General features: G+C 38.6%; 4 protein-coding genes across 5 annotated transcripts in view; 1 reads left to right on the top strand and 3 right to left on the bottom strand.

Annotated features, from left to right (window-relative positions):
* Positions 1-3,011: 3,011 nt before the first annotated feature.
* On the bottom strand, positions 3,012-71,923 carry mcamb (melanoma cell adhesion molecule b). 2 transcript variants are annotated; one of them, XM_051664798.1, is made up of 17 exons: positions 71,764-71,923; positions 23,994-24,112; positions 21,197-21,446; positions 21,008-21,078; positions 20,824-20,911; positions 17,924-18,103; positions 17,367-17,494; positions 17,122-17,257; positions 16,927-17,039; positions 14,652-14,793; positions 13,426-13,553; positions 11,629-11,785; positions 11,067-11,111; positions 8,672-8,704; positions 6,884-7,010; positions 4,469-4,583; positions 3,012-4,297 (listed from the first exon to the last, which is right to left on the bottom strand). In XM_051664798.1, the coding sequence occupies exons 1-16, from the start codon at positions 71,819-71,821 to the stop codon at positions 4,469-4,471; spliced, it is 1,890 nt and encodes a 629-aa protein (XP_051520758.1). In that variant the 5' UTR covers positions 71,822-71,923; the 3' UTR covers positions 3,012-4,297. The 2 variants fall into 2 exon arrangements, with proteins under 2 accessions (XP_051520758.1, XP_051520759.1); XM_051664799.1 differs by lacking the exon at positions 8,672-8,704.
* A 19,281-nt stretch (positions 71,924-91,204) lies between these two features.
* LOC127421733 (E3 ubiquitin-protein ligase RNF26-like) lies at positions 91,205-95,564 on the top strand. Its single transcript, XM_051664801.1, has one exon. The coding sequence runs from the start codon at positions 91,803-91,805 to the stop codon at positions 93,123-93,125; it is 1,323 nt and encodes a 440-aa protein (XP_051520761.1). The 5' UTR covers positions 91,205-91,802; the 3' UTR covers positions 93,126-95,564.
* Positions 95,565-103,972: 8,408 nt separating this feature from the next.
* LOC127421734 (complement C1q tumor necrosis factor-related protein 5-like) lies at positions 103,973-109,107 on the bottom strand. Its single transcript, XM_051664802.1, has 3 exons — positions 108,943-109,107; positions 105,340-105,575; positions 103,973-105,102 (listed from the first exon to the last, which is right to left on the bottom strand). The coding sequence occupies exons 2-3, from the start codon at positions 105,563-105,565 to the stop codon at positions 104,582-104,584; spliced, it is 747 nt and encodes a 248-aa protein (XP_051520762.1). The 5' UTR covers positions 105,566-105,575; positions 108,943-109,107; the 3' UTR covers positions 103,973-104,581.
* A 4,643-nt stretch (positions 109,108-113,750) lies between these two features.
* Positions 113,751-144,179, bottom strand: part of LOC127421727 (histone-lysine N-methyltransferase 2A-like) — a 53,857-nt gene continuing 23,428 nt past the window's right edge. Inside the window, exons 2-35 of the mRNA XM_051664794.1 lie at positions 138,692-138,761; positions 135,119-138,474; positions 134,822-134,999; positions 134,512-134,737; positions 134,367-134,428; positions 133,791-134,276; positions 133,260-133,330; positions 132,912-133,151; positions 132,668-132,814; positions 129,593-129,688; positions 129,383-129,503; positions 129,195-129,305; positions 128,874-129,058; positions 128,614-128,787; positions 128,315-128,425; positions 128,146-128,219; positions 126,712-126,917; positions 126,402-126,502; positions 126,144-126,281; positions 125,816-125,974; positions 125,580-125,712; positions 125,412-125,490; positions 125,153-125,307; positions 124,910-125,062; positions 120,313-124,807; positions 120,135-120,203; positions 119,959-120,041; positions 119,716-119,877; positions 119,384-119,458; positions 119,090-119,264; positions 118,784-118,891; positions 118,602-118,685; positions 118,362-118,491; positions 113,751-118,248 (exon numbers count right to left, since the gene is read on the bottom strand). Of these exons, the coding sequence (XP_051520754.1) occupies positions 117,973-118,248; positions 118,362-118,491; positions 118,602-118,685; positions 118,784-118,891; positions 119,090-119,264; positions 119,384-119,458; positions 119,716-119,877; positions 119,959-120,041; positions 120,135-120,203; positions 120,313-124,807; positions 124,910-125,062; positions 125,153-125,307; positions 125,412-125,490; positions 125,580-125,712; positions 125,816-125,974; positions 126,144-126,281; positions 126,402-126,502; positions 126,712-126,917; positions 128,146-128,219; positions 128,315-128,425; positions 128,614-128,787; positions 128,874-129,058; positions 129,195-129,305; positions 129,383-129,503; positions 129,593-129,688; positions 132,668-132,814; positions 132,912-133,151; positions 133,260-133,330; positions 133,791-134,276; positions 134,367-134,428; positions 134,512-134,737; positions 134,822-134,999; positions 135,119-138,474; positions 138,692-138,761 (12,489 nt within the window). The 3' untranslated portion in view covers positions 113,751-117,972. The remainder of the gene's footprint in view (positions 118,249-118,361; positions 118,492-118,601; positions 118,686-118,783; positions 118,892-119,089; positions 119,265-119,383; positions 119,459-119,715; positions 119,878-119,958; positions 120,042-120,134; positions 120,204-120,312; positions 124,808-124,909; positions 125,063-125,152; positions 125,308-125,411; positions 125,491-125,579; positions 125,713-125,815; positions 125,975-126,143; positions 126,282-126,401; positions 126,503-126,711; positions 126,918-128,145; positions 128,220-128,314; positions 128,426-128,613; positions 128,788-128,873; positions 129,059-129,194; positions 129,306-129,382; positions 129,504-129,592; positions 129,689-132,667; positions 132,815-132,911; positions 133,152-133,259; positions 133,331-133,790; positions 134,277-134,366; positions 134,429-134,511; positions 134,738-134,821; positions 135,000-135,118; positions 138,475-138,691; positions 138,762-144,179) is intronic.

The following is a 144,179-nucleotide window of genomic DNA, read 5'->3' on the forward strand; positions in this document are numbered from 1 at the left end:
TTTAGCGACTCAGTGTTTTACCAAAAGAAAAAGTGACGTTGCCATTCAACCAATGCAAATAAACACATGCCCCGCCTCCAGCTGAATAGAAATTATGATTGTTTGACCAATTTCGAGCCTTCAGCCGAATTGGAGGGTTTGATTGGTTCTTCCTCGCTTGTCCATCTTTCTCGCGCTTCTGTGTTAAAGGGATAACAAATTTAAAATTCTCTCATTTATTCACCCTCATGCCATCCCAGATGTGTATGACTTTCTGCTACTGAACATAATATCTCAGCTCTGTAGGTCCATACAATGATAGTGAATGGTGACCAAAAAGCATGTAAATGCAGCGTAAAAGTTAACCACGTGACTCCAGTGGTTTAATTCATGTCTTCTGAAGCAATACAACCGGTTTTGGGTGAGAATAGACCAAAATATAACACCTTTTTCACAATTTATCTTGACAACAGCAGTCTCCCTGGCGATAATTATTTCAAGCTTGATTACACTTCCTAGCGCCATCTAGCACTCTGCCAGAGATCTTCTATACTGAGATAACAACCTTTGTGTTTTTAACATTAGAGCATAATGGTCAACTAGCGTGTTATGACAGCAAGTCAGTTTGTGGTTACCATACAAATGAATGTGGAAAGCCGTAAACTGACCTGTCGCAAAATCGATCGTGACTTTTCTTATAAAACAGTGATTTTATCGTAGTAAACACCACACATAGTTCACTTTAAAAGGATTGTTTAGTGTAAAGTTCCAAACATACTTTGCGTAAGTACGTGAACGCAGTTGCATCTTGCTATGCAACCTCGATTTCATGTGTCGTTGCATTGTGAAACGCGCTGTATTCTCAACGTTGCCGCAAGGGGCACTACAGCGGATTTTGTTTTTCAATCAACAGCTGTCATGGCAGAGCAAAAATTTGAGGAGAGTCTTGCCGAACAAGTTAGATTATACAAACATATTTTTCTGTCGACTTTCAGTCGGATCAGTTGCTATCAACAGATCAGTTGACATCTGGTTTCGTGGCGCCTAAAAAACTCTTTCGCCCCCTTGTGGTCTGAGGTTTGTAACCGCAAGAGCGCACGTTATGTATGTACAACGGGAACACGCATTGGCCATGCGTTGTCAAAGCACTTGCGTCTGCGTACTTGCATGAAGTATTTTGGGCCCTAAAACATGAAGATTGGAGGACAGCCGGTCAATTCAATAAGTGATGAGCTGTTTCGTCTCTAAAGCAGTTTATTCAGCATCGGGAAGCATCTCCTCCATAGACATCCATTAAAAAAAGAACAACCTCTTGTCTCCTTGCCAGTGTACCGCCCATAGAATGTCTATGGGACCGCCGCGTTATGCTGTTCTCTGCTAACCTTGTAGGCTCCCCCATTAGATGGACTCTGGCTCTGCGCATGCGTCAATCACTAGGAAGTAAAATCAAGCTTGAAATCATGATCGTGCCTATGGAGACTTCAATTGCAAGATGTACATTGAAACAGGAGTTATATTTAAGTTTGTCCTCATACAAAACCGATTGGATCGCTATTTAAGACATGGATTAAACCACTGGAGTCTGATGGATTACTTTTATGATACCTTTATATGTTTTTTTGTTTGTTTGTTTTTGTTGGACGTTTAAAGGTCTGGTCACCATTCACTTGCATTCACAGAGCTGAAATATTGATGAGGATGAGTAAATGATGAGAGAATTTTCATTTTTGTGTGAATTGTCCCTTTAATAATCTATGCATGAGACAATCTAAATTATGTATGTTTTATTTACAAAGTGTAATATAAATATATATATATATATACAGGGTTGGGAGGGTTACTTTTAAAATGTGTTTCACTACAGATTACAGAATACATGCTGTAAAATGTAATTTGTAATGTTTTCCGTTAGATTACTCAAGGTCAGTAATGTATTCTAAATACTTTGGATTACTTCTTCAGCACTGGTAGATTTATTTCACTTGTTTTGACTATAAAAACTCTGCTAGTACAGTAAGACAAAATACACATGTTAAAAATACATTCTCTGAAAAACCTAAATATCTTATGCAGTGTTGTTTCTAAAACAAGATCAATCTAATTGATCTTGTTTTAAGGATTTTTAGATATTTTTACAGGAAAACAATACTACACTTATTATCAAGAATAAGAGTTTTGCCCTAATATCAAAAGTCTTAGTAGAAAAAAAGAAAATATGATCCAACGTGAATTTTCTTGATAAACAATATGATCGTGTCTGGTAACGTGCATGTAAAATGGCTAGAAATAGCATTTTAGTTTAGCATAAAGCTGACAATTTACACAAGGTTTATTTCTATTCCTTCTGCTCCAAACTTACTTGAAACGTACTTCTCTGTCTGCTCGTATGAATGTAACACATCATAAGAAAGTGTTTCACCGCTGTTCAAATGCACTTTGGATCGCATCATTTATATGTATATATTTTTCCATCTGAAAGGACTAAATATTAAATTAAACAAATGATAATAAAATGCAAAATAATCTCTTCAGTAATCAAAATACTTTTTGAATGTAACTGTATTCTAATTACCAATGATTTAAATTGTATCTGTAGTGGAATACAGTTACTTATATTTTGTATTTAAAATACGTATTCCCGTTACTCCCCAACCCTGTATATGTATGTGTATATATATATATACACACACACACACACACACACACACACACACACACTTATTATTTTACAAAGAAATTCAAATTCGGGTCAACTACCAGTTTGCAGCCTATGAATGCCTTGAGCTGTAATTATTATTTTGTCATTTATTGGTAAATACTTTTGTATTTATAAAACCCATAATTACAGCAAGACAATACTAAACATAAGCAGAAAGGGCAATAGCTGTTTTCGTTGATCTGCTGGTATAGGAATCTGGATTATATTTTGAAAGGGAACATTTCCAACTATTGTATATAACCAGTATATAACCATTGTATATAAGTTTTTATTGATTTATAAAAAATTGCTCAAAACATCACAAAATTATGGCTTGAGTAAACCAGACCTTTTTAATAGAAATACAGGACAATTCAAAAACAAGCATTTACAAAAATGCCACTAACACAAAAGAGTATAACATGCTCGTGGAAATAAAAGAAATAATAAAAAAGTCCAACCATGGACAGGACAGAGTTTGCTGTAAAGAGCCTGTGGGTCTGCTTTGGTAAGGGATAGATTCTGAGGGGGGGAAATCGAAATCAAAGCAGTTGCTATACTCTTTCTGGAGAAAACTAAATGGTGTATGAACAGTAACCATGACATTTTTGCTGTTCTGCTTTCCCTCCTATAAGCCAGACAAAAATGCAAAAAAGTGAGAAAAACCTGTATGTAATATTATGTATTTAGAAAACATGAACAAACCCATGTACCTGCAATTCAAATTGGACTCTTAAAAGCTTAAAAATGGAGAGGATTGTCATACAATTGTTCATTATTTACATTCAGTGCAAGATGAGGACAGCAGGTTATGGCAATAAAAAATAAAGGCAATAGATGTCAGCACTGAAATCAGCTGAGTTTTAGTCCCTTCTCTACAGGATGCTTCATTTTCTCTCAGGCAATTGGGACATTTAGTTTAAACTTTAGCATGAACAGAACTGACTGAACTCTCACAGCGGACATTCAGTGACTTTCAGATAGAACTTCATTTGATATAGCTAATAAAAATATAAAAAATAAAGAGGCCAACATTTTGATTACATATTTGGAAAAAAGGTCATCCATGCCAGAGATTTTCCCTGACTTATTTGTACAGTAAAATGCCCTCAAGATGACTATCATTGGGCATAGAGGACAGTGGAAATGTTTACAGTGGTGCTGCAGTGGTAAAGACAGTTCTTAGTGGTTCAGTGCATGGACTATATGGAAGAGGTGAGAGCAGGTTCTGAACAGACATGTGACAGCAAATAGCACATAATGATTTAGGCACTTGTCATATGCCCCTCAACAAAGTTCTAAAAAATAAAATAAAAATGATATTCAAGCACAACCTTTCAAATGTTGTCTCAGACATTTTAAATAGCTAAATACTGTATATACAGTATTTCATATATACATGTTGTAAATACTGGAGAGAGGTTGTCTAATGAGCTTGGTGTTTTATGGAATCACATTATAGCAAGTCAAATACAAAACATAGGCAGAATTCAGGTGACATCTTGTAAGGTGAAGTCTTTAAACACTCTGGTATGGGGGATTTCACCCCAAGACTGAGTGCTATAGGACACAGGCCTCTGTCCTATCCACATGCCCATGTAGTTTTCAGTCTTCATCTCACTAACCAGGAAAAAAACAGTATAAGTTTTTCATTGCACAGTGAGTGTTAGCCTTGGGTCTTCTATTTCTTATATTGTTAGAAGTGAAATGTGAGTCTACTTCTCAGTGGACTTTAAAAGAGCTACACAATAATGCTAATCTACAACATTTCGAAAACATAGGAGAAATAACCTATTCAGTGGGTGTTTTTTTGTCCCCATTGACTCCCTGTAAAAGCACTGCCTCTTCAGATTTGCCACTCTTCATTTCCATCACAATGTCATCCTTACTGGCCGTTTCCTTCATGCTGGAATAAAAAGAAACAAGCATTAAAGCTTTTTTGTTCACAGATACTTGTATAATGTATGGGTCATTGACAAATAAGGTTGTCTGAGGTGATACAAATTTGAAATATTTAAAAAATCTAGTTTAAAACACGTGTCAAGTTCATAGACATGTAATCTTTGAGTTCATGTTGTTTTTACAAATTGTTTGAAAAACATTTATAGCATTTTGTAAAAAAAAAAAAAAAATGTTTTTATTTTTTTTTATTTAATGACTTTAAAAATGTAATGTGGTGCAACCCTCAAATAAAAGGTATTAAAAGAGTTTCCTTGCACCTTGAATACATGAGTGTACACAACTTCACTGTTAATTTCAAAAAAGTTTTCAAACATATGTTTTAAGGTGAAAAATAGTTTTTATAAATATCATGAATTGTTTAGTCAAGAATATCAAGATATTTTTTACATGGTTGCACCAAATGACCTGAACCAAATGTGCCTTTTCATTAACATTTAATGATATGACAAAATAATAATTTGTTTTTAAATCTTCTTACACAGTCTTGTGGGTCAAAAGAGATCTTCTCTGTTTTATGAATTGTGTCACATGACAACAAAATTTCTACCTACATGTTAGCTGCACCACATGACTATGATTTGGTGGGCAAAGGTTTTTCGAATATGAATCGTATTTTAAAATAACATTTTTCACTGCATTTTTTAAAATAAATAATAGTAAAAGATTATTCAGCACAACCCATGCCAGTCCTTTTTTCAAGAATTTCAGCTTTTAATGAGACTTTGATTTTTTTTACTGTCTCCGGATGGTTGCACCACATGACATTTTTGACTTTAAGCCCCAGAAAAAAAAGATAAAAATCACTCTGAACTAAGTAATTGAAAACATGTTCATTATAAAAGAGGTGTATTCAAGTAACTGTTTTGTATGAATTGCATTTATAATGTATTTTTGAATAATTTATTAGATGTGGACAAAATAAATTTAAAAAAAATAGCGTCACTTCAATGACCCGTATATCTATCCATATATTCCAAAAAACTAAAACATTTTGTGTTCAGGAGCATGTCCAACCATTAGATGAGCCCATGTGTGCATGTGTGCTGGCAGAAACAAAGTCCTCGTACGTGATCAATCATGTTTCATATGGCTATGTTTTTAGCCACATTAGCGTGTCATGACTCTTTGAGGAATAGTTCAAGATCTACACATCAAATAATGCAGTGTTTGGGCTTGTTTGAATCGGAATCACCTGCTGTAAGATATGACATTTTCCATATTATGTTTATTTTTCATTAAGTAATAAGCCAAAACATGATAAAAAGGCTCAATCTGTTTATTATTGTTCACATGTGTATCTATGTGGATTTCACACACTTAATACTCACTGTAGTTTAGTATTTGATTCAAACAAATATATACAATTGTATTCTACTAACTGAGACCTTTCCAATGATATGTAACAAGTCATGTTTTTAATTACTTTTACCAATTCTGAAAATGAATACAAATTTGCTAATTATGAAAACAGAACAGTTCTAACTTGTCAGCAAATTTAAAAGCAGGCCTATAAAAGCAGTATTTAAGAATGGGTTGCATCAGCTATATGCAATTTTAAGATTTTGAACGTTACCTAATTTGTGTAGATCAAGCAAGTGGTTATTAATTTATTACAAAACTTAACCACATTTTTATGTGCAGTCTAGTGAATTCAACTTAACCCTTGTGTTGTGTTCGGTTGTGTTACCGGTCAAAAATGACCAACCTATTATTTTTTTTATATATATAAATCTCTCATTATGCATATAAGGTATTGCATTATATCTTTTTGTCAACTTCATTTCTTGTAATTATGACATTTTGTTTTGTACCTCTTTTTGAAAAAAAATAAATAAATAAATGTAGGCCTCATTAAACTGAGCTTATGCCAATAGTGGGCAGTCCATATGCTAGTGTACTCCAAAAGTTTGAAAAAATTAACCTTTAACAGATGTATTTAAATGTTAAAGTCTTTCTCTTCCTGAAAAACACCAAAAATATTGATGACTCATCTTGAACTACAAAGATTTTTGTCCGATCAAAGGCTCTGTAGACTTAAAATGTCCCTCCCCCTTATATTAAGCTATTGGCTCTGACAGAACACAAGCACATTGGCTATTTTTTTTTTTTTAAATGCCACACCAAAACTTCCTGTTTCAACACAGAAAAAGAAAGCTGTGCTAGTTACAGTACATGGGCTTTTTATATCTTATACTTTCATAACCTTGAATTGAATCTATTTTTTCCATATACAAAAACACATACAAATCCTGCTTTCCCGAGCGCCCACACGGAAGCCGTCCTTTCTTGTAGAGGAAGTAGAGCACACTGCAGAGAATAGCTAGCAGGAGAAGACAGATGATGATGATGGCTATGGCGACTCCACTACCACCTGGTGGAGCAAAAAAGAAAAAGGTTGAAGTTAATCTAACGCAGCCTTTGAAAGGTAGAAAGAAAAAAAAGCGACATACTTTGGGTGAACATTACCTTTACTGTTGACAGAAATATGTGTAGCTTTGCAGAGCTTTTGCTATAACACTTTAAAGGGATAGTTCACCCAAAAATTTAAATTCTGTCAGCCTTAGTCACCATTCACTTTCCATGAATGGAAAAAAGATGCAATGAAAGTGAATAACTGAGACTAACATTATGTACCACAGAAGAAAGAAAGTTAACAGGTTTGTAAATGAGGGCAAGTAAATTATGACTGGATTTTCATATTTTGATGCACTATCCCTTTAATTTCCAATAGGGTTTTCAGTAAAGTGTATTCTGAGTAAATAATTGTGTGCTAGGCAGAGAGAGAAAAGCAGAGATGACATGTGATGTATGGTGTGGAGGGTAAAGATCATGAGACAAAGCATTCTGGGATAATTCATTCTATAATGGCAAACAAGAGATAAATGCCACCATTTTATTCATAAAAACAACCTACAACAAACTTAGACAGTCATTGCTGATTCTTCAGTTCAATCAACCCAATTTAATTATGGAACATGTGAAGTAGGTCTCAACGATTAATCGAAATCACGATATGATGTAGTGCGATTATAAATCTGCAATAATTGAATAAATAAATAGTCTGCACTCGCTACTCACTACGCTTACTGTATGTGCGCAGCTCTGTTCTCTGTAGTGTATTACATATGCTGAAATCATGCACGAGGCTAATGATTGAGTGTGTTATATTTACATTGCTTTAGATGCACTACTTGCACATTTGTGTAATTTCAAATAAGCTTGGCCACTAAAAGTTAACATCCAAATCTAAAGTAATCTCATTACACTGGGCTTTTGTGGAAAGAAGAGTGGATGAGAGCATTTCTCAGTATTATTTGTCAACTTTACTACAAACAGAAATGTCTTCCTGTACTGCTAAAATAAAAGCTTCTGCCAACATAAAAGCTTGCTTAGCTTGTTGTTAATATTATACAAAATTATTTTTCCATATTAATTTCTTAACTTAATAACTTATTATTGGATTGCAAAAAAAAAATAATGATGAAAAGTTGGCAAAGACCCATTTTATGTTAATCATTTATGTTTATTAACATTAATTTATGTTAATAATCATCTCAAATCACAATATTTTTGAAAATAATCGCAATTAGATTTTTGGCCAAATCTTTCAGTCTTAATGTGATGGTTAACAAGAAAATGATGGCTTTTACACAGCAAAGCTGCATGTGTAGTCTGTGGAGGGGCGTTCATGTGAGTGAGGCCAGCAGTGATGGAGGTATTGCAGTCTGGCTGGTGTTGGCCTAAAGCCCGGTGCACACTGTACGATTTTTGAACATGATTTTTTGGAGACAAATTTCAGGAATAGTAAAAGATCCAGTTTTCTCTTTTTTCTTTTTAATGATATGTCAATTGAGACCCAAGTCCTTAGATCCTGTATATCAGACAGTCTTACACAAATTCTGTTGATGTCGTACACTCTGCCTTAGTTTTTTCACAAGATCTTTTTATTGCACAATCTGACAATCATAAAGGACAAGAAAAAATGCACAGTGTGCAACCGGCTTCAGGCATTGGCAAAGCAGCAATACAAACCTTTCTGTTGTTTTTTTGGTGGAACGGTAATTCCTGTTGCAGAGATGACAAGGATTTGGGTTACCACACACAGTAGTTATATTCATACATTTCCTTAACTTTATTTCTCTTTTCTTGTTAGATGATACTTCTGTTACTTCAAGACAGATTACAGACCAGGCCAACAGGGCCAGTGCACTTTTACATGCACTTTAAAAATTTGATAAAATAATAATTCACCTTTTTGAAATGTAATTTAAATGCTTTAGTTTGAATTTTGCTTTAGTTTAGTTAGACTAACAGACCTAGATAATGTGACTGTAGCTCAACTTCGTCCAGCATGTTTACACCTTAATCATAACATAATTGGCCTTGGTGTAGTGCACATGGTAACTATGATGATCAAATAGTCTCCTTTCTTTACTTAAAATGCCCATAATAATGTGTTATGGATGTGTTACGGATGCTTCATATCAAATCATATGGATATCAATGGGAGAATTACAAACCTCCACCATTCTTTTACCATGATGATTCTGATAGATCACTGACAATTGCTTAATATGTAACGTGTTTTCAAGCTTACTATAGAAACATTTAGGAAGGGAAAATTTTGACAAACTGATTGATTGTAATATATGATAAACATATAGGCTATCATCTAATATTGATGCGCTGCTGAGCGTGTGACACACACAGACGCTAGAGGGTGCCGCTCGCTCACGCAGTGCTGACTGATGCAGTGAATGCAGACCTGCGTTCCAAATGGGAAAAATCAGCCTCCAAAGGGCACTTTGAACAATCATGATAAGATTGCTTTAAAAAGAATTTCCAATAAAAATGACTTATAAAGTGAATTTAAAATTAACTTTAATTTTGAGCTCCACACCATTCAGCACTTCAAAGCTCTCACAGTGGATGTTAAAGTGTTTGAAGGTAATAGGGCATAGGAATGATCACTTCTGAATGGAACACACCCACTATTTAAATGCAGCCTTCTGTGGTTTAGTAATCGTGGAAGGCCATATTGTGATTTTAGTCTTAATTTAATCTGTTGTGCAGACTTAGTGGATATCATACCAATGTTTCAGAGGTCAAAGTCTGCAGTTTCAAAGTGTTTTGAATGCTCTGCAACATAAGTTAATTGCACAATCTAAACTGAAAAAAAACTAAAACTTGTCTACACTGAAAATGTTCAGATGTCTGGACTTTATCTGTGGGGTTTATGATTATACATACAAATGGTTTTATATACAGGTAATGAGTACTTTCTATGAGAAGTTAAATTTCACATTTAGACTGCATATGCCATGTCTGCAACATTGGAATTGCCCAGAGGTTGCACGCGACTTGAATTCACGCGATTTGAATCGTCAAATTTACGATTACTTTTCTTAGTCCTCAAACTGAGAGAAAACTAAGAGAGTGGCCCGACACCATGGAAACAAATCACTGCTATGGAAACAATATGAAATAAATAAATTGAAGAGAAGAAAAAAAAACTTGGAAATTGTGACTTAATTTCTCAAAACATCCATGTGAAGTCTTAATTAGACATTCCATCTTGCAACTGCGACAAGAGAGGGCCTCTAAAGAAGCTGATACCCAGTCCTTGTTTGATCATAATCTGTCCTTTACTGACACACAGACAAGCTTATTTTTTCTTTTAAAGGGATAGTTCACCCAAAAATAAAAGTTCTGTCATCATTTACTCATCTTCATGTTGTTCCAAGGCAGTTTAACTTTCTTTCTTCAGTGGAACACAAAAGGAGAAGTTAGGCAGTATGTTAAGTCACAGCCACCATTCACTTTCATTACATCTTTTTTCCATTCAATGAACAGAGACCAATGGTAACACTGCCAAACATCTCCTTTTGTGCTCCATGGAAGAACAACATAAGGGGGAGTAAAAGGGGTGAAGTATCTCTTTACCTCTGGTTATTTTCCTAACTACCAGCATAAACAGTGTGAGAGATAACAGCTTTGAGAATAGCTAAAAATAAAAGGAGCAGAAAGGTCAGCTAATATCCCCAAGTGAGAGTGGCTGTTTTATCTAATCTGCTCTGATGCCAAGCTCTCCGATCCCATGAAGTCACATGAAGAGTCTGCCAAGCCTGACATGAACCCTGCCTGTGTCCTAATGAGAGTCCAGAGACCGCATTACAGCACATACACCATCAACTGCCTTTTTCTGTTACTGTAAAATTGCTTTGTGTTCAAACACACACAGAGTGACTGATGCCTTTCACTGTACCTCTGAATCGAACACACTAGAATAAATATACAGCGCAACATCAACCGCCACTGTAGCTGCCTTCTCAAATGACCATATTTATATGGCACTCAGATATCTGCTAGAAAAAAATTAACAGATCACTCACTGCACAAGTATAAATACAGTAGTTCAGAGACCTACCTTTTGTGCTGGGCGCTTTGGTTGTAGTTGTTGTTCCTCGTGCAACTACACACAAGAAAAATTGGTAACAGAAATGGAGCAGGTAACATTAATCATAAACAAAATATATTTCAAGAATATGGAAAGAGAGATCAAAATCTACAGTTGGGTTCAAAAGTCCACATTGAAAATCTGGGATTAGGGGTTAGGGTTAGGGTTCAATTTAAACCTGAAAATAAATAGAAAGTTAGAGGGTATTGAAAAGATTCAGAACTTAACCGTGCTAATTCGTTAACCATAGGACATTAACCCTGCTAATTCCTTTGAAAAAAAAGTCAGGTATTAGATTCATTAGATTCAATCAGATCTTCCCAATATGTGAAGTCCAAGACAGTTCGAGTACATGCTGTCATAAAAGAGAAAAGGGGCAAATAACAAATACTAAGAAAGTGGGGTGGGGGGAGGGGGAGGGGAGGGGAACAGAAGTGGACTAGAGATTTTTAAACACATCTGTATAGCTTTGAAATCTGTATCTTGGAAAAGAGAGAAGAGTAAAGCATATAACCAGACAATAAAAACTCACAGGCTTCAATGTTGCGAGAAACAGAGATTGTCCCAAACTCATTTGAGGCGCTGCAGTTGGCTATGAGTTCTGAAGTGGCCTTGACAGAGATCATACTGAGGACACCAGTGGTTGTCTCATGGTCCTCCGCAACAGGTATAGGGACAGACTGGCCAGTCTATATAATATTTTGTCATGGATAATATCAGGCTCAAACAGTAAGCTATAAAACTTGTACAATACTTGAATACATGACTATGTCATATGCACTCCAAAATGCACTGTGTAGGACTTTCTTCATGTGAAAGTGGAGATTTATTAAAATTACATTTTAATCTGTTTCACACCCAAAGTGATTGTATCACTTCAGAAAACAAATATTAAACCACTGGAGTCATATAAACTATTTTATGCTGCCTATATATGATATTTTGGAGCTTGAAAGGTCTGGTCACCATTCACTTACATTGTATGGATCTACAGAGCTGAAAAAATCTTAATTTGTGTTCTGCAGAAGTAAGAAAATCATACACATCTGGGATGGCATGAGGGTGAGTAAATGATGAGAGAATTTAATATTGGGGTGAACTCATAGGGGGCCTGGTTAGTTCAGCGAGTATTGACGCTGACTGCCACCTCTTGAGTCATGAGTTCGAATCCAGTGTGTGCTGAGTGACTCCAGCCAGGTCTCCTAAGCAATCAAATTGGCCAGGTTGTTAGGGAGGGTAGAGTCACATGGAGTAACCTCCTTGTGGTCGTGATTAGGGGTTCTCGCTCTCAATGGGGCGTGTGGTAATTTGTGTGTGGATTGCGGAGGGTAGCATGAGCCTCCCTTGCTGTGAGTCTCCACGGTGTCATGCACAGCAAGCCACATGATAAGATGCACAGATTGACTGTCTCAGAAGCGGAGGCAACTGAGACTTGTCCTCCACCACCCGGATTGAGGTGAGTAACCGCACCACCACGAGGACCTACTAAGTAGTAGGAATTGGGCATACCAAATTGGGAGAGAAGGGGATAAATAAAAAAATAAAAAAATAAAATATTGGGGTGAACTCTCCCTTTAAGACATTACTGCTGTAAAACTATGTGTTTTGTGTAATATCTGTCATACTACTTTAAAATATATAGTGATTTACATGTTTAAAATCATTGTATTACAGTAATGAGAATCTAATGAGGACCATCAGTGATAATGAGAGTTTAAAAAAAATAAATAAAATGAAATAAAATAAGTAAAACATGCTTAAAAATGTGGTTGCCATGAAAATAATGTCACATTGCAAAATGTCGTAATGGTACTAAATTATCTTTTTTTATTTTAAGGTAAAATGTAATTTCTTCTGTTTTTTTCTTTTTTTTTTTTTCTTTTGAATTTGGGGTGAATTATAGCTCAAACAATTCTTGACATGTTTCGTGAGATTGACCCTGTAAACCTGTGACTGGTGGTGCAAAATTACTATCTACTCAATTGTTACTTAATTTTCTACTTAATTTTCTATTAATACTTCTTTCACTTTAAGCTTCCTAAAGGCACAATGTTAACCCATGTAGGACATGATACTGGGCCAACATTCCTATGAACTAAACATAGGGCATAGCAGACCTTGTCTCTAACCTTAACCCATAACCAGTTAAACTACAGGTTGATTGGACTGTTGCTGAAACCCCTAACACCAGTCCTAACCCTAACCCTAAAATCTGACTGGTTGATTTGACTGTGTTTCCAGGAACATGACCTACTTGAGTGAATCATGTCCAAATTTGAGGACCTGTGATTGTTCCTGATTGGTTAAAAGCTGGGTGATGAAAGGATACACGTTGGTCAGAGAGGTCCCAACTTATGTTGGGGGTGGGATATCCTTGTGCATAGCATGTCAAGTTAACAGTGCGGTCAACCTTATTCACTGGGCCCACTGCAATCCCCTCTGTGATATCAGGCTTTCCTAAAGCAGGCACAGGGTTTATTTAGAGGCTATTTGCCATAAAAGCACATAATCACAATCAAGCACTGCTACACTGAGTAGTGGTGGACCGATATATCACCAATGCTGACATATAGGCCAATATTTAGTGTTTTTAAAATACTGGCATAGTCTGATAAATCTTCTTGTTTGGCCATTACGTTTTTGAGAGCTGTGATGGTGCAGAGGATCACCTGTTTGCTTGTGAAAGAGCCAATCACCGTTTTCATTGTAACGTGCCACAGAGAGAGCATCTTTGAATTCATACTTTGAAGTGCTTTAAAGGATTAGTTCACGCAAAAATGAAAATGCTCTCATGATTTACTTACCTTTAAGCCATCCCAGATGTGTATGACTTTCCTTCTTCAGCAGAATCGAAGTGAAGATTTTTATAATCACATTTCAGCTCTTTTTGTCCATACAATGCAAGTAAACAGGTGCCATCAGGTTGCTGGCTGTTTAAATGTGATTATTAAAGTCTTCATTTCGGTTTTGCTGAAGAAGGAAAGTCGTACACATCTGGGATGGCTTAAAGGTAAGCAAATCATTAGAGGATTTTCATTTTTGGGTAAATTAACCCTTTAAGTGCACTACACAATTAACCATGTTTAATGTCATATTCACTGTGCACAATATGTAATTAATTTCATTCTGTCTTTTTCTGAGAAAATGCAATTAACAATGCGCACATACCATTTGTGGTTACTGGACTACTGTGTGCGGTGTTGTTTTTTCTTTCTTCCTTGTTTTAATTTTTTTTTTTGAACAAATGACTAAATGGGTAACTAAATAGAAACCAGGAGAAGCTACTATCTACCATCCAATAAGCACAAAAATATTATTTTTGTTTTTACAAAGTTAATTTTTTTATGTGAAATTTTCAGTAAATATATTGCTAAATAAAAATGAATTAATTTTTTAGCAATTTTATATACATTATAAAATATACATTTACTATCATATAAACTTGTGTGATATATATAAATCAACATCAAACTGGCCTACCGGCCACCCTGCTCTCTAAATATCAGCATTGGCTGATAAAAAAAACATATTGGTCGAACACTAGCATTGACCCACCTCGCACATGGATTTGTACAGACTTCTGTTTTTGTAGCTCAGGTATGGAAATGACGGTCAGTTCACACATATAGATCCCAGCTGTGTCATAGGAGGCATTGTGTAAGTGTAAAACATGCCTGTCCCCAACCTGCATACCATCCTAAACAGAAACACATATTACAATGGACTACTGTAGGTACACAAGCAACTCAGCCAACAGACACTGATACCATTGAAATATAGCCATTTCCTCCATTACAAGAACATTTCAAGAGCACTGTATATCAAGCAGATCCAAAATATTAATCCTGGATATATTATAGCTGTAAATCAATACAAATTTGAATGAATGAATAATTAGATGTCAAATAATTAATCGAATTAATCACATAATCAGGGCTGTCGATTTAACCCGTTTATTCAGTGTGATTAATTATATAAAAAATAAAGTGTAAAAATATTTACTTAATTAATCATGTCCCTTGACCGTAATAATGAATATTCCTACTATCGGAGCAATTCCAGCTTGAAGTACAACCTGTTTTCAGCAGAGGGCAGTAAGCAAAACTCCAGCTGTATAGGCAACGCGCAGCTGTACAGAGAACAAATCACACTCAGGCTTGCTTGATACTTGTGACCTTGGCTGGGTTCCACTTTAAAATTGTATCCCGTACCCTCGCTAACTTCCCTCTATCTCATGGACTCGGATGTACATCATTGCTTATGTTGCGCGAGTGCCCACTACTGGTGGAACTCGTGCAATGGGTTAAACTAGAACACCCTAATCCCTTGATCACCTGCAGCACGTTGAGGGCTGATGTCATTTTGTGGAATTATTTAGTGATTTTTGCACCTGAGAAGGCAACGTTTTCAAAGATTAATGCAATCACAGATTCAGGTAAAGTTTAGTTATAATTTCAGAGGCTTGTGTATAAATCTGGTTTGTTTTATTATTAGATTTTCCCCCTTTATCTGGAAGACCAGAAGGGCACCTTTAAATTTGGGCACGAAAGGCTCAAGCCCCTGCTGCCCCCTTCTGTGCACGCCAGTAGCTGGACGGAGCACAATTTTTCACAATTACATGTTTTTCTGAGTTTCAAACTACTTTTAACTTGACACAGCGACCTATAAAAGCAATTGAGGCATAAAGTTTATGACGCAACGCAACCAAAGTGATACGCTCCAAAAGCGCCCGTCTGACACCCCTAAATAAAGATAATTCACTATATAATGATTAAAATAATTATAAATACAATAATATGTATAATAATTATAATGTTAAATATAATCATTTGGATCATTAAAATACATTACATTATGGTGGCAGACCAGTGTTTAGACAATACAAAAAGTGGCTTTAGAAGTCGATTGTTTACTTTATTTCCATATCATTGAACATAAGCCTAGTTTGCCGGCCTGTCCGAGGCAGACAGGGCTGTTTTCACAGGAAGTTTTCCTTTGTCTGCCTGGGCTTTTTTTGTTGCTCTATGTACACTTCTTTGTACAGTAATGAGAATTGTGTGTGCTCTATGTACACTTTGACACGTCTCTAGACCCCTGCATTTGGAGCTGTGCTCTCTGTCCAGCTGTCTTGTAACACAAGTCCTGCTGTGTGGGGTTCCATTACTCATTTTTGTGCTGCCCGCTCTCAGTAAGTGTGGCTTGTTGCCTGTACAGCTGGAGTTGCACTTACTGCACAATACTTCTGTAACTCGCAAAAACATGAAAGTGGTACTTCGAGCTTGAATTGCTCCTCTGGTATGATTTTTTTATTATTACGGAATATGCATACGGCTGTACATTATTAATTGTAGTAATTCTTTTGAAAGTTTTACGTTTTATATAATGAATTAACGCGTTATATAAAATTTATATATACATAAATTTGCATATGGCCGTACATTATTAATTGTAGTCATTTTTTTTTAAATTTTACATTTTATATAATTAATTAACACGTTAAATAAAATGTATATATATATAAATTTGCTTACGGCCATACATTATTAATTGTAGTAATTCTTTTTGAAAGTTTTATATTTTATATAATTAACTAATGCATTAAATAAAATGTGTGTATATATATATATATATATATATATATAATCTAAGGCTGGGACTTGGCTTATGGTCTCTGACGAGACCGCAGTTTATTTCCAATCTACAAAAGGTAATTATTACCACATATTAGCACAGTAACATCAACATCACAGATAAATCACAAGAATTACATGGACCAGTAGGTCTGGATCTTAGGGGATCTGGGTCTGGATTGTTGAGGGGCTGCTCTTACCTTATACCATGCTGCTAATACGGATAAAGAAGACAAGGCATTGCAGGTTAAGGTGATATCTCCCCCTTGGTCCACTACCATCTCCTCTGGTGTCACCACAATAGGATCCAGATCTTAGAAGGAAAAAAGTGTTGGCCACCATCATCTATGCAACAAATGCTATATCCAAGGAACTGCTGAGGAGTATGTTCTTACAGTGTACTTGAATACTGATGGAGCCATTGACCTCAATAAATGTGTTTACGTCATATGACAGGCACTCATATGTACCACTGTCCGATCGCTTGAGATTTTCCAGAATCAGTACGTCATTCTCTGATTCCAACAACTCCTGGAATTAAAAAAATTGTTAACAATTAAAACTGTAATGATCTCCAGAACTGCAGGTGATCCAATGAATGCATTTAAACATTTTTGGAACAGCTAACATTATATATTACCTCCTTATGTCTGAAACTAAAAAGGGGATGAGGGTTTCCATTTCCCTTACATCTGATTTCCACAGTGTCACCTTCTTTTAAGAACGGATTATCTGGATTTATAGAAAGTGTTACTTCTGTCGTGGGGTCTGCAATGGTATAAATGAAATAGTAAGATACATAAAACACTAAAGTCAATATGAAAGAGCATTTTACTTACATAATGTGACATATTTCCAAGCAAATGACAAAAACACTTTCGAAAGGCTTTATTACTGACAAGGATACATAAATAGCATAATGCATAAATTATTATTTTCCCCACCAACCCAGGTAAAAAAAAAAAAAAAAAACCTTCTTTAGAATACAATGCACTGATGAATCATGCACAATATACAGTATATATATAAAATACCATGTGTATTAAAAAAGTAAATATGGTTGATTTTAAAGTGCCTTATTTTCACTGAGAAAGACATTGAACATTGTAGACCCAGCAGATAGCTTTCCTAAAGCACTAGGCCCAACTGCTGAACATTACTAAATAAACTTTTTTCCATACACTTTAGAGTTCTTACAGTGAACTGTGATGTTGACACGATTGGACTCAGTCATTTTCACTCCTTCAGGGAAGAAGAAATTGACCTCACAGTAGAACTGTGCATCCTCATCCTCCCTCACAACCTTAATGGACAGTTCACTCTCTACTGTGAACAAACCACTGGGATTTTTTGTCACTGAATCCATGATCTTTACCACTAAAACAGATACAGAAGATTCTTTTTAATCATTGTCAAATCAGTGTCATTATAAAAACTAAATATACTGAAAAACTCAAATAAACTGAAACTAGAAAGCACTAAAAAAAATCAAAACCGAACAGAACAAATTTGTGTGTAAATCATTATTAATCATTTCTTCAACTTTAGGCACTTCCATGTCCCAGGCGTTAATTTTTATTTAAACTAAAATATTTAATTTCTACAGTATATATATATATATATATATATACATACACTGGTGGCCAAAAGTTTGGAATAATGTACAGATTTTGCTCTTATGAAAATAAACTGGTACTTTTATTCACCAAAGTGGCATTCAGCTGATCACAATATATAGTCAGGACATTAATAATGTGAAAAATTACTATTACAATTTGAAAAACATTTTCAGAACTTCTTAAACTACTTCAAAGAGTTTTCATTAAAAAATCCTTCACATGCAGCAATGACAGCTTTGCAGATTCTTGGCATTCTAGCTGTCAGTTTGTCCAGATACTCAGGTGACATTTCACCCCACATTTCCTGTAGCACTTGCCATTGATGTGGCTGTCTTGTCGGGCACTTCTCATGCACCATACAGTCTAGCTGATCCCACAAAAGCTCAATGGGGTTAAGATCCATAACACTCTTTTCCAATTATCTGTTGTCCAATGTCTGTGTTTCTTTGCCCACTCTAACATTTTCTTTTTGTTTTTCTGTTTCAAAAGTGGCTTTTTCTTTGCAATTCTTATCATAAGGATTGCACCCCTGAGTCTTGTCTTTACTGTTGTACATGAAACTGGTGTTGAGCGGGTAGAATTCAATGAAGCTGTCAGCTGAGGTTATGTGAGGCGTTTATTTCTCAAACTAGAGACTCTGATGTACTTATCCTCTTGTTTAGTTGTACATCTGGCCTTCCACATCTCTTTCTGTCCTTGTTAGAGCCAGTTGTCCTTTGACTTTGAAGACTGTAGTGAACACCTTTGTATGAAATCTTCAGTTTTTTGGCAATTTCAAGCATTGTATAGCCTTTATTCCTTAAAACAATGATTGACTGATGAGTTTCTAGAGGAAGTCGTTTCTTTTTTGCCATTTTTGACCTAATATTGACCTTAAGACATGTCAGTCTATTGCATACTGTGGCAACTCAAACAAATACAACTCAAAAACAAACACAAAGATAATGGTAAGCTTCATTTAATGAACCAAACAGTTTTCAACTGTGTTTGATATAATGGCAAGTGATTTTCTAGTACCAAATTAGCTATTTAGCATGATTACTCAAGAATAAGGTGTTGAAGTGATGGCTGCTGGAAATGCTGCTGGAATTAAAGACAAAATCTGTACATTATATATATATATATATATATATATATATATATATATATATATATATATATATATATATATATATATATTAAAACTGATTTGGAAACTTTTCACCATTGATTTTTGGAACTTTTAAAATGCCATGTATGTAAAGATTTTCCTGTTTTAGCCGTGTCTCAGACCCAGACTTTCAATATTAAACTATGAAAATCCATTATAAAAATACAAATTATTATTACATATTTAAAGGTGCACTCAGTAACTTTTGTCTTTGTGTCATCTTGGACTTATACTGACACCTAGCAGCTTAGATGCAGCATCATTGTAAATAAATAGTTTTCTGTTTCAGATACCATTGTAGAAATTCACTACTCACAGTCAGTCATGATTACTTTAATCAGTGATTGAAAGTGTCAAATAACAGGACAGTTACTGAGAGTAAATGAGTAATATTCAACTGGTCATGTGATTCTAACATGGCAGCCCCTATGTGCGGACCCTCTCCATGTAGAATAATAAAACAGCTTTTATAAGGTTACTGATATGACTGGAGTCTTGATCTCATGTGAGTGCTCATGATTTCCTACATATATTGCAAAATTACAATTCATGTCTTTAGGAGTTCAACTTTTTTAATGAGGAAAAGGTTACTAAGTGCAGCTTTAACACTAAAATAATCTAAATACAGAGAGACAACCCATTTCAATATTTCCTGCTCCACGGTTGTGCACTCATTTTCACCACACTAAACAATGGTGTCCCTCAATTTTTTTTTTTTTTTTTAAAGTTAGTGTACTTGTTAACCAAGTCAACAAAAGTCATTAAATATAAGATGAGGGATGTTTGGGGGAAAAACAAACAAAAATAAAGGTAAGTATCTCTAGTGTGCAGAATATTTTATTAGTTGACATTTCCAATCAAGCTATAATTTTGCCAAATTATGCTAAAAGTGTAATAATAATAGTTAATTGTGAGTATTATGGATACATACAATTTTATCTATGAAATTAGCCTTAGCAATAAAAAGGAGTCTGCCATTTTATTTCAGAAACGTAAAAAATGTAATTTCCATCACCGTCTGTTTCACTGCAGACAATGTTTCAGAAAAAATGACAAAAATGGCATAAATCTTCTGTGATGCATGTACATACACTGTTAAACATTATTAGTAGGTCAATTGTTTTTTGTTTTTATTGTGCCGAAGTTGAAGAAATGCTCTTTTATGCTAATTGAATTGAGAATTACAAATATAAAATAAAATAAATAAAAAAAATAAAATAAAAAAAACTATGACAACCATGTAAAATAAAGCCACATTTTTGCTCAAGATAATTTTGCCATGTTATATGCGTTGCCTGTAATGTATTAGAGAATAGTCCAGTATTTACCACCATCTGAGTTCTGAAGAGGGAACCTGTCCTTGTACCATGTGATGTTGGGTCTAGGGTACCCATTCTCCACTTTACAGTCTGCAATCTGAGCAGAAATACAATAATTATACAAAGTTTAATAAACCAAACTGCATTTGCTTGACAAAAAAAAAAAAAAAACAGATGATTTGTGTGCCTCTACCTTTGACGGCCCCTCGGCATCAACAGAAATTCCAGAGTATGTACCTTCAATCTCAGGAAAAGATGGCGAATCTAAAGAACAGAGAGGTTTAGTGTTAGGAAGAAGGGAACAACAAGGCAAGCAGCATATGATTATACTAGAGAGGAACTGTTGAGGTGCCAGGCTTCTCTACAGTCTGTTTGATCTTACTGAAGACTTGGAGTCGAGTGCGTCCTTCACCGTGCTCTTTGGACACATTGTGTACCGTGCAGATAAATTCCCTCTCATCACTCAGTCGCACCTTGTCAATGGTCAGAATGATGTTTCCCTGCTCAGTGCTCTTGTTATGAGAGTGTTTGACACTGATCCGTCCAGTGTAATCACTGCCCTCATCGATAATCTCATTCTGATCATCAAAGTAGTAGATTCTTCTCCTGGTCTGGTCCCTGCCGGGCAATTTCTGTACAAAGTCATTTTCATGTTAAGATTTTGCCAACAATTGTTTCATTTGTACAGGTGCATCTCAATAAATTAGAATGTCGTGGAAAAGTTCATTTATTTCAGTAATTCAACTCAAATTGTGAAACTCGTGTATTAAATAAATTCAGTGCACACAGACTGAAGTAGTTTAAGTCTTTGGTTCTTTTAATTGTGATGATTTTGGCTCACATTTAACAAAAACCCACCAATTCACTATCTCAAAAAATTAGAATATGGTGACATGCCAATCAGCTAATCAACTCAAAACACCTGCAAAGGTTTCCTGAGCCTTCAAAATGGTCTCTCAGTTTGGTTCACTAGGCTACACAATCATGGGGAAGACTGCTGATCTGACAGTTGTCCAGAAGACAATCACTGACACCCTTCACAAGGAGGGTAAGCCACAAACATTCATTGCCAAAGAAGCTGGCTGTTCACAGAGTGCTGTATCCAAGCATGTTAACAGAAAGTTGAGTGGAAGGAAAAAGTGTGGAAGAAAAAGATGCACAATCAACCAAGAGAACCGCAGCCTTATGAGGATTGCCAAGCAAAATCGATTCACAAGGAATGGACTGAGGCTGGGGTCAAGGCATCAAGAGCCACCACACACAGACATGTCAAGGAATTTGGCTACAGTTGTCGTATTCCTCTTGTTAAGCCACTCCTGAACCACAGACAACATCAGAGGCGTCTTACCTGGGCTAAGGAGAAGAACTGGACTGTTGCCCAGTGGTCCAAAGTCCTCTTTTCAGATGAGAGCAAGTTTTGTATTTCATTTGGAAACCAAGGTCCTAGAGTCTGGAGGAAGGGTGGAGAAGCTCATAGCCCAAGTTGCTTGAAGTCCAGTGTTAAGTTTCCACAGTCTGTGATGATTTGGGGTGCAATGTCATCTGCTGGTGTTGGTCCATTGTGTTTTTTTGAAAACCAAAGTCACTGCACCCATTTACCAAGAAATTTTGGAGCACTTCATGCTTCCTTCTGCTGACCAGCTTTTTAAAGATGCTGATTTCATTTTCCAGCAGGATTTGGCACCTGCCCACACTGCCAAAAGCACCAAAAGTTGGTTAAATGACCATGGTGTTGGTGTGCTTGACTGGCCAGCAAACTCACCAGACCTGAACCCCATAGAGAATCTATGGCGTATTGTCAAGAGGAAAATGAGAAACAAGAGACCAAAAAATGCAGATGAGCTGAAGGCCACTGTCAAAGAAACCTGGGCTTCCATACCACCTCAGCAGTGCCACAAACTGATCACCTCCATGCCACGCCGAATTGAGGCAGTAATTAAAGCAAAAGGAGCCCCTACCAAGTATTGAGTACATATATAGTAAATGAACATACTTTCCAGAAGGCCAACAATTCACTAAAAATGTTTTTTTTATTGGTCTTATGATGTATTCTAATTTTTTGAGATAGTGAATTGGTGGGTTTTTGTTAAATGTGAGCCAAAATCATCACAATTAAAAGAACCAAAGACTTAAACTACTTCAGTCTGTGTGCACTGAATTTATTTAATACACGAGTTTCACAATTTGAGTTGAATTACTGAAATAAATGAACTTTTCCACGACATTCTAATTTATTGAGACGCTCCTGTAGATTCTATTGAGGTTCATCTCAATATTGATGTGAATCTCATGAAAACTGTTAAGAAATGTCACAAAAATGGAATGTCTATTTCAACCAAAAAACAAAAGGTAACTATACGAAATTATATTTGTATGAAGAAAATGAAAAGTTTTTGGCATTGTGAAATTATTTTGACATTATCAGCAGGTGCGTAGGAAAAATAACTGAGATAAGTAAACAAGAAACAAAATCCCGCACGCTGATGTTGCTTGTGAATAAACAATTTAATGAATTAATACAAAGTTTCGGTCATGCAACCTTCATCAGGTATTTGAAAAAGAGTGTATCACTTGCGTATTTAAAATATGGAGTAGCCAATCAAGATCAATTACAAAAACCAATGACAATCAGTAAAAGAGTGACAATAGTTGAGTTTGGAATGGTACACTAACCACACCACCCTCGCCATGTCTGTCTATGGCAGAAAAAGAAAAAGTAGTATGGCAGTATGCGTACACCAATCCGAACCCGGCCAACCTATCACTTTTTTTAATTAGAAAGACAAAAGAGAGGAATACACCTCCAAACCGATATAACCTCTGAAGATACCATATCAAATCGACATCAGGAAACAACAAATTCATGAAAACAATAACTATCCAAAGTTAAAAAAATAATAAAGAAGGTTATACAGCATAATCCCCTTAATCTAATAATTCATAATCAAGATTTCACATAAAGCAAAATTCAAAATACATTTGTTTACAAAACATATCAAAATTACATTTACACTGCATAGTATAAATTTGCAAATAATTTTGTGTACAAAACACATCTCAATTTCATCATCACAGCATAACATTAAAAGGAATCTCATCATTAAGACCCATTGGAGCTAATGTTTGGAGCGAGTTAATCCACTGTATGTATTGTAAAAGTAAAAGTGACCATTTCTCACCGTGGACCACACGATCATCATGGCCGGCTCTCTTGATATGTACATACAAGGGATCTCGGCATGGCTATTTAAGGATACCTCCACCCTGTCTTCCACGCTCACCTCCACCTTGGCCCATGCTGAAAACACATTTAACAGATATAGGGGTTATTAACTGGCCTAAAATGTCTACTCTCAAAAAAAGTCCAACTGTTCCTGAAAATCAGCTGGTAGAGCATGTTGTTGGTGCTAACAATGCCGAGGTCATAATAAAAATAATAATAATAATAATAATAATAAACTTTAATTTCATATAGCGCCTTTAAAAGTAGCTTCTCAAGGTGCTTTACACAGTAAAAACACAAGTATATAATAATACAAAGCATAAAAACAAATATAGTATACAGTTTAAATATGCATATCAAAACACAAATAATAATTAATCCGAATAAAAAAATAAAAGAGTCAAGCAAATGCTATCCTGAAAAAATACGTTTTAAGGAAATATTTAAAAATGCCTAAAGTCTGTGCTTCTCTAATATCAGCTGGAAGTGAGTTCCACAATTTAGGAGCATAAGAAGAGAAAGCCCTGTCACCCATAGAACGTGGATGAGTCTGAGGGACAACCAAGAGACCAGACTGGGAGGAGCAGAGATTACGGTTTGGGCTGTAAAGTGTTAAAAGCTCAGACAAATACATCAGGAGCCAAAAACCATGCATAGCTTCATAAGTGAGCATGAGGATTTAAAAAATTTAAAAGTCATGGGTTCGATTCCAAGGCGACACCCAACCTGATCAAATGTACTGTATACCTTAAATGCACTATAAGCTGCTTTGGATAAAAGCGTCTGCCAAGTAATTGAATGAACGAACGAATGAATTAATGAATGTAAACTGTCAAATAAAAGTTGGTTGGCTATTAGGAAAAAAAGGCCTTCAAAATAATCAGTCAAATGGTATTACTTGTACATGGAAAACAATCAGCATCCCTTCTTCTGTTGTTGTTTAGGTTATCTGTGAGTGAGTTCCAAACCAATGCACTTTGTGATCCCTATTCCTTTATCCTTTGAAGGAGTTACCCTAGTTACAGGAAATAGGGCATGGGGATGACCACTTTTGATTGGACCCTTGTCAAATGCCTGATCTAGTGGGGGCATTGAAGGGAGCACTAGAGGCAGAAGATATTATGAGTGGAATTCATTGAGCCCACCCATGTCCAGATTAATGTGTTGCATTCCTGCATGTCACGCCTCACAAGGAAGAAAGACTCGATTTATCTCAAGAATAGTGACCTACTGTTTGCCAAGCCAGCCTGAAATGAGCTGTTCTCTCACTTAAAGCATCTTAAAGCTCTTTGAATGTATGTGGCCCTATACGGACAAACATGTCTGTGGCAAAACTTATTAGGATTGAGAGAATATATATATATATATATATATATATATATATATATATATATATATGTATGTATGTATGTGTGTGTGTGTGTGTGTGTGTGTGTGTGTGTGTGTGTGTGTGTGTGTGTGTGTGACTATTCAGTCAGACTGAATTTTATCAGGCATTATAATTAGACATTTATATACTTTTTCCTATACAGGAAATATGCCTGATGAAGTGCAGTCTGTCTGAATAGTCACATTTATTATAGACAGCAAGATCATTTTAAGGTTGCGCAATACTCTGTGCATTCAAAAGAGGCATCCACATGACTTGTGGAAGTTTACGTATACACTGAACTCTATGGCGCGAAGGGTCACACTCCAAAAATGTTTTTGCTGCTTGTTCAATTTATTTAATTTAAATGAACTAAAGCAAAACAATTCTAGAACATTTTGTCACAAATTGATTTCATTGCATTCTAACCATTTAAATTTGTAAAATTGAGTTTTGTTTTATCCATTTGAGTTGGGACAACATGAATAATTTTTGTGGTGTTAATGTAGCATTGCTGAAACTGGGCAGGTGATTTGCATTTCCCAACATGCTTTTCGATAGGGAGAGTACATTTTAAAATGAAGTGTTATTTTATGTGTTTTTGTGCAAGATAAATATAAAAAGGGATACTACTTAGTGTTTAATGTTTTGTTATGTTGAGATTTAGAAGAGTTTCTGTTATGTTGGAGTTTTGAGGGTTATCATTATTGTGAAGAATGGAGCGTGAGCTAACGATGAGGACAAGTACTTTAGATGTCGCACATGAAATTGATTGTGTCATTCATTGAACAATTTTGTGCTAACCATATCATAATTACTAAACTACAATTTATAGTGCTTCCAACCAGCATCTATTTTGCATACACTAAAATTCACATTCAATAGTTAGTACATAAAAAATATAAGAGATTTATTTGAGATATATTGACACATTTAATTTTGTTGAGTTTACCCAATGCAAATGGGTTCTTTCTACATAAGAGTTTGTGTTGAGATTACATAATAATTTTAAGTTAAGAAAACTAATTTCAAACACATGGAACCACTGTACACAAACCTCGATTGAATAAAGTTCAATTATTTTTTTGAGTGCAGTGCCAGCGTTGCCCCCAGAGTCACTTTGTGCTCTAGTCAAGTGTTGTAAAGCAGCCCTCAAAGTTTAATCAATTTCAGCTTTGACTCTGTTGCCACTGACCTTTCGAAGCAGCAGCCAATAAGTATCAGGAAATGTGCATATATGCAAAGTCTGTCTTTCCAATGCCAGGTCTGACTTTTGTGATTTTCGCATGTTTTTACCTCAATCCTGATTTCTTTTAGAGTACAAAGCAACAAGGAATATTTGAAAAATGTCCAACTTTATGAATGGTTATTGAATTATTTTCATTCATAAAAATGTACTATTGTTTTCAAAAGACCTCTACTATAGATTTCAGAGACGCCACTAGTTCCACCAAACGGAACAGCTTTCTAAATACGCCCCCCATATAGTCCCAGGGTGGGTCTAAGTGGGTCGCTCAAAACAAACAGAGCAATTTTCATTGCGCCTCAGAAACAGTGCTTACAGTTTTCGAGAAAATTAACCTGTGAATGGCTTACATATAGTTGTCTCTGCATATTAAGCTTGGATAGGAGAAGTATTTTAACACAGAAAAAGTTACATAATCAGCTTTAAGATCTTAATGTAATGAGTCTTCTTATTACTTTCTGCAATGAATGTATCAAAGCAATTGCCAGAATTTTTCTCTTTCATGTCCAAATGCATGTTTTCAATGTTTAGTGTGCACACCTCTTGCTTTCTTGCCTGGCAAACTTGTAAAATCACACCTTTTTGGCACTTCCTGCGACACTTGACATGTAGAGGTCAAAGCAGCGCTTGACGCTGGTGTTGAGCAGAGCGTTGATGCCCTGATGTGAGTCATGTGGAAGCCGCTTAAGGGTTCAGAGGTCAAGCTCCAATCAAGCGAGACCAGTGAGTTGAACTAGCCAGCTAGTTGTGAAATTTCAAATAAAATGGCAGCAAAACACACTATTAATCTGTCATGGGAGAAGGAGTTTTCTGTTTTTGTGCAAGATGATGTGTTTATGTAGTAGATAAGGTGTGGTCAGACAAGCTTAATCAACAACAATCAACAACAGCGAGGGACCATAATAATAAGTTATGCAAGAGGAGAGTAAAAATAGATGGCATGTTTTCTTTTGAAAAGGGGCAGTTTGCTAATAAAGCAATGGAGGCAAGAACGGGTCAAGTTAAGCTGATGTCTGGTTTCGTCAGTCAAGAGAAAGTTTAACATGCCAGTGACCTCACAAGAGGTCAACCGATAGTGGATTTTGCCGATACAATGCCTAAGGTGGTGGAAAAGTCTGATAACCATTAAATCGGACGATAGTTTTTAATATCAATTTATAGAATGTCAAAAAAAAATATTGTTCTTTCTTTACTATGGCGGGCAAAGAAATAAGTCCAAAATGAATAAAATCCCAGATGCAGTTTTTTGTTCAACCAAAATCCCAATAATACCCAGAAAAAAAGAAGATTTGGTGCATTATGTGGGACTTTTAAGTATAAACAAGCCAAAAATACACTGGGGACTCTTATTTTGAAATTATGAAAAAACTACTGACAACTATCGACATAGATATTTGCCGATAACCAATAGTTCCAAAAAGCAACTAATGGCACCGATTAATCGGTAAAAGCGATATATAAGTCTACCTCTAGACCTTACATTAGCATTTGGACTAGCAAAGCAAAACAACCATTTACCGCAGGCGATACTTTCAAAGAAATTGTGAGGAAAACTTTTATCTTAAGATTTCCTTAGTAAATCTTGCTCTTAGCAGTTTTGTGAATAGGTTTTAAGCAAAAACTCCTAGCTAGGAACTCTTTGGAGAACTCCTAGTGGTAAGATAAAAATCTTTGTGAATACGGGAACTGTTTTATTATGTCCATGATAAAAAAAAATCGCATTTTAACCAAAATGTCCATCACACACTGACACAGTGATGACCCCTGAGTCAGATCATAAAAAAGCAACAAAATACAGCCTGTACCATCTGCTAGTCATGCTGTTTGTTTTGTGAGAAAAATTGTTGGCTAACACTTTACAGCGAAGGTGTGCAGTATGATCTGGACTCATATTTCCGATTGATTTTGCGCTAGTGCTCCTTAGTACCCTTCAAATCTATTGTAAACAGCCTTCCTGTCCTCTATGTGGTCCTGCAGGGACTACAAGAGGATAATTGAGAATGAAGGATGCTTTCACATTTCACAAATCTGATTAGTTTCCTCCAACAAAGGCATTTCCTGTGCATTAACGACATTAGCTCAAAACTAACTTTCTTTGTTGTGGCCATCAGACCTCCGACTTATTCACTGATGACAAAAAGGAGAAATCTCGCTATCTACAAACAATGTAACACCTTGTTACTGTAGATTCTGAGGACTCGTGTGGTGATGAAGCAAAATGATGCCCTCCCTTTCAGGCTAACTGAATTAAATGCACATCTAATGACTAAGGTCAGATCAGGGGAACATGACTGGTAATGCTGAACTGAGGCTTGCATATAACAGTTCCACAATTTATTAAGATCTGCCTTTCTAAAGCTATGAGTCATTTATGACATAATACAAAGCGTCAAAATAATCTAAGCATAAACATCCAGAATTAGTCTTCATTTTATTACTACCCTTTATGAAACCCTGGCAAATTTCTTCTGATTACAGAGATGAACTGAAACAGATAAGACAAAAATAATAGTGTATTCAAATATCTTGACCACTAAAAGAGATCTACAGACAAGTGAAGGTCTGCCAAGATGCCAAAGCAGTAACCATGCTTAACATCATAACAAGCTTTAATTATAATTAAGAGACTTGGACACACTCCAAGAAGTTTGGCTGTATAACTTTCTGTGTGGAAAAAGCTCTCAGACAAAACTGAATGGCCAAAAAAGGAAGACAGCAGCCTAAAATGTGTTCATGAGAAACTGTTGACAAATTGTGTGGAGACTGAAAAGATGAGATAACTGATCCAGATGGATTTTTTTATCATCAATCTATCAATTTTTAATATAGGTTTAATTTTGTTTCCACAAAAAGGCTATAAAATAGGGGCTAACACACTTAAGGTCTGAAATTAAGTCCTTTTTTTCATTCAACAAATGGTCGTTGAAAGGAGGTGAATAACCTGCAGGAAATTTTGTAAAATGATCGTAAAGCTCATCAAACAATTTTTACATGAGCTGTTTTATTTGCTATTCATTTTATATGAGGTTTTCCATTTTTGCAACTCTGTTGCATTTGGGGCATGTTTAAATCCAGTTTTAAAAAGCTGATTGTGTGATTTTGTTATTTTATAGCAATAAATATTACATAATATATGCAATATTTTGATCGCAAAAGTTTTGTTGTAAATGATGCAGTACAGTCAACAGGAATTAATATTTTATTAACACCATGCCCTAACCCAAACCCAAAACTTAAATGTCAGTGCAGTAAAAATGCAACCGCAAAATCATGCTTGCCCATGTTTATTTGAACATGATTACCTTCTGGTTTCATCGGGACCAGAATTTGTGTCTGTAGTGCCAGAGGGAAAGGTGAAAACGCGCTGTATAAATTGATGCAGAAAATGTCTGAAGGAATGGTGGATGGTGCTTATCAGTAATTTTGCAGAATGGGGTCGATTTCAGGGTACATTAACATTCAGAAGCAACAAGTCAATTTCCTGTGTGATCATGTTGGTTTAAAACTAGCTAATTTTGGGGGCCTGGGTAGCTCAGCGAGTAAAGACGCTGACTACCACCCCTGGAGTCATGAGTTCAAATCCAGGGTGTGCTGAGTGACTCTAGCCATGTCTCCTAAGCAACCAAATTGGCCCAGTTGCTAGGGAGGGTAGAGTCACATGGGGTAACCTCCTCGTGGTCACTATAATGTGGTTCACTCTCAGTGGGGCACATGGTGAGTTGTGTTGTGAGTTGTGTGTGTAAATGTGCATGTTTATATTTCTGTTTTTGCATGCAACTGTAATCTCCTGTCAACAGCTGTTGCCTTGGTATGTAGTCAGGGCAGGTTTGTCTTAATTCTTATCTGGTACTTGTGCTCAGAAAAGAGTACCTCACTCTTTCCACAAACAGGGTAAAAAGGGTTCTTTAAATAAAAAAAGCTTTAGAGGCACAAATCCCAATCCCAAAATTTGTTGTGAGACCTATTAGATAAACTATTATCTAACATAAAATTAACCTAGCATTAAAATTAGCTAGTTTTTTTCCCCCCCAATTTGGAATACCCAATTCCCAATGCGCTCTAAATCCTCGTGGTGGCATAGTCACTCGCCTCAATCCGGGTGGCGGAGGACGAATCTCAGTTGCCTCCACATCTGAGACTGTCAATCCACACCTCTTATCACATAGCTTGTTGAGCACGTTACTGCGGAGACATAGCGTGTGTAGAAGCTTCATGCTATTCTCCGCAGTAACGTGCTCAACAAGCCATATGATAAGAGGCGCGGATTGACAGTCTTTTGTTTGTATAGTCAGTTTGAGTAATCTTTGTTTAAAATACAGTACATGCAATTTGCTTTGATATACACTATATTGCCAAAAGTATTCGCTCACCCATCCAAATAATTGAATTCAGGTGTTCCAATCACTTCCATGGCCACAGGTGTATAAAATGAAGCACCTAGGCATGCAGACTGCTTCTACAAACATTTGTGAAAGAATGGGCCACTCTCAGGAGCTCAGTGAATTCCAGTGTGGTACTGTGATAGGATGCCACCTGTGCAAGTCCAGTCGTGAAATTTCCTCGCTACTAAATATTCCACAGTCAACTGTCAGTGGTATTATAACAAAGTGGAAGCGATTGGGAATGACAGCAACTCAGCCACGAAGTGGTAGGCCACGTAAAATGACAGAGCGGGGTCAGCGGATGCTGAGGCGCATAGTGCGCAGAGGTCGCCAACTTTCTGCAGAGTCAATCGCTACAGACCTCCAAAGTTCATGTGGCTTCAGATTAGCTCAAGAACAGTGCGTAGAGAGCTTCATGGAATGGGTTTCCATGGCCGAGCAGCTGCATCCAAGCCATACATCACCAAGTGCAATGCAAAGCGTCGGATGCAGTGGTGTAAAGCACGCCGCCACTGGACTCTAGAGCAGTGGAGACCTGTTCTCTGGAGTGACGAATCATGCTTCTCCATCTGGCAATCCGATGGACGAGTCTGGGTTTGGTGGTTGCCAGGAGAACAGTACTTGTCTGACTGCATTGTGCCAACTGTGAAGTTTGGTGGAGGGGGGATTATGGTGTGGGGTTGTTTTTCAGGAGCTGGGCTTGGCCCCTTAGTTCCAGTGAAAGGAACTCTGAATGCTTCAGCATACCAAGAGATTTTGGTCAATTCCATGCTCCCAACTTTGTGGGAACAGTTTGGGGATGGCCCCTTCCTGTTCCAACATGACTGCGCACCAGTGCACAAAGCAAGGTCCATAAAGACATGGATGAGCGAGTTTGGTGTGGAAGAACTTGACTGGCCTGCACAGAGTCCTGACCTCAACCCGATAGAGCACCTTTGGGATGAATTAGAGCGAAGACTGTGAGCCAGGCCTTCTCGTCCAACATCAGTGTCTGACCTCACAAATGCGCTTCTGGAAGAATGGTCAAAAATTCCCATAAACACACTCCTAAACCTTGTGGAAAGCCTTCCCAGAAGAGTTGAAGCTGTTATAGCTGCAAAGGGTGGGCCGACGTCATATTAAACCCTATGGATTAAGAATGGGATGTCACTTAAATTCATATGCATCTAAAGGCAGATGAGCGAATACTTTTGGCAATATAGTGTATATTGATATATTATCATTTTAAGTGTGGCTAAAATATGTTTTGGGGCCACTACATATACTTATATTGATTTGTGATTTATTATAAGACAAAAATACACAATAACACAGACATACACCAACAAATAAATAAATAAAACTTCAAACATAAAAACAATATAACTAAAAATCAGACACATACATCTGCAGGAAGTTATTTCCATCTAATAAAAAATCAGTTTTGTACATCCATTGTGGTGGTAATCCAATAAAGCTGGCTGGATTTCTTAACCAGTTTTATACATGAAAGGGCCCCACCTCCCATTCAGCTGATGAATATGCTGCGTGATCATGAGGAAGGATTAAATCAAGATGTAGATTGGAATGCAGGGGCGAAAAACTTCTTATAAATAAAATAGCCTGCTCCTCTCTCATTGTTGCTTGCGTACTAGTGATCACATGATTACAATGACATAATATAAAAAATATTTAAGATTCCACACAATTACGTGATCAGTAATCAAATAAGCACATTTGTGACTAACTGTGTCAACTCATTTTGTACAAAATGACAGGTTTTCTTTCATTTAAGCACTTTCACAAGATGCTCTGTGAAAATTCACATGCAGGATCATGATTATGTTCGGACAAATTTTTCACTCAAACTGTTATGCTCATAATCTAATTTATAATGAAAAAAAAAGATTAAATTGGAAAAATGCAAAATAGAAACATTTTCACAAGTGGACTCAAACTTCGGAAAATCACATACATGCGCATGTCGGCACAGCCATTGACCAGGAAAATATAAAATGGCACTCCATGCGGGGGCCTGGGTAGCTCAGTGAGTATTGATGCTGACTACCACCCCTGGAGTCACGAGTTCGAATCCAGGGCGTGCTGAGTGACTCCAGCCATGTCTCCTAAGCAACCAAATTATCCCGGTTGCTAGGGAGGGTAGAGTCACATGGGGTAACTCGTGGTCACTATAATGTGGTTCTCGCTCTCGGTGTGGCTCGTGGTGAGTTGTGCGTGGATGCCACGGAGCATAGCGTGGGGATCCACATGCACTACGTCTCCGAGGTAACGCGCTCAACAAGCCACGTGATAAGATGCGCAGATTGACGTCTCAGACACGGAGGCAACTGAGATTCATTCTCCGCCACCCGGATTGAGGTGAGTCACTACGCCACCATGAGCTATTAAGTGTTCATTTTTAGTGCTTTCTCTAAAAAAATCCACTCATCACATTTACAGCGGTTTTATATTTTTTTAATTTATGACAATTTTTGCACTGTGGGGCCCGCTGTCATGACTAGCAGTCTATCGAAATGTCTTGTTTTTTTAACACAAAAATTGGAAATTGAGCCGGAAAATGAAATTAATGAGCCGGCCACTTTTTAGTCCCAAACCGTCCCTGATATCAGGTGACAAAAATGTATAATTTGTCAGAATGACCAATATATTGTTTGTTTGTTTGTTTTTTGGCTGAATGCTCTTTTTAAAATGTAAAAAAAAAAAAAAATGTTTAAGACGAAACTGATCTCTGCTTGAAGATGAAAAGAACACTGAAACCCTAAAAATTAACCATTTACAACAAAAGGGCTTTCCCAGCGCTAGGTAAGATTGTGCTATACATGTTTGAATGCTTTTATCACTTGAATGTCTATATCTGATTAATTATGTCTTTTAACTCAACATTATTAATGGTGATTTAGTAATTCATAAAAAGAGAATGGAACTTAAGATATGGGGGTCAGTTTAAAATCAGAGTTTTTTTTTATTTTATAATCTGGCAACTCTTGTGCTGATATTTTTCATTTAAGACTGCATGTTAGTGTTGGTAGTTTTTTAACTTGAATTATGTTATGTTGACACCATGTTTTAAGTACTTGGACTGGGGCTCATGGGCAGAGTGAATGTGAAAAACACATTTGTGGTGTTCACCCTTCTCCATTTGCAATATTAAAAAGTATTTCCATGTTGTTAGCAGAAACTATGTATCTGGTGTTTGGGTTAAGGATGGTGTGTGCTTCTGGCCTTCATGTGAAGTAATTCAGAGGGTAACAAAGACTTTGGAGCAACCTCAAGACAGTTGGACTTGTTACAAAAGTCATTTGTACTTATAAACGCCAGTACAGTACGTATAAATAACTTTTCATAATCAAGTGACTTATTAAACCAATGTTAATAGTAACAATAAACATCAATACAAAAACATTAAACAAATCAAAGCATGTATGTATTTGATTTTTCAATTCTGTCATTCACAGACTGTTATAGCGAATACGACAGAAGCTGCCTCTGACAGAGCTGCAGACAGATCTTCAGTCTGAAGCAGAGATGGATTCTTGATGCCACTAAAAATGAAAACCAAGTAAGATTGTGTACGAGTTAATTAGACACATTAAAAATTAAGGGCGTACACATTTCTCAGTGATTTGTAAAGCAAATGTTTCAATAGATTTTTGATGAGGCATAACAACACGAGATGTTTATTGCCCATAGATTAGATTAAACTATTCACAATTAGTGTTTACATGAGCAAAATATTTTTTTTTTATAACTTGTTTTGTGTGTTTACCTTCCCAAAGACGAAGCTGGCGCTTGCTTGATGATAATGAGTGTGAAGGGGAGGTCTATGCTCCACAAAAGTGTTACCTCAACTACTTCATAACACAAGCATTCAAAAGAAACACTCCTTTGGTTGAATCACAACATAACAGCTCATCTGTAAGGCCTCAACGGTCTCCAGATGCACCTTCAACACCATCCATGAGGCAACTAAGTTCTGTTGTGAGCTGAGTTCCTGCTCCATTCTCAAGATGTAAGATTGTTTTTGCTAGTTTCATATCATACATTCAATTGCCATCATATGTCCAGAATAACTCATATACCAGAAACAGTGATAAATTAACATTATTACTGTGTTAAATGTTTCAGCACTGCTACATGAAATGGCAAAACTGGAAATAATGATGGAGCAAAGGAGGAAACAAACGAGTAGTGGAAGATCAGCATACAAATACCATCACAGATATCACAGCTGTTAATCGTTTGGCGCAAAGTGTCTTTTTGATTGACTCTCAAATCTGGCAAGTTTTGTGCTAGTGCTAGGCATGCACTAGTATTGTTGGCTTAATATTGACTGTATGTTTTTACAAAACTTCAGGTACTTGGAGTAGGGTCGTTGAGTGGCCTTGACATAAAGGACACATTCTGGAGAATTAATTTCTGGAATTAAACTTAAATCAAGAATCTTCTTGACATGTGCTTGTTCAAATAGAAAGTTCTAGTCTATTGTTATGATGGACGACCAGTCCTTGTAATGTGTTAGAGTTAGATTTCATCTGCTGTACAATTAAATATCTCTGTATTTTCACTAATCTTGTATGGTCTTCTCCTAGGCTGTTAGAAGAAATCCAAAGTGGTGCCATCTCACTGAGGCACAAAATCACTTTTTCGGACATTGTCTTCCACTGCTCCACGCTGGTGGAAAGATGATCCGAATTCCACTCGAGGCAGCTGATTCTCTAGCTACTTTCAAGAAACATCTGAAGACGCATCTCTTTCGTGAGCTCTTGACCCAATCCTACTAATGTACTAACTGTCTTGCTTCTACCAACAACAAAAAAACAGTCTCTCTCCTTCCTTCCTACTTGTACTTCTCTGAGCAATTTGAAACTTTGTATTGCAGCACTTCATGTTATTACCTCATTAAGACGAATCACTTTTGCTGTATTCTTAATTTGTAAATCGCTTTGGATTAAAGTGTCTGCTAAATGAAATGTAAATGTAACAAGTTGACCGAAGACAAGCACGCTACAATAAACAGCATGTAAGCATATATGGGAAAACTCTAATATCAAAACAGTAATTTTGAATGATAGCTTACAAACTTATTTCTTTTATTTTTAGGTTGCTTTTATTTTTAACAGTTCAGTTTAACATTTTTTATTTATAATTTTTACATTTATTGTTTGTTTTAGTTCTATTGTCTTTTGCAGCTTATTTGATTGTTCATCAATTGTATGTTTATTGCTTGCTTTTTTAATAATGTATCCATTACATAGTTTACATTAGTATATTTTACTATTTTCTGTAGATATTGTTTTTATTTTTTAATGTTGAACAATTTTTACATTTATTGCTTGCTTCTGTTATATTGTCTTTCTGCTGCTTTTTTTTTTTTTTATCCTTTACAGATTTTCAAACTTATGTAAAGATTTGAGTATGTGTATTTTTTCCATGAGGGTTGCAATTATGTTGGCAAATGTATGACATCTGTGTGTTTTAATCCTGAATTAAACCTGAATAAAAATTTAAAACAAATTTTACATCTTTGCTTTTTTGCCATTTATTTGACAAAATATGACATTACATATGGGGCTTGGTAATGTTAAGGCTGTTATCTGGCTGATAGCTGAGGATTTTGGCATAACTGTGGATCAATTATGGCTGCTTTCTGGGGATGTATAGGATAAATTGTGGCCAAGTTCTAGTGCAGCAGCGGCAAATTGTTTGGCTGTTTTCTGGCTGATGTCTGGGAATTCTGGCACAGTTGTGGTCCAATTACGGCTGCATGCTAGGGGGACCAAATAAGTGTGGCTGAGTTTTGGCCTTTTTCTGGGGAGGATACGGCTTACATTGGGAAAGTGGTTTTGGGCCAATTTTGGATCGTAATTCCATGCGGTATGTGGGCCAAACTCACAGGCAGAATGCAGCCAGATCCGGGCCAAGAAAATTTTGCTATCTGGGTAGGATTCTTAAGGGGTAATTCACCACACGTCTGAGTAATAAAAGCATGGAGAGGATATGGCTTTGTGAGTTCCTCTTCAATATTAACCCAAGCTGATGCTTTGTCTAGGACAGGGGTTCTCAGCGGGGGCGGTATCACCCCCCATGGGGGCGTTCAAAGGATGCCAGGGGGCGCTGAGAGCAAATTAGTAGAGAGGGGGGTGTTAGGTTACAAATGGGGGGCATTTATCAGTCAATGATCAAATCTATCGTCAAGTTCCTCTTTGCATTAAAATGTTTATCTAGACTTGGAGGATATCAGTTGGTTCTCAATTATTTGGGTTGGTACGCATTTGTACCATGGTTCATCTGATTTTGAAGTCTAGCGACGCATCTGAAGTATCTGGTTTAGCAGTGTCAAATACACAGGCAGAGGCACAACCTCGCCTAATGCACCTGTATGGCTCTGTAGATGGATACGGCTAAATGGACAGAGCAGCGCAAGTGCAAAGCTCTTAAAGTTCGAGCTCTTAAACTCACAGCTTTGTGAAAATCGGTGAGAAGCAAGACACAAGAAGCGAAAACCATTTGAATTCAGCACAGAATTCTACATCACCACCCTTGAATTTACTATAGTAACACTAATTGTACTTTAGGCAGAAATAGATTGATAATAAATATCATATCACTACTTCAGCTCTATTAAATTTGTCATAGGCTACATTAGGGGAATGAGGAAATAGAATTAATTTTTGTTACAACTTGTAAATATTTATATTTTGTATTTATTGTTTTTACATGTTTAGAGAAGGTCTACTGTTTATAATTACAAAAATGCCATAGTTTGTTTTATAGAAATCATGTTACATCTAACCATGGTAGTGAAGAAGATCCACGCTTCCATGTGCTTACTATGGTCTTGTTACAAATACCACTATTAAAACTATAAAAATAAATAATAAATTAATAAATAAAATTTTTCATTAAGGCAAATATAAAATATACAATATCACTTTTATTATTAGTTTCTGTCTTTTCATTTTATAGGCCCCAGATATAGCCCTCCATCTGCTCGAATTCAAGAAATGGGTAAGGGAATGAAGTAAGGGGGCACTCATCCAAAAAAGGTTGAGAACCACTGGTCTAAGAGCAGCAGTGTTTTAGATAATTAAGCCAAGGAGAAAGAGTAATGATACCAATCCACCCTTGGTAAACCAAGCCCCCCATCCTTGCAGGCTGCATACAACTTGGTACAACTAAAAAGTAGTTTTTTGCTTGAAATTTTATTTTATTTATTTATTTTTTTTTTACTGCTTTCTGAAATCTCTTCAATAAATTGGGTGGAAACGACAGCTGTAGTGTTGAAGTAATATAATTAATTTGAGGTATAGTTATAATTTTCATTATGTTAATATTACCTATTAATAAGAACCTTATTTTAGGCCAATTCAAAAACTTACTCTCAATCTTCTATATAATGAGGAGCAAGCTTTGCACGGTCTTAATGTAACACTTCTACTTGTGCGTCAATGTGCCAGGACACTCCATTGGAATCTATGAACTCTGTCTAACCTTGATGATGGTTCAACAGCTCAGTGTGGTATGACAAGCACACTTGCACACAGCAGCATGCCATAGATCATCCTGAGCATTAGGCTATGGTCTTATAAAAATCCCTAACAGCTAGGGGGGCCTGGGTGGCTCAGCGAGTATTGATGCTGAGTACCACCCCTGGAGTCGCGAGTTCAAATCCAGGGTGTGCTGAGTGACTCCAGCCAGGTCTCCTAAGCAACCAAACTGGCCTGGTTGCTACGGAGGGTAGAGTCACATGGGGTAACCTCCTCATGGTCGCGATTAGTGGTTCTCGCTCTCAATGGGGCACGTGGTAAGTTGTATGTGGATCGTGGAGAGTAGCATGAGCCTCCACATGCTGTGAGTCTCTGCGGTGTCATGCACAACAAGCCACGTGATATGATGCACGGATTCATCTGAGACTTGTCCTCCACCACCCGGATTGAGGTGAGTAACCGCGCCATCACGAGGACCTACTAAGTAGTGGGGATTGAGCATTCCAAATTGGGAGAAAAGGGGATAAATATAAAATATAAAATAAAATAAAATCCCTAACAGCTTGTGAGGCCAGCTAAGCACGAGCTTTGAGGAATAACAGGTTGCTCTCTTCCCAAATATAAGGTTAGGGTTAGTTTCATCGCACCAGTACAGAGGCCTACAAATGGCCTTTGTCAATGGATGATGTACCTGTTTTTCAATTTTTTCATGTTGAACGGAAAATTATAAATGACTTGGATTCCATATGCATTTGCTTTCTATCTTCAGAGCTGAATTGCATATAAAAACTCCCACAACTGTACAGTGAAACTGAAGTGCTAAATCCACCGCATCAATCGTCACATGCTTTATTGTACTACGTTCCACAGAGTTACAGTATAAACAAACAGTGGAGGCCTACAGCAGCTCTGCAGTATAAGCTACCACGTCCTCTGATGAATTTTGGACCCCATCTTCCAAATCACACAGATGTTTGTTTAATACCTAATGCTGTAAAAGTTTTGTTTATTAGGGATGTTTATTTGGCCCCACAGATCAACAGAATGTGTATCTTGTACTCAAGATTCTGCTGCCAAGGGAGATGGTTTATGTTTTAGGACAACAGAGAGAAGAAATATTACAGTAAGCTTCCTTAGAAGAGACTGTTTCCATGTAGAGCACTTCATGTAGGCAAATATCCAATACAAGTGTTTGTTGACATGTCATACTCTATCACATCTAACAATAACAGCACTGTGTCAGGTGTGTTTGACATTACAATGCCAGTGAGGTTACATGCAATGGCCCAAAGAAAAAGTTTACATGCAATACTAAATAAAAAACCAGTATAACGAAAGCTAATGCAATGCAAGTAACATATTAAATGATAGAAAATAAAGGTGAGGTCTGGGGTCAAAAATCACTAGGTGCAATATTAACTCACAAAAACAGAAAATGTGCACTATGCATTATAGTTTATTGTCGATGTTTTTAGATTTTGCACTTTTGGCAGAATTACCACTTTTAATCAGAAAATCAAGCGCAGTTATCAGCTGAAATTCTTAAAATGGCCAATTATCACCTGATTAATCGGCCTGGATGATATACTGTATATATCTATCACTAACAAAACGTATACCGTAGTGTAAGTTGCTTTAGATAAAAAAAATAAAAAAATAGCTAAATAAATACATGTAAATGCAAAAGAGAAACAACTGAAATTGTATACCATCCAAGAAGGTTTGGCATACCTAAACATCCATACTATTTTAAATACAGTATTTGGGATGCACTTATCTTGGAGACAGCCATTGATAACACATATTCATGAGTCCATCGTTTGGGCTAGCCTAGCTATGCTGAGCTTTACTTTAGGACAAGCCTTGAAAGCATTCTAGCAGTCTTTTGTCATGAACATCAAAGTCAGGCTGTTGGCATATATACATTACACAGCCCCTCCAGTAACACACTCATCTAAACATATCAGCATGCTGTCAGTCTTATAACAGTTCACTGGACAGAAGTCAAACACCAGAGCAAAGACAGCAGGTGTGCTAAGATGATGAGTATGACTCCCCATTAAAGCACTAGTGCCCGGCACTTCTATGCATCCAAATAATTATTGCCTTGACCTGAGGTTCATAGTTTCTCTTTAAAAGGCTTTAATGGGTTTGTGTTGTGTGAGTTCCTGTACTTTAGCCTAGACTAGTGAATGACATGGACAGACTGTTGGAAGCCTTAAGAAGAACAGTTTGAGCTATGTGCCAATGCTGAAAGCATTCAGCCTTTTACGTTATCTCAGAAAAGGTGTAAGATCAGGGGGCCTGTGTATCTCAGCGAGTATTGACGCTGACTACCACCCCTGGAGTCGCGAGTTTGAATCCAGAGCGTGCTGAGGGACTCCAGCCAGGTCTCCTAAGCAATCAAATTGGCCCGGTTGATAGGGAGGGTAGAGTCACATGGGATAACCTCCTAGTAGTCACAATAATGTGTGGTTCTTGCTCTCGGAGGGGCGAGTGGTGAGTTGTGTGTGGATGCCATGGAGAATAGCATGGGCCTCCACATGTGCTACGTCTCCGCGGTAACACGCTCAACAAGCCACGTGATAAGATGGACGGATTGACGGTCTCAGATGCGGAGGCTACTGAGATTCGTCTTCCGCCACCCGGATTGCGGCGACCCGGATTATGCCACCACGAGGACTTAGAGTGCATTGGGAATTGGGCATTCCAAATTGGGGAGAAAAGGGGAGAAAAAGGAGCAAGATCTTTAAAACTTATACGTGTAATTTATTCAGTGTTAAAAAAGCTTAACATGCAGACACAGCTATAAGTAAACCATTTGAAGGTTTATTTCCTTGAAAAGTCTAAACACTGTGGCTCTGTGGCACTTTGCTCTGTTTTATTGAGTATCACAACCAGAGAAACACAGCAACATTGACTCATCTGATGGTGTGAGTTGACACTGATCACACTGTGAATTTGGCAACAGGTTGAAAGTTCTGCTGCTAAAATTTATTTGTGCTTACCGAAATTTGAACCATTGCCTCCAGTGGCTGAAGCTGATAGTGTTGCTGAGATTCAATTTATTTTTAGATGTAAATGGTTTAATATAGTCAACGGGAATCTATATTTTATTAACCCTACTTCCTTACCCAAACCTAACCGCCAATGTTGTAAAATTTTAATTTTAGAACAAAACTGAAAACTGAATTATGGCTTTACGATATGGAGGAAAAATGTGAAATGCGATAAGATGTTGGAAAATGCGATATGTGATACGATTATTCAATGATGACGTCAGCGGAGCGCATTTAAAATCAGAACCCCCACCGCCCAAATAAACGGTAGTTAATTGGACTGCGTATAATATGTATAGTTTTACCATTAGCTTTGTAGCAGATATTACATTTTAAATTCATATTGGAAAAAGGCATATAATATAAAGTTAATTTCACCATATTATGGGATATCCTAAAATAATCTGTTGTAATATATATATATATATATATATATATATATATATATATATATATATATATATATATATATATATATATATATATATAGTTCGTATTAATTTCTTAATTAATGTGGGACTTATATTTTGAAAAATGAAGTCTAGAAATGCTTGCCGTTTGTATACTGGCTGGCATCTCGTTAGATATTTAGGAGGGTGCTTCTCAATCGGAAGGCTGCAGCCTTTCTTTTATATATATATATATATTATTACTGTATAACCAATAACTACATGACAGAACTAAAACATTTACAGACAAAACCAAAAACATTTTTAAGAAAACAAAGCATAATACAGCCAGGGGATATATTAGGTAAAGACATTAAAGACGCTACATACTTTGACACATTTCACAGCTTTCTTATTTTTTAAGTTCAGAATTGTTTCAAGTATTGTCGGACTTCTTTTTTAAAGATTATAAACAGTGGTTTGTTCTTCCCATACTTAGCTTTATGTATACTAAATTTACCTACGAGGAGTAACAAATTAATCAATTAATATCCTTTACCATGAGACATATCATAGTTAAAGAAACCAAACTTAACGTTTTCAAAAAAAGTTGAAAATTAGACATAATATATTCTTTAACAAATGAGCAGATGTTGGACCAAAAACACGAAGTAAGGACAACTCCAAAATAAATGAAAAATTGTTTCTGGATGCAGTCCGCAGAATGCACAAGAAACATCAATTTCACAGTTAAATTTACTTTCTGTTTAATAGTTACAGGGATAAAATTTATGAATAATCTTAAAGGAAATTTTGCTTGTAATTAGATATTTATGGGGTAAATTCAAAATTTTCTTCCAAACAAGACCAACAACTCGACTATTCCAAAAGGTTAACACAGCTGGACTAGAAACAATATCTTTCTGAAAAAGGGCCCTAATACATCTATTAAGCAAGAAGAGAAACAGATCTGACCAACTGGTGTATTAACAGGATCTAATGACTGTAAAGGAAGTGGAGAAAAGACATGATTTCAAAGAAGCATTTTAATCCCAGAAGGGATAGCATCCATAACTTCAGCAAATTCTTTCGGAGTAATTGGAATTTTATATTATGATAAGAATTCAGAATAATTCAATAAAAGCCCTCCATGGATAAAAAGTTGACTTACTAAAAATATATTATTTGAGAACCATTTATAAAAGAAAAGAGACTAAGATTTAAACAAAATTTACTTATTATTCCAAATATAACATCTATGTGGGGATGCTGTAGTTACAGAGCAGAAGAAATTGAAGACCCCCAACCTGAGAAAAGACAAAATGGGGTATAATGTTCCATACAGACATTGGTTTCTTAAGAAACTGCTTGATCCAGTTTATTTTAAAAGTATAATTAAGAGCAGTAAAATCTAAGAAGTTCAGACCACCATTTCCTATTGTATTCATAACTACAGATTTCTTTATATAATGAGTCTTATTTTTCCATAAATAATTAAAGAGCATATTATCAATTATCTTACATGTAACGTTACTGACCACCAGGGAAAGAGCTGCGTAGGTGAGCCTTGAGATACCCTCTGCCTTTGTTATCAGGACTATCCCCCTGAGAGTTAAGTCTCTGAGTAACCACTGATTTAATTAATAATTGGGGGAAGGCTGCAGCCTCGTTAGGCTGGATATCTCAGCTGCCACATCATCCAGGACCGTCAAAGCCGGTCTCAATTGTGAGGACCCTTGGAAGGAAGCCTTGTTTCACAGCCTTCATTTGTCATATTTTGGAGGATATGTGGGTGATCCTTCATGGCCTTCAATCACCCACAATCCTTTGCACATGTCCCAAATTATTTAAAACAAAATGCGGAAAACGAGTTGCGTGACCACGGAGGTGGAAATCTTTATGGCGTTGCCATGCGCACTAACAATGTTTTTCTCTCTTCAAGTTTTTATTTGCATTTGCAGCAATGATAATATGTAGAAATATAAAAAGGGCAAGTAGTTTAGACAATACAACAAATTAGAAGACACAAAGCACAAACTAGGCTGCAGCCTTCCGAATGAGAAGCATCCAGAGTGAAAGCAAAATCACTCTCTCCACTATGATGGCGGCGCAGTAGCACGCAGCGGCTGCTCTGGATCCAAAATGCTATTTTTTGTTTCTTAGCCCGACTTTTACGGCACATGGACATCGAAGCAACCTGTGTTCGTGTTTACCATCGCCAGACACTGCTCAAATACAAGAATCATGCAACAACGAAGCTGCATGATGATCCGCAGGAGAAGCTACACGACCTCGGCTTGCTGCGGAGACCAGGCCTCCTGTCCTCGGCGTCACCTGATGCCGGTGGCCGGGGGAGGGGACGTCGTAAGCAGTGTGCGAGGAAGTGGAAGCGCGGCAAGAGGGCGGGGGTCCATGCTAGGCTAAAAACAAACCATAGCCGGCCGGCTCTCCCATCTATCCTGCTCTCAAATGTTTGCACCCTGGACAATAAACTGGACTACATCCGACTCCAGCAGACTATGCGGCGTGAGTTTAGAGACTGCTGTGTATTTGTTTTCATGGAGACGTGGCTCAGTGACAGAGTTCCGTACGCCGCCATTCAGCTAGACGGGCTCGCCTCATTTCGTGCCGACAGAAATACAGCTCTGTGCGGTAAGACTCGCGGTGGTGGCTTGTATGTTTACATCAACACGGAATGGTGCAAGAACTCTATGCTAGTCTCTAGCTACTGCTCATCGCTTGTGGAGTTTGTGACTGTTAGATGCAGACCTTTTTATTTACCACAGGAATTCACCACTGTGATTATAACCAAAGATTACATTCCCCCCAGTGTTAATGCTAAGGAAGCGCTCTGTGAACTGTATGGGGCTATTAGCGAACTGCAGAATGCTCACCCTGACGGACTGTTTATTGTTGCCAGAGATTTCAACCATGCGAATCTCAAGACAGTGCTCCCTAAATTCCATCAGTATGTGGACTTTGCAACGAGAGGGGCGAACACGCTGGATCTTGTTTACACAAACATCCCAGGTGCATACCGGGCGGAGCCTCGCCCCCACCTCGGCTACTCAGACCACATCTCTGTTATGCTAATCCCAGCATACAGACCACTCGTCAGGCGCACAAAACCGCTTCTGAAGCAGGTGAAAACCTGGCCAGCAGGAGCCATCTCTGCTCTTCAGGACTGTTTTGAATATATTGACTGGCACATGTTCAGGGAGGCTGCAACATATGGCGACTCTACCAACTTGGAGGATTACACAGCATCAGTGACCAGCTACATCAGCAAGTGCATTGATGATGTCACTTTCTCCAAGACCATCACCACACGCTCCAACCAGAAGCCGTGGATGACTGCGGAGGTGCGTGCGCTGCTGAGGACCCGGGACTCCGCCTTCAGAGCAGGCAACAAGGTGGTCCTAAGAACAGCGAGGGCCAAACTGTCCCGGGCCATCAGAGAGGCAAAGTACGCACACGCCCAGAGAATCCACAGTCACTTCCAGGACAGCAGCGACACGCGGCACATGTGGCAGGGCATCCAGGCCATCACCAACTACAGGACAACATCAGTTGCCTGTGACAATGATGCCTCCCTTCCAGATGCACTGAACGACTTCTACGCTCGGTTTGAGGTGCAGAACGACGTGGCGGCGAGGAAGACCACCCCTCCTCCCAACAACCAGGTGCTATGTCTTACCATGGCTGATGTGAGGAAAACTCTATGTAGAGTCAACCCAAGGAAGGCTGCTGGACCAGACAACATTCCTGGCAGAGTGCTCAGAGGATGTGCAGACCAGCTGGTGGATGTTCTTACCGACATCTTCAACATCTCTCTGAGCAGCGCTGTCGTTCCAACGTGCTTCAAGGCCACCACCATCATCCCCGTGCCGAAGAAGTCTTCAGTGTCCTGCCTCAACGACTACCATCCCGTCACACTCACACCCATCATCATGAAGTGCTTCGAGAGGCTCATCATGAGGCACATCAAGACCCAGCTGCCCCCCTCACTAGACCCACTGCAGTTCACGTATCGTCCCAACCATTTAACAGACGACGCCATCGCCACCACCCTCCATCTGGCCCTCACCCACCTGGATAAAAAGGACTCAGATCGAATGCTGTTCATAGATTTCAGCTCAGCATTCAACACAATGATTCCTCAGCATCTGATTGGAAAGCTGAACCTGCTGGGCCTGGACACCTCCCTCTGCAACTGGATCCTTGACTTCCTGACTGGGAGACCTCAGTCAGTCCGGATCGGGAACAGCATTTCCACTGCCACCACACTGAGCACTGGGGCCCCCCAGGGCTGTGTGCTCAGTCCACTGCTGTTCACTTTGCTGACTGTTCAGCAATGCACAGCTCGAACCACATCATTAAGTTTGCCGATGACACGACCGTGGTGGGTCTCATCAGCAAGAACGATGAGTCAGCACACAGAAAGGAAGTGCAGCGGCTGACGGACTGGTGCAAAGCCAACAACCTGTCTCTGAATGTGGACAAAACAAAAGAGATGGTGTTGACTTCAAGAGAGCACAGAGTGACCACTCTCTGCTGAACATCGACAGCTCCTCTGTGGAGATTGTCAAGAGCACCAAATTCCTTGGTGTTCACCTGGCGGAGAACCTCACCTGGTCCCTCAACACCAGCTCCATTACCAAGAAAGCCCAGCAGCGTCTCTACTTTCTTTGAAGGCTGAGAAAAGCACATCTCCCACCCCCCATCCTCACCACATTCTATAGAGGGACTATTGAGAGCATCCTGAGCAGCTGCATCACTGCCTGGTTTGGGACTTGCACCATTTCGGACCGCAAAGCCCTGCTGCGGTTAGTGAGGACAGCTGAGAAGATCATCGTGGTCTCTCTTCCCTCCATCAAAGACATTTACACCACACGCTGCATCCGCAAAGCAACCAGCATTGTGGATGACCCCACACACCCCTCACACAAACTCTTCACCCTCCTGCCGTCTGGCAAGAGGTACCGAAGCATTCGGGCCCTCACGGCCAGACTGTGTAACAGCCCCAAGCCATCAGACACCTCAATACTCAGAGACTGGACTGACACACACACACACACACACACACACACCTGTACACCATCCAACTTTTGCACATGTCCAGAGTTGCACTTAATTCATTGTCACTTTATACCTGGCTGCTACCTCAATAACTGCTATGTCCATAAAACACTATTTCATAGTATGTTATGTTTACTTTCGGCATTTTTAGAAAGTGTCATCTTTCTGCACTACTCAGATTAGAAATGTGTACTGGTCGGCGCTGTACTGTATCTCACTGTCTCTTACTGTGCCTATTGTCCTGTTTCCTATTTAGTAATTATTGTACTGTCCCGTACTTTTTGCACACGTTTGCACGTGCACTTTATGTAGGAATGTGTAGGTCTTATTCAGTCTGTGTAGTCTCATGTGGTTCTATGTTTGTCCTATGTTGTTTTATGTAGCACCATGGTCCTGGAGGAACATTGTCTCGTTTCGCTGTGTACTGTACTAACTGAATATGGTTGAACGACAGTAAAAAAACACAGCTCGAACAGCTCAGATGTAGTTTTTTGGAGAAACATGATTTAGTCTCAGCTTTCAAATGATGTCACTTTTATCTCGAAATTCAAACAATAAATGCATTCATGCTCTTTAATGGTGTGTGTGATAGATTGCGGTAGCTGGTCATTCAAACGGAGCCCACAAAGCTCTCTCTCTCCAACTTATTGCACGAAAAACAAAAAACATGAATGAACAACTGAGGGTATGTTGAAAGATACAGTGCACCTTACTGAAATGTGTCTCCTCTCATGTAATCGCCCAGTCTTTTAATGTTGTAATGACAATGGAGAAAAAAATGGGGAATATTTCGAGCCCCGGAGCAGCACTCAAGGGATCGGTTCCTATGCACAGTGAACGCACACACACCAAGTGACAATCACACGGCAACTCTATTCTCTGCTATCTGCATCGCCTTGAACGTTATTGTATTAAACTCATTCCGTTATCACAAGCCCTTGCATATCGCAATATGTACATTTGTTAAATTCAATATATCGCGCAGCCCTACACTGAATCGTGCTTACCATTGATTATGTAATCACAATTGCTTTCTGGTTTCCACAGGACCAAAACCCGTGTCTCAGAAGTTGCTCAGAAGTTGTCGGGCGCCAAGTGTAAAATGCCTAATTTCGTGGACTAAATTAATTACATGACATGAAATGCAGTATTTCATGATGAAATGCAATTACACCTAAATGCATTTGTGCACAGAAATACAAAAGCCATTTGCATTTAGTCTACGAAAATGTAAAGTCAGAACTTCAATTCGTGCACAAAAACTAGTTCCTTCCATTTCATGAACATAAGGATAAATGTCCTTGTCCTTTCTAAGAATGACAGAAAACATCTTTCGTGGACAAAATGTATGTCACAAAATGTATTTCGGCAACAAAATGCTCAGCCTGTAAATCAGATATGTATTTTGTCCATAAAAGGAATTGTTTGGATCACAAAATGCATGTCGTCCATGAAATCATTTTTGTTCATCCTAATTCATGATTCAGCATGTCACGAAATGCCTTTTGTCCATGAAAGGGAATTTACAAAAAAGTGCTGTGATCCAAACAACCCCTTTCATGGATGAAAGTAGGTATTTAGGAGGAACAAAAATATTTGCTAAATTTGCCAAAGTACAAAAATCATTTTGTCGAGGACACGCATTTCATAATCCAGACAATTACTTTCCTGGACAAAATATGTATGTAACGAATGAGGCTGGTATTCATTCAGCCGATCGCCAGAGAAAGCCCTCTCCCGAATACTACCATTGAACCGTTTCTTCTATGGTGACTTCCTGTTTACACTATATAAATAGCCATGCCTTTCCATTGTTACTTTGCGAAGTATTGCCAGTTTCACTGCCTTACCAAGCGTTTCTTCCCCATTGCCTTATTGTTATGGTCATTGTGCCTGTTTTATTGGATTACTGTTTTGCTCTGTTTGCCTGGTTGGACTGATTATTTGATAATGACTACTTTGCCTGCTTCAACAATTATGTCTCTGCCCTGTGTTTTGGATTTGTTTGCAGTGTTTAATAAACTTCCTGCATATGGATTCTACCTTCGCCTCCATGTTGAGTACCTCACAATGTATCTCTTTCACAAAATGAGCATTTCTTTGACAATGGCATATGAATACAGGATTCGGGGAAGCATTTTGAAAACAGCGTATTTTTTACAATTCCGTTTGGTGAAAATACACACTTAAGCTGTTTACATAATACATTTTAAAGTAATGAGAGCATAGTCACTATTTATAACTTGAAATCTTTCAATGACTTTGCTGGGTCTGTGACCTTGGAGGCCCATAATGTAACTTATCTCACTACAAGCAGTCGAGAGATTGGGATTAACAATGTTTTATTATTTTTCACAAGTGGAGAGATAATACAGACAGATGAAGCTGTAAAACCCTTTCACACACTCCCAGAGTAACCTAAAGCCCAACAGTCAGACTGTTTCCCTCCACCAAACAACCTTCAACATTTATTAGGATAAAGAGGTGCACTTACAAGAGTGTCACAGACCCAGGAGCCAGTCTTACTGGTTGAATATATTATTGGTTTACTAAAAAGCTTTTGAATTTATGTGGAATGTGTTCCACTTACAAATAACAAATGGCCTGCATCTCTGGAGTGTTCTGCAAAAATGATCTCTGTGGATTGTTCCCCCATGCCTCCTCACATGATCCTCAACTTCCCCTCCATTCTTTTTTCCACATCTGAGACAAATCATCTCTATGGGCTCACGTAATGCTTGGGGAAAGCAAAAATAGCTGCCGATTTCTGGGGTATGGGAACAACCAGCAGGACATTATTTTTGCTGCATTGATTGTGATGTCACCGAGTTCCATGACTTGCCCTGAAAAGTATGGGACAAGTGATGGAGACCTCTCATTGGTTGAGCAGATCTTAGTTCTAAAGATAGCCAGTAACTCTGGAAGCAATTGCTGCCGCCAACATGATGGAGCTCCAGAAAGCGGTTCATTCCTTTTTTGGTGCACTAGAAGCTAGCATGATACAAGGTTCTGCATCACAAGCCTCTAAAGGTGCCAAAGGACCTTCATTCACCCTGTGACACACATGAATATGTGGGAGAGCTTTTAAAGACACTCAATTAAACAGATGAAAAACTTTTGTATGTTAAACATATCTAGAAATGGAATGTTGTGATGACAGAAAAAGTGGAAGCCTCATGTTGTGAAGGCCAGAATAATCTAAACTGAAGATCTAAACCGACTGGTTTACCCGAGAGACAACTCGCAGAAATGTTCCCCCCAGTTCTTCATATTAGATTCTTATCATTATAAAACATATCTGAATCAGCCTACTTGGAACTATGATCCCTGTTATGACCCTTGGGAAACTATACAAACAAAGGGACTTTGCTATAAATATAAAAACTGTTTCAGCAATATCTTTTGCTTCCAAGTATGTCCTCAGCATGATCTATCTGTAGGCCACACTTGTGTTAGCACAGAGCCTTTAGTTTACTACTGGAAACTAAAGTATTAATTGACTTATTGTACTGAAGCAGCGCAAGATCAGAAGGGCTATGAGCTCTTGCCAAGCTATTCTCAGAAGAATAGAATAATGTTCGAAAATTATAAATCAACGGAAGGCCATCCTAGATCACATTATATTGTGAGTAGACCTTTATAAATATCTCAAAATGAAAGACATCAGAGAAAAACCTCTGATAGCACATAAAAGGACATAAAAAGGACTAAACTTAAAGCATTATAAAGAGACAAAACTATTATTCACAGCAAGTTATCATCACGCAAATACACTCTTCAAGAAGTTAATATTAAAGGTGTTATGACATACTCATTTTTATTTTTTTATTATAATTATTATCTTCCCTGAGGTCCACTGATAATGTTAGTAAAGTTTATATTTTTTTGCACCAAAACAGACATAATTTAGTAATATATGATCATCTTGTGCCCTATTTTATATGACTAAATCACAATACAGTCGGGGCGATTCTAAGGTCAGTGGATATCTCTGACATTAGAGCCAATATCTCTGCGGATACATATGGGGCCATCCTTTGGGGAAATATCGGAATATAATACACTTTATAATAAAAGTTTAAATGTTAAATCTGTGAGATATCATTTATAGTAAATCTTTAAATATTACTGCAATTAAAATTAAAAAGGCCCACTAAATTTTGTCTCATTTGAAATATCAGAAATTGTGTGCTTTTAACACTATGTACTTTAAAACATAATTTAAAAGAGACACTATATTGTCCCTTACGGCTTTACGTAGTTCGACGCACATTGTGTACAACTGACAGTTATATACCATTGATTTATCGGGTGTTTTAAGTTAGTTTAGAAGATAGCAGGCGGTAATTAGGCTAAAGTATGTACTTAGGATGCAAAAAATATTTGCTAAATTTGCCAAAGTTAGCTACATTTATTGCATACCATTTTAATAATAGAATTTTGCAAAAAACTGGCTCGTGACTTAAAGTTTGCCAGTCCCTCAAGCACATCTGTATCTATTATTCTTTGTTTTCAGGGTTATATATTTAAATATTTGGTACTAACTGCATCTGGATATACCAACTTAACAATATCAAATACGTATCTCACATGGACAAAAAAGATACGCTGGACAGCAGGTGTGTACAGAATTGAGTCTATATTTGGTGTTATCGATACTGTAGGAAGACAGGTATCATTAATTTATATATTTGAATTAATATTAAAATATATTGTTAAATATATTAAAATATAATATTCTTAATAGCAACTTGATGCCGAAGCACTGGTACTTTTGGCATTACAAGATGACAAAAACATTCAGGACTTTTCGGAAAACATTCGTGGCTTAAACCCCAGTAGCCATGAATATGGTGACAAATTGCAGCAACACACTAAATATATAGCATTAAAAAAGGCTAAGGCCCTTTAAGGTTGATCAGGGAAATCAGTGAATCATTGAGCCCGTTTACATGCACACCAATATGCTGATTACTCTCTAAAATCAGCGTATTTAAAAAATCTGACAAAGCAAGAAATCCGAGTTTACATGACATTTGAAAGAATCGTGTTATTCTCTACTTTTGATGTCAAACCATGAAGAGACATGCGCTTAACACGTATGCACATTGGATGAGCCGTTAAGAACACACCTGTTTACATGTAAGGTGTTTACATGGCATGCGAAATTGGCATAATGGGCAAAAATCTACCTGTGTCGACTGGGTTATTCATAAGCCGTTTACGGCCTTTACACCGATAAAGGAACGCGGTTTATTGCGTTTACATGACCACACGTGTTGTGGGTTAATTAAGCATAATCAGTATAAGAACGTGCATGTAAATGCGCTCAGTAAATCATTTATGTTAAATAGTTCACATGAACTAATGCTAAAATGATTCAGAGTTCCCAACATTAAATATAAGGGAATCGTTTATCTTAACCAGTTCATTTAAGCCAGCGTCACACTAACCGATTTTTCCAGAGATTTTCAGGCATTTGGCAAAGCGCACATTAGCGTCTGCCAGCAGGAGATCGTTAATCACTTGACCGTCAGGACTCCCTGCTGAGTTAATGTTTCCAGCAACGGAAAACAGGATCCAACAGGACAGAAAAAATCAATCTGTCGCTGAGGCGGGCTCTTGTCTTCTCCTCAAGTGACCGATGAGCTGCTTCTTTTACTGAAGAACTGACAAGACTGATTTGAACATTTTTTCAAATTATATGTGATTTGCATATAATCACAGATAGTGATTCTGTCACCAAGCGTTTTTTCCCTGCGTTTTCGCCTAAAGAATTACTCATTTGAAATTAGAAAGCGGATGCACAACAGTCTCGTTTTTATTGAATGTAATTTCTTTACTCATTGAAAGCTGCATATGGACATATGTGTTCTACAGCAAGCTTTGAGTGGATAAATAAACAATCACACACTTCCAAGGTAAGGTTTCTCCATGAATCGCTTCCTAAATCATTCTTTTACAACTGTTTATGCTCACACTGTACTTCTGTTGTTATTTCTGCAAGCTATATGTGACAGGAAATCAGAGAACGCTGCAGTGAGTCGGTATGTTTGTCACCCCTCCACCATTTTGTATCGGCCAGTGTCTCATGCCTCCGACTAAAGAGAGCGAGCGATTGATTACTCTCATGGCTCGATTGCTGTGTTTGCAATACAATGTGACAAATGTAGCTTTTTGTGATGCTACAGAGATACTCGTAGGAAAAACTACACTATTGTGAAAATATCAGAGCTACTGTCACGTTACAAAGATTTTTTGTTAAGTTAGTGGTGTCGCTACTTTTATTTAACTATTCCCCTTTGAAACAGACCAAAGCTATTGTTCTTTTTGAAGCTTGAAAGCAGCAGTCCTCATTTATTGTAAATGTATGGAAAACAGCAACCAGTACATTGTTCAAAATTAATCCTTTTATGTTCTGCAGAAGGAAGAAAGTCATTCAGGTCTCAACAAAAATGAGGGTGAGTAAATAATGAATTAATTTTCATTTTTGAGTGAACTATTCCTTTTAGAGTGAATGATATCATTCTCTGAACCAGACAATGATTACATTTCAAGTTTTTCACATTCTTCATTGGAGCCTTCATGCCAAGATAAATCTGTAGCTGTTCATTGATTCAAACACCACAGACATTCCTGTTCACCACTGGCTGGCTCAGACCTCTGAGCTGTTGTGTCTGTCAGAGGAGGAGACAGCCATATGGGTTGGACCACAGTGGACCACACTGTCTTAAAAGGCTTCTTAGATGTTTGGGATCAGCAGCGATTGGTGTTTCAGGAAACACCATCAATTATTAAGCTGCTTAAATGATGGGAGAGAAGAAGCCACTACTTCTGCTTATCACCATCAACTCCCTGAGGAACATCTATCCCCATCCACCAGCTAAAAGCTATATGGTTCAAAGCTTGAGCCAGTGGCTGTTTACTACCTGATTAATGATTCAAATGGATCCCCTGCAAGGCTGTAAAAAAAAGTATTTCTTCTAAAGCTAACATCAAGGAAGGAAGTCTACAATCATAATCAGACCTGACTGGGGTCACACTTTAGCATTCTAAAATTCCATGTATTCTATCAATAAATATGATATTATAATTCTTATATTATATTTTGTTACATGTTTATTGTTTGCATGCACAATTTGAACTATTTACAAGTATTTACATTGATTTGTTGAACAAGTGCTAAAAAACGGTACTGTCTCTTTAAGAAAACCAGCTGTTTTGCAAAGAGCGTCAGTAAATGAGCGCATATAAACAAGTGTGAGTTCTTTACCTCATCCGTGCTATGCGTGATTGTAATGAAATGTTTAATTTTTGTTGTTTGTTCAAAAACTGCCTGTAAAGAACAGAAATTGTCTTAAAAGAGACATTGGGTGTTTCTCAATACTAAGAACGCGTTCTCGTTCTTGTGAAAATCAGTCTTGCCTAACTACCTTGAAAGAGCAAACTCGGAAGACATGGGGATGTAAAACGCATCCATGCTAGTTTTAAGATAAGTACATTCAACAACCTTTTAATTATTTTCATTTTTCGGAGGTGGGTGATGACGTCAAACAAGTCCACAAGAATGTAAGAACGAAAAAAGAACAGACACTGAGAAACAGCCATTATTCAGTGACAAACAGATTTAGTGGATCTCGTCTTTGGACACTCATTGGAACGAGTCAAACCAAAATTTTACTCTCTATATGCAGTGAAATGATCTTCTTCCCCACTTTACTACACAATCACTGGGGAGTGAAATCTAAAAATTGACCAGCCGGTGTCTAATTATAGAAATTTTTAGTTGCAAAATTTGGTTGCAAATGCGAGCGATTTCCTCTCATTGTAGTAAAGGGTTGCACACAGAGTAAAAGGTCAATCTTGGGATTTAAGAATAGATATCGAGATCGTTCAAATGAAGATCATGATGCATCGGAAAACAGATATTTTTACCCAGCCCTACATAACAATCATTGCGATATTCAAGATATTGCTAAATTTCTATTTTACTTTAAAACAGGGAGTTCCCACCCCAACTTTCTGTTTCAAGAGGAACACACGCCAACACAGGAGAGAAAACTACACTGGTCAAGCAATTTCATGGTGACTTCAAGACAATTGTGGAATTCAGCAAACATGTTAATGGTTTAAAGTTTGGAGTGAAAAGGTGAGAAGGTGTCAGTGAAAGAATATTTTGATGCGCTGTGTGAAGAACAATTTAGAGGGATTTGTGAAGGTTTGTAACACTGGGGAAGAGTTACTCATATGGCAAAGGTCCAGAACTAAAGACTCAGTGTGGAGGACACACAAGACAGTCTGGTTGGGGGAGCAGAGAAGCAGTGAAAGAAGTTTCTGAGGAATGCCTGGCATCTCTGTCCAACATGATGGCTGGGATAAGATGACCATTATGGAGCACCCTCTGTCCCGCAAGCCAGATACTCCACAATTCGAGCTCTGTCATCAGCCACTAACCTCACAAGTGTCCATTTCACTTGCAAGTGGGAAAGGAGGCACCATCCAACAGAGATTAGGCATGCCTTGACCAGATCAGGATATGTGCAGGAGAAGCCTTGTCTCCACACTGCCAAAACTATTTCTCAAGTCATGAATTCTACACTGAGAACATGGAGGGGTCTATATAACTATACAGCAAAGGTTAAGATGTTGGGAACCTCATAAATCATTTTACTATGCTTAAGACAATAGAGATGACCTATCCTACTAGGAAGTCTTAAGCAATTACATAAACTGAACAATTAGACCAATACATTACACCATCTACACCTACAGTAAAACAGATGGGGTGCTGAATGGCTATATAAGAAAAAGGCAAAATAGTATTGCTCATTATAACAACAAGCCATAGCACAGTTGTGCTCATAAGTTTACATACCCCTTGCAGAATCTGTAAGATGCTTAGCATTTTTTTGTAAATATATTAAAAAAGATATAAATAGAAAAGATCTTGCAGTTTCTACAAGGCATTTGTAAAACTGTAGAACTGTACCTTGCTGCCAAACAGGCCACATGTATGTTTACTGAAACAATCAGATCAGCTGAGGAGGCTCGTGGCCATGCTCTTAAAGTTTATGAGCTTTCTTTCATGTCCACATATAAAGCTGGGATTGGAGAAAGTATTTCAAAATAACACATCCCCTTTAAAATACTAATCACAGTTTGTTCAGAGATGACTATAAGTGAGCCATTTTTATGGTAACTTCCCTGAAGAGTGTAAAAACTGTGGCTCTCTGGTGCTTTCAAAACATTGTCTCAAACAAACACTGTTTATTTGAGTGTTTTGACATATCAGCTTCTAGCTAAATGGTAAATTGGTTATTAGATTAAGAAACTGCTTTGATCACGGAATGGAACAGAGGGGAAAAAATGTAACACATATTCATGGCATGTACTATTTCAGCGTATATAGTCATTAGTACATAACTTAGATGGGCTTCAAACAGCAAACATCATGTGACATGAGGATAACTCAAAAAGCTTGGCTCAAAATGGGCTTTCTGTCTTCACAGACAGCATGCTGCTCTGCAGTGTGAGAAAAAGCAACGTTTACATGCAATTTCTAGATTCTTTATTGATTGCATTTTATAGACAATTTCTACATAATTTATATGAAGTCCTACAATATATTATGAAATATTTAAAGGGATAGTTCACCCAAAAATGAAAGTTCTCTCATCCTCATGCCATCCCAGATGTGTATGACTTTCTTTATTCAAATAAACACAAAGATTTTTAGAATATTTCAGCTCTGTAGGTCCAAACAATGCAAGTGAATGGTAGCCAGAACTTTGAAGCTACACTAAGCATACAAAGACAGCATTAAAGTAATCCATAAGACCCCAGTGGTTAAATCCATGTTTTCATAAGCGATATGATAGGTGTGAGTGAGAAACAGATCAATATTTAAGTCCTTTTACTATAAATTCTCCTCCCTGCCCAGTAGGTGGCAATATGCACAGAGAATGTGAATGTTGAAGTGAAAGTGGAGATTTATAGTAAAAAGGATTTAAATATTGATCAGTTTCTCACCCACACATATCATATTTCTTCTGAGGACATGGATTAAACCACTGGAGTATTATTGCTACTTTAATGTTACCTTCATATGCTTTTTGACCCTTCAAAGTTCTGCCACCATTCACTTGCATTGTATGGACCTACAGAGCGGAGATATTTTTCTAAAAATCTTCGTTGGCATCTGAGACATCTGAGATGGCATGAAAGTGAGTAAACGATGAGAGAATTTTCATTTTTGGGTGAACTATCCCTTTAAGGGATATTGTACACAGACAGACAATATTGTAAGACAAACAAGGTTATCAGGACCCCAACAGCTGAGGGGTCTTGTATCACCCTGAAGGGGTTCATTTTGTGATAATGGACTGTACCACTTATTACATGGCTAAATAAAATATTAATCTGATTTTAAATAATTGTATTATGTGAGAAGAGACCACTGAGTTATATGATAAATAAATAAAACTAAGACAACTACAGTATGAAATCATTGCCTGGGACAATGGTCAATTATACAGTTTACCTGTCATTACACAAAAATAAGTGTCCACTGAATGCAGCAATTGGCCAATCAAAAATCGAAAGTATTCAAAATCAAGGTTTCCAGAAATCTATATATTAAGAAAGTAATGTTCAAAGGCACTAAGCATTTTTTTTTTTTTTTATCTCTTAGATTTCAGTATTTTTGCTCAGTGGTCTCATGCAGTTTGAGACCACTCTTAATGTTGAATCCATTGCAATGTAATTATTGGTAATTGAACTTTCAATCATGCATGTGTTTAAAATTTTGAAAAGCTATTGAAAGGACACCACCATTTCTATTCAGCTGATGGGAGCAATCGCCCTCTGACCTCAACATCCAAAACTCATAATTTCCATCCAATTCTCCTTCACAAAGCTCTATTTTAAGACCACATAATTGCTAAATAGATCCTGAAGACCACAAAAATGAGTCAATCACTATGCCAGTTTGCTTAACTGCCTCCAAGCAGTTTGCATTAAACCAAGGCTGATAAAATCTGGCTCCTGCTCCCAGTGAGTCAACAATGTCATTGGAAATAAGCAAAATTCTAGAAAGTATGACTTTAAAACATAAAAGAATCAGTATGCTTACAAACTCATGAAATGCGTCATGTGCTTGAAATGTCTGTTTTTTTAAATGTACAATTAATTTAAAATATTAATCACCTATAAAATATTCTGAATTAAGTCAAAGAGAGCAAACTCAAGACAGCTCATTGTAAACTGTAATTTGACGTATCATGCCTTGGCTGTATGCATTCTATTACTATGCCACCCCAAAGTGTCAAACCACCAAATTAAGTGGTGTGAAGGGTTTGATTCCATCCCAAAATTGCAAACATTATTGATGTGAAAGGATCCATTAACACCACATAGCAACATATCCATAAATTGTGACATCCAAGTGGCTGTGTAATATGAAGTATCAAATCGCTATACATGGACTTTGACCCGCTGAATTCAAAAGTGCCATGTTATTCATGCCCATTCAATCTACTGTAAGCACCCCATAATTTCTGAGCCAAGTGAATTTTAAATGCTATTTCAAATAAAACAAAATAAATTGATTTTTTAATGACTGATTATTGATTCAAACTGAAAATTATTACCATCTATCCACCCTCATGTCATATCAAATTCACATGACTTGTTGTGTCCCAAAAACATACCATTGGAGTAAGTCTAACAAAAACAATTGTGAACTGATTTGTCTCACAGCACATAAGCATTCAGGTCCTTTATGTGTTATGGACTATACTACATCATCTGTTATACATTTATAATGTACTTTAGCAGCAAGATTGGTTTTTTATTGAGGTGAAGCAGACTGGGGTTTGCAGAATGTTAGAAGCAGTTAGACTGTGGCACAGGGCCAGAACTAAGCAGAGAGCAGTTACTCTGAGGGCTCTATCCAGCCTCCAGACCTCCAGAACAAGAGCTGCATTCAGGCCTACTGGCTTCCCTGCGGGCAAGCCTGTGGGTCCAAACGACTTTTGTAAATTGAAGAGTTCTGTCTTCAGACCACAATACTGTTGCCTCTAACCACTATGCATCTTGCATCTCCAAACTGAAGCAAATGTTCAGGTGGATGAATTAAAATAGGCATGATTGTTGGATTGAATCCTGAAAAGAAGTGTCATTATCTTCTTAAAGAAAGCATTTACCCAGAAATGGAAATTCTGTCATCATGTCTTTCAAAACCCCTCTTACTTTATTTATTTCTTCCATGGAACACAAAACGAAATGTTGAAGAATGTACTGGCCATTCTTTTCTATATAATGAAAGTGAATGGGGACTCTTGCTGTCAAACTCAAAATGTCAATAAAGCACCATAAAGTATGCAAAAGTAGTTCATACAAGTTATGTGCTATATTCCAAGTCTTCTGAGGCATACAATAGGTTTGTGTTTGACATGACCAATCATCACTGATACAAAATGTTCAGAAAATAGCATAAATTACAGTCAGTTGCATGAACTACTTTTGTGGTACAGTACTTTTTGTCATTTTGAAGCTTGATGGCTTGGGTCCCCTTTAACTTTCATTATATGGAAAGTAGTGCACAGTACATTCTTTAACATTTTTCCTCTTGTGGGGCCTGGGTAGCTCAGCAAGTAAAGTTTCATGTTTTATTGATCACATACATAACCATACACAGTACGACATGTAATGAAATTCTTGGTATGACTTTTCTCCCCACAGTTTACAATAAAAAATAAATATAGATAGATAGATAGATAGTAGAAATAGAAGTAAAAAACAAATCTAAAATTTAAGATTATGAGAAAAAAAGAATAAGAGATTATGGGAATATATACTCTGGAGAATTTACAACACAATAAAATAGGAGAAAGAAGAAATATACAAGTATACTGTATGTACAAAGTATGCATATTAATATGAAATAGTGCATAATGACAGATGTAGAGGTGGTAGCAGCAACAGTTGACTGGCAATATGAACATTGTGCAAGTTAAAGTGCAATTGTGCAGTAATGTTGACCTGCAACAGGCTGATGATATAGAGGTGATGTTGTAGATGTATGATAATGATATATAATAATATGATAATGCAGAGTGTAATATTGCTTCAAGTGTGTGGTGTTGAATAGTGAACCTAGTTCTGGTGTTGTCCTTGGTTCAGGACACGGATGACCTGGGGAAAGAAGCTCCTTCTCATTCTATCTGTTTTGGCCATCAGGGAGCGGAAGCATTTCCCTGACCGCAACAAAGAGAAGAGTCCATTATTAGACACTGAGTATCACACCTGAAGTCGCAAGTTCAAATCAAGGGCGTGCTGAGTGACTCCAGTCAGGCTTCCTAAGCAACCAATTGGCCCGGTTGCTAGGGTGGGTAGAGTCACATTGGGTTAACCTCCTTGTGGTCGCTATAATGTGGTTCTCGCTCTCGGTTTGGCGCGTGGTGAGTTGTGCGTGGATGCCACGGAGAATGGCATGAGCCTCCACACGTGCTATGTCTCCGTGGTAACGTGCTCAACAAGCCACGTTATAAGATGCAGAGGCTGACAGTCTCAGACGCAGAGGCAACTGATATTCGTCCTCCGCCACCCAGATTGAGGCGAGTCACTATGCCACCACAAGGACTTAGAGCGCATTGGGAATTGGGCATTCCAAATTGGGGAGAAAAAGGGGAGAAAATCCACATCAAAAAAAAAAAAAAGAAAACAAAATATACAGGTTTGGAACAACATGAGGGTGAGTAAATGATGACAGAATTTGCATTTTGGAGTGACTTCAGATAGATCCTGTTGCCTCCTAAACCCTTATATCTTTGTTAATTACTTGTACTGACTCAAAGGCTTTGTATATCTCATTCACTCTCAAGTTGGTGTATGTGTTTGACTGAAGTTGAGGGTTAGTGTGATGTTTCAGAGATGGAAGTTATAGAAGGTGCCTGTCTTCCATCTGTCTTCATTCACGTTATCAATAATTTAAAGTTTTTGTGTGTGGAACAAAACTGAGACAGTATATCTATAAATTCATTATTCAACATCATGCACTAAAATGTTTGCAAAGCACTGCAAATGATGAACAGGGACACAATGTTTATAAAAGAAAATACAGTATAAAAAAAATAGGAAACACTTTACAATAAGGTTCCATTTGTTAACATTAGTTAACAACACTAGTTAACATGAACTAACAATGAACATTATATTTACTGCATTTATTAATCAAAAGTTGTATTAGTTAACATTAGTTAATGCACTATGAATTTACTAACATGACTTTCCAATGAACCATTGTATTTTTATTAACTAACATTAACAAAGATTAATAAATGCTGAAAAAATATATATATTGTTACTTTTTTGTTCATGATAACTAATGCATTAACTACTGTTAACAAATGGAACCTTATTGTAAACTGTTAGCAAAAAATCAAACATTGTTTATCAAAGAACTGTTTAGAGATTTGTTGGCAAAGAGAGTGTCTCAGTATGAAGCATTTTCATATTTAAAAAATCCAGGTATAAAATTGTAGTTTGTTCGGCAGTCTTCATAAATGCAAACATACAGAGGTTTACCTTCAAACAAACAAAGCACAAAAAAAGCACAGCTCCGTTGCCAGCACACATAGCCTCTTCAGTCAAGAAATATTTTAGTGCTGCCACAAAGCTAACACTCTCAAACATGTCAGAACTGAAAGCTACATATTTGTCTATATTTTTCTATACATCAACATTTGACTATGGTCTATGTTGTACAGGCTTGTAGAGCCAGATCTGACTGATTGAAACCAACTGTTTTGTTTTTGTTTTGTTTGCTACACAGACATTATTGTTTGGTTTGGTTTTGTTTGCTATTTAGACATTTTTGTTTTGTCTTGTCTTATTTTGTCTGGTCTGATTTTTCTTTTTTTTTTTTTTTGTATGGTTGGTTTTGTTTAGTTTTGACTTGATTTGATTTGTTTGGTTTTATTTCATTTATAAGCTAATTAAAAAAGTGACAATTGCAATGGGACATTACAATGTTATTCTGAAGATATGAGAGCTTATAGTTCTATATTAAGAACTACTGTCTGATTATATATAACGAGAACTTGTGAGCCTTGTGAGGTAAATGAATCTATCAGCCTTATCTAAGCAAACAGGGCACAATGACTGACAATCTCTATTACGTCTTAGGTTATGCTATCCATCACAGCATGATTTAGATGTGGTTTCATACACAGTGTGGTAAAGAATGATGATGTTGACTGTTCTTTCCTCATAAACTTACAACCACATTCCCAAAAGATGACGTTTCAAACAGTCAAAAGTAACACCCTAAGTATGCCATGTTATGCTGGTCATAAAAGGAAACTGTTGAAGTCTGAGACCAGTATCAAAGCCATTTACAGACAGACTCTGTTTTTGTATCAAACAGAAGAATTAATGAATCAAACAAACAAACAAACAAACAAACAGATAGACATGATTAATTTACGGAGACAGTGAATTAATGCATGTATATGGCTCATTGCCCTAACACAGCAGGTGTTGTGGGGGTGGGGTGTAGGCCTACTTGCTATCTGAAACCTGAACTTGAGTGCCTTTTGTGATTGTTTGAGTACCAGGTGTGGGCAGCTGTTCTCTGGGCCCCACTAACAGTACAGTATGGGTGAAAGCAGTATGGGAACATTTTCAGAAATTCCAAGTCCATTTTGGTGACATCAAACAAATTAAACTAAAGAGAAGCTGGACTACAATATGTAGCAGCAATTTAAAGAGTACATAATATAGAGGGCTAAAAAAGTATGTCTACAAACACAGCATCAATGTTTAATTGAGTCAATGGAATGATGAAATGGAATGCATAGGAAATATCTAAGGGGTATAAAATGAATTATGCTTTATAAAGCATAAAAAGCACATGCAAAATATAATTGTGCATGAGTCTATGCAGTGAATGGGAACTAAATATAAATATAGAACACACAGCCCAACACGGGCCAACCTCCAAACAGACATCTGGCAGTTATTTCCAAACAGATTGTCATATCTGCATGTGTTAGAAAACAGCTGAATTAACTGAGACACAAATGCAGACTTTTTTCTCTAAACTAATATGGCTTCTTTCACTTGGTGTTCTGACTAGCCTAGAATTACAGCTAATAATAATTTTTAATTCTGGAAAGCCTTCTACGCACAGCTCATATCAACTGTCAACTAAAGCAATACAGAAAAAGTGAATATAAAGTTTATATATATAATGTATATACCTGTATACAGCATACACTCACCGACCACTTTATTAGGTTCACCTTTACACCTACTTATTTATGTGATTATCTAATCAGTCTATCGTGTGGCAGTAGTGCAATGCATAAAATCATGCAGATACGGGTCAGGAGCTTCAGTTAATGTTCACATCAACCATCAGAATGGGGAAAAAAGGGATCCCAGTGATTTCAACCGTGGCAGGATTGTTGGTGCCAGATGGGCTGGTTTGAGTATTTCTGTAACTGCTGATAATCAGAATGGAGCCAAAAACAAAAAACATCCAGTTCTGCGAACAGAAATGCCTTGTTGATGAGAGAGGTCTATGGAGAATGGCCAGACTGCCTCGAACTGACAGAAAGCCTACTGTAACTCAGATAACCACTCTGTCCAATTGCACTGAGCAGACTGGTTACTTTTGAAATGTATTCCACTACAGATTACAGAATATATGCTGTAAAATGTAATTTGTAACATATTTCGTTTGATTACTCAAGGTCAGTAACGTATTCTAAATACTTTGGATTACTTCTTCAGCACTGGTAGATTTTTTCACTTGTTTTGACTATAAAAACTCTGCCAGTACAGTAAGACAAAATACACATGTTAAAAAATACATTCTCTGAAAAACCTAAATATCTTATGCAGTGTTGTTTCTAAAACAAGATCAATCTAACTGATCTTGATTTAAGGATTTGTAGATATTTTTTTACAGGAAAACAATAAAAAAATTATCAAGAATACGAATTTTGCCTTAGGTCTTACTAGAAAAAAAGAAATTATGATCCAACATGATTTTTTATTTTATTTTATTTTTTATCCCCTTTTCTCCCAATTTGGAATGCCCAATTCCCACTACTTAGTAGGTCCTCGTGGTGGCACGGATACTCACCTCAATCCGGGTGATGGAGGACAAGTCTCAGTTGCCTCTGCTTCTGAGACAGTCAATCTGTGCATCTTATCACGTGGCTTGTTGTGCATGACACCACGGAGACTCCGCATGTGGAGGCTCATGCTACTCTCCGCGATCCATGCGCAACTTACCACGCGCCCCATTGAGAGTGAGAACCACTAATCACGACCACGAGGAGGTTACCCCATGTGACTCTACCCTTCCTAGCAACCGGGCCAATTTAGTTGCTTAGGAGACCTGGCTGGAGTCACTCAGCACACCCTGGATTCAAGCTGGCGACTCCAGGGGTGGTAGTCAGCGTCAATACTCGCTGAGCTATCCAGGCCCACAGTGTGAATTTTCTTGATATATAAATAATATCATGCCTGGTAACGTGCATGTAAAATGGCTAGAAATAGCATTTTAGCTTAGTGTAAAGCTGACAATTTACACAAGGTTTATTTCTATTTCTTCTCCTCCAAACTTACTTCAAACTTACTTCTCTCTCTGCTTTTTAACTGTATTCTATGTAACTGTATTCTAATTACCAATGATTTAAATTGTAACTGTAGTGGAATACAGTTACTTATATTTTGTATTTTAAATAAGTAATCCTGTTACATGTATTCCGTTACTCCCCAACCCTGTATATATATATATATATATATATATATATATACTGTATAAATAATATGTAAAATGAATATGAATCATTTTATCAATGTGTCTCCACATCAAAATTGAAACAAACTTTGTCAATGTGATAATGACTTTTCCTGAAAACAACTCAGTTTATACAAAAAATGTTTAATAAGAGTGCAGGTCATCTTCCGCTAGAGCAGAGATCTGGATTGTGTCAGCCTAATCTTAACAATACTGCATTATTCAGACACATATTTATACTGCACTGATAGCCGCAGAATGTCATACGCAGCAGCAGGTTTTTTCTTCTGGGACAGATATTCAGAGGCTGGATATGGATAGAACGGAAAAGCAATACATTTTCAAGCACTAAGCATACAAATTATTCCTGGAAACGGAGTAGCAAGAGGCCACACTGGAGAACCTCTAGATCTAAGACAGAAAGAAGTATAAAGAGGAAATGGTTCTCGGTTGTGCACAGCGATTGCACTCTAATGGAGGGTCAGCTGCTATCCATCACTCAAATAAATCAGTGCTCAGACACAGAGTGCCTCTCATCAACAACAAACACTGCAGTGCAGATTCAATGTATTGTACCATGCACTGTACTAACAAGGAGCAGAACGCAAAGCATGCACTAATTATCAGTCATGACATGTACGGGTGGCCTCTGCTTCTTCAACCTCTCAGAAACATTCTTTCTGATTGGTCACCACACAAGGGTCGACTGAAAATGGCAAGTGAGTTCTTTTTATTTTTCCTCCCCTTTTCTCCCCAATTTGGAATGCCCAATTCCCAATGTGCTCTAAGTCCTTGTGGCAGAGGATTTTTTTTTTTTAAGAAAATGCTATCAATGTTTTAAAAATTATGAAACCACACTGGACATGAAACATCACATTTCTACGAACTTGGCATGTATGTTTTAAAATATTTCTTTCATACCATTTGACAGTTTCAGAATTTAGTCCACAAAAATCAGATTAAGATTCAGTGACCTTGTACTTTTTCCCAATAAGTGCAACACTTAATGATTTCTTTCTCACTGGTATTACTAAATAACTAAAATTTAAACAAATACATCAGTATCAATCTCATGAGAGGTGAGATCTAACATAAACAAGATGGAGAGAATACACGCTGTTTTAAACATTCTAGCAGTGACATACTCCTCAAATATAAAGCCTGCTCATAATTAATGAGTTTCTGAACTTTTGTGATTCCTTTCAGACAGTTTTAAAGACCTCAGCACTTCTAGCACTTCCACTAGCATGCACAGAGTACATCACCTCCCTATATCTGATTTGTACCATTAGGTACAAAGACTTTTACTGTTGCGCCACAGGCCTCTGTAAGATCTCCATGCAAACGCAATACCATAAACCATATATAAGGCATACCATCTTTGAGTCCAATTCCAGAGAAAGAGACGCCCTTTAACCCTTAATTAGATGGTGTCGAGAAAGGCACTTTGTTTCTTTATCAGTTAAAAATGTTGGGAACCGAGAGTTATAAGTCTCTTGATGACTCAAAAAGGGAGGCATCCTATTATGTCATGCACATAATAGCAGCTCTGCTCACAGCAGCTTTGTTCATTGAGTGCACTTTACACAAGCCATTTTCAAGCCCAAAGAATCTGACACAGTCAAACAAGACAGATGCAAAAGACTAGCAAATAATTAGGAAATTCTACTCCACATATGGCTACTAGAGAAAAAGTTCACACAAGTAGTCACTATGGCAAAGAACTAACAATCTGGGTGCAAAACACAATCACAAAGGCTGCAATATTAACGGAGAGAAGATTCATCAGATTAACTTTTATTGTTGCCTATTGGACAACAATTAAATATCATCATTATATCTCTCATATATTTCTTTACTAATGTACTCAATGATACCTTTAAACAACATGAAATAGTAACTCTAAAATGGTTCTAAATATGCAACATGATTACACGGGAAAATCAGTGTGTTAGTTTAAACATTTTTTATCCTTAAATTCGGACCCAATGTACCGAATTCCAGATAAGAGCCAACAACGTGTGGTGAAAGCTAATGCACCGAAAATTGCCTACACTGGGCCTTTGAAGTCTTTGAAGTTCACCCAAAAATGAAAATTCTCTCATCATTCACTCATGCCATCCCAGATGTGTGTGACTTTCTTTCTTCTGCAGAACACAAACAAAGATTTTAGAAGAATATCTCAGCTCTGTAAGTCCAAAAAATGCAAGGGAATGTTGGCCAGAACTTTGAAGGTCCAAAAAGCACATTAAGGCAGCATAAAAGTAATCCATATGACTCCAGTGGTTAAATCCATATCTTCAGAAGTCATATGATAGGTGTGGGTAAGAAACAAATCAATATTTGAGTCCTTTTTACTATAAATTCTCCTCCCTGCCCAGTATTTGGCAATATGCACAAAGAATTCAAATCACCAAAAAACAAAAGAAGAAGAATGTGAAAGTTGGAGATTTATAGTAAATAAGGACTAACATATTGATCTTTTTTCTCACCCACACCTATCATATCACTTCTGAAGATATGTATTTATACCACTGGAGTCATGTGGATTACTTTTGTGCTGCCTTATTCTGCTTTTTGCATTCACTTGCATTTTCACCATTCACTTGCATTGTAAGGATCTTCAGAGCTGAGATATTCTTCTAAAAATCTTTGCTTGTGTTCAGCAGAAGAAAGAAAGTCATACACATCTGGGAGTTTTGGGGTGAACTGTAAAAAATGTTCTTAATTTTAAAAATGCTACAGTAAAAAAAACGTTAACTGGTTAACGGATAGTTACCTTAAAATATACGGTAAAATGTTTTAATATATTTAAAAAGACAATACATGTAGTTTTACGGTACAATTTCGTAAAAATATATATTTTTTTAATGTAAAAAGTATGATTTTCTGTATAATTAACAGTAAAAATGTATATTATGTTTAACAAGAGAGAACATGTATTTTTTACAGTAAATTATTGTTAAAATTACAGTAAAAAACAATTATTGGCCGTTCCCAGAATTCCCTGCGTGACCCAGTTCATTTCATTATATTTTATGGGAATAATTATGTTTCTTCTTATTTTTAATATCAGTTATGTACATTGGGATGTTCTGTGTTATATCTGATGTAGTTTAGTTAATGTTCACTGCATTATTTTAATTTCACATGTTAACTTGATGGTGTTTAGTGTTTGTGTGAATGACACTGAGCACTGTCTTTACATGATTATTGGTCATTACTCCAGGAAAGTCCTCTATTGATGGACTTCATGTCATCATGTGCCCTTTTGTAAATACTACAGTGATTAACAATACATTATAAAGTGAAAAGCAGATTTTTACAGTTTCAGAAGGTTAATATATCAAGTTTATTATTTAATAATATAAACAACGGTTATGCACCGTAAAATATACAGGCATCAAAATTACATGCCTTAAAGCATGAAACGTGGTTACCGTATTTTTTACAGTGAATTTCTGGCAACCACAGCTGCCAGATTTTTACTGTAAATTTAACAGGATTTTTTTACAGTGTACCTTTAATCTCTGGCTAGCCAAATACTACATTTGCAAAGAGGTAGGTTAAAGAACACTGTTTGGTCTAAGTTCTATTGGTTAAGGTTAGATTAAGAGTTTCTTTACAGTCATACTACGTTTTTCCACATGCCGGCAAATTTGACGCACATTTGTCATCAGCACAGTAAGCGTCATACCTTTCTAGTCAAATCCATTCAAATGTTTAATTTAGATAATGTTTGCTTATATCATGCAATTGCGCAGTGCACTGTACAGAAGTTCCAGCTTCGGCCACTAGGGGGCAGTTTGAAAATTCAGAAAGCATAGACAGATATTAGCAGACAAAACATTCAACCTCCTGTCGCCGATTTTAATGAGATCAGTCTGAACTATGGGCTAGATTTCCTAGATAGCAATCAATATCAGGTTATGATGACCTAATCACAGTTTAAATGCAGTAAAATCTGTATTTAGAATAACTGGCCACAAGCCAGAGACAGTTCTGGATAATGGTACACAGATAAAAATCTGATTCACAGAAACAGACAAAATCCTCTTACAGTAGACTGCTTATCTATATTGGCCAATTGTTTCTCCAGTAAAGAAAGATCAAGTGGAAAAGTGGTCAATTAAAACCTCTAGTCAGATATGACTACAGAAGTTTGTTTTATCTGGCTCAATCCTGAATCAGCTGTGACTGTATAAATAAGCAACACTAATGAGATGTCAGAAGGATGTGAAGGTGTAAGAAGGATGTGAGCTAAATTGAAGATTATGTCAGAATTCCAAAGGTGTGAGGAAAGGAAGTAGGATGTTAAAACAGGAGGTCAGTACAATAAGGAAAAGCATGAATGGTGGTCAACGGAAGAGGGGATGATTACGCAAAAGAATAAGGAAAACTGAAGAAAGAGTGAGGAAGTTCTGCACAGATGGGGAGATAAAAAGGTGAATGGAAACAATGTTGGGTAATGAACTCATACTAAGGCTAACAGATGCTTCAAAACAAAGAAAATGCCATTTGTGAGGATGCAGTTGCTTCTCAGTCTATCCTCTTACAACTATACAAAAAAGTGTGCTAAAGTTGTACTCCTATGCACTTTCAAAGCAATTGACAAAATGCATCTGCAAGTTATGATCCAGCGAATAATAATAAATTAGATCATCTTGTTTTAAACATTCTTAAAAACACTAACATCATCTAACCACAGTCCCGTGGTCGATAAAGAGAATGACACAGATCTGTCACTGTTTTCCAGCTGTTTTGAAAATATAGGCTATCATCAATACCAATGCTTGGGTCTCTTAATCAGCTATTTGCAAGCATAATTTTTTTTATTACTTTTTTCAGTCTAGTTAAAGAGGACCTATTATGATTTCTAAACGTGCCTAATTTTGTTTTAAAGGTCTCATATAATAGATTTACATGCATCCAAGGTCAATATGCTCAGAATTTAAATAGCAGCATTACCTTTATTTCCCAGTGTCACAAATGACTCGTTCAATGATCCGTTCTAAAGGATTCATTCTAAACTCCTCCTTTCAGAGAGCATACTCTGCTCTGATTGGTCAGATGTCCCAGTCTGTTGTGATTGGTCTACCGCAGTGTTTGTAGTGTTTGAGGGCGGGTCAAAGCTGTTCGCGAGCAGCCAATGAAGACCAGAGGCGGGTTTTTTGTTTCGAAATTACGTAGGTTAGTACAGGAAGTAAGTCTGGAATTACTAACGACTCGTTTCAGGTGTTCAGAATCGGTTCTTTCTTTTGGGAGTCAATAACTCCATTTGTCATGCACTTTGATTTTTGAAACTTTGCAGACTTTTTTACATTCACAAACAGCTATATAACACACTGCATGAAAGGTAATATTTGACAAACCATAATATGTGCTCTTTAAATCTTGCATATGTTGGTAATGTTTGTTGAAATCTGGTTGAATCTTTAAAGAATTCAACCAGATTTCAACAAACATTAGGCTTTAAGACACATATTAACAGACTTGTGTGCTTAAATTTACTGAACAATTAGTAGAAATCATTCTTTAGTGTGATTTTAAACTAATCATTTGTTTACTATAACTTAATTGTTTACTTAATTTAATAATTAAACTGTTAACACAAATGCAACATAGACTGTCCTCGGTGCAATTGCATAACATAGTGCATGCTCTTAAACCACATTAATTTCTCATGAACCAGGAAAGCATCTCACACTCTTGCATAGGAGGGTCATTCTACAGGAGTGGTGCAAAATGCCGTCCCCCGCATATATATATATATATATATATATATTGCCAAAAACAAACAAAAAAACATCCAGTGAGTGGCAGTTCTGTGGACGGAAATGCCTTGTTGATGTGAGAGATCAGTGGAGAATGGCCAGACTGGTTCGAACTGACAGAAAGGCTACAGTAACTCAGATAACCACTCTGTAAGCAGAATAGCATCTCAGAATGCACAGCACATCGAACCTTGAGGTGAATGGACTAAAACAGCAGAAGAACTAGTCGGACACTTAATTAAGACCATAATGTTCCTAATAAATTGCTCAGTGAGTGTATATCACTGTTCAGTGTTTTTACTTGTAGACTGATACAGGCAGATAGACACAAGAGATGCAAATGTGCCCAAGAGTACAGCTGAGCGCCTATGTGAATATTGGTGGAGGATCAGGTATGACCTCATAAGATATCAACAATTAACTTACAAAAAGAAAGAGGATACAAAATTAAGACAAAAGCAAGAGGGAACATTTAAAAATGTGAATGACTTGACAGACAGGGAGAAGATATACACACGTGCAAGATGGAGCGCAAGTCAAAAACAGCATAGGGCACGGAAGAAAGCACAGAAAGAACAAGAGACCATCTGCAGGGAAACAACTCCACCTTCTACATCAATTGAAGGTGAACATACTCAAGACCACAACATACCTGAAACCTGGACATACCTGAACATACTTGCTAAAAGTGTCATTAAGTGACTTGATGTGTAAAATAAATAAGTAAAGTGTGTTCCATGAAAATAAGGTCACTACCAAAACATCAAGGTCACAACCGAAACACAAATTGCTTTTTTTTTTTTTTTTTTTTTTTTTTATGTTTCTGTATTGACAAAAATAGGGACACTGTCTAAAATTAGGAATAATTGTGAAAATTCATTAAAAGATTTGAGTGTACTCATAGTGAATTTATAAATTTCAGATACAGTGCAATACAAATGTAAAATAAATTATTTAAAAAAAAATTTAAACTTATCCAACCCTGAATTTGCACCACTTCTGTAGAATTACCCAGGAATCAATGACATAACCCACATGAAACTATTTCTTTCAACACCGCTGCATAAACTTTCCCGATGACATTTTAAACCTGACACTGTCATGCTCAATGAAACCTTTGACTTACTTTTGCAGATGAGGACGTGAAGTCCTGCGATCAGCAGAGCGATATGTCGGAGGGCCATGTCTCCCTGCGCTCGGAGCTGCCGTATGATGTGAGGAGAGTGAGCGCTGGAAAGCAACACAGTCTCCTATTGATCGCAGAGAGGGCAGATGTTTGCATAGAGCGCACGGAAAGTGCGAAGAGATGAGTAGGAGGGACCAAGTGGGCTGCACCCTACATACCGCACTTTGAAGAGTTAAGCACATGAAATATACAAGCAATAGGCTACGAACTTATTATATATGGGTCATTGACAAATAGTGTTGTCCGAGGAGAAATAAATGAGAAATCCTTTGAAAATCTACTTTAAAACTTATTATAATACATACTTTTCTAAAAGCTTTTTTTATTTACTACAAGAAAGATTTGACGACTTTAAAAAAGGTCAAGTGGTGATACCATCAAGTAAAAAGTGTTAAAATACTTTTCGTTGCACCTTGAAAACACATATGAGTGTACAAAACTTAATCATTCATTTAAAAAAAAAGTTTTCAAACATATTCGTCAAGGTGGGTTTTTTTTTTTTTTTCTCCACTAAAGTCACTAATAGAGATGGGTGATACCACTTATATTCTTTTCAATCCGATACCAATAATTTCAAGTCCGATATCGTCAATACCGATACCAACACCGATACTTTTTTAAAATTATTTCTTGGGATAAAATGGGTAATTTAAAATATTATTTTTTGTTATAATTCGTCATTATTATTATCATTATTTGTGAGCCTAAAAAGAAAATTCTTAGATTTCTGTTTTGTTTACCCTTACAAAAATTTACCATGGTTTCACTACAGTAAATGTAAGCGCAATGTAGTTCTAGCAGGAAGACTAGCATATGTACATCATCGCACCATTAGCTAGGTTACTCCTAGCCAATCACATGTAAGCCAATACTTTATAAGTCTGCCCACAATCTATCACATTGCGTTTCAGTGTGCTAACACGGCAACCTCCACCACCCCACCACCACCAGTCGAGTCCCGTCCTGCACGGGGGTAGGGTCCTCGCCCCTGCCTCCTATCTATACCGCCAGACGGGGCTTACGCCAAAGAGAGACATTACATTTCTGTTATATATTCATCAAATAAATATAATCTAAAACCAATAACCATGGTTACTACTATAATATTTCTGTAGTAAAACCATGGTTAACTATTTTTTTGATTACTTATTATAAAAAATTACACACAATTATAAGAAATGTCACCTTTAGATATGTTGCTATTTTAGTGTGAAATTACTACAGAAGCTGTTTCTCTGATTTTCTATCATTACCTCTACGAGGTACTGATCCTTCTTGTTTGAATGAGCCTTCTGACAGTGCAAGCGTTTGTCTGTTTTGTCTTTCAGCATGCATGTTAAGATGAGCGTAAGAAGAAATAGTTCCCATCCTGCACAAGTATTTGCTACTATAGTCTAATTCTTTTATTTCACTTTGAAGCATATGATTATTGCTCATGTTCATGATGACCAAATTAAATTAATATAAATTATTTTTACAATCAATAGTTTTGTATGAGGATTGATATTTTTGATACAACATCAGTATCGGAAGTATCGATCCTTTAGGATCGATCCACCCATCCCTAGTCACTAATATCAAAAGGTTTTTTTAAGGTGTGGAGGGTTACTCCATTTGACCTGAACAAAATGTGCCTTTTCATAAACATTTCAAAATATCTGATATTTTTTAAACTTAAAACTTAAGGTCCTATCCCACTGGCAGTAAAGCCTGTTTTAGGTACCTTTCCCTGGGACTAGTATTTTTCTTCGCTTTCGCACCTAAGGAACTATAGTTCCTCGGAACCATTTTAGGGGATTTGTAGCTCCTACTCTGGAGTAGGTACTTTGGGGGCGTATAGGGATTGTAGCAGACTGTGGGAGGTGTGTGTGTGTCATCAGGAGACACGCTTTGAGTTTTCATCACATCTGTACTGTTTGTACTGTGTGACTATACAGAAAACAAAGTGATTTCTGGATTACTACATTGAATTTTCCTGGGATGACGGATATAAATAATCAGATGTGTATTGAGAGTGGATAATTGAACTTTATTATACACTAAACCGTCATGAAATATAGTTTACATGAGGGAAGTATTGCATGCCTGTTACTGTGTGGTAACTTGCATCAAGACGTGTTTTTTAAGTCAATGAGAGAGCATTTAAGTACAGTAATTTATGTTGAGTCATAAAAGCCTTTATTGTAAAAGATTATGTTGATAAATGTGTTTATAGTGCATTTTCAACATGTTGTCCACTAAATTCAGAGCGTGCTGCATGGTAGTCTGACCGCCTCCCCTCTCCTCTTGCTGTTTTTGGGGGCTGTATATGGTAGGATGAAATAAGGTGCTTTTAAAACTGTTCAGAGACCAGTTTCCTTTAGAGTTCCATTCATCTAAAATCGCTGTCATTTAAACCATTAACTGATTAGTCAGCTGCCTACGTTTTCAGATGCAGCCAAAGCTTGTGTAAAACAGCCCTAACAAAAGTGTAATTCCGATCCCGGCGTCCTCCGTCTGTGTTGTTGATTTCGGTGTTGTTGGTCTTGTTGTTGTTATTGCATAGCGCGTTTCAACCATGTCAGAAGAAAAGCGGTCAATACTAGATGCTGTCACTACAGTGGTAACTTTTGGGAATGCGAATGCAATGGGAAAAGTCTCCTCAGGTGTTCCGTTCCTCGTACGAGTTCTCATCTAGAAAGTTACTAAAGGAAAAGTACCAGGACTGTAGGTGGGAAAGGGCCTTTAGTGATGAGGATCTAAAGGGGTCCTCTCTGTTTTATAGGGTCAACAGAATGGCTAAATGTATGTTGGTTACACCAGCTGACTTTGGTGGACAGCATTTTTTCAAATATTAATACAATTTTAAAATATTTAAAATCAAAAGCTTTTCACTGCTTATTTCTTATAAATAAGATTACGCCAAACAATTTCAAAAAGTTTTTAATGGTTTATTTATTCATTAATTTTATTTTATTTTTAAAAAAATCAGATGGTTATACCACTTTCACAGTCATTTTTTACTTTAAGCCCCAGAAAAACCATCAAAATAACTTTAAACTCAGATGTTGGAAAGATGTTCTGCAGATGGAAATGCCATGATGAGAGAGGTCAGTGGAGAATGGTCAGACTGGTTCGAGCTGACAGAAAGGCTACGGTAACTCAGATAACCGCTCTGTACAACTGTAGTGAGCAGAATAGCATCTCCGAATGCAGAACACGTCAAACCTTGAGGCGAATGGGCTACAACAGCAGAAGACCACATTAGGCACTTTATTAGGACCATTGTGTTCCTAATAAAATGCTAAGTGAGTGTATATCCATGGAAGGAAAACTTTATTTTGTCTGTTTGCTTATGATAATGCATATTATATTAAGCAACTGCTGTTTATTATGGTTAGTAACAGCTGAGTGATGTGCGCCTGAGCCTGTGTATGTCTCCAGAAGTAGAAGTGGCAGAAATTAACTTACAGACAATCTAAGAGCGTGTGTGACGTGACCTGATGTTTATTTTGAGAATGCACAAGTGCATTGGAGCCTGAAGTCTTCTAACCAGTGCTTTCTATTTTTATCAATGGTCATTATAAATGCTATTGTTCTTGATAATGAGGCTTTTAGTTGGCTTTCTAAATAGGACTTTTTTTGAGCCGTCTACCATTAGTGGATGAAAAACAGATTCAGAAAGCCTGTAATCTGATCGTCTTTCCAATCGACTACAGCTGAGAACTAATTACAAGACAAACCAAGGAATATGTATTTGAAAATAGGCTGAAGATTTCCTGTGGAACTAAAGTCTAGTATCAATTTGACATTATTCCTTAACATGATCAGCCAAGTCAAATCCCTTATATGAGATGCTCATTTTTAGGTCCAGGGCTCAGTATTATCAAGTCAAGGCAACATTTAGTAATAGGTGGGTCAATGGCTGTTTGTGAGTGTGATGTTGACAGCTATGTGCCGATACCTCAGATAATGTTTGCTCACCTGGTGGAGAGCACACGTATGGCAGTGTTCTGCTGATTGAACTATAAGAGATGCATATTCAGCTGATCTCATTTTATATCACCCATTTTTATCAAAGTAAAACTTTGATGCTGGTCTGCTTCAAGAAATGTTTGACCCATATACTGTAGCATAGTATAGTATACTTCTGAACCTTTTCATGGGCCATGACCTCAATAGACTAGAACAGAATAGAATAGAATAGAATGTGTCATAGCATATAGAAAATAGCTATTTATTGAACTGTCCCTTCATTGGGACAATTATACTTTGGATATTTTAAAGGAATGTTGTGGGTTCAATATAAATTAAGCTCAGTTGACAGTGTTTGTGGCATAATGTTGATTAACACAAATAATCCTTTTGATTCATCCTTCATTTACTTACAAAAAAGCAAAAATCGTGGTTACAGTAAGGCAATTAGAATGGAAGTGAATGGGGCCAGTACAGAAACATAAAAATATACACTGTGTCAAAATGACAGAAACAAGATGTAAACATTATATGTATTAGCATGATTTTAGTGTATTAAAATTGCTTAATAATCTAATCTGTGTAAAGCTGTCATGACGATGCAACAACGTGATGACATAAACCCTGTGTTATTTTATATCTGGTAAATGCAGTACTGCCGGTAAATCCCTGATTTTATCACACTTAATTCATGCTATTAAGTATAATGTTTACATATTCCTTTGCTTACTTTGAACGCTAGTGGAGGTGAGTGAGATAGAGAAGCTGGTAGATACTGTTTCGGATGCCGGTAGTACAGTAAGCAACACACACACTTTACTTCCGGCTGTAGAGCCCCCGCAGCAGGGCGTTTGGGTGACATCTCGTTATATACTCGCATACTCGCTCAGCAAAGCGACACCACTCTCCCATTCCTGTTAGGGTTTCCAATCGATTCTCCCCACTCAGTGATGCACCCACTGAGAATCATGTTGAAAGAGCCTTGGTCACAGGTGATTCTATTGTAAGGAACATGGAAATAGAGACTCCAACCACTATCGTTAAATGCATTTCGAGTACCAGAGCATCTGACATCAGATCAAATTTACAAGTGCTGGCTAATGCTAAACGTAGATTTTCTCAAATTGTTATTCATGTCGGCACTAACGATGTCCGGCTTCGCCAGTTGGAGATCACAAGAGATAATGTTAAAGAGGTGTGTGAACTTGCAAAAATGATGTCAGACACTGTAATATGCTCTGGCCCCCTCCCTGCTCGTCGTGGTGACAAGGTTTATAGTAGATTAATGTCACTGAATGGCTGGATGTCTGAGTGGTGTCTGGAGAATAGCATAGGATTTATAGAGAATTGGAAGAGTTTTTGGGGTAGACCTGACCTGCTAAAGAGACGGACTCCATCCCTCCAGGGAAGATGCTACTCTCCTCTCTAGTAATTTGGCTCATAGTCTTAATAGTGATAGTATTTGACTAACTGGGGCCCAGATCAGGAAGCAGACAATCTGCTAGCTGCCCTGAGACGTCACACATAAACTACAACACACAGAGACTGTATCACCTAGATATCATATAGAAACTGTGTCTGTTTCCTGAACTACCAAACATAAACCCCTCACTAAATCATTTAGAAAAAATGTACTTACGGTCAAACTTTGGTCAACTTAAGGTAAAAAAAAATAATATAAACATCATATAAAGATAGAGCTACTAAACATTAGATCTCTTTCAACCAAAGCACTAATTGTAAATGAAATTATTACAGATCATAGTTTGGATGTGCTCTGTTTGACTGAAACCTGGCTTAAACTGGATGAATATATTAGTTTAAATTAATCTACTCCCCCATGTTATTGTTATAAAAATGACCCTCGTCAAGGAGGAGGTGTTGCTAAAATTTACAGTGACGTTTTTGGTGTTACTCAGAGGACAGGATATAAATTTAAGTCTTTTGAACTAATAATGCTTAATGTAACACCGTCAGATATAAATAAAACATTTCTGTCGTCTTTTGCCCTTGCTACAGTATATAGATCACCCGGGCCTTATTCTGATTGCCTTGGTGAATTTGCAAATTTTCTATCAGAGCTTTAATTGTTGGTGACTTCAACATTCACATAGATAATGAAAATAACACATTGGGATTAGCATTTATCAATATTCTCAACTCTCTTGGAGTCAGACAAAATGTGACAGGACCAACTCATCACCATAATCATACGCTAGATTTAATTCTGTCATATGGACAGAAAGTGCAAGATCAATCTACACCACGCTATCGTTCAGGTACAACAATTCTTTTGAAGATAGCTTCACTAATAATCTACCAGATCTATCTCATACACTCAGTAAGTCTCAAAGTCTAGAAGTACTTGATGACATGTCAGAAAATATAAATACAGTCTTCTCCAGCACTCTTGATAGTGTCGCCCCACTTTGATTAAAGAAAATTAAAGAAAAAAGCCCTGCACCATGGTACAATGATCACACTCATGCTCTCAAGAGAGCAGCTTGGAAAATGGAGTGTAAGTGGATGAATACAAAATTAGAGGTATTTCGCTGTGCATGGAAGGAGAGTGTCTGTAGCTACAGACAGGCAATAAAGCTGTCAGGTCAGCATATTTTAGTAAAATCATAGAAAATAACAACAATCCTAGGTGTTTATTCAGTACTGTGGCTAAATTGGTTAGGAATAAAGCCTCAACTGAACCAGATATTCCGTCGCAGCACAGTAGTAATGACTTCATGAATTTCTTTACTGATAAAATTGAAATAATCAGAAATAAAATTGGAATTATGCAATCATCTGTCACAGTACCTCAGAAAACAGTGTCTCATAATTCTCCTCACGTGCAACTTCAATCCTTCGTTGTCATAGGTCATGAAGAGCTAACAAAACTTATCAAAACATCAAAAGCCATAACATGTATGTTAGATCCAATACCAACTAGGCTCTTAAAAGAGGTATTCCCTGTAATCTCAGAACCTCTTATTAATATTATTAACTCCTCGCTATCCTTAGGGCATGTCCCAAGAAACTTAAAAATGGCAGTTATCAAATCATTTATTAAGAAGCCACAACTTGATCATGGAGAATCGGCTAATTATAGACCGATTTCAAATCTCCCGTTTATGTCGAAAATACTAGAAAAGGTTGTGTCCTCCCAGTTATGTTCATTTCTACAGAGAAATAGTATATATGAACAATTTCAGTCAGGATTTAGGCCACACCACAGTACAGGGACTTCCCTTATCAGAGTTACTAATGACTTGCTCTTATCATCTGATCGCAGCTGCATTTCTCTTCTAGCTTTTAGATCTTAGTGCTGCCTTCGACACGATAGATCACGATATTTTTCACGACTTAGGATAGACCTCACCAAAATTACCAGCCAGTTGAACTGCGAAGCACCTCACTGATCACCTTGGTCTAATGATGGACTACACTCTTAAAATGGAATACTTAGACTATCAATAAATTGCCAACAAAATTGCCTTCATCAGCCAACTAACAAAGGACAATGCAACTATATGAACTTCTACAGTTAATCCAGGATAAACTTCAAAGACATTAGTCATTAATCTTACAGTTCTTACAAAATCTTTGTTTAAACACTGGCCCTTAACGCTTACTTAAATCATTTTAAACCATGACTTGCACTGCACATAAATAAGTAATTCTGGCATTATATTCATGATGTTAGCCTGAGGAGAACTGGCCCCCACAGTGAGCCTGGTTTCTCCCAGAGGTTATTTTTCTCCATAAACCAACATCTTATGGAGTTTTGTGTTCTTTGCCACAGTCGCCTTCAGCTTGCTCACAGGGGTACTAAATACAATTATTATTTAATTACTTATTTTTATACACACTTCATAATCGTATTTAATCAAACTACACAATGATGACTCTAAGACTTTATAGGTATTACGGTTTCATTTTCTGTTAATGCATGATTTTCTGTAAAGCTGCTTTGAAATGATGTGTGTTGTGAAAGGCGCTATACGAATAAAAATAACTTGACAGTTTATATTTTAATGTTTATATACTGGTCCCATTCGCTTCCCTTGTAAGTGCATTACTGTAAAAGCGATTTAAAAAAAAAAAAAGACAAAAAAATAAATAAATATTTGCTAGGACTATTAATATGTTGTAAAATGTATAATGTTAAAAGACAAGATAAAAGCAATCTTTAGTAAAGCATATACGGCATACATGTCTGTTCTCAGCCCATAGAGTGTGGTTTGTGTTTGACACGCTCTGTCAAAGAGAATGTCTTGTTCTGCAATCAGCACCATTCACATGTCTAGGAGAAAAAGTAATACTGAGTTAAAAGTTCAAGCATGTTATTAGGCATACTATAAGTTGCATAAGACCTGCCTTTACACCAGCAGTCTCAAAACAAATAATACATAAAACTAGAGAATAGCACTGTTTTGATGTGTGAATTACTGTACTTTACTCTTAAAAATAAAGGTTCCAATTAGACCTAACCTAATGCCATTTAAGTTCCACAAAAAAATTATAATTCTCTAGAAAACCATTTACCAATACTATTTAGTATGTACTGAAACCAATACACATCATGAACATTTTAATCTCCAAAGAACCATATAATCAACTCTAGAACATTATACAGTCAAAATGTACAGGAAGGTTATGGTTAGGTTTAAGGGTAGGTGTTTGTGTAGTGTGTCTGTGGGACTCAAAAGAAACACAGTAAACTTAGTGCAAATAGCCTCTGCCTAAACAATAACCATGAACAACAATCAGTGTTTCACGGAAGAGGTTGCAATTTGTGCCTTATCGTTTGCGGTTGCACATGAAGAGAAGCAGAAGAAAAAGCACCGAAAGGTTTGGATGAGACCACATTTGCGGGGATATGGACAATATGGCTTGGCAATTCTCCAGCAGAAATTGGAGGTAAGAACACGCTCATAACAGTTGCTTATTACACGTGTGAAAGTTTATAAATAGATTTTAATAGACGGTTAAGTAAGGCATAATGTTCTTGTCTGTTTTTTTGTTTTTTTGCAATAATGACCAGCTAACTAAACTTATTACACAACTAAGTATGAAATAGATAGACATTAAATATTTTTGTAAACATTCATTACAGATAAATGATCTTGTACAATTGACCATCACAATGGCAAACAAGAGGCTTAGATACATGGACAAGGGTAACAAGACGAACAAGTTAATCAATAAAAAGACAGAACTGATAACAAGATAACTAGACAATAAACCAATGAAAACAAGACACATGAACAGGGGAAACACATGACAAGATCACATGAGGGAACAAGAAATCACATGACATGACACCACATGACTTGAACAGGAACAAGATTTTCAAAACAAAAAGACATGAAAAACATGAACCAACAGAATAAACATGACACATGTTGGCTCCAAAGTGCAATGAGCCACTCCATATACACTATCCACACACGCATTCCACTGGACGCCATTGTTTTTCTGCAGAAAATTATTTTCAGCACATTTCATTAGGTTTAGGGTGAACGGCATGACAATACAATTTGGGGGGGCCTGCAAAGCATGTAATTTAATAAAAAAAATATTATTTAAACACTGTAGACAGTCCACTGGTGGCCATCTTTGGAACACTCCCGGGAAGCTATTTCAAGTCATAAAAGTGCAGCTCCTATCTACTTAAATGGGGAAAGACCGAAATCTCCAAAACAGCTGGTCAAGATTATGATACAAAACGCAATTTTCCCAGCTTGTATAGCTAATGCGCATACACATTCTCGGTTTAATTGACAGGTGATGTCTGTATCTAAAAGATGATTGGCTCTTTTACCTATTAGGCAGGACTTCCTTTCTACATCTGTTGACTGTTGGGTGTTCCAGTGTCTCCCATTCATTTTAGTAGAAGTGGCCCGTCTCTGCTAAATCAGCTGTCAAGCAAGAGTCATTTGTGGAAGGCTGTGCTGCCTGCTCTTGTTAGTTTTTATGAGGCGCATTGCCTGTACAAGCGCTGACTGCCCCCAACTGCCACAAATTCGCAAAAAAATTAAGGTGGTCTATACATCGATCTCAAATTGCTGGCGAGATCAATTATGTTGATTTTTTTGCACATTATTTTTCATATAATTAATTTACCTAAATTGATGCACTAAATCGACTGCACAACCGAAATTCTTGATTCTAAACTGAGAAAAGAACAGAGCAGAAAGCCTCCAAATTTTTGGCTCATTTCCTCTTGTTTGTTAAAACATGTCTTTACCTTATTATAATCTGTCCACATAATTCTGCAGAAAGCACCACAAATTTCCACACAATACAAATGCCTGTCACTCACACACACAAAGATGAACCAAACTTTAATAATTTGCTATCTGCAGCTCCTAAACACTTTCATCTACATGCAACATCTTTACTGATAGCTAGTGGTCGACCGATATGGGCTTTTTAATGGCCGATGCCGATATCCAGAGAGCAGGGTACAATACCGATATATCACACAATTTAATAGAGTAAATAACATAAACATAAAATTGCTAAAAAAATAAAAAAATGTAAAAAAATTAATAAACTCTTATTTAGCACTATATGTCCTTATCTGCATATCGCTGCCCCCTTCCACATATCATGGCACCGTTTTGTGGCACGTTCTGCATAACGTGGCGGTCCAGGCAGCCCCATTTCACGGCCGGCCCACTGGGAAAAGTCCCGGTTCTCCCAATGGCCAGACCGCGCCTGTTCGTGAATGACATCTGTTTTAACGAGACATCTGCATATTTGCAAATGGTATATAATACAAGTTTTATTGATACCGTATTTGCCTTTTATCATTAAAAAAGTTACAGGGAACTGTTGATGAGAGGCTGTTAGAATACGTGCTTTAGAGGTAAATAAATGAGCGCTCCACAGGATGCTGGATCTGCTGAAGTTGTGTGAGGTTGGCTTATTACATCTGTTTAAAAGAGATATGCACATACAGTATTTTTATCGATATTTGCTTTTTTATCATTAGACAAGGCAGTTAAAAGTTACAGGGAACTGTTGAGGAGAGAGAAGGAGAATGAAACAAGGCGAGCACTTTAACATTATGAGCTCAAAAGCGTCTGCCGCAGCTCTGATATGTGGATCGTTTAAATGACACTGTGTTGCACACCAGTCTATTATTGTAGTAACATGATGGCACATAACAACAAAACGAACCGTGACTGGTAGTTTACATGTCTCAGTCACTTCACATGCAAGCAGGCGATTTTGGCACCCTCAAGAACAAAATCGGCCAAATGGGAAAATGTATCTGCCTCAGCGATATGTCAGTTGACCACTACTGATAACCCTCCTGAATGGTTTATATCAGTCAAGCAATCAAATGTGTTGCCTTGCTTTCTTTAAGTAATGGAAAGACCCATGCTTTTGCTTCTACAACAGTTAGAAGGAAGGAAATAGGAAAGAAGTCATTCTTTCCATTCTGTACCCTGTTTTTTTTTTTTTTTTTTTTTTGGAGTTGTCTGCTTGCATGAGAGGGGCTATTGTCCCTTAAACACAAGGGTGGTGGCTGTGAAAGTCTGAAGAGTGAAGGAGCTCAAAGGCAGGGAGGCAAAGACATTAAGTGTACTATCTACGTAACGATTCTTCACAAAAACAGGGATTGTTTCAAGGAGAGATGACTGACATCAGTGGTCATTATCATGACATAAGTCTGTTGCTGTGGTGATGTGAAGATATAAATAACACGTTGGATGTAAAAAGTTTAACCTGGTCTTTTGGGCACATTATATCCAAGGGTCTATAACCCAAGTCTTGTCATTGAACATTGAACGTACAACAACCTTCATGATTTCCCAGTTCAGGGTCATAACCACCATAGACACATTTACATATATGCATTTGGCAGATGCTTTTTTCCAGTGTGACTTACAGTGCATTCAAGGTATTTACATTGTATTAGTTCATGTGTTCCCTGGGAATCAAACCCATGACATTGGCATTGCTAGCGCCATGCTCTACCAGTAGAGCTAAAGGAACAACCCACACATCCCGCCACACATCTTCCTAATATTCGGATAGTGGTCAACCAGTATGAGTTTTCCATTGCATTTTTCCCCCACACAAAGAAAGTGAATGTTCACTGAGGCTGTCAGTCCCCTAACACCCTGCTTAACATCTCCCTTTGTGTTCCACGAAAGAAAGAAAAAATCATACTGGTTTGTCCATTTGAAAACAGGAACTTAATATAAATTTTCTCATGGGTATCAAAAATGAATGGCCTGACCAAGTTAAATGCATTTATCTAAGAATCTGTCTCATCCACTAAGCAGCATTTCCTTTCTTTGGGGTACAAAGCTGATATAGAAAGATCATGCCCTGGTAAAAGAAAAAAGTCTCTGGGAAGGCAAATTTTCACATACCGAGAATGTATACCCAAGGGATTGAACAATTCAACATATCAGTGTTTTCTCTACCCCTTTTAATGCTCCTTTGCTATCATTCCTTTTAAGTTCACACATTTTGAACTTGGCTGGAGCCTGTGGGTTGCTATGGTATGTGAGGTCATAACCTAGGCTGTGACCAGACTGCACACCAGTGGTTTCTTCTGTTTAGAGTTTGTGTTTTCCCATAGAAGCTTTTGGACTACTGCACCATCAGTCTGTCTCTAACTGTGTGACTATTAATAGTCTTACTCATATTGCTTTGGTAAACTTCCTGAGTCAACACAGCACCAGCTGCAAGTTAAGCAAGTAAAAGGCAAAGAATTAGCCCCAATAGCTTCCTGGGAATCAAACCCATTGTTTAGCTTTGCTACCATTATGTTGAGCTACAGCAAACTTGTCAACTAAATTCAGGCTAAAAAATCAAATTTGCGTGACCTCCCATCAACACCTTTTCATGTTGTTGTTTGAACTCGCTAACTCCCACAACTATCGTCACATTGGTGAGGAAATACGTTTTCTTGAGAAATGAGTCTGTCAAAAAATAGAGCAGTCACCAACAAAATAACCTGTTTTTGTAATTATGTCCTGCATGAGAAAATTAAGTCACCAGAGTTTTGCTTCCCTTTTGAGTGGAGGAACATGCATTTCCTTAAGGTATAAGGAGCAGACAGGAGCACTTGAGCACTTTCGAAGTGTCATCAGGTTTAATAGTGTGAAAGTGACCCATAGGAATGGAAAATACTGTGGTTGTATTTTGCTTTGTCCTCTTGAAGGAAATATGTCAAAGGAAATCTATTCTCCAAGGCTTTGTTATATTCCAAACGGGGGGTTTAGATCAGTGTTTGTTTATTTTCCCAAGAGGCTCTCAGATGAGAATGTATACTTGGCCTCAAACTAAGGTTAAAGATTGTGTGACCTGTCAGCCCTGACAAATGCTCAGCAGAGCTGTAGTTGTGCATTCCAGCACATGTCATTTGCATGTGTGTATGTGTGTGTGTGGGTGTGTGGGTGTGTGTGTTTTTCTTTTTGAATTATTAATGGAGTCATCATAATTTTATTGGTGGAACCAACATTTATAAACCATGTAACACATTTGGCTATTCTTTCTCGATTAGCCAGCAAACACAAGTCTTTTGTTCATGAAGCTTTTATCAATTGTATATTTTCATCAGGCTTGATTGACATTCAAGGAAGTCATCATTTAGTTTATTTTTCCAGTTCAGAAGGGCAGACAAATACAGTGATGAGAGTGAAAGCATTCCATATGTTTTTCTCCATTATTTCCCTGGACATTTAACATTTAAATATATACAGTACATATATACAGTATTTTCTTATCCTCATTTGAGTATAGGCACTATGATGATTGAGCTGGAAATATGTTAAAAACCATAATGTAACAATAAAACAAGATTTAGAAATAACTATTTTTCCAAGACTAAGAAATACATACTGATGAATCCAAGACCAATCAGTCTATTGTGTAAGCGATACAAGTGATACAGATCAGCAAGGTTATTTACATGCTAATCTTACAGCTAATAACTGGTAGCTACATTACCTTATAAACATATTATATAATATATCTGATAAAATTATGTGAGTTGCTTTAGCATTTTAATTATAAACTTTAAAATCTACCACCCCTAGAGTCGTGAGATGGAATCCAGGGTGTGCTGAGTGACTTCAGCCAGGTCTCCTAAGTAACCAAATTGGCCCGGTTGCTAGGGAGTGTAGAGTCACATAACCTCCTCGTGGTCGCGATTAGTGGTTCTCGCTCTCAATTGCCGCATGGTAAGTTGTGAGTGGATCGCGGAGAATAGCATGAGCCTCCATATGCGGAGTCTCTGCGGTGTCATGCAGAACGAGTCACGTGATAAGATGCACGGATTGACGGTCTCAGAAGCAGAGGCAACTGAGACTTGTCCTCCATCACTCGGATTGAGGTGAGTAACCGCACCACCACAAGGACCTACTAAGTAGTGGAAATTGGGCATTCCAAATGGGGAGAAAAGGGGATAAATATAAAAAAACTAAACAAAAATACTTTAAAAACATTCAAAACTGCAAGAAAAAGCATTATAAAACTATTGTAGAAGTCCAATAAACATTCTAGGATAAAATCTACCGGAACCAAGGAACAACAACAACAAAGGAACTGATTTAATCAAGCAGCAGAAACGATATATAACCGCAAATGGTATAAACTCTATAATTTGATTAACTATCAATCATTAATGATAGGCTATACGTCTCCCCTAACGGGCCCATCACAAAGAAAATGCTATTGCCCCTGTGCACGCTGTTTTTCAATTGTTTTTCTATATAAACATATGCTACTGAGGTCTTTGACCATTGCACACCACATCTCATAGTTTTTTCAGTGTCTCGTGCAGGAATGCTGCATCTTGTTAAAATTTAAAAGAACATAAAGCTGAAGTGTGTAACTTTTTCGGTATTAAAATAATTTATTTTATCCCAAGTTAATATAAAGAGACAACTATAAGTAATCGGTAAGTTAATTTTCTTGGAAACAGTAAACACTGTGTCTCTGTGGCGCTATAATATTCCTGATTAAGCAGCCCGACCAGCCAGACACAACAACTCACAACCTGAGTTTGGGGCGGGACTATTGCTTCTTTCAATTATGTTATATATATATATATATATATATATATATATATATATATATATATATATATATATATATATATTGGCATCACTGCAGTGTGTCTATTGTGTTTATTTAGAGTCCCACAGACACAATACATTAACCTCTACCAGTAAACATAACCTTAACCTTACCTCGGTTTTACTACTGTAACCATGGCTTCACCATGGTATTTTTTGTAAATTTACAGTAACCACAAAATTAACCATGGTTACTATATTAGCACCATATTACTGTACTAACAACACCATTGTTAATTGCATTAAAGCTATGGTTTCTAACAAAGAACATGGTTACTACAATATTACTAGTAAAAGACAGAGATGCAGTCTACACACAAACGTTGCCGAGCCGCGGGAACGAGTGCGATCGACAGACCCCGCCTCCGGACCAAACCCTTCTCTGCACACCTCGACATTCGCCGTGACCAAATCACTGCGATGAAATCAACATTTATATTCATTTTTATCTATTATTTTAAATAGTATTAAAGGAAATATTACGAGTGGAAACAGGAAATCGAATGGGGAAAAGAGTGGGACAGAAGTTGGATTTGATCCGCAGTCGCTAGGACAGCACAATCACACACCATTTCTACAGCCTAAGCCACTGCAGCGACATCTACTGATCAGTTTGCCGCATATTTCAGTGGTTCCACCAGACTATTGGGGTGCAAATAGCTGGCTTGCGTGGCAGATGCTATTTACACCGGGGTGTAAATAGACACTCCGTATATATACCAAGAAATTTGTTAAATGTGCTTAACAAAACCAGAGTAGATCATTTTCGCGGTTGTTATTCTTAGGTCATATATTCTGGTCAGGGGTCAGTAGAACCCTTCTAATAGGGGAGCCTACAAGTTTAGCATAAAATAGCATAACGCAGCAGTCCCATAGACATTCTATGGGCAGTACCCTGGCGAGGAGGCAAGATGCCTTTTTTTACTCGATGTCTATGGAGGAGATGCATCAGTGTGTGCTGAATAAACTGTTTTTGTGAGGAAACAGCACATCACCTAATGATTGACCGACCGCCTGTCCACTAATCTTCAACATGTTTTACACTCAACAACCCTTTTGGAATGAGGAATATGTTTAGTTTACTACAATAAAGTTACTGTTTTATAAGAGAAGTCACAGACAATTTTCGTCAGGGAGGTGTCAGTTTACGGCTCTTCCCATTCATTTGTATGTTATCCGCTACAGTGATTTACTGTCGTAACACATATGCTAGTTGACCGTTACACTCTCTCCCATGGTAAAAGTGCAGATTGTTATCTCAGTAAATAAGTTCTTACATTCGTGTGGACTTGTTTAACGTCATCACCCACTTCTAAAAAGAAAACAAATAAGAGGTTGAATCTACATATTGCCACACATCACAAAACTCATCGCAAAAATAGATGCGTTTTACATCCTCAAGTCTACAAGTTTCGCTCTTTCAAGGTAGTTAGGCAAGACTGCATTCTTAGCATTGAGAAACACAGACTCTCTTGAGTATGTCCGGAATCTATTCATACTGCTCACATGCTTACCTAACCCCTTAAACTCTGTTTGGGGTGCTATATCGCGAAAAAAACTTATGCTTAAAACGTTAACGTTTCCATACACATACTGTGTAAATCAGGCATATGAGGTATCATTTGAAAGCTTAAAATCTGAGCTTCTGCATTTATGTGACAAATTACAAAATAAGGCCTCAAAACATTTGCGTTGAAAAATTAGCACCCCCTAGATGGAATAGGGTAGAAATATTTTTTATAAAAATAAAAGTCCTTCACATAGCACCTAAATGGAAAAGTCATATACCAAATGAACGCTCTTATTTTTAGGAATGGGACTGTACAGTTTATTTTGTTGCCCTAATAACACAGTTCTAAAGATTTTCAAAAGAATCACAAAGTGAAATATGATTTCTGTAAGTCATCATATACAAACTTTATTTATGCGCCAATCACTGCTGCTGTAAGCCCCAAATAGTTAAAAACTTTATATCTGCTTTTACATTAGGCAGTTTTCTACTAAATGAGACATTTTTTACTTGTCTGTGAGCTTGCTTGGTTGAATAATCTAATGTTATATCTTAGATGTCCAGAACAAAATCTAGCAGCAAAAGCATGCTAAACAAATCATCAGAAAAATATGTTTTCGACAATTGATGATAAAATGTTGTACACTGGCGGCCAAAAGTTTGGAATAATGTACAGATTTTGTTCTTATGGAAAGAAATTGGTACTTTTATTCACCAAAGTGGCATTCAACCGATTACAATGTATAGTCAAGACATTAATAATGTGAAAAATTACGATTACAATTTGAAAAACATTTTCAGAACTTCTTAAACTACTTCAAAGAGTTCTCATCAAAAAATCCTCCACATGCAGCAATGACAGCTTTGCAGATTCTTGGCATTCTAGCTGTCAGTTTGTCCAGATATCTGTTGTCCAATGTCTGTTTCTTTGCCCACTCTAACCTTTTCTTTTTCTGTTTCAAAAGTGGCTTTTTCTTTGCAATTCTTCTCATAAGGCCTGCAACTCCTGAGTCTTCTCTTTACTGTTGTACATGAAACTGGTGTTGAGCGGGTAGAATTCAATGAAGCTGTCAGCTGAGGACACGTGAGGCGTCTATTTCTCAAACTAGAGACACTGATGTACTTATCCTCTTGTTTAGTTTTACATCTGGCCTTCCACATCTCTTTCTGTAGTGAAAACCTTTGTATGAAATCTCAGTTTCAATTTCAAGCATTGTATAGCCTTCATTCCTCAAAACAATGATTGACTGAGAAGTTTCTAGAGAAAGCTGTTTTTTTGTTTTTTACATTTTTGACCTAATATTGACCTTAAGACATGCCAGTCTATTGCATACTGTAGCAACTCAAAAACAAACACAAAGTTACATTAACATTTATCAGATGCTTTAATCCAAAGTGCCTTACAGTGCACTTATTACAGGGACAATCCCCCAGAGCAACCTGGAGTTAAGTGCCTTGCTCAAAGACACAATTGTGGTGGTGGCTGTGGGGATTGAACCAGAAAACTTCTAATTACCAGTTTTGAGCTTTAGTCCACTACGCCACCACCACTCCACTCCATTCCATGTTAAGCTTCATTTAATGAACCAAATACCTTTCAGCTGTGTTTGATATAATGGCAAGTGATTTACTAGTACCAAATTAGTTATTTAGCATGATTACTTAAGGATAAGGTGTTGGGGGGCTTAGGTATCTCAGCGAGTATTGACACTGACTACCACCCCTGGAGTCGCGAGTTCGAATCCAGGGTGTGCTGAGTGACTCCAGCCAGGTCTCCTAAGCAACCAGATTGGTCCAGTTGCTAGGGAGGGTAGAGTCACATGGGGTAATCTCCTCGTGCTCGCGATTAGTTGTTCTCACTCTCAATGGGGCGCATGGTAAGTTGTGGGTGGATCACGGAGTGTAGCATGAGCCTCCACATGCGGAGTATGTATACCAGTGTATATCATGAAATTATATTCCACACAGCTTCTAGCTTCTAGTCCACACAGAAGCTGAGATATTCAATTAAATAATGAGGGTGATGCATGAACTGAAAATTAGACTGAATGTCTATGGACGAGCACATCTTTGAGGGCTACAATGCGTTAGAGCGCCACCTACATTTCAGATCTGTATGAAGTGATGGAATGTGAGAGACAAAAAAATATTATTTTTTTTTCTAGTGCTTGGTGCCATCTAGTGGAATAAATTAAGACTTCAAAGTGAGCTGGAGTGAACAGAACCAGAATTACATGTTTACTAACTGTAATAAACTTTCTGTTTATCATAAGATTATAAACACATACATATTTATGAATAATTTGAACGTGTCCTTAATTGCAATTTTTTGCAATTAGTCCACAGTATGTGTGAATGGTGAGCTTTTAAATTTGAGTGTGAAAAATTGAGGGTGGCAGCCCAAAAATTCTCCAGAGTTTAAGGGGCTAAAGAACATACTGTTTTACCGGGCGAGAAGTGCGTCCTTCATTAAATACAGTGCATACTGTGACAGTATACGCGATTTTTGACGCAGGGAATGTTCCGTCCGGTGGCGCAGAAATTATACACTTTATCTCTACACTATTAAAACGCCTCTCGATGCACCTAGTTAGATTTTATTTTTAGTCCAAGTACCAACTTCGTAAATTCTCCACACAAAAGTCTTATTTTGTGTTTTTTATACTATCAGATAATGAAAAGACAGTATATAAAGAGAAAAAATAGGAGGAGGAATAAATAAACGTGATATGTGTTAACGCTGATGAACGCGCGTAATATTCATGTTTTTGTCTCCTCACAGACGCGTTTATGCGCAGCCCGAGTGCAGAGTTGATCCTCTTCCAACACCTGTTGGAAGGCGGAAACAACGGACTGAAACAACGAGAGAAGCATTCATTTTGTCAAATTATAATCAAAAGAAAGAAACCATTGAATGTTTTTTTTTTTGGTAGCCTTGGAGCTTCCTAAAATAACGTGGATGCTTCACCAAGACAGTGTGCTTACAAGGGTCCTTTATAACTCCGTTTGGACTATAGACATCCGCAATCAGCAAACATGAGCAGTTTCAATTTTCAAACGTAAACATCCGCCGAGCAGCTCATGTCCATGTGTGAGCAGCTACCGCACTATGCTAGCTATGTGTAACTCGTGTTTTTCTGTCCAAAACAGGTAAATTAAAATTCCCAGCTAGCGCTCAGTCATATTAGCAATGGTGTTTGAATAATTTGTGTTCACGTTAACGTTTCTTCAAACGTGAATGGGTTAGCACGCTAGCTAGCTCGGCTACCAAAGCTGTTTGTTTGTGCCAGATTGGTAACAACAGAATGAACAGTTATCTGCTTTGGTCGTTTCGGAGCTCAAATAAGAAGACGAATGATATATAGTCAAATTTAGTGAACTACGTTGACACTACACACGAGCGTTTCCTTATTATGGGTCTTCTGAACTTTGTTTTCAGTTCAATCGGGAAATGCATAGATCTCATTTGCCTTCTCCTGGATTTAAATTTCGTGATTGTCAGCTCATTAATTCAGCTGTTGGTGGCACTGATCTCTTTTGTCAATAGTCTGCCCATGCTACTCACAACTTCTGTGTTGGAGTGCTGGAATCTCACTCTGCTTTGCATCATCACAATGAGGGACGGCGTGACTGTTGTGACCCATAACATGGTTGGAGGCTGGATGCAGTTGCTTGGAGGTGCTCTGGAGAGCTTCAAAATGATTGGATACCTGTCTTCACATTTAGTACTGCGCACCAAAGAGCTTATGCACAGAGGACTGCTATCAGGACATGGTTTGCTGCGACAGGCCTGGGAGGGTTGTGGTATTGTCTTCAGCCTGTTGCTGTATTTCATCAACACAATCATCAACCTGCTGCTCATAGGCACACAAAACTTATATGCTTTATTGGTCAGCACAGTGGAAGCAGTGTCCTGCCCTTTGCAGAAAGCTTTTGAGCTGACCCTGACTGTACTTACCTTCCTTTACAGCAGCCTTGTAGGCACCTCAGTACTTCTGTGGACGCCATGCAGATTGGCCATGGAGTTTATGGGTTCTGTGTGCCACATCTTTGTTAGTGTTTTCCTGCGAAACTTGTACGGGCTGCTGCTGACCTTGGTGATCATTGCGGGTACCACTATCTACCTAAACCCTGCACTCCCTCGACAAGCAGCTTTTAACATAGCCAACTACATCAACACCGTGCCCATCCTGCGGCGACTCCGGAGGACTCTGCACCGCCTTTACATGCTTGAGAGGAATGTGTGGCAACGGCTGGCCTGGCATCGCAGCCGAATAGGCCTCTGGGTGGTTCCTGCGAGGATAGAGGCCGGCATGGTTGTGGACAGGGAGGTGAGAGAGCCAGAACCCAACCCAGAGCAGAGAGCGCCTCAAGCTGGCATGGCTGGAGAAGACCAGGAGGTGGAGGATGCACCGCAGGGCACCCAGCAGGTGGACGATCCTCTAGACCTGGCACTCCCCGGCTCCAGCACTCATAGGCCGCTACAGAAGTTTCCTTCTGAGGACGGTTGCAAAGGCCTGCCTACTGACAACCTATTGACACTATTACAAGAGCAAGAAGCGAGAAAGAAGTGTGTAATCTGTCAGGACAGCACCAAGACTGTAGTGCTTCTGCCTTGCCGCCATTTGTGCTTGTGTAGAGACTGCACAAACATTCTGCTGAGCCAACCCATCTACCAACACAACTGCCCTCTGTGTCGCCACATGATCCTGCAGACGATGGACGTGTATCTTTGAAATGAAGTTTACTAATCTGTTTTTGTCATCCTCAGGTTTTTTGAGCAGCACTGTTCCTCTCTTGGGGAAACCACGCATTCCCTTTACATCTTTTATGTCCATTCCACTAATGCCTTTTCATCACTGTTGCTTGTAAATAGTTTTGAATCATATCTTTTTATAAATTCCAAAAATAATGGTGGTGGTTAGGCTGACACCTGTGACAGTGCTTTCATATATTTTATATATTCATTGTCATTTATTTCCATCAGCTTTTGTAGCAGTAACACTATTTTTTTGTCATACAGCAATATTATGTGAATGTAAGCTTTGTATTTTAAAAAGAGACATTAAAAATAGGATGTTGATTGTGAAGATGGATGTTTTGCTATATTTTGGTCTGAGATGTTGAGCAAACTTTTGTGGAGTGTTTGGGGAACAGTTGTATACTACAATACTAAATCTGGGCCTTATAGTATGAATTGTTGTCTACTTAAAGGAATGTTTTGGGTTCAAAACAGGTTAAACTCAATCGTCAACATTTGTGGCATAATATTGTTTAGCACAAAAGATAATTTCGGCTCGTCCCTTGTTTATTAAAATAAGGACAAGCAAAAATAGTGGTTATAGTAAGGCACTTACAAAGGTTAACATAGTTTAAGTGTAATAAAATCACTTATTAACATTATCTGTTTTATCTGTTATATATAAGTTTTATCCAGTATTCCAACTTTGTTATAATCTGGGATGTAATCTGGTAAAAGCCATAATGCCTGAAAATCCCTTTTTTATCACACTTCAATCATGTTAACACATACAGTGTTTACATCTTGTGGCTATAATTATAAAACAGTGTGTATTTTAATTTTCTTATGCTCTGGCCCTATTCACTTCCATTGTACACTCACTGAGCACTTTATTAGGAACACCTGTACACCTACTTATTCATGCGATTATCTAATCAGCCAATCATGTGGCAGCAGTAAAATCATGCAAATACAGGTCAGGAGCTTCAGTAAATGTTCACATCAACCATCAGAATGGGGAAAAAAATTTGATCTCAGTGATTTCGACCGTGGCATTATTGTTGGTGTCAGATGGGCTGGTTTGAGTATTTCTGTAACTGCTGATCTCCTGAGATTTTCATGCACAACAGTCCCTAGAGTTTACTGAAAATGGTGCCAAAAACAAAAAACATCCAGTGAGCGTCAGTTCTGCGGATGGAAACGCCTTGTTGATGAGAGAGGTCAACAGAGAATGGCCAAACTGGTTCAAGCTGACAGAAAATCTACAGTCACTCAGATAACCACTCTGTACAGTTGTGGTGAGAACATTTAGTTTAGTAATTTTAAATTAAGGACCAGTTGAAATATTTCTGTCCTAATCAATATTATGCCACAAATGATGTCAATTGAAATAAACTTGTATTGAACATGGAACATTCCTTTAAATCTTGCCTGACTGTACAAAGTGATCAAAGGTTTAATGGGAACATTTACTATGTCATATTGATTTGTTTTTAGTGTTGAAGAAATCTGTGTATGTTTTGCTTTGCTTACCTTGTAATCATTCCACCAAAGCTATTTTGCACACTATTCGAGTACATATAGGCATCTAACTACTGTATTTTCAGAAGCCATTCTACAATCGGATGATGTATTAGCTATTCATACTTTTTTGTCATTTATTATTGAACAGCATTAAGGTTTTTTTAAATGCTCTCTCACTGCTGAAATGGTATTGATCAGTGCATTTCAAAATCGAAATTTTGTGCATATTTTTTGTTTCAAGAGACGGTAATTCAATTCTGTTGTTGACTGATCCCCACATGAGTGCTGTTTTGTAAACATCAGCGTGGCAAAAAGGCTTTTAGCCTAGCTTTATTCAGTGTATGTTGCAGTGTATCTGGTTTATAGCCTATCTGTACATTAGAGACACAAGGTATAATACTGGTTTATCTTATTCAGTCTTATATGATAATCTGTTTCATGGTCAACCCATAACTTTAAATCAAATTGCATTCGAACAGGCACAAAGTGTAAGACAATCAAGTAAATTTAAGAGGACAAATACATTTGCAAGCTCCATGCTGGTATATTCTTTCTCACTCTGTTAACCTTTTGAAGAGTTTAGTTGCCTTTTTACAAGATTGGATACAGTTCCAAATTATTTCTCATTCACTCTCAGTTTGGGATTTGGTTAAAGCAAATGATAAGCACTAACCCATGGTTTATTATTCTGTTTTTGAATATGGTTTTTAAATAATCTGCATTTTCGTTTTCACATTTTAATCCCCAAGCCTTTTTTGTATTCTTGTACCACAGATGTGTATTTTATACAAAGGTCTTTATGATAATGTTTGTGGGTAGAGCAGATGTCTGTATCTCATTTGAGGCCTGGTTAATATCAAAGCCACATTCAGTGAGCATTTAGTTGAACAATAAACAGTATTTGACTGTGTGACTGTAATTGCCTTGTCTTTTATCAAAACACAATACTATGTGTAGAATTTTCCTTACTGTACTGTTATGCATTTCTCAACAGACAGTGTCTTTGATTGTGATAAATTGCTTCTCCCACATGTAAGATCCTCTACGCTGACATCAGCAGGAAAGCAGAGACTTCAAGCTGCTGAGCATGGGTGACCTTATGAACTGGAGGGTGAAATGGAGACCATTTCCTCCAGTTGATTAGTCATGACTTTCCCAAAGCCCATTCCAGTATCATTCCAATAGAATCAGTCAACTGAAACTAGTCTCTGCCTTGGGATACATTGTTGTTTAAACATACAGTATACGTCAATTATTTAGTAGTTATTTGTCTTCACGGCCAGCCTTCAGTGGATCAACATGATATTTGTTGTGTGAAATCCAAATGTTAGTATATAAGCAGATACATTCAGCACTGGACAGCTCCACATTTCAACTTTTTTAGCATAGGAATGGAAATGATGCAGACACAGTTGTACACTTTTAAACTAAAAATATTCAAGCAATTCCCTATAGTACTAACATTTAGTTGCATCTCTAATACTGTATCTGCTACTTATCACTGCATACCTGAGAACAATGCATTAAAAATAACCGAAAGTTTAGGAATTGATTCATCATTATAGATTTAACATAAAAAAAAAAATGTCCTTGTGTATTTTGTGCCCTGAGATCAAACCAATCACCACTCCATTGATTGTTATTCACATAACATTGTCATGAGTCTATAGTCTGGGTTAAGGCATTTCCTTCAGAAATGAGCTCTTTTGGCACAAAATATCATGAATGTTTTTTTTATTTTTTATTTTATTTTTTTATTTTTTTATTATTATTATTTATCATTAACACCAGCAAAATATTTGTATCCAAGCATGTAGACATGCAAAGTTTATGAAAGATATTTTTATCTTCAAGATTTTATTTTATCTTAATTTCTTTTTTTTTTTTTTAGCATTGTCTGTGATTGTTTTTGTTTCACTACACATGTAAGTCACATGTAAGATGCTACAAAATGAAAAATAAAAAAGGGGGATTTAATTAAATTGTCCCAATATCTAGTTAACAGTTTTAGTTCCAATTTTTATATTACTTTACAGTTCTCTTTGCAATCTTTGGATAAAGGTGTCTGCTAAATGAATACATAAGTGTTTATTTCAGTCAGTGCAGGCATAAAGAACTAAGGAGTCATCCTTTTATACAGTATTTACAGATAGAGTAGCAATAGTATGGCAGTAGTTTTCTCTGGTAAAGGATTACAGAGCAATTGGGAGAAAATTTATTTGTTGATTGATTTATGGATTTGCCACAAGTTAACCTTGCTCACTGTCATGTATAAATGGCCACCCTTTGACTTGCTCCCAAGTAAATAGCCATGTGTGAGGAACCCTTCAGTTATTCACAAAAAAAATGGATAAACAAAGAAAATATGAAATAATTCTCACAAGATCCACCACAAAAATAGACAGTAGAGGTTGTAATTTAATACAGTGCTATGAAGAAAATCTAATTAGTGTTATTTGCACTGCAGTAAGAGAGAGCAAAAGCACCACATTGTACTCCCCTAAGCATTTGACAAACTCCTTTAGTGAAAAATACATTATTGATACAATGATAGGGAGGGGCTAAAATTAACTTGGACATGGTTTCCTAGATCCCCTACAGTGGAACAAGCTCTAGAAGCATAAAGCAGCATGCCTAGATCCAGCTCAGTTCAGTGTCATTCAGTTCACAGTGTATTTGTCAGTTTGTCTAGCCCTGGGCCCACTGAACTTATATGTATGAACATGGTTGGATTTGTCTTACATACAGGAGGTCCTGCCTTTGGGTCAAAAGGAACATTTCTGCCTGTGGGCCAAAAAGGACTGGGAGGGAAAACGATAGATCTTTTTTACAGATGAAGACAAGGATTTTTCTAAAATTGGCAACTACTGACTAAATGATAAATGGTACAAACAAGATCTCGCTGTTGTTATTATTGTATGTAACAACTGTATATAAATGTAATCTGATGACTATCTATACACGGTGTAGTTTAACTTGCAGCCATGGCTATGATGATGAAAAGACGCCCTCTGTTGTTATTACAGCAAAGCACACAGCTAAAATGTTAAAGGGATAGTTCATTGATAAATGAACATTCTCTCATCATTTACTCACCCTCATACCATCCCAGATTTGTTTGACTTTCTTTTTTCTGATAAACACAAACAAAGATTTTCATAAGAATATCTAAGCTCTGAAGGTCATTATTTGCAAGTGAATGGTAAAAAGAACTTCAGAAGCTCCAAAAAGGAGATAAAGTCAGCATAAATGTAATCCATACGACACCAGAGGTTTAATATTGGGCACGTGAGCATCGGAACTGGACCTTGGAGCAGTGGAAGAAGGTCGCCTGGTCCGATGAGTCCCGTTTTCTTTTACATCACGTGAACGGCCGTGTTTACCTGGGGATGTGATAGCACCAGGTTGCACTATGGGAAGACGACAAGCCGCTGGAGGGAGTGTGATGCTCTGGGCAATGTTCTGCTTGGAAACCCTGGGTCCGGTTATTCATGTGGATGTCAATTTGACACGTGCCACCTACCTTAACATCACTGCAGACCAGGTACACCAAATGGCAATGGTATTCCCTAATGGCAGTGGCCTCATTCAGCAGAATAATGCACTCTGCCACACTGCACACATTGTTTGGGAATGGTTGAGGAACATGATGAAGAGTTCAAGGTGTTGCCCTAGCCTCCAAATTCCCCAGATCTCAATCCGATTGAGCATCTGTGGGATGTGCTGGACCAACAAGTCCGATCCACGGCAGCTCCACCTCGCAACTTATAGGATTTGAAGGATCTGCTGCTAATTTCTTGGTGACAGGACAACTTTAGGGGTCTTGTAGAGTCCATGCCTTGGCGAGTTGGTGCTGTTTTGGCGGCATGTGGAGGACAAACAGCATATTAGGCAGGTGGTCATAATGTTTTGGCTCATCAGTGTACAATAAAAAAGGATCACTTAAGAAGACATTTATTAAACCACCGGAGTCTTACAGATTACTTTTATGCTGACTTTATCTCCTTTTTGGAGCTTTTGTAGTTCTGGTCACCATTCACTTGCATTGTAATGACCTTCAGAACTTAGATATTCTTCTAAAAATCTTCATTTGTGAAAAAAAGTCATACACATCTGGGATGGCACGAGGATGAGTAAATGATGAGATTTTTATTTTTGGGGTGAACCGGTCCTTTAATGAATGGGAACTTAGGGTATAGTTTACCAAAAAAAAAAAAAAAAAAACTACAAAGAAATCTGTCGTCAATTACTCACCAACCCATATGGAGATGTTATGAAGAATGTTAGTCTTAGTCACCATTCAATCTCATTGCAATAAATGTGAATGTAGACTGAGACTGAATATTCTGCTTGACATATCCTGTTGTATTCCAAAGAAGAAAGGAAGTCAAACAATTCTTGAACAACATGAGGGTGACTAAATGATGACAGTATTTTAATTTTTGGGTGAACTACCCCTTTACTATGTAAACGTCCTGTTACTTTCGTAACCTCTGTTCCCTGATGGAGGGAACGAGACGTTGTGTCGATGTAGTGACACTAGGGGTCACTCTTGGGAGCCCCAAACACCTCTGCTTTTTTGAAAAAAGGCCAATGAGAGTTGGCAAGTGGAATTTGCATGCCACTCCCCCAGGAGGTATAAAAGGAGCTGGTATGCAACCACTCATTCAGGTTTTGTGACCAGGTCCCGGCCATTTCAGCGGGTAGTTCAGCGTTGTGGCAAGAGGAACGGAGGGAACGGAGGTTATGAAAGTAACCAGGACGTTCCCTGTCTGTCACTCACTCAACGTCGTGTCGATGTAGTGACACTAGGGGTCCCTATACAAAATGCCACAACTATCTGAACTGTGTTACGTGAACTGGTGGTGTGTGATGGGCAGACCGCTGTGTGCCTCATAGCCAGCACACCAGACCGTCACATAACCTCCCCCAGTGCTCTTATGAGCGTCGAACGGTCCATCAGGAACAAGTCGACTGGCCAACTATAGGGAGAGGCTAGCCCAGCCAAGGCCTCTTTCCCTCCCTTTTCTCCCCAAAAAGAGTGAAATTTTTTAACTGACTGGGAGCCATAAGTGTCTGCTTCAGGGGGTGTCCCTCCCAAGGGGAAGACACTGCGGAGACCACACCCCACCCAAAAAGGGGGGGGGTATTTTGAGTGGAATATGTCACATGGTCTTACCGAGTCTTGTCGGAAGTATGTCATGTGGAGAGGTCCCATGGTAGGTCCTACCCGAAGGGGGAGGAGTTTCTACAGAGCATGGCGACCGGGGGCAGAGGGGCCTCTGCCCGAGGAAGACGCAGTTTGCCGATAGGGAAACGATTTTGCGGAAAATACACATGGGGTCGCCTTCGGGGAACCAGCACATGTGGAGCACCTACCTCAGTACAGGGGCTCATTAGCGCACGTACTGGGCCGGTCAGCGAATTTCTCCACAAACTCAACTGCCAGAGGGCTAAGGAGGAAAGTCATCCAGGGATCACAGTCTGTGAACATGACTGGGAGTCAAGAGCACATGTCTTCACCTCAAGGGAGATACACCCTGCCAGCTGACCCGGAACTTACCTGCTCGTGCCTGCCAATACACGGGACGAGACCGGCTCAACCCAGAGATTGTAGAACCTTGCAAAGGTGTTGGTTGCTGCCCAGCATGCTGCTCTGCAGATGTCTGCCAAAGAGGAGGCCGCCACACTCCTGGTAGAGTGGGCTCGTAACCCCACAGGGGGTGGCACATCCTGAGCCTGATATGCCATTGCGCTGGCATCAATGACCCAGTGGGCAATCCTCTGTTTGGAGACAGCGCTTCCTTTCCGCTGTCCACCAAAGCAGACAAAGAGCTGCCCGGAGCTTCTAAGGCTCTGCGTGCGATCCAAATAGATGCGTAAAGCTCGCACCGGATACAGCAACGCCAAGGCTGGGTCTGCCTCCTCCTGGGGCAGCGTTTGCAGGTTCACCACCTGATCCCTAAAAGGAGTCAGGGAGAACAAGGAACATGTTGTCCTAGTAGCAACCTACTGGCCCACCCAGACGTGGTTCTCGGCTCTCACGCTGCTCGCGACAGCCCCCCCGACTAATTCCCCTGAGGAAGGACCTTCTTTCTCAGGGACGGGGCACCATCTGGCACCCATGACCAGACCTCTGGAATCTCCACGTCTGACCCCTGGACGGGACACGGAAGACCTAAGTGGCCTACCACCCGCGGTGGTAGACACGATCACTCAGGCTAGGGCTCCCTCTACGAGGCGCCTGTATGCCTTTGAAGACCCCCAGTGATGCGCAGTTGGATCTGTGCTTTCCTTCCTGCAGAAGATGCTGGAGGGGCGGCTGTCCCCCTCCACCTTGAAGGTGTATGTAGCCGCTATTTCGGCTCATCACGATGCAGTAGATGGTAAGTACTTGGGGAAACACGACTTGATCATCAGGTTCCTGAGAGGCACTAGGAGGTTGAATCCCTCCAGACCACATCTCGTCCCCTCGTGGGACCTCTCTGTAGTCCTTCGGGGTCTACAGGGAGCTCCCTTTGAGCCTTTGGAGTCAGCTGAGCTTAAGGCACTCTCTTTAAAGACTGCCCTCCTGACTGCGCTCACTTCCATCAAAAGGGTAGAGGACCTGCAGGCGTTCTCAGTCAGCGAATCGTGATCCTGAGACCCCGACCGGGCTATGTGCCCAAGGTTCCCATGACCTTGCACAGGGTCTGTGCAAGTAGGCTTACTGAGGGAAAAGCTGAGACAAGCCGGCGGTCTCGTGCGAGAGCCCGATTGGGTCAAGCAAGCGTGCTGGGGAATGGAAGGTCCGTGGGAGCATACCCGGTGGAGGTGGTCCCATTGATGTCCCCAAATCGCCCTCAGTGCTAACTGACATGGCCTCAAACCCGTAGGTAGAAGGACCAGTGCAGGGAGCCACTGGGGTGGCTTGCTTTCTTACGAAAGCAAGCCGTGACCACAACATTGCCATGGTCATGTTCTCGCAATGAGGACATGACCCATCCACAAACGATGTCTCCACGTGGGCAGTTCCCAGACACATAAGACAGCGATCGTGGCCATCAGAAGCGAAGAGATAACGACCGCAAAGAAGAATAACACACAAACGGAAAGACATCTTTAAAAAGATGTTCCGTGTGTGCCGCTCTTTTTGTGAATGAATATATACTCTTTTAGAATATACTTTCTTATTTCCACTCTGCCGAAGCGCCTAGGGGCATTCTCTGCACTCCACGGGTGCAGAGGGAAGAAGCCACTGAAATGCACCATAAATCCAGCAGTTTTGAGGTACGTCTTTGGAGGGAATTGAATTCAGTGCACTGTATACAACCGCTCGGCTCCGAATAGAAAATCTGAATGAGTGGTTGCATACCAGCTCCTTTTATACCCGTATGTCTGGGGGAGTGGCATGCAAATTCCACTCGCCAATTCTCATTGGCCTTTTTTCAAAAAAGCAGAGGTGTTTGGGGCTCCCAAGAGTGACCCCTAGTGTCACTACATCGACACAACGTCGAGTGAGTGACAGATAAGGAACATGTTATAAATGCAGTAGAATTATAGATGATTTAGGATGGATTGGCTTCAATATGGTTTTTTAACTAGATAATTAATTTGTATTACTTATTCTTCCTTTTTTTATAATTATCTTTATGATGATGAAATGACACCTCATGCTGTTAATAGAGCAAAGCTAACAACTAAAATAAGAACGGGAGCAAATGTAATAAATGTATTAGAATTACAGATGATTTAGAAACCAGAATCTGATTATTTAAATAATAATAATAATAATAATTACAGGGAGTTCATTCAAATCTTTTCATCTGAATACAGTTTAGAATTTGCAATTACTATCAAAAATATAGTAAAATGTACCATGGCATTACCATGTATTTTGTAGTTCTTTGAACAAGTAACAGCTGATGTACAGTTTATGCCAACTTCAAATTTATGACTGTGACAAACTCTGAAACATTTGAGGAAAAAACTCATCAGAACATGTGCTTGAAAAAAATATTTTGTGGGTATGACATGGTTTGTGGGTATGTTGACTAAGTTGACCATGGTGAGAGGCATAAATAATATAAAAAACATGTTAAATATATCAAAATTCTAAAAGTATTTGGGAGTTTCAGGGCTTGGATTCAGACACCCGTCTAACATTGTTTTGACTGTTGGGTTTATTTGAAATGCACTATTCTCCAGCTGGGTGGAGGTAGGCCATGACCTCATGGAAATGAATTGCACAAAGGGATGATACAAATGTACCTCTCATTTCTCAATTTTTGTGCAAAAATGTTGAGAACAACATTCTGTGTGTGTCTCTGCCAGCAGCCTGTGGAAAATTGGAATTACTTGTCTTGAATCAAAAACAGAAAAGCAGGAGAAAGGGATAAAGAGAGTGAGAAAGAAGCAGAAGGTCTTGTCTGTGTTATGGAAATAGGTTGTTACATCTTGGAGTCTGTAAAACTGGGCTTGATGACAAGATGTCTCTGTGACTCAACATACAGAAGCTGCCAAACACAAACAGTGGAGTTTGGACTGTCTGCTGCAAATATATTGTTATCTTAAAGGGATAAAAAAATGTAAATGATCTCATAATTTATTCTCTTCATGCCATCCCAGATGTGTACAACTTGCTTTCTTCTACTGAACACAAACAATGATTTTTAGAAGAATATCTCAGCTCTGTAGGTTCTTTTAATGCAAGTGAACGGTGGCCAGAACTTTGAAGCTCCAAAAATCATATAAAGGCAGCATAAAGGTAATTCATATGACTCCAGTGGTTTAATAATAGTATTCTAAATTAATGCAATCACTTTGAGTGAGAAATAGATCAATATTTTAATCTGTTTTTACTATAAATCTGAAAGTGAAAGTGGAGATTTATAGTGGAAAAAGTATTTAAATATTGATCTGTTTTTTCACCCACACCTATCATATCGTTTCTGAAGACATGGATTTAACCACTCGAGTCATATGGATTATTTTAATGCTGTCTTTATGTGCTTTTTGATGCTTGAAAGGTCTGGTCACCATTCACTTACATTGTATGGACCTACAGTGCTGAGATATTCCTCTAAAAATCTTCATTTGTGTTCTGCAAAAGAAAGAAAGTCATACACATCTGGGATGGCATGAGGGTGAGTAAATGAGAAAATGCACATTTTTGCATGAACTATCCCTTTAAATGCTAAAACACCAGTCATACAGTGTCACATTTTATATTTCCCCATGTTTATTGGCCTTAAATGCACCCTGAAACCACAGCTCCTAGTCAAGCTGTGCAGCAGAAATTAATTTTCCCTGTAAAAACACATTTCATGACAAATTGGGTAATAATGTGTATCATTTTTATTGAACTCATATTCCAGAAGAGTGTTCAAATGTATTTTATTATGCTTTTTCACAAAATATTGTGCCTGCCACCAGAATAAACATTTTCTTTCAAAACAGTGGAATGTTTTTTATTTGTATTAAATCTGTATAGAGCAGTATCATCTGATCTGTGTAATGCTAAGTATATTTTGACTTGGATGAAAAGGAAGAGAGCTGTTGCAGTCAAGACCAAAAAGGCATTTGTCTTATCTATGACAATATTTTTTTCTGAGACAGACAGAAATCTAGGTGTGGTTTGCTTTAAAGGGATAATTCACCTCATTATTTTCATTATTAACTCACCCTCATGTTGTTCCAAACTTGTCTGATTTTCTTTTTTCTGTGGAACACAAAAGGAGATGTTAGGCAGAATGTTAGTCTCAGTCACCACTCACTTTCATTGACTCTTTTTTTTTCCATACAATGAAAGTGAATGGTGGTCTAACATTCTGTCTAACATCTCCTTTTGTGTTCCACAGAAGAACGAAAGTCATATGGGTTTGGAACAAAATAAAGGTGAGTTAATAACAAGAAAATTTGCATTTTGGGTGAATCAACCCTTTGAATCTATGCAAAAACAGCAGAGTTTTTCCAGTCTGAGTACACTAGGAAACCAGTGAAAGTGCTGTCTGTCTTAGAGCTAGAGTAAAAGCCTGTGTACTCGCCCAGGGCCATCTGCACCCACACCTGATCTCCTGGAATCAAGTGCACTAATGTTCCTCCAGACAGTGAGGCTGGTTTGGACCAGTTCCCAAAGAACTGAAAGTAGGAGGCCACTGTGTGTCCATTCTTTATGAGGTCAAACTGCAAGCTGGAGCGGTAGACTGTGGCGTGGACGGCAAAGTAATAAACACCTGGCACTCTGCAGGTGAAACGTCCAGTCTCAGGATTATAATCCCCCTGCTCATTCAGAACCACCTTGTCAAATCGCACAGCATCCCCTACTGCCAGCGGCGTAGTCCGGGCCTCAGAGAGCTTGGCACTAAAAGCTGATTTGGGGGCCACCGCACACTCGCCCGGGGTTCCTCTCTCTCCTTTTTCCCCTGGATCCCCTCGGTCTCCTGAAAGGCCCCTCTCGCCTGAATGACCTGTGAATTATAAACACAATGGTATTATCATATTATACTATTGAAGGTGAAGTGTGTAATTTCTGCATCACTAGTGTCACCATTGCAAAAATTATGACTGTTTTCAAACAGGTTTCTGCAAAGTTGTCTCTGCAGATTAAGCTGGAATAGAGGAAAGTATTTGAATAAATGACACTTCAGCTTTAAATACTTTAAATAGAGAAGTGAAGAATATCAGTGAGGTTGGTGCTTTTGTACCTGGCTCTCCTCTGTCGCCTTTTTCCCCTTTCTCTCCTGGTTGTGCATCACGCCCATCTCGCCCATCCCTGCCAGGCTGACCAGGGCTGCCATGCAACCCGGGAGATCCTGGGATACCTGGGCTGCCTGTGCACAAACTGGGGATCTGATTGTCTTCTAGTGAGTTAGAACAATGTACTGCAATAACAAGCAGGAAGGTAAGAGGCCACGTCTGCAGAGATGTCATTGCTTTCAGTCTGTGGAAAAAAAGAAAGTTATTAGTATGTGATGTGTGGGGGGGTGGTGATATTTCACCCAAAAATTTAAATACCCTCATTCCTTTAGAAAACCCATAATGTTTTTTTCTTCCATTGAACACAAAAAGAAATATTTATAACAGAATGTTCAAGCTGCTCTTTTCCATATAATGAAAGTGAATGGTGATCAAATCTGTCAAGCCAGATATTCAGTGAATGACAACTTAAATGTATTTGTTCTTCACACAAAGCTATCATATAGCTTTAAAAGACTTGAACTAATGCAAATGCATTGAATAGACTGCTTTTCTAATGCTTTTTGTTCCTCTTTGGAGCTTAACATCCCACTTCCATTGTACGGCAGAGAGCAGCTCCGACATTCTGCTAAAACTTCCAGCCTGATCTCATGAAAATTATGTGACTGTGGTGTCATTTTTGCAAAATGAAATACTCATATCACGGCAGTTTGGAGGTGAAATGTCCACTATGTGGCGCTAAACGAGAGTTAAATTGTCTCCCAAACAGAGGTTTAAATCAACAAAACATACCTCCTTACCCTAAACCTTAATCCTACACGTAACCAATAGTGTCAGAAAAGCAAATGTGACATGAAAAACGTAATTGCTGGAGAAATCACATCATTTTGTGGTGCTTCTGTGCCGATTCACGTGCTAATCATTTGCATCGCAAGTACAACGCTTTATCAGTAAGGCTACTGCTGAAAAGTACGTTTTCATAAACTGATAATCTGCCCTTTTACTCACGATTAGTGTGAAAGTGAATAAAAGTGTTTATTGTTTATTTTACCAGGAAACTGTCACAATATGTACAATACGAGGCACATAAAATGTAGGTATAGTAATGTGATTCTATAAGACTAGGTTGAAAACTTCTCTTTTGGTGTTCAATTCGGAAAAAAAATAACTAAAACAGGTTTGGAATGACATCAGGGTGAGTAAACTTGTGGCACATGTCCCTTTACTGTCCCTTTAACAGAACACATAATGTGCTCTCATAATCGTTGCTTGTTTCGAGATGATTTCAGCATCATTAAGGCTGAAAATAGAGCTGCGGTATGTAGTCTGCAGATAATGTGAAAAGCAGTAAAGCACAACACTAAGAGTTGTATGATCTCACCTCTCCGTTAACAAGGTGAGCATGCCAAGGGAAATATGATAGTACATCATAATAGCATATGCAGAAACAGTAACAGTCCTAATATAGCTGTTATAGCTTATTAAATAGTCTACATTTTCACTGAGGGATTTTAAACATCTGTTTACAGTCAGTGGATGAACAGTTAAAAACACGGAATGTGCTAACAAAGCACCGTAATAAGTAGTGAGGTGCTTAAGACAGGCAGCATAATCAGGCTGCAAACACACACCGTCTTTAAAGCAGGAAGTATTCATGGACTTGTCAGCTCTCGTTATCCTGCCTGGAACTGAGCATGTGCAAGACTTTATGTCTTGCTGTAAATCAGCAGGTTTCTTTGCAAGTCTGCCATCTTTCAAACAGCTGTTTCATATAAAAGTTAAGAAACTGCTGATGCCTTACATTGAGAAATGTAACCAGACCACCAAAGCATTCTTTTAAAGGCTGCAGGATCAGTTAGTTAAAACACAAGTTTCTTCATTTCAGGATATCTGTCCTAAGACATCTGGACAGTTTCTTGTTATCTCCCAGGACAGTGTTTTTGTATTTGGTCCTGAGTGCTTGGAGCAGCTTGATGCTTAAAGGGATAGTTCACCCAGAAATGAAAATTCCCTCATCATTTACTCACCCTCATCATATTCAAGATGTGTATGATTTCTATTACTTTGAAGGTCCAAAAAGCATATAAAGGCAGCATAAAAGTAATCCATACGATTTCAGTGGTTAAATCTATATCTTCAGAAGTGATATGATAGGTGTGGGTTAGAAACAGATCAATCCAATCCAATGAACAGAGTCCTTTTTTACCATAAATCTCCACTTTCACTTTCACTTTCACTTCCACATTCTTGTTCTTTTGTTTAGGGCAATTCGTATTCTTCGTGCATATCGCCACCTACTGGGCAGGGAGGAAAATGTATAGTAAAAAATTACCTAAATATTGATCCGTTTCTCAACCACACCTATCATATCACTTCTGAAGACATGGATTTAATCACTGGAGTCATATGGATTAATTTTAAACTGCCTTTATGTGCTTTTAGGAGCTTCAAAGTTCTGGAACCATTTACTTGCATTGTATGGACATACAGAGCTGAGATATTCTTCTAAAAATCTTCATTTGTGTTCTGCTGAAGTAAGAAACTCATACATATTTGAAATGGCATGAGGGTGAGTAAATGATGAGAGAGAATTTTTATTTTTGGGTGAACTATCCCTTTAAGTAAAGAGGAATGACTGCCAAGGAACACAGAACAAATGCTAGTGACAATTTGCCAGACTGATCTGCAAACAAAACTCAGTGAGATTATCACTCATTCACATATGTTTCACAGTCTTTATTATTGCAGCCTTATACCAGCATGAGCTGTTAAAGGAATAGTTCACCCAAAAATGGAAATTCTGCCATTTAGTTACCCTCATGTCGTTCCAAGACAGTATTACTTTCTTTCTTCCATGGAACACAAAAATAAATGTTAAGCAGAATGTTAGGGACTGGCAGCTTTAGACAATACTCAATTTCAGTGTATAGAAAAAGAGTCAATGAAAGTGAATGTCGACTGAGTCAGTCCCAAACATTCTGCCTAACATCTCCTTTTGTGTATCATGGAAGAAAGTCATAAATATATATATATATATATATATATATAAAACTAAAAAAAATAAATAAAAAAAAAACTCACATAAGACCACTGCCACATTAACACTGTACTTCAAATAAAACACTGTAATGATTTATAGCAAGGTTTGGCTTTCTTCTGTTGTTATTATCTCAAAACTGCAAAGCATTATAAATGGGTCTCAAATAGAAATTAATCATATAATTTAGTATAAAGAAAGGTGGAAGAAAGGTCATATATTATTTGCCTTCAGAATTGTGAATGTCTCATTAACAAATTGTCATTAAGTAATTGACAAAAATTAGAAGATCATGAATAAGCAGCAATAACAAATACTCTGGTCAAAACAATTCTGTCACATGCAGTTACATAAGATCCATCTTTCCATTTCAAGTCTCAACAATAGTGCTATTGCACATTAAAGCACATCATTGGTAGAAATATGAAATAATACATAGTTATATTTGCTTCTAAAGTGCCTAGATGGCAGGAATTGTGAGGAATTTGTCTATAACAACAAAAACCAAAAAGTCCTCTGTGTCAGACCTATAATGTCAAACGTTTTGCAGTATTATCTAAAGAATAAAACTCACCATTTAGATTTCTGAAGCTTCACTGGATTGACAATCTTGACTAGGCAAAAGAGAAATGAGCAGTGAAATTTCTCTTTTTATTTGCTGTCCAAGGCGTCTGGGAAAGAATGAGCACTCCTATTCTTCAGAGGAAATGGCAAGCCGTTGGAAGCCACATAGAAAGAGGGAGGCTGTGAAACGAGGAGATGGGGAGGGGGAAGGAGAGAGCATCCAAGGGACGAAAACTAAATGTTTGTAGCTTGTCCAACTTTTCTAAGTGTAAACAATATCTGATACAGTAGAAGGTTATAGATGGGGTCTTGGGCGCCAGTGCACAGTCTGGTAGAGTCGCTTCATCTGTATTTAATTAGTTTGAGGTTAACAATGAAAGAATGCTGTTTTATTGTGGTGACTTTGCAAAAATAAAAATTCAGGGATAAGAGACCTGTGGTCAACTTGGATATTTAACTATTGAAGACAAAGAATGATTACAGAGCATCCTTTTTTTAAACAAACAGAAAATGTTTACATAAAAGAAAAACTGACATATCTTTGCTCTTATGTCAATGATCATGTGGCATGGCCACTTTAGGTAAATTATTCCTTTGAATTCAGTCACATCGAAATACTTTTAAATACAAAAGTACTTTTTGCGATTAAAAAAGGTTATTCCGCAATCCGTTTAAATGAGAAGTTAAAATTTGCTCACAGGCGTGAATGAATGCGCTGGGGGTGTGCTGGTTATATTATGGGTGGCAATATAAAAACACATGGTTCTGGTTACTTTGTTACTTTTAGGGCAATGATTCCTCATTAGGGGTATCCATGCCTATTTAGAACACTTCTCTAGCCTTGTAATTCCCAAAGTCTAAAGGCTCAACACTCAAAAAATAGCTCTTTGGCTGAACTTGATTTAGTCGTGGATAGTGGTTCCACATGTTTGAAATTAGTTCTCTTAACTTGATATTACTGTGTAATCTCAACACAAACACTATATGTAGTAAGAACCTAGTTGAATTGTGTAAACCCAACAAAATTAGCTGTTCCATTGGAACAGGGAGTGTAATATCGCTTAATTATACCTAGCTTTTCCCATGTGTAGGTAAGATGGTTTTGGGGGTGCTTTGACAACTGTCAAAGATAAAAATGTGTTGTGTCGTCGTTTTGACTCTGTGGCCCTTCCATTATCCAAGACAATTTTCGAAGCTAGGAGTGTAAATAGAAAATACTTATCACAATTAATTTTCTATTACAGACGTTGCAGCGAATATCAGTTTATATGTTGTAGGCCTGCATCATGATTTTAACTAATTTCAGCATTTAAATGATGTTATCATATCATATTTTAATACAACTTATTTTTAATCATCTGAATTAGCAGCAATATTTAAAGATTTCTTTCAATGCAAGCTTCACTTGGTGATTACTTGACCTTTGAATATCTATTGTACTAAAAGGTGCTCCATGCATTCTATTTATAATTATTTATAGGCCTCCAAAATACTCTCCTGGCTTTATTGATGATTTTACAGAACTGTTATCAACAACTTCCTCTGAATTGGACTGTTTTGTTACTTCTGGGGATTTCAACATTCATACAGATAATGCTGAATACAGCACTGCCAAAGAACTCAAAATAGTTTTAAACACTTCTGATCTGAATCAACATGTAGATGGACCCACACACAATCGTGGACATACTCTTGATCTGCTCATTAGCAAGGGTCTGGACATTTTGTCCACTATTATTAAGGATGTTGCGCAATCTGACCATTTCTGTATTTTCTTTGAAATATTGATTTCTCCTGCCACTGAACTCTGTCAAAACTCTGCCACTGAACTCTGTTAAAAAGAGGTACATAAATGAGAACACAAGTGTGCAACTGATTAAGGTTATGTCTTTGAAACCAAGTATATCCGCAGACTGTGTTCATGGTCTCCTCGATAACTTTAACTCAAAAGTTAAAAATGCTATTGATGGCATTGCTCCTGTAAAGGTCCGGACGATCACTGGCAGGCATAAAGCACCTTAGAGAAACACAACAGCAGTGCAAAACATGAAAAGAAAATGCAGGAAAGCAGAACGAATGTGGTGGAAAAAAGAACTTGAAGTCCATTATAATATCTATAAAGACAGCCTTCATGCTTTCAATTTGGAATAAGGCACAGCTAGGCAGACCTTCTTCTCAAACATTATTAACAGCAATATAAACAACAACCGCACTCTTTTTGATACTGTAGAGAGACTAACAAACCCCCCAACACAGGTTGCCCTTGAAATGCTCTCTGACAGAAAATGCAACAAGTTTGTATTTTTTTTCATGAAGAAGATCAATGATATTAGAATGGCGATTAACTCGTCCTCATGTTGCACTGAGGTCAGACAGCACCCACCACAAAAACTTCAGAAATTAGTCACTATGTCTGATTTTGAGGAAATTGATGGCAAAACCCTGGAAGAAATAGTACAGCATCTTAAAACTTCAACCTGCTGTCTTGACACACTCCCCCACAACATTTTTCATAAATGTGTTTAACTGTCTGGAAAAAGATTTGTTAGAATTAGTAAATGCGTCACTCCTTTCAGGCACATTTCCGAAGTCTCTGAAAACTGCAGTTGTCAAGCCCCTTCTTAAAAAGAACAATCTAGATAACTCAATACTGAACAACTGCAAACCAATTTCAAATCTTTCTTTCATTGGCAAAATCATTGAAAAGGTTGTTTTCAATCAGCTGAACAAATTCTTAATCTCAGTCCTGCTTTTGACACTGTTAACCACAACATTCTCCTTGACAGATTGGAAAACTGGGTATAGCTCTCAGGGATGGTCCACAGCTGGTTCATGTCATATCTAGAAGGTAGGAGTTACTATGTGAACATAGGCAACTATAAATCTGGGTGGACATCCATGACGTGCAAAGTCCCACAAGGCTCAATTTTTGCACCGCTCCTGTTCAACCTGTATATGCTCCCACTAGGCCAAATTACGAAAAAGAACCAAATTGAATACCATAGCTACACTGTAAACCCGAATAAGTTAGCAGAATATTTGAGGTAATCAGTTCCATTACATTTTTTAAATTGATAAATTACAAGTTTAAGTCAGCAGAACTGTCAAATTTTGATTTTGTACTACACATGCATGTTGATTTTTTTCTTAACTTAAAATATTGAATAAGCTAACTCATGCATTTTAGTGGTACTTTAACTCTTTGGCTGAACTTAATAGCACCATGTTGGCACAACTTAAATATGTCAAGTAGAGGGAATCTAGCTAGTACTAGCTAGAACAATCTGATACAGTGAATGTTAGCATATGCTGAATGGGATAAACCGTGCTATAATTAGCATAGTAATTACTCAACAAATATATCAATATACTGCTGAACAATCTAATAATGTAGTGTCCTCAACCTATCAACCGGTCAATTTAAGTTTCTCTAAATTTAAAGAGACAAGTTCATTAAACTCAAAACATTAAACAATTCAGGTTACTTAAAAGGTGTAAATTTTGTGAACTCAAAAGAAAGAGAAAGTTCTAAATACTCATCAAGGTTAATTTATTTGAACTAATTTGTATTATTTAATTTTTCCCTACTCAAAACAATTAATTATTTTGGGCATTAGGGTTTACAGTGTATGCAGACGATACCCAGATCTATCTAGCCCTATCGCCAAATGACTACAGCCCCATAGACCCTCTGTGCCAGTGCATTGATGAAATTAACAGTTGGATGTGCCAAAACTTCCTTCAGTTAAACAATGACAAGACAGAGGTCATTGTATTTGGCAACAAAGGCAAAATTCCAAAGGTGAATACATACCTTGACTCCAAGAGCCTAAAGACAAAAAATCAAGAAAGAAATATTGGTGTCATTTTGGAGTCAGACCTTAGTTTCAGTAGTCACATCAAAGCAATAACTAAATCAGCCCACTATCATCTCAAAGATGAATTATAGCCAGAATTATATGTTTTGTATCCAGTCAAGACTTAGAGAAACTTGTTCATGCATTCATCACCAGTAGGGTAGACTACTGCAATGGACCCCTAACTGGCCTTCCCAAAAAGACCATTAGACACCTGCAGCTCATTCAGAATACCGCTGCCAGGATTCTCACCCGAACCAAAAAATCAAAAAAGCCAAGTCTTTACACTGGCTTCCAGTTACATTTAGAATTTATTTTAAAGTATTATTACTCATTTATAAAATGCTCAATAGCCTAGGACCTAAATATATTTCAGATATGCTATTTCAGACCTCTCAGATCATTAGGATCAAGTCAGTTAGACATACAGTGGGTTCACTCAAAATAAGATGAGACAGTGTTTAGCTATTATGCCACCCGCAGCTGAAGCCAGCTTCCAGAACAGGTTAGATGTGCCCAACAGTAGCCACATTTAAATCCAGACTGAAAACACATCTGTTTAGCTGTGCATTTTCAGACTGAGCATTGTGCTGCACTTATTGATTTCATTGATTGGTTTATTTGATTTTCTTTCATTTTAATTATTCTATTTTATTCTTTTTATTTTTATATAACCTTTCCTCAATGTGTCTTCTTATTCATTTTAAATTTTTTCACATTTATTTTACTTTTTCTTATTTCATGTTCTTAATTGGTTTTTATTTTTTAATGTATCTTGTATTTTCTTTAAAATGTATATGTAAAGCACTTTACATTGTGTATGAAATGTGCTATATAAATAAACTTATCTTGAAGTCATCTTGAGACCCCGTTGGAGGTTTGCTGAGGCCCCCTAGTGGGTGAGAACCACTGATTTTGATGAAGCAGTGTGTTTGTATGAGATTAAAAACAAGATATCAAGTTTGAGTAACGAGACATGTTTATTATTTAAACTATCACTTAAATAAAAAAAGTGCATAGAAAATAAACATGATTAGAAACTTTCCTTTTTACAGTTATGTACAATTTCTTTTCCTCATTATACATTCATTCTTAAGTAGTTTGTGGTTGACTATTTTAGATGAACAAATTTTCCTTCATTTTTCTGTAAAATCGTAAAACACTGATGGGGCAACTTGGAGAGAAAAAAATAAAAAAAATAAAAACCCTTAAACTCTCAGCATCAATATCCACATGATCTCCTGAAGTTGCAGGGGAAAGGAAGTGTGTAAAGACAAAGGAAAACTTCCTCCACAAGGAACAATTTAAAATCTCTCCCTCTTCAGGCTCCAACCGCTCTCACTCCCTAAAAAAGTACAGCCGATGGTCCACAACACATTTCTGTACAAAGTGAACCATGATACATTTCCAATAACAGGAAGCACTGTCACCTGCTCTCAGAGGGAGCTTAATTTACCACTTTACCTCAGTGTACATCTAGAGAGGTTTCAAAGTTTGCAGGAATAAATAAATAGAATGGTTACCATTACTTATTACAGAACATCACATAAGAAAAGTACAACTTAAGTTCTAATAGTAGAGAGAGGTATAGGTGACATGGCTGGGTTTAGGCAAGGACATTTTTTTTTCCTGATGTCCACAAACTATTAAAAATGTACAAAGAGTAAAAATAAAGCCGACAACACCATCAAAAAGCAAACAAAACATCAAAGCTCTAAAAGTTTACAACCACATTTACATGAACTTTTTTCATAATATAAATACCGCTCCTTTCCAAACAAAAAAAAAAAAAAAAAAACTGCAATGCTCTTTTGAGGGAGCATACACAGGCACAGGAAAACTGGTTCTTGATCTTGATATTAAAAACGTTGCACATTAGTTACTCTAAACTTTATCTGTAACACAAAACCATTATAGATTATACACTGAACAATGTAATTAACCATTATGAAGTTGCTGTTTGCTACTGTAACTAGGTTTGTCTGCCCATTCCGTATATTGTGTAGATATTGAAGTACAAGTTACTATTCATACACGTTTAGTTTATATATATATATATGTATATCTATGTATATTGTATATACTGTAGAACAGAATTACAGGAGAAGGTGTGGTACCACTTGTGTGGTGTGGAAGAGAGTAAAGTCCAAGAAACAACAGAGCATGTCTGTTTCTGAAACACTGTCCGAGTATGTTACACCAGTTTATGGAGCATCTGAAATTGTGTTGATGTCTGTGCAGGAGTCTATTACAAAGCCCTTAGGATAAGTAACTGCATTACCAAAAAAAAAAAAAATAAAAAAAAAAATATATTACTAATAAAATAAAAATCTTATTTTGTTAGACTGAGCAATAGCTTCTGTATAACCCTGCAAAGATTGCCACTGCTGAATAATCCTCCTTATTTTATGAAAAACAAAGCTGTCCCGTGTCTTCCCAGCCTTTCATGTTTAAACAAAACAATTAAAAAGAATAAAATCATACAAATTGCAAATTAAAATATACATTCAACAAAGGCCAAGCTGCAGAGTTTAACACATCCCTGTTCAACAGGGGTGCCAGAGCAAGAGTAAAGTCAGGCAGACCCCCCACCCCCCAAGTATCCCTGAAAAAGATGGCTAAACCGCAATTCCATAAAGAACTGATGAGTACAACCATGTATACAAACACGAGGCATTGATACAGCAGCCAAAAACACAGAGGCAACGTACAGAACTCTATTGATCTTCAGTGCCATAGTCAACAGAGAAATGCTGGGAAATATCGAAATTATTGCAGCCTAGGCACAGTGAGAACTGGGAGGGGAGGGGGTGTCTGCAGAGGCCAATAAAAAAAAATTATACATTTGTATTAGAGTTAAAATTACGAGGCAATGAAACAAAAAGGAACTGGCCTTGATGGGGGCTTTCTAAGGAAGCCACAGTTGCACAAAGCAGCTTTATCTAGAGGCATGTGCAGATCCCAAGGTATTCTGCAATACCCATCCGCATCCTTTGAAAAAGCATCGTAGCTTTACATTAAAAAAATAAAATAGGGTCAAATTACAAGTGGATTGTATACCCATAAACAAAGAAATTGACTGAGAAGGCACCAAACATCTGATCTGAAAGACGGAAGAACCATGGAAGAACAATCCATAGAGCATCCACAAAATAATAAAACCACATCTGTTTCGGTGAATTAGGGTCAAACACAGCTTTGGCCCTGAAAAGGGCACAGATGGGGACGAGTGTAAGGAGGTGGGGGTCTACATTTAAAAGAGAAATGAGTGAGATGATACGAGCACATAATGTGCACTGACTGAATGGCTAGCTGGAGCGTCCATGCAGTGTCAAGGCAACATGTGTTGAAGAAGACTGGGAAGAAGACTGATCTTCAGTGCACAAGACCAAGCCTCTGCCCTCCATTCCTCCATATATATAGTGCTTTAAAAGTAGGTTTATATGGGATAGCCTCCGTGGCGAATTCCTTGCATTTCACCAATCTTTACGAAAATATTTTGATATAACAAAATATATGGAATAAACTTTAGGACTTTTCAGTTGCTCGAACGGTAGAGAACAATTTTATACATCTTTCACACTTTTTCCCTTTCAGAGAAGATGCGCTTAAGTTTACAAAACACAAGAGGGCATTTTAGGGGAAGGCGGGCCTTCCTGTATGTGATTTTAAGGCTGGCACAAAGGAGGGAGTCAATTCAAAAAGGATCTGCCCTCCCTCAAATGCTTCATAGCTCACTAAACCTACACTCTTTTCTGAAATTTTTGAAATGTCCATGCTTGACATGGGTTGGCAATGAGAGCCACTGGTGGACCGCACTCTGTGGGAACAGTAACTGCTTCAGTCTTTGGAATAGAAAGAAACATTCAGCCTACAAAAAAAAAACCCAAAACAAAACAAAAAAATCTAACGAAAAAAAAAAATATTTTGAGACAGTGCTATAAAAATGTCTGACAAAGCATTAGTGTTGTAAATCTCTATTTCCTACAAAAATGCTGATAAAATAAATACGTTTTATTAAAAATATAAATACCATTGTTAAGTGCCATTCACCAATGAGTGCTTTGTTTAGTCCTTTGTATAGAAAAATATACATTTTATTTACATATTAAAAAATGATATTTCTTTGTCAATGACACAAGAGAGAGAAAAAAAATTGTCAAGTTTCAAATTGCCTCAAATAAACATGTATTGTGTACATAACTACAGCTTAGGGAGAAATAATCCCCCTACCGCAGAGACACAATAAATAAATTGGTTATAGCATTTGGCCAAGAACAATTAAATCCTACTAGCTTTCATAAAATGCCTTAAAACATGCAAATTATAATTCATTTTCAATACAAGATTTAGCTACTTTCCATCTGAATTGCAATAAAAATGGATAGTAAATAAAAACAAGTAGTCCCCCCCAGACTTCAGAAATTGCTCTGGTCCACTGGCTGTCAGTCCACCAGGATCTCTGCCCAGCCAGCCCCTAAAGGCCACAATCCCTTTGCCGGCCTATTCTTCAAACACAGTACAAGTATACTCATTTCTCCAAGTGATCTATTCCTGGGACCACTGCTCCCCCTAGTGTTTCCCTCACCATTATCTCTGAAATTATATTTACAATGCCTTCCATTTAGAGAATCAGGTCCAGCTTGGCAAAGACCACCATAAAGGCTTTAAATGTACATTCAAAAAGAGAGAGATGTCTAAACAGGTCAGGCTTAAAAAAAAAAGTGTTATGTTTTGATTGCAGTTCATCAAAATAAAAGGATTCAATCTTTCCCTTACAAAATTGCACTTTGGTGTAAAATGGAACGATGTGGCAATTCTTCAGTAATTTGTCACACTCCTTAAGTAAGGGCAGGCCAGACTCTAAATATTACAAATTTTCAATTGTTCACAATATCCTTCTTAAAACAGAACAAAAGAAAAACAAATAAAAGATCATATACAAAAGTTACTAATCTCTTAAATTGGGCATTGATTAAGGGGAAATAAAGGACATCCTTCCCATAATGAATCTGTTCAATTGCCTTTTTTAAAATCAAACAAATCTTAAGAGGCACAATACCATTAACCCTCTCATAACCTGAGCCTGCTTCAATTAAAAAACAAAAAAAACATTTAAAATGTCTCTTTCCTTGAAAGTATACACTCTTGATAGCATTTCACAACTGGTCTTAGCTCGTGAGTTAATTGAGGAACTTGCGACACTTCTTTGCTCCACAGTTGCAAGGCAGCTTATTGCCTGGTTCCTCAATAGGGAACTTGTAATCGTACGTGAGCTCCTCGCCTCTACAGATTTTGCGCATGGCGAAAATGACAATGTGCTTCTGACTGTCAACGTTGACCACGCGGGAGTAACAGTTGGGCTCACAGGAGTGGTTAATGAAACGGGCTGCATTTCCATGCATGGTGGCATCCACCACCTCATAGTCATCGATACAAAACATGTAGCAGCCAATTGCCTGAGAAAAAAAGATGAAAATGCATGAACACTGCTGGAGGTCAAAATGTTCAAATAAATTACATTGATAGGCCATTGTATTAGGTGTATGATGCAGATGTATTAGGTTTCTACCTTGCCATCATAGTACTTCTCCCGCTTGTCAGTGAGGACAGAGCGAATGACATTTCCGGAATATTCTATCACCATTTCTCCAGCATCAATATTCTTTCTGCAGAACAGACCTCTGCCGTGTATAGCTGATCTGTGAACGATACATGGTTGTCTAAGATGGTATGCAACAAAGGTGGTATCTTGGCTAATTTTTTGGCTTAGATTCCAAACAATTATGGTTTAAATATAAAGCTTGCATACCTGTAGACACCTACAGTCTTCCTGGATGTTGTCTTTAAGTGCCTGAACCTTACAGGTAGTGGCAGGTCCATGCTGGTGGCCCGTCTGTAGTAAGGCAGGGTAAAACCAAAAAACACCAAATGTTGTGATGCTTTGGTCCATAAATGAGAAGAGGGTAGTAAAGGATCTGTAAAGTGACTTACCGAGCAGACTTTAGCTGCATCTCCTCCTCATTTTCCTCCTGTGGGTTGTATTCAGGCGGCTGACGGTGTTTGGATGCCAGGAAATTAAACATGTCCAGAACTGACCTCCTTCAATGGAAATTGATTTACAACAATCAGATGAAGAGAGTATATTCAGTAACATGCTATGCATGGGTTTCTAAAATATTCATCATCCCATTTCTAATGATCAGTCTTTTGCAGTTTCAATTATCAACTTTATTGTGGAAAGGTTTAGGATATCCAGAGATCTACAAAATGAACAGGTCATCCAGCCCTGAGAGATACCTGTGGTACACCTCAGCACGGGCAGATCCATGAGGGTTGATTGGAGGGACATCTGGCTCCTCAGGTTTGTGGAAGCGGAATCTATAGTTTCGGCAATGCCTGGCTCCATATAGCTGCTCTAGCAGAAACACTACAGCATCATGAACCACACCCAGCATCTTCAACCCATTCACTCCTGAAAGAAAAACATGGTAGAATATACAATACGAGATTCCAAAAATGTATTTGATCAGTAAAAACAATTGACAGGTCAATTTCAGGTATACTAAAAGAAACACTCAAGAATGTTCTCACCATCAAATGAAAGTGCCTTAAGTCTTGCATTCGACCGAGCTTCTTGCACCTTATCTGTCAGGGACTTCCAGGCCTCTGAAAAGGAACAGGAATTTGCAATAGGAAATTACTGACTGAACTGGTCTGACAGAGCTTATTAAAAATCTATAATCTCATCAAATCAAAGAGCCTCTCTTATAATTTTAAACAGACTTTTATTTCTTTGAAAATAACAATGAAAAGTACTGCTGACTTTGTAAAGGCCTATTTATATTTATCTAACAAAATAACCCCATACTTCATACCAGTGTTAATAAATTAGCATTATACATCATAAATAAGATCTCACTTACCCTCAATACTTTCACATCGAATCTGAAATCCATCATCACTGCAGATTTCAAATATGAGACCTTTCTTGTAGTCTAGAGAAGAGTCTCTCCCATTGTCCCTCTGATCAGGTGTTTCCACTGAGAATGCTTCAGATCTTTTCCCATCAGCCTTACCAGGCAGTCCTGCAACAATGTGGAAATCAACAGTTACATATTTGGGAAAGAAACTTTATAAATGCAAGTGTAAATCTGTTTTTCACCCACCTGCAGTCTTTGGATTCTCATCATGAATGTGTATGGTCTTAAGTTTAAGAGCAGAGGACTCAGCTGTCATAGTGGCAGAATCACTGTAAACAAACATACAAATAGATAGAGTAAACTTGTCAGATAAAATGAAGTAAAATGAAAACGTATTGAGATTCACATTTATACTTGCGTACCTCTTTTTTGAACCCGTTTCATTAGACTGTCCTGTATCCATTGGCTCAGGTGATGAAAGTTCTTGGTCCCTACAAGTAAACATATTTGTAATATATTTTTTAAATATATATTTTAAACACTTGTTTTCTTTGACCAGCCAAATAAATCAAAATGCAATATAAAATGTCAGGCTCTTACCCTGGGAAGATCTGGATTGCAGAGGCATCAACAGTTGGTGTATCTGAATGATGCCCCTTATGCTTCTTTCCACTGGTCTTATCGGGGCTCCCCCGAGGCCTTTTGGTCTTTTGTTTTCCTTTACCAACAGCTGTGGATGTTGCTCCAGCAGTTGATTTCAAGTGTTGCTGCTGATGTGGTGGTCGAGAGATGGGAGATGTTCTTGAGCTCTTAGTGAGTACTCCAACCACATGGCCTTTGTTCAGGTCTGAAGCAATGGGATTAGGGGCAAAAGACACTTGACCACTCAAATTTGCATTTGGGTCAAAGGTTTTATCTGCCAAGACCCGACTGACTGTGTGCTGAAGATGAACACTGCACTCTTTCTCCACCTGCTGGTTGACAGACATGCTTATGCTTTGGTTTGGAGGAAAAACACAGATGCTACTGGTGATGGATGTCTGGACAGGATTAGTTAGCTGAGACATCATGGGTGTTCCTGAATGAAGAACCATCTGTTGCTCTGGAAGGCCCAGGTTGTGAGGGTTGGCTTTGATAAGAAGGTTGCTTATAGGTCCTGTGATCTCAGTAGAGTTAATGAGGCTTGGGGCACTCAGTGATATAGAGCTTGCTCCCAAAAAGTTTCCTGGTGCACTGGAAGGCACCGACACCACATTCAAAACGGACTGGTTTGGGTTGAGCCCTGACACAGTGCATGGCAGCAGGTGAGTTGAGGAATCATGTCCCAACATTCCAGGCTGAGCTGTGGTTGAAATGGGCATAGGTTGTGGTAGAAGAGTAGGTTCGATATACATTACCCCTGGTTTCGGCCGTTTTATGATGTTGGGAATTTTGCGATGAGATGTGGCAGTCGTGGTTATTGTTCCTAGTTCCATCAGGCTTGTCTGTGCAGGGATTCCTGCAGCAATCTGTGAAGGTGAGAGGTTTATGAGGGTCATATTGGGCCCAACATCTGAAGGAGCAAGTGTGGGTTGGCTCTTTGTACGAGCTGGTTTCTTGCTTTTATGAGACTGAAGACGAGAAATGGGCCGTTTCTTGCCATGCCCAGTGGGTAGCATAGTTGGACTTGGGTTGATGGAGGAGGCACTAGATACCATAGCAACACTAGGGGAATGATCATGCCTATGTCCTGCCTCAGTCACGCCAATCTGGGGATCATGGGAGGGGACTCCGATAAGGAGGCCTGATGTGGTGCTAGGAATAACTGGTTGGAAACCTGTCTGAGTGGTGCTCGTGAAGGCATGGATTTGTGGGTGATGAGATACAGGCACTAAACCTTTGCCACCAGCAGGAAAAATGGACTGAGAGGTGGAGATGCCAGCACTGATGCCCGTCAAAACAGGGGCACTAGTGTTTATGACACCTGTTCCACTAACAGATGGTGCAATTTGGATCTTTTGAGTTACACCATTGGGAAGGGTCTGCAATACATAGAGTGGCTGCAGATGCTGGTTTAGCACTATCAGTTTCTCTGAGCCAGGCTTCAATTGAGAGGTTGTCGTTTGAACAGCAGAGCTTGCAATCGGAGAGGGTCCCGAGCTAACTGTGGCAGCAGGGATGAACTTCTGACTCTGGAGGGGCAGGGTGGGTGAGCTGGGTAGACCCGGTGTGCTAGTAGTTCTTGTCAGATCTTGGTTCCCTGTCTCTCCCACAGGTACTACTCCTGGATTAGTGATATGGTCACCATCAATGCCTGAAGGAATGAAATGTTCTGGAGTCATATGACCTTCTGCAACCTGTGAGTCTCTGCAACAGTCCTGTGGGCTTTTACTGGATGCAGTGGACCCTGTTCTCTGTTTCTTCTCACTTTTTTCTTCTACCGATTCCTCTGTGGCCAGAGTCAGCATGGTGCGCTCTGAAGTCTCAGAAATGAGTGAGCCATGATTTTGGTTATTTACTGTGGGACTTCGAGTTGTTAGCACAGAGAGGTCAGAGGGCAGCTCAAGAGGAAGACCATATGACTCTTCTACAGCAATGGAGGTGTTGACCCCACTCTCTACAGGTTCAGCACTGGCCAGTGGCTGAGTGAAATCTTCAAAAAGCATGTCCTTTCTTTGGTTAACATCCACCCCATAACTCTCATCTAAAGAGAAGGGTTCCGTAGAGGGAGCTTCTGTCTGCTGTCCTAAAGCCTGCATTGAGGGGGTGTTCAGCACAAACTCCATAATATCAGAGGGTAGGATGTTACCACAGTCATCACTGTTGTTGTTATCAGAGTCAGACTTCAGGAGATCTGTGGTTAGTGTCAACTGAGTTTCAAGAGGGTCTTGTCCCTGTGTTTTCACACTCCCTAATGGAAGACAATTATCTTTCTGGTTTTTACGAGTGTTTTGACTGTTACAGCCTCCTCCCCCTCCACTTGTGGTATTCTCTGCCTCTTTCCCTGATTCAATGCTTAATTTTTCTGTCCGACTTTCTCTGCCCCTCCTCTTGGTAGAACTTTTGTGTGTGGATGAAGTTGTAGCAGTGGTTGTGCTGCTGGTGCTTATACTGATGTCACTCTCAGACCCATCGTCAATACCATCCAGCTGACCAATTTGTTGGAGTTCCAAATTCTTGGTTGCAGTTGACACCTCATCACTCTCATCTTCCTGCTCCTTTGCCTGATCTCTTAAGAACCTGTGGATCTGTGACCCTCTTCCTAAACATTGATCAATACCCGCAATAGGTGGAAGACTAGAGTTTGGGTTTATGATAGTGCGTGTGAAGTTGTAATAATACGCGTCCTTATTTGAACCAATTCCTCCCTCTTCATCCTCTCCACTGTCTGCTGAGGAAGATGTGCTCATATCATCTGCCCCATCTACTTGTCCTTCAGCGGAGCGCTTGCTGCTCCCTGTCCGCTTCTTCATTGAGATTTCCCCACTGCTGTAGAAGGGTATGTCTTCCTCACCATATGATCGCACACCGTAGAAAGGGGTTAGTCCAAAGAACATGTTAGATCGAGCACGGGCACTCCGCCTTGGGTATCGGCGCTTTGCCGAACCTGCCGAACCGTCACTGTCGTCCTCATGGTGTTTGTCAGCACTGCCTTCATCCTCCAAGTTGTGGTCCTCCCCATCATCAGCACACTGGTGGTTTTTTAGGTGCTCCTCAGAATCATCGGGGTGCATGTGGCTGTCTGACTCAGAGCTTTCAGAGCTTGCAGATGGGGAGAAAACCATTGCCCGAGAAGACCTTCTTTGTGGGCCCTGGGTGCCAGTAGTAATGGAAGAAAATGTGTTTGTGTTGGGGGTTATGCTGACAACTTTGGTCCCATTAGGGTCCATTTTCTGAGAAATTAGAGGCAACCTCTCTGCACATTTCTTCTCAACTGTAGTAACTTCCTTACTTGATTTAGGGTGTAGCTGTGGTGGTCTAATACCTCTCTCTGCCCCTGCTTTTGGCTGAATTGCCTCCACTGCTGAACTATGCATTTTCTCAAAGCTAAATCTCTCTTTGAACTTTAATGGCTTCTCCCCATCCTTCTGATCACATTTATTAACTTCTACTGAGCCAGGAACTGCATTACTGCTCAGTGCTGTGTCTTTATTGCTACTGTTGTGTGCAGGTGGACCTTGACTTTGTATTTTGACATTACTGCCTTTAGAATTGCTGTTGAAAACTGGGTTTCTGTTTTGAGTAGTCTCTTTTGAAACATCCCTGCTCACATTCACTTTGGACTGTTTTTCTTTGGTGCTTGGGGTTCCATGACTAGAAATGTTGGCAGGACTTGCCTGGAAGCCATGCTTTACATCATCTTCACCCACCTTGGCACCAGATGACCAGAGTGGCTTCATAGATGCTGCCGTAGCTAGGCCAGACACATAGTCATGGGACTTCCTACCTCCACTTTTGCTGTAAATCCATTGAGGAGACCCAGTCTTTCCTGTTTCTTTTGATGCAGGCACTGATGTCACATTTCCCTCCTTGACTAGATTAGTTTTGTCTTTTGGAAGAGTGGCAGGTGGATGACTAGATGTAAAAGTGACTCCGGCTGGTAGGTCAGTATCTTTTGTGGTTTGCTTCCCTTTCTCAGTTTTCAGACTGCCACTTCCTCTCTGATGTCCTGTCAAAACTGCAGTACCGAGAGGTGGTGACACCTGACTTACGCTAGCTGGTTGCAATGATTTCAAACTTTCACCCTCAGACTGCTTTTTGGTTACTTGTCTACTATCATCCATTCTTTCCTTGAAACCAAAACTGAGCCGACTTTGTGCCCCACTGTTTACTGTATTTGCCTCTCGACTGTGGGATCTGTCTCCAGATGGTGCTCTTCCCATTTTTGTGTCTCTGGCTAATGGTTCCTTGGAGGCTGTAGACAGAAAGGGCATAGACAGATTGCTTGTCTTACTGGATACTGTGCCTCCCTGTGGACAGGAGGAAATATTTTGCTTAGATGGCTGAAGGTACACAGAGGAAGTGCTGTGCCTATGAGATCCGATGCTTCGTAGACTGGAGCTCAGCAGAGGGTCCCCAACAGTCACAAATTCATGGGTGGAACTGCTAAAACCATCTAATGGTAAAAACAAAATGGAAAAAAAGAATGTTCACAAAAGCTTTCAAAATATATTTGTTTCAGGGGGATAAAGCAATATAAAATATATGTAAATGGTACCTGGGGAGGGAAGTGGTTTGTTAGAGGGGGAATGAAGACATGGTGGGTAGCTGGGGTGTCTGTTCCTAAAATAAACCCTCGGTTTTGGTGTGGAAGGCACATTCTGGGGTTTAATGGAATCTGTGAGTCCAGGCAAAGCAGTGTCCACTTCAGCTGAAATGTTTCAAAATTATCAATCTTCAACAAAAACAAAAACAAAAAATATTTAAATGAGAAAGATACCAAATGTCAACTACATCTTACCTGAAACAGGTGGAGGACTATGAGCAACTGTGCGGTTGTTCTCTTGAGTGCAATTACTGACAGTTTCTGTCACAGAGGGACGGCATTCCAGAATTCTACATTTATAGACACAGCGCTTACGGGCATCTTGAGTACTCCAGTAGACCCTCGAGCATCTGGGTAAACAGAAAAAGGCATGAAATGAAAAAAAAAAAAAAACATTTGATCTATTTACTAACTTTATTAGACTTTATTATTACACTTTATTTCTTAAACTTACTGATATTCCACAGGAAATAGCTTCCTCTCACAATCTGACAGCTCAGTTAGCATGCCAAGACAATCGATGGTCATAGACCCTGCATGGAAAAACAAAACGGGTTTCGTTTTGATGTTATGCTTTTTTCATAATTTATCAACTGCAAGCACCCTGCAAAGAAATACAGACCTATCATCATGTGGATGTTGTCTGGTTCAAGCCCATTAAGAAACTTCCTTCTCAGACTGATTCCCTCTGATTCCCTCAGACTGAAGTCCACAAGGATCCTCCGAGTCACCTCAAAGCCTGAATCCGGCACCACCTATAAAAACACATTTTGTAATGTATTATAAATCCAACACTCTACAACACAAACAAAATCATTAGTGCATTACTTGCTTACAAACACTAGGACAAGTCCTTACCTCGCCTTTTATCAGATCTCTATGATGCTGACAGTAAACCTTCTTGTCCTCTAAAAAGGCACACTGCTGCTGACGTGCACACATGAAGTGGTAGCTGCTGGCACAGGAAGTCAGGCAGCAACTCACTGTGGCTCCAGGTTTGTGACAATTCTCACATCGCTGAGAAAAAGCATCATACATTAATTTTGGTGGGGGGGGGGGGGGGACTAGTTGCCTATAGTCTCTTTTAGCAGGCATTTCATTAACAAGGAATAACATAAATTTTATATTATAGCACTAGAAGTACAAGAACAAACATGACACATGGCATATGGCTTAGAATGTGTACCAGCTGTTTTCCTTGGGTGACTGCCACATGTACATTTTTTAGAGAACCGTCGACATCCTCAAACACCTCTGCTGACCAAAGTGCACAATTCACATGGGTCCACTCATTCTGGCCAATATAAAGCAGTCTCCCACAGTCCTAAAAAATAGATATACAGCGTTACAACACCTCATAAGTGGACATGATCGAAATACGGAATAATTGTAAAATCACATCTGTACTTTTTAAATAAATTTTTTTTGGTGGATGATTACTCACATTTTTATTTTCATCTCCATAATTTAGACAAAGTGCACACTGTCTGTTGTCACTGACACCAGGAGGAGGGGGGAGTTCAGGGCTGTCTTCATGACTGAGATCTGAACACAACAGACAAAATCCTGTTTAACTTATCTACATATATGCTCTAACAATAACAACTCCGTTTGGACTGAAACATTATTTTAAACAATCAAATTTGTCTTACACAAAAAAAGTGTTTTTTGACTTAACTCCACTAAAACAACATAACATGCCAGGTAGATTCTATTGACTATATGTTATATATGCTTTAAAGTGAGTTTCTCACCATGGATTTGCATGGGTGGTGGAGGTGGTGGTGGTGTGGGGGCTATCAGAGAGTCAAGCTCTCCAGAGGCTTTAGGCCGGGGAGCAGGGATGATCTTTTTCATGAGCAGAGGCTGCTCAGCCCTGGCTATACCCTCCCTCTCCTGCCACTGGGCATAGTTGTGATCCAAAGAAGGGGGCAGGACAGCATTGGGAAGTAGTCCACTACTGTTAAGGAACAGAGACAAAACACTGCCTAGTTAATCATGTCTTAGATGTACGTATAACATCAGTCTCTGATTACCCAACATATGGATAAAGACAAAGTTATCTACTTTGGTTAATATGCATTAAGGTTAAAAAATTTATTTTGTTAAATACAGATCAAATATAGACTGAATCACCAAATTTGCTGCAAGTTACAGTATAAAAGACATTAGAAGGTAATGGCGATAGTAACAATGAAGAGTATCCTCTTTTATGAGCTATTGCAAAGGAGATGATTATTAGTGAAAAACAATGTATAGTTCGGTCTGTTACTCACACAAAGCTATCGTATCACTTCAGAAGACTTATATAGTACAAGAGTAATATTTACTACTTTTACAGTGGCTTTTTTAAAATCTTTTTGGAACTTGTCAGCTGTGGTCACTATTAACTGATGTTGTATAGAAAAGAGCAGTGAAAACATTTTTCAAAATGTCTCATGTTTGAAACAGAATTTTCAGTTTTGGGTAAGCTATTCCTTTTAGAGAGATTATTCAATGTCAGGCACACACAAAACAAAACCTTGCACTACTTTTAATAATTCATGGTAAAAAATAAACTCTACAAACAAGCAAACCAAGGCCAACCGCAAGACTTGTCAAGGCACCCATGTGAAATGTGACACTGCCAGCCGACCTAAAACAATGGAATTAGACCATACAGGCTACATACAGAAAGGCGATATTTTTTTGCTCAGAACTTAATTTGTCTCAATATTCATTTGTATTTCAAAAACTGAGATCTTGAAAATCTCAGTTTGTTTTGTGTACTGCATATTAAAGGTATAGTTCACCCAAAAATGAAAATTCTGCCATAATTTACTCACCCTCATGTCATTCCAAACCTGTATGACTTACTTTCTTATGCGGAACACAAAAGAAAATGTTTTAATGAATATTGTGGGCCGTCTTTTCAATCTAATGGCAGTGATTCATGCTTCACTTTAAAGCTCAGAAAAAGAACCCTTAAGTATCATAAAAGTAGTCCATGTGTCCAGTGTGTCATGTTCCAAGTCTTCTAAATGCATATGATAGATTTTGGTGAGAAACAACACGAAATGCAATTCATTTTTCAGTGAAAATCTTGACGTCCATCACAGAATCATGTGCGCTATGAGAAGCTTGTACACAATGGCTCACAATTTACATAGTTTAGTGCTAAAAAACAGGTTCACAGGGGAAAGACTCACTTGGGAGAGACTTTGTGCGTCTCCCAGAATTTGGACTCCTTCACTTTGAACCATGGAAAAATCCGCTCCATTTGCTGTAACAAATAACAGCGACTGTGCCATTAGCAACAATAATGTAGGACTGCAAGATTCCATTGTCAGAATTCGGTGTCCACTAGTTTTATCTCACCCGAATAAAGTAGGACTTGATCATGCTGTTGGCCTTCCTGCTCTCTAGTTGACCTCCATCTGAATTAATGGCTGTCTGGATGATTTTCACAATGTCATCACTGAACTCAAGCTGAAATAAAGAAAATGACACCTGACTCTCACAATGTATGTGACCTGCATCTGAACACGGCTGTATTAGAGTCCTCTCTATCCGAGGCTCAAAAAGGAGCAAGTACTCTTTCAAAGATGAACAGACATAAAAGCTACCGTTTTACTTTACCGATTAATGCACTGAAAAGGAGATACTCAAACTCTTACAACAGATTTATATCGTCCAGAATCCATTTTCTTCTCCACAGACTCTAAATCAAGTGGCGAATCATTTGGTGGCAAGACCTCTGTCAGCACAGGAGGGTCAGGGCCCTCCGGGGACCGGCGTGAGGGAAGGCTCTCTTCAGTCTCTGGATTCAGCTCAGGGGGCTTCATAACCGCCTGAGACAATGAAAATAATACAGACAATAAGATATTCAGAGAAAAACTGGTGAGAACTTCTGTTTCCTTAGGAGATGGCAGCTCACTTGTCTGTAGCGAAGCAGGTGAGTGGATGTGCGGGAGTTGAGCAGGGCAGTGAGAACTTGGCGCATGGACTTCTCAGTTTCCTTCTCCAAGACAGTGCGCCACTCAGCAGGATGGCGCTCAGTGCAGTTTATGCAGGTGTAGGCCACTTTCTCAGGCAGGTTCAACAAGAGCTCATACATATCATCTAAATAAAGATAAAGATTGAGTTTGAGCATTAAAGTTCTGTCTCCAAAGACCCCAATTAACAATAATCAACCGTTTGAGGTCTTGAGTTATAGAGTTGAATAGTGAGGTACACAACTGTCATGTAGGTAACTCACCTGTTAAACTTTCACATTTGGCATGCACCCAGTGCTCACACTTCCCACACTTCATTTTGCTATCATAGTCATCGTCATCATAGCACTTATTACAGAGTGAGCAGAATTTTCCTGAGAGACAAAAATGATTGATAACACATATAGTTCATTTTGGTACACACACAAAAAAAAGGTTGGTCAGTACTGACCTTTAGCAATGAGTTTGGTACAGTCATGACACAAAGAAAAATCATGTGACCACTGGGCATCCCAGGCCTTTCCTGGTTTGGTGGCTCCACAACTCTTACAGCGCACACACTTGGTGCAAATCTGTGGCAGCAGGAAAAATAATTATGAGCAAATGCAAAAATACCACAGATGTTACAGTCATCCAAGGTTGAGTGTATGTGTGTGTATACCCAGACTCTTTTCTTCTTGGTGGGTCTGGTAGGGTGGTTGGGTCCCAGGCACTCAGGGTGATAGCTGTTTCGGCACTTATTACACTCCAGTAGCTGCTGCATGATAGTAAGAATAAAATGTTCCATTTTTATTCCACCCAAGATGGTTTTCTCACATTTATGTCCCATTAACACATACAGCGAAATGATCTCTTTCGTTTTCAATGAGACCTGGTGACGTCTGGTTACATGAACGACAACAACCGTTGCCGACTATATGCGGGCGTCCAACAACTTCAGAAAGTTTTAAAAAAGTGTAACTTTGTGCAAAATAGAAAGAACTTTCTGCAGAAACTTCCAATTAGAGTGAAGATTGAATCAGTGGACCTCATGTTATCCGTCTCCTGTGAGAAAAAGGTGTCTAGTGTAAGTTTCTTACGATTTCACTGCTCTGTATGATTTTTCTGTAACCACATACATGGATATAATTTTTAAGAAATTATATGTGGAAAATAAATTGTTTGCAGTCTGAGTGAGTTTGTTCGTACATAGACAGATCGTTCATCTTGTTAATAATATAATGCAATGAGCACTGAAAGTTTATATAAAAACAATCTACCCAGCAGAATGTTCAATTTTAGTGACAAGAAAACTAATTCCTTGTCAAATTGACAAACAGTTTCTGACCAATTAGCAAATGTTGCCGTACGCCATATCTCTGACAAGCGTTTGCTTTTTTCCAACGAGAGTCTATGGGAGTAATGTGTGTTTGAGTAGTTTTACGCTAAATTTTATAGAAATTATCCAAAAATGGTAACAAAAACATTGTTGCTGGGTCATTTGTAATAGTGACACGAGGTATATGGAGAGGATACATATGGGGCTTTTCCACTGCACGGTACAGCTCAACTCGACTCTGCTCGCTTTTTGGGGGTTTTCCACTGTGGATAGTACCTGATACTTTTTTTAGTACCTCCTCGGTTGAGGTTCCAAGCGAGCCGAGCCGATACTAAATGTGATGTCAAAAACCTGCAGATCACTGATTGGTCAGAGAGAATCGTCACTACCAGCATCACTGGATTTGCAACACGGGACATCAACCCACTAGTTTTAAAGTTAGCAACAGCAATATAATTTGTTCACGCAACTTTCGAAATGTAAAAAGAAATGGCTGTGCGCAAAACCACGCCGTTGTCAATAAACAAAGTGCAGACGTTCCTCTCGTTAGCGACAAACGAAACGACACGAAAAGTCTTTCAGGAAGTGTCTCAGTTGTTGGCCGCACACGGCTACCACCGAACCTACCAACAGTGTAGGGAAGTGACTACAGAACCATCAAGGACCACAACAGCCAGAGTGGTTCAAACAGAAGAAAGTGGAAGTGGTTCGACCAAATGGACGCTATCTATGGCAATAGACCAGCAAGCGATGGGAGGGAGAGTGCCCTGGACTCGGCGTTGTTGGAGTCTACGATGGAGGAAGGTACGTTTTGTTACGTTAACTCTATATTCTGCTTGAAAGCTTCACTTTTAGTTGACCAGCTACTGGAAAGCTTGCTTCTAAAACAACCAGGCCAATTTAACTGTTACACTTGTGTAAAATCAACATGCAACAACTGCTTTATGCAGCACAATGAGCTAGTAGCTAACAGCTAGCGGTCGTGTTATTGTTTAAAAAAATCTTTAAATAAAATCTTGAGAAGAGCATGCTATGGATTAAACCATGTCAGCCCTCATTCCCATATCAACATGTATTACATCAGCAAGTACATCTACATTTGCTCCAAGTTAAATAAAGCTAACACCTAACGTTAATGTTTGTATTGATTCAGGTCTTAGTAAAACTGACAGTAAATAAAGAATTTACAGCATCATAGTGTTGTAATATGAGATGTTATAAGCAGTTCTGTTCACTTGCACTATTATTATAAGGTGCGTAATCGCCAACAAATGACAATTTTCTCTTTTCAAATGACTGTGATAATCGTTTGCCTCACTTCTGATTCACATTCTTCACAGTTTTCAATCAAATTACTGCGCAATAACAATTTTCTTTGCAAAAAATGTCAGCCCATGTAAGAATATGATTAATTCCGTTTATGAGAATATTTAGCCAAAAACTGTGCTGTTCATGACAATCTCCCATTCATTCCTATGGGAAGTTCTGCAAAGCTTGTAAGAGCAAGCAGCAGTAACCAAGGTGGGCAGAGCTTAAGGGTCAATTAGAATGACATCTTAATATCACCAGCAATATGACTCATCTGTGATTAGATTTTCAAAAGATATGGCCAGATGTGCAGTATAGGGACCAGCGAAATCAAGCGATAATGTCGCTGCATGTGTGAAAGGACTTTAGGCAGTCATCGTTTGCCATTTCTGATGTTTTTGAGAGCATCTGGGATTTTTAGAGAAATAAGCTTTAAGGGCCAGGATTTATAGTTATTTTTTCCTTTTGATACAGTAATAAAGTGTACAAAAAGGAAATTATAATTCCAGAGTACTCCCATGTTTTTGAATTCATAAGGAGGTATTTTTCACCAGCACATTCCAAACGGGAACATTCTTCAGGATGTTGTTAAAAATTTAGCCACAAAATTTGAGAAGGGAAAAGTAAGAGCTGACTCATGCTCTGATTATGAAGCTTTTCCATTGATCTTTTACCATTCCGTAAAAAATGCATCACATCCTACATATGTTTTGAAATTTATGACATCATAACATAAATTTGTGACATCATACATTATTGTTTTATTAAAACTTCTCTTTCCCTTCAGTCTGGAGGTTTGAATTCTTCCTCCCCAAATTCCAAAATTGTGTTCCTTCAAATTCGGTGCTGCTTTTGTTGGAAGCAGTCTACAGTATGATTCCCATGTTTAGAGCTTCTCTATAACACTAAATCAAAGTGTCTAAGACTGTCTATAGCTTTGAAATATGAAACATACATGCCGATGTGTTACATAGTAACATTCCTCCTGTGGTTTCACTGGAAGTCTCACTTTTTCAGCACAAGTACAATTTTTATACATATTCAGCCAGTTCTGGAATCTAGACTCTGATGTAAATACTGACGCAAAAGTAACTGAATGAAAAGTCTTACTTTGGTTTTCTGATATTTCCGGCCACAGACATGGCAAAAGCGACATCGGCGACAACACCAGTTTTCCCACTGTTCCTCATGGGGGCGCTCGGTCTCTCCCAAGCAAAAGAGGTGGAAGGGTTCACAGCACACCTGACAGAAAACAAACTGACAACAACAAGCCATTAGCACACATTCTCATCACTTGCTGCCTGTGCCTTAACTAAATCTCCAAACATTAAAAATGAGAGATTGAAAAGCCTACCTCTACGTTACCGCTGCTGGCACAAAGAAAGCACACCACCCGCGGGGTGATTGGCACAGAGGTGAGAATGCTGAGCCCACCCATCTCCCACACATTCTCAATGTCAAAGTCCTCCTTGAAATCTACTCTGATTCGATGCACTCCATCGCAGGGTGCTTTCTGCTTGGTGGTGCCCCAAGTCGAGGGAGTGCTCCAGGAGTTTAAAGTACAAACGTCAGGTTTGGTGGGTATTTGTTTCTCCTGTAAACCACCACCATGCAGAGAGGGAGGTGGTAAAAGACAAATCTTGCATTTATAACAATTATTATTGCTAAAAATTATACAAAACTGCCTGGAAGATCTGCTTACCTTCTCCTTTGGTTTAGGCTTGGGTGGTTGCACACGTCGAGTGCTCTGTTTCTTTAGTTTTGCTTCGGATGCTAAAAGAACAGGCATGATCATTTAACAAAAATGTAGTGACTATAAGTTAAAGGTGCACCAAGGTTGTTTCCGTTGTCTAGTATGATAAGAGGTCTTTGAAGCAAATGCTTTCAGTTACCAATATCATTGTAGAAATATCCTATTCAAAGGCATATTTGTGGGTACATGATTAATTTGTTGCTCAAAAGCTCTGATAACAGGGGTATTACCTAGATGTAGTAGTATTAGATAGAGTAGTATTCAGCTGGTCATGTGATTTCAACATGGCAGCACCCATGAGGGTGCTCCCAGCTCTATTTAGAATAAAACTGCTTTTTCTAGAACACTGATATGACTGGAGTCCTCATCTCATGTAAATATACATCATTTTTAACTAATTTTTCAAAAATACTATTCATTTCTTTATGTGCAAACATACAGTAAACCATTTACACAGTGCATCTCTCGACTCTTTCTTACCTGTGTCTGTGGCAGAGCTGGAATTACTTTGTTGCTGAGGCTTCTTCTTGGGTTCATTGGTCTGGGACTTTGCAAGGCCTTCCCTTTTTGCTGGCATTTGGTTTTGCTGCTGCAAGGAGTGCTGGGACTGTGCTGGTGGGGAAGATGAAGCAGCATGCAAAGATGTGGATGAAGGACTGGGCTGCTGCTTCCGTTCTTTTCTGGAGGCTGAGCTCAAATGGGCCTGAGAAAGCTTGGGATCATCAGAAGGACTAGAGAGCGGAGGTTGCTTTGGGGAAGAGGCTAGTGAGGATGGTGATGTTGATTGTGCCTGCTTTTGTTTGTCTTCTCCTTGCACAGGTGGTGGAGTTTCACTTTTCTTATGGGGAGGGTCATCCTTTGAATGAGGAGTGGCTAGTTTGGGACTTGCTTCAGAACACTGAGATTTGACATTGTGATGTGCATTCTTTTTTTCTGACAATCTATTCTTCTTCTTATCCTTTTTACCTGTAGTTGATGTAAACAGAAAATGAATTAAAATGCAGAAATACATAAGAGACTCTCTGGTTTCTAAATGAGTATAATCAAAAAACTGACCTTTTTCTTGCTTCTGAAGAAACTTTGATGGCATCCACTGCAAGTTTTGACACTTCCTTACTCTGTGATGAAACAAGCACATTTGTTAGGTGTTACGGATCTGAAACAACAGTATGGTGCCATTGTATACTGTTTTCACACTCACTTGCAGCATTGCTTTTTAATATTTCGTCCCCCAAATTTGGGCTTATCGAGGCAGTTTGTGCAGACCCCACAGTCATTTGGGACCTGGCAGCCTGGACACTGCCCGCAGCGTCGAGAGCGGCGGCCCTTTCTGGGTGGAGCCTCCTGGACTGTTTTCTGCCTTGTTACTGGCTTAATGGGAGGTGTGGGTGGCTCTGCCTCCTCTGACCCTGCCACTGACGATTTGTCTATAAGAGTGCATCGTTAACAGATGAACATGCAATAAATACAATTAGCCTACAAATCAAACTAGTTCTAAGATTTGTTCTCACCATCATTTCCCATGGAAGACAAGATCTTTTCTCTCTCCTCCCATGGCAAGGCACTAAGGGTGGGCATATCATCTGGGAACACAGCACGGTTGCGACCCAGAGCTACAGCTGCACGACGACACACATGCTTAATGCGTGGACCACGAACTGACGTCTCAGAGGAGTCACTTTCCTGACCCTGCATAAAACAAACAAATGTAAATTGTGCTCTACATATCTTGAAAAACCTTCATCTCTTTAAGAGATCCTTAACAGGTCCAAATATGCAGCAAGAGAGGCATTTTAAGAGGGGCATACCTGCAATTTGGGCTGATCACCAGGTTGTAACTCTCTCTTTTCTATTTTATTGAGCTGAGCTTTTGCCTTTCTCAGCAGTCCTACAACACGCCTGTCTGTGACTGGCTGTTTTTCAGCACGAGCTAACATGGATCCCAGTGATGTGGTGGCAGGGGGTTTTCCCATCTGCCCCACCAGGATAGGAGCACTCAACCTCTCCTTGTCCTTCTCCCTCTCTACTCCCTCAGTTTCAATACTCTTCTCTAAAGGTCTGCCTTTTTTATGCAGACGACCCTTGGATGACAAGGCCCCAACTGGTTGCTCGACTGAGTCGCTTGGGGAGGCCTCCGCACCGGTCTCAACCGTGCCAGACTTCTTTCGACCAGGAGTTCTTTTCTGGGTGAGAGTTTTTTCAATGTCCCTCACCTCCACCGCAAAGAGGCTGGATGTAGAACTGGGGGAAGCTTCTGATGAAAGGCTCTTCCCTCTTTTATCCCAATCCTTTCTTCCATCTCTTTTGTTTTCCTTTTCACGCTCCCTACTCTTTTCCCTCTCCTGGGCCTTGTCCTTTGGACCTGTGTCTCTAGAAGCAGAGACACTCCGTTCCCTTCCTGCTTTTCCAGTACCCCCACCTGAAGCTTGTGGACTGGAGGTAAAAAGAGGGAATAGCTGTGAAGATGAAGCAGAACTCCCACTCACACAGAGACCCCCAGCAGCTCGTCGCCCTTCGGAAACCCCATGGCTCGTAAGGCCAATGGAGCCTGAGGGGAAGTTGCTGAAAGTTGCTGTTAAGGCACTGGCACCAACTGGACTGACTGCAACTCCAGGCAAAGGGCTGGAATTACCAGTCACGCTTATGGGAACAGAACTGCTTAACATGGGTTGTTCAGGGTTGTTTTTTCCTATCTGAACTCCTGACTGACTGCTCCTTGTAGTCATGGAGTGTGAGGGTGACCTAGGTTGTCCACGCGAGAACCTCAACCCCTTCTTTTTGTTTGATGTTGGTGAGACCTGAAGAGGAGACAGAGAGCCTGGGCTGCTCCCTGAGGAGGATGGGAGCGTGACTGACTCAAAGATGCGGGAATGAGCCGCACTTGGAGTGAAGAGAGGGGGGCGCAGTAGGGGGCTGCGCTTTTGGAGAGGAGTATCCAACCGTGACGAGGGATGCTGGTGATGATTGTGGTGGTGATGATGATGATGCATGGGGGAGAAAAGTCTGGTACCTGCCCCAGCTGCACCACCTGGTGCAGGGAATCCTCCTGGTGTGACACCACCTCCACCAGGCCCTGGAGGCATGAGTCCCACATCCTCAGCAGTGAGTGGTGGAGGACGAAAGTTGTCAAAAGTCGGCTTGCGAATAAGGCCCTTCTTTGCATACTTGGCAGAGGAGAAGTACTTATTTTCTGCACATAAAGATTTCCAGCGGAAAGTGGGCTCCCGTAGTATAAAGCGCCGTTTGTCATGAGAGCTAGAGAGCATCGAAGGGGTGGGCAGGAAGGGGGCAATGGAATGTGGCATCATCCATGGAGAGTGGAAGTGATGCTCAGATGCACTGGATGAAGCTGCCTGGGGAGGCTGAGGAGGGCTGAGAAGAGGAGGTGGGGAGGAGGATGCTGTGGAAGAGGCTTGCTGAGATCCAGCCAGTGAAACTGAAGATGACATTAAAACCCCTGTGGCTGGACTGATGATGGCCTGTTTCCTTCCACTTATCAGGCTGCCCCTACCACGTGCCACTAAAGCCCCCCTCCTGTGACTCTGACCTCTGCGACCCCGCCTGCTATGCTCCAACAAAACAACATGGTCTGGCTCTGGCTCAGATGGCGGAGATGGTGGGTGAGAGGTGTGGTGTATGCTGGCCTCCGTCTCTCCCTGAGAGGCAGGGGAAAGATCAGGCTCCGAGAGGGCCTGAGTGCCCTCGGAGACCTGCGAATCACAAGAGGAGTCGTCAAGGCTGGGGCTGCTGGAGCGAGACGATTCACCAGAGGAGAGCTGAGAGGAATGCTGAGAAACAGCGCTGGAGCCACAGGATGCTGCACTGCTACTGAAGCGCCCGTTGCTAGTGCTGTTGTTGCAGCTGCTGTTAAGAAGACTAGCTGCAACGGCGGTGATGCTAGGTGTTGGGACAGGGGGGAGTGGGGGAGGGAGAGAGTCAACAGTGGGTCCCGCCCCTGGTGTGGTAGCAGTTCCACTTGTGACCAGAGCTGTGGAAAGAAGAGCAGGGGAGGATGAGGCTATAGGTTGTGGTGCTGAGGCAGATGCCGCCAAGTCCAATCGTGCAATTTTCATGTGTTGTGGTGGAGTGTTGAAGCTGGCCTCATCCTCAATGAACCGCTTTGGAGTCTTGATGATGCGCAAGGACACTGTGCTCACAACAGGCATGATAAATTGCCTAATATTTGTTAGCTGCGTTCGCCTCCTGTGCCGCCCACCTTCAAGACCTGTAGTGCCCTGGGTGCCTATAGCTTCTTTTTCTAACAGTTTCTTTTTCTGAGCTCCCTTCTTTGCCCGCTGCAGCAGCTGCTTTGCAATAGTGGCATCAGTACGTTTGGAGGGAGGCACAACCCGCACAGGCTTGATATGTCGAGGGCTCTGACGTAATCCTAATGGCCTTCCAAGTTTAGTTGGGGTTACAGAATTGGCTGTTGGAAGGGAGTCATTGGGATCTGGGCTAGTGCCTTCATCAGCAGGATGAGAGGCCCTGAGCTTGAGATCATGTGGAGTGCTGGGACCCAAATCTTGTACCCGATGAACCCTGAAGGCCTTATGTTTGCCAGTCCCAGGTGCTGTAGAGGACAACTCCTGGAACGAGGAGGCAATAGCAGCCTGAGCAGCAGCGGCAGCAGCCTCAGCTTTAAGGCGCTCGGCAGAAGGTGGCCTGCCCCGCCTCTGTCTTTGCACACCAGAAACTGGGACACCCTTCCTCACAATGGCCTTCAGCTTAGACTTCAATGGGCTCAGTTTGATGTCCTGCAGTCGTTTCAGTTTGGTCACCTTGGATTCCCGGCTGATTTTGTGAAGCTTGGCGTCAGATCCCTGATGCTGCCCAGACCTAATCGGAGTTTGCCTTTTCTTCTTGTCTTCGACCTCCACAATGTCCTTGCGATGCGCAGGACTGGAGCTGCTCTCCTGTGCAGCATTCCTGCCATCTTCAAGCAGTGCATGCCCACCCTGTTGCAAGCTCCTTTGGCTGGCAGAAGCAGGAGGGCGGCCTCTTCTTTTTTCTCCAGAGCCAGGGGGTCTCCCTGGTGGTCGCTTCATCTTTTCTGTAGGAGCTGTGGCAACAGGCAAAGGGGCTGTCTCAACATTAGCGGCAACCTTTTGCACAGCCAGAGCCCTGGGAGGACGTCCTCTGGGCTTTTTTTCTGGTGTGATGGGACCTGACAGAAAAAGAAAACATTCCATAATCAAGGCCTGAGAAAATGGTGGAATGTGCAAAGCTCTATTTTTCTTTACATCCAAATGCATCTAATTTACTGTGCAAAAGATAAAGCTAGACTTTATAAGTTACCAATTTAAAAAGATAGGTATTCTACCATGCATTTAAAGATTTCAAGATCAAGAGACAATGTATTAGAGATGTAAATGGTACTTTACCTATTGATGTCCTTCCTGGGCTGTGTATTCTTCTGTTGTCACTGACTGTACTAAAGCCTCCAAATTCTTCCTATAGAGATGAAAAATGAATAGAGAGATTTAATGAACTCCTGGGAGATTGGTGGAGTCAGTGTATGATTCAAGCATAAGAATCTTCTTTTATAAAAAAAAAAAAAAAAAAAAAAAAAGTGTCCCAGCGAAACCAAACTTTTGTTTGCTGACTCATATTGCTCATTTGTTACATTACCTGCTCATGATAAAGAAAATGTTTAGGCCAGGAGGCCACTCAATGTTAGCCATTCTCATTTTGATACCATCTACCTAACGGTTGCTCAGAGCTCTACAGTAAAAAAGGTTTTCTGTCTTCGTTCTAGGACTGGGTCTCGACAACTATCTCACGTCATGATTCAGTACACTGTGATGCGTCACAATATCATGACTGGATTGCATATGAAAATGCACCAAAGAAGCAAAGGATTCCCAGCATGTCCGCAAGAGCAGGTGAATCTTTGGGATCAGTTTCAACCTCTTTTGCAGTTCACTTCATTTTTATCCAGTATGGTGCCTAATAGAGACGGATCTGACTGCACTGAGAAATGATGGTTTCAGAGTTTGCTTATTTAGATGACCTCCTTCATTAATTAAAATGTTGGAAATGAATGCACACATAAATAAAATAAAATAAAGGATCTAAAAAAAATGTATAGAATATAATGAGAAAAAGAATCAAAATACATCAATGTATCATTGTGTTGGCACAGCCCTGCTTTGGCAATACGAAATGTATGGATGCAAGCTCATTTGACAGAAAAGGCGTTACTTTTCCATCCAGTCAATTTTCATTATCATCTTAATAACTAGTTTACATATTCACTTGTTCTGGGAACACATTTAATTCATTTGTTTAACCACCATCTGTTCAAAACAGCATCTGATATATCCTTAACATGACCCTTATAATAAAAATGCAAAAATGCATTTAATATGATCCTTTCATATGCACTAAGGGTACCAGGCTCGGTAACAGCATCTCTAATGAATGAAGAGACAGTTCATCTGAACTGAATAATCCAGCAACTCCTGAGTGCAAATAAAACTATTTGTACCCTAAATAAAACTGTCAATTTACACTTGCACTTGAATAGTTCTGTATTACAGTCTGTAAGCTATTAGACTAGTTACATTTTCATTTGGAAGACGCTTTTATCCAAAGCGACTTACAAAATAGGAATACATTACAAGCGAAGTTGTCCAAAATACTCAAAAGCACCAACTGAGTATTCTACATTGGACTTGAGAAAGTAACAAAACACATCTGTGCTGTCTACTGTTAAGACCTCCTGCCGAAATGACCAGTCCACCACATTTTCACTTGGGTATCCTTCGCATCTGCTGTTGCTAAGCTGCATGACATAAGCGCTGATCTCGCTGTCAGGACATCTGTTGCAATGGCCATATCACCTGACAACTGCTCCACCTCCGTCAATCAAACAGGCTAAGCTTTGCAGACGTCCTATGATAGGATTTTATGATAGCCCGGTGTGTATCTCACACCTGACAAGAGGGATACAGTGAGGAATGCTGATTACATGAGCCATCTGGGCTCTCGCCTTCCTGGTCTAATTCAGTCACAACATTTTAGGTAAGCCATAATTCCAAATCCATTTTTGAGGCAACTTAAATGCTTCATTTCCTTTTAAGTCAGCCACATTTCCCACATTTATCAGATTTTTCAACAGGCTTACAGTGCAGATGATTACTGTAATTATCATCTGCTCTGCAGCTGGGCGCACTGCATTTTATGTTGTGATAAATATGTCTCAGTCACTGAAGTGTCCTTGGTGTGAATTAAGTTGTACTCACAAGGGTACAGACTGGGAGAAGGCACACTCTGATCTTGTGTGCAAGGCCCAGTTCCAAAGGATCTTTTGGATGTTATTGAATAACATCAGAAGTGTTTCCCTGTGACTATGACTGCTCACAAATTAAACATCAGAACAGAGTGAGCAAGTGATGTCAGGCATCTTGTTTACAAATACATATTTTTAGCCATTTGCTTATGGTTTTCAACATGCTATACCACTGTTACTACTATATTACTTCTATTACAAAAAGAAAACTGGTCTTTTTTAGATTAAACCAGCACTGACAAAAATTCACTCTGCATTACCTTTCAAAAGATGATTAAATGTCTGTGAGTTCCTTAAACAGCTATTGTGTTGATTTCTTTATTTATAGCAGCATGTGGGGCAGCAGCTAAATTCCCTTAGGTCTAGATTGTAAAACAGATGCCGTTGGAGACTGCACACATATACCTCCAAAAGGCATCCCATCTTAATAACAAAGAACACTACCTCTCAGTCACCATTCACTTTCATTGCATCTTTTTTCATACAATGGAAGTGAATGGTGACTGATTTTGTCAATCTGCCAAACATCTCCTTTAGTGCACAGAAGAAAGTCATATGCGTTTGGTACAATTTTTGGGTGAGTACATGACAGAATATGAGCCCCCAATTTAGATAAGGCTGATATAACAGACACAATAATCCAAAGATAATGTTTACACTTAATATTCATTGAAATAGCTTTTGTTAGTCACGTTTTTTTCCCTCCAGCCCTGTGTGATAAACGCTCTGAGAAACGATGACTTCACTGCAGCTCCACTGTTAAGCTGAAGGTGATAGAGTACTAGAGAGCTGTAAGCAGTGGAGCTCAAAGTTAGTGTGACACCATGAGTAGCTCTCAATGACAGCACGACTCTGCCTCAGGCACTCAACCACGTGCTCGCACATACACATACACACACCCTCCTCCACTGTGTGCGTGAGGCACACTGCAAGATGTAAACAACATCCCAAGACAGGAGAAAAGGGAGGAGGGCGGGAGAAACTGTGTACAGACTGAGTAACATTCTGATCATACAGACATGGAGCAAAAATGCAGCATGATAAAAAGGCTAAGTGGTCAACAAACACACATGAAAAGCTAATCTAAACAACCCTTCCACACACAACCAGTTCTGACTATCCATTTCACCGGAGCTCAACCAACACCCACGGCTAAGACGGAGGGGGAGCGGTGATACTGTGCTCAAAAGTGACACTCGCCTCGGCCAAGGTGCCCGAGCACCTGCTGTCATTGCAGGATGGGGGAGGAGGGAAAGTGGAGAGTGTGACAAAAAAACGTCATTTTTCCCTCCTCCAAAAACCACTGGCAAAATGTGTCTGTAGAGGAAAAATAAACCAACTTGAAAATTTGAGTCTTGCAAATCCCTATTGCAGAAAGCGATAACATAAATTGGTGGTGAACAGGCCGATAAAAAAAACTCCAAACAAATAAGTTGAGCCACAGCCATGGAAGGATGGAATCAAATCAACACGGCTATTTTTAACAGGAGCAGATAAAGTCGAATTTTATGTCACCTCTCTGTTCCTGTAAATAAAAGGTACACAAACAGTGTATTTGTTTACATACACATTACGTCTTGTTCTGAGCAGATGGTCACAAACCAGGGAAAGTTGCTCAACATGGCATCTACAGTTAGCTTAAGAACTGGGTATAAACTGGCAAGCACACCGCAACTTGGCAAAACTCCCTCTCTAGAACGGGATACAATTGCTCTACTGTGTGTGGCCAACGATACTAAACAAATACACACAGCCCTATAATCACAGTAAGCCAAAATATTTCTGTTACAAATCGTGATTCTTGAAACAGACGATTTTGAGGGTGGGATGGGGTCAAGAGCTACTTTCAAAACACACACACAACATAGATGGCTGAATATCACATTATGAGTGGAGATGAAAACAAAATAAACTCAGCAAAAAGAGAAATGTCCCTTTTTCAGGACACGGTATTTTAAAGATAATTCTGTAAAAATCCAAATAACTTTACAGATCTTTAAAGGGCTTAAACAAAGTTTTCCATGCTTGTTCAATGAACCATAAACAATTAATGAACATGCACCTGTGGAACGGTCATTAAGACACTAACAGTTTACAGACGGTAGGCAATTAAGGTCACAGTTATAAAAACATAGGACACTGAAGAGACCTTTCTACTGACTCTGATAAACACCAAAAGAAAGATGCCCAGGGTCCCTGCTCATCTGCGTGAATGTGCCTTAGGCATGCTGCATGGAGGCATGAGGACTGCAGATGTGGCCAGGGCAATAAATTGCAATGTCCGTACTGTGAGACGCATAAGACAGCGCTACAGGGAGATAGGAAGGACAGCTGATCGTCCTCGCAGTGGCAGACCACGTGTAACAACACTTGCACAGGATCGGTACCTCCGAATATCACACCTGTGGGACAGGTACAGGATAGCAACAACAACTGCCCGAGATACACCAGGAACGCACAATCCCTCCATCAGTGCTCAGACTGTCCGCAATAGGCTGAGAGAGGCTGGACTGAGGGCTTGTAGGCCTGTTGTAAGGCAGGTCCTTACCAGACATCACCAGCAACAACATCGCCTATGGACACAAACCCACCTTCGCTGGACCAGACAGGACTGGCAAAAAGTGCTCTTCACTGACGAGTCGCGGTTTTGTCTCACCAGGGGTGAAGGCCGGACTCGCATTTATCGAAGGAATGAGCATGACACCGAGACCTGTACTCTGGAGTGGGATCGATTTGGAGGTGGAGGGTCCGTCATGGTCTGGGGCAGTGTGTCACAGCATCATCGGATTGAGCTTGTTGTCATTGCAGGCAATCTCAACGCTGTGCATTACAGGGAAGACATCCTCCTACCTCATGTGTTACCCTTCCTGCAGGCTCATCCTGACATGACCCTCCAGCATGACAATGCCACCAGACATACTGCTCGTTCTGTGCGTGATTTCCTGCAAGACAGGAATGTCAGTGTTCTGCCATGGCCAGCGAAGAGCCTGGATCTCAATCCCATTGAGCACGTCTGGGACCTGTTGGATCGGAAGGTGAGGGCTAGGGCCATTCCCCCCAGAAATGTCCATGAACTTGCAAGTGCCTTGGTGGAAGAGTGGGGTAACATCTCACAGCAAGAACTGGCAAATCTTGTGCAGTCCATGAGGAGGAGATGCACTGCAGTACTTAATGCAGCTGGTGGCCACAACAGATACTGACTGTTACTTTTGATTTTGCTTAAACTTTTGAGAATTAAGTGAGAACATCACTCAGAGCAGACATTACCACTGCTTTAAGAATTTACATTAATTTATATTTATTAATTGTTAACAAGGAGTGTTTCGGGTTTAATACAAGTTACACTCTATAGTCAGCATTTGTGGCATAATGTTGATTACCAAAGAAAATAATTCTGACATTCTCTTTTTCTAAAGAAACTAACTGCATGTAGTAAGTTACATAAAATAAAAGTAAATGGGTCCAGTATACAAAACATTAAATGCACACTATTTTTCAAATGTATAGCCACAATAATTTAGCATAATGTGTGTTAACATGACTCATGATAAAATCACATGGTCCAATAATTGTAAAGC

Source organism: Myxocyprinus asiaticus, chromosome 31 (assembly GCF_019703515.2).
Source record: "Myxocyprinus asiaticus isolate MX2 ecotype Aquarium Trade chromosome 31, UBuf_Myxa_2, whole genome shotgun sequence".
NCBI classification, from domain to species: Eukaryota; Metazoa; Chordata; class Actinopteri; order Cypriniformes; family Catostomidae; genus Myxocyprinus; species Myxocyprinus asiaticus.

What these genes read in the sequence shown, in the direction of transcription:
- mcamb (XM_051664798.1), bottom strand. Translation starts at nt 71,821, where the DNA reads ATGGCCCTCCGACATATCGCTCTGCTGATCGCAGGACTTCACGTCCTC. An exon ending in TGTCAACATCACAGTTCACT is followed by an intron (nt 17,495 to 17,923) that starts GTAAGAACTCTA and finishes ATACCATTGCAG; the next exon opens with ACCCCACGACAGAAGTAACA. An exon ending in CATCAGTATTCAAGTACACT is followed by an intron (nt 17,040 to 17,121) that starts GTAAGAACATAC and finishes TTTCCTTCTAAG; the next exon opens with ATCTGGATCCTATTGTGGTG.
- LOC127421733 (XM_051664801.1), top strand. Translation starts at nt 91,803, where the DNA reads ATGGGTCTTCTGAACTTTGTTTTCAGTTCAATCGGGAAATGCATAGAT.
- LOC127421734 (XM_051664802.1), bottom strand. Translation starts at nt 105,565, where the DNA reads ATGACATCTCTGCAGACGTGGCCTCTTACCTTCCTGCTTGTTATTGCA. An exon ending in AGGCGACAGAGGAGAGCCAG is followed by an intron (nt 105,103 to 105,339) that starts GTACAAAAGCAC and finishes TATAATTCACAG; the next exon opens with GTCATTCAGGCGAGAGGGGC.